The sequence below is a fragment of the Haliotis rubra genome, unplaced genomic scaffold, assembly GCF_003918875.1.
Source record: "Haliotis rubra isolate DU_JTF1 unplaced genomic scaffold, ASM391887v1 Scf33, whole genome shotgun sequence".
Lineage (NCBI taxonomy): Eukaryota > Metazoa > Mollusca > Gastropoda > Lepetellida > Haliotidae > Haliotis > Haliotis rubra.
Window position 1 is genome coordinate 2,605,372 of NW_025767002.1, and position 144,179 is coordinate 2,749,550.

Genomic DNA, 144,179 nt, shown 5'->3' on the forward strand with positions numbered 1-144,179 from the left:
GGACCGGGTTCGATTCCCCGCATGTGTACAATATGTGAAGCCCTTGTCTGGTTACCAGATATTTCTGAAATATTGTTAAAACCGGCGTAAAACCATACTCACTCACATCTATTCTTGAGAATGGAGGAATATGTCTCAAACACACGTTCCATTGTTAATTAATACACGAGCATATACATTGAGTAGTTCCATAGTAGCGCCAAGGTCAGAACAATAATCCAAGGAATCGCAATTGTAGTCGTTAAGACGAGTCAGGACATGTGACTTCGGCAAAAACAAAAAGACGACCTGTATCTCTTCGCGAGTTCTTCCCAGGTGAGGTGAAATAGGGTTTAACGTCGTGCTTGAGAATATTTCGCTCATATGACGACGTGCATGCGTGTGTATGTGTATGTGCGGCTGCTTGCACTAGCCCAGACTTAAGCTGGTTTTATAGTGCTAGCCCACTGAGATACCACGCCGCAGTGAAGCATGAATACCCCACTCAGACACATTATACTGACTCCGAGCCGACCAGTCCTTGTTGTACCCATTAATGCCAGGCAAGGGACCAACAAGTACCATATTTTAACGTCTTTCGGTTTGACGCGGTCGGGGATCGAACCCGCGACCTTCCGCTCTCCGGGCGGACGCTCTAACCTCTACACCACGGAGGCGGTTTCTTCCCAGGTCCATCTGATGCAGTCATATAACTGAAATGTCCTAAATAGCGTTTCACCTCACCCACTCAACCCTCTGGATATCAAGTTATTGTCTAACAGGAGTCAACTGTACCTGTCCTGCTCTCTGTATTTTCAAAATTACCTTTACGAAACAAACACTTCGATAGCGTAAAGGTCAACACAACAGCCTGAAACAAACTCATGAGATTATTGTAATATATTCTTATCAGATGACGCATCAAGGGTGATAAAACCTTTGAAAATCAGTTATTCAAATATTGTCATGTTAAAAATTGACTTCTATATTATCTGTCCTTATTGAGATATAAAAATAAATACCGGAGTGGTTTCATTTAATCAACAACAAAAAGATCTCCTGTTCTGATTCAAATAAAATTCATCGTCTTCGGTGTTAAGATGTTTATTAAGAAACATGAATACATAGTATACCGTTTAAATTCAAATTTGACTCGGGTGCAAATGGAGTATTTCTCGGTTGGATTGTACGTAGTTTCCACTGCTTTAAATGTCAAACGACACCAAATTCTAATATACACCGGAAGTTCAAAAACTATCAAGCAAACAGTGCTTTCGGAACGAAACAGGTCTTGAAGATAAAACGAAATACGATTGCTTTACATTTCGTACTTTCTCACAAAATAACTGTCAGTGACTATAAATCCAACACATGCCCCATTCTGTGACCAGCCAAATAGGAAAGACTAGTTTGTTCGTGGACATGGACGAATTTCTTTCAGCTTTTGGTTTCATAAATCAAAGACTATATACACTTCCTGTATTTAATATATGTGATTTCTTCAAAGGCGAACGTCATACGACTTCAGTCATTTTGGCTTAACAGTTTTCGTAGCGGCCCTAAAAGGAAGCCATTGAGCTGTACTTGAAGCCTGGAAGACCTAAAGTGACACGTGACATAAACGCGGCACTATTTTTAACCAAGTGCCACCGTTTAAGACTTACGTGAACAAACAAATTATCTTTTGCGTTACATGAAACGTACCTGTAACTAAAATATGGAAAACCGCTTCACCTGACTCACACACCAGCCTTCACTTCATAATATACAACAGATGGCCGACCGCCTCCGCGGTGTAGTGGTTAGAGCGTCCGCCCGGAGAGCGGAAGGTCGCGGGTTCGATCCCCGACCGCGTCATACCAAAAGACGTTAAAATATGGTACTTGTTGGTCCCTGCCTGGCGCTCGGCTTTAATGGGTACAACAAGGACTGGTCGGCTTGGAGTCAGTATAATGTGTCTGAGTGGGGTATTCATGCTTCACTGCGGCATGGTATCTCAGTGGACTATAGCTAGCACTATAAAACAAGCTTAAGCCTGGGCTAGTACAAGCAGCCGCACATACACATACACACACGCATGCACGTCGTCATATGAGCGAAATATTCTCAAGCACGACGTAAAACCCAATTTCACCTCACCTCAACCGAGGGCCACAAATGATTTTGTTAACGTGACCTTTACCGTTTCAAATAAGAAACATCATAATGCACCTACATACATATTAATATGAAAACCTCGACGCCAGAAAGTATCACTCTAAATTATTTGCTCAAATAGGCAATACTACCTATCAAGAATTGATCACTGAAAAGCATCTGAATAGGGTACATAAAACTGTCTACCACGCTGTCATCATGTATCTCCAGCTGTGAGGACGAACTCCAGCAGCCTTCAATTGTGCCAACACTTTGGGATGATGCTCCTTCCTGTACCTCTGTTAAGAGATCGGTAGAGGAGTCAGAGTGAGTGAGTGTAGTTTTGAGCCGCACTCAGCAATATTCCAGCTATATGGCGGCGGTCTGTAAATAATTGAATCTGGACCAGACAATCCAGTGATCAACAGCATGAGCATCGATCTACGAAATTGGGAACCGATGACATGTGTCAGCCAAGTCAGCGAGCCTGACCTCCCGATCCCGTTAGTCGCCTGTTACGACAAGCATAGGTTACTGATATCAATTCTAATCCGGACCTTCACGGGTTTGGGGAGTCAGAGGGGAAGAGAAACCATTGACAAGGATTTCAGACAATGAAGACCTTCAACTGACACGACAAAGGAACATGTTGTTACAGTACATGATATGATTCATGATGATCGAAGACTCACCGCGTACCAAAGTCAATACAGTCGGCATCTCTCGTAACTGTTGAGAAGGTATGAACTGGGCATGACAAATGTTTCAGCAGTGGGATTTCAAAGTTTCTGGTTGATCAGAAACATTGCAGATTCATCATCTCTCGTTAGATGTTTTGTAGGAAAAAGCACAGCTGATGTTGTTGACAGAGTTGTAACCATGGTTGAATATTGCGTTCACAACTATAGACAAGACACATATGTCAAAGTAGTGGCAATCCAACGCCTCCTCCCCCTGTTCCATCAGATGACAATGACTTCCACTGGTCGACTGCCCCCGAATAGTCAAGCCATTAATGGACTGACGTATATAGTATATGTCTACAGTTATCTTCGTAAGAATGTCAAGGAAATCTCACTAATTGTTCACACAAGAACTATGCCCCTGTGTACAATTCTGTTGGCTGCACTCCTGGGCCTAGATTTTAGCTCTCTTAGCGCTAATATTGTCGTAAGTTAATGTTAATGTATGGCACTTACGACTATCTCAGCGCTAAGAGAGCTTCGAAAATCTAGGCCCTGGTCAGGACATGGCTTTTAAATCACAGAACATCCTCCACATTCACAACTATTTGCACCTTTAGAATTCCCTCTCTTTCCACACTTTAAGTAAGCATATGCAAATGGGGATGACATCATTTCTGCTGTCGCGGACCTTTTACACAACCTGGATGAAGTCTTCAAACACCAATGGTATCCAGGCGCTCGCCTGGTTGGAAGAAATGTGTGAACCAAGGAGGGATATTGGTGAAATGTATTTAGCAATTAACTCCATCAATGCAGTGGAATCCTTACACTCCACTACCTAATTATTGGGCCTTGGCGGGACTCCTGTTAACAATAATTAGCAGCTCATATCATTCTGAACTTTTCAGGGATCCCTCGTATCAGGACGTGTCTCTTTAAGAGATGAAAGTGCAGTGGAATGTCCGGTATCGGTTTGGCCATCACAATCTGGACATCACTACGGCACAACCTGAGCAGAAAATCCAAACACCAAGACTGACAGTGTTATCCTCAAAGCAATACGTAGCAAACCTTGCAGTTTTATTAATATGATGACCCTGGATATCAAGTTATTGTCTAACAGGAGTCAACTGCAGCTCTCCTACTCTCTGTATTTTCAAAATTACCTTTACGAAACAAACACTTCGATAGCGTAAATGTCAACAAAACAGCCTGAAACAAACTCATGAAATTATTGTAATATATTCTTATCAGAGGACGCATTAAGAGCAGTAAAATCAGTTATTCAAATATTGTCATATGTTAAGAATTGACTTCTATATTATCTGTCTTGATGTAGACCGTGCAGTTTCATTAATGTGATGACCTCGTACGACCCTCTATTTTCGCACCTGTTAGCTTATCACCATTGCATTGGAATACTATCACAATGAAATGGGCATATGATACAATGGTTTTCGATGATCATAACTTGTTTTCGTGAAAATATTAAAACTTTAAGGTATTTGGACACATTTTATTTCTGTACCATTGAGCCGGATGTTTAATCAGATGAGCTATTTAAATTTTGTGTTATTATGTCAGGACGATGTATTGAGATATATTACCCTAATAACTGATTATTGAGAGTTTGGGGGTTATTTTATCTCAGGGCGATGTATTGAGATTTATTACCATTATAACTACTGTGTAAAATAGGATGTAAAAAATAAACACCTTCATATATACACTGCAAAGAATGCACACTTTTGTACAATATATATGTTTGTGCGTTGGAATATTCATAGCGTATCATAATGCATGCGTGTACTTATACAAAACATTCACTTTATTTCATGTGTGAGGTGACGACATGTTAAAACTGACTGTAGTAAAACGCAGCCATCAGCTCTCATCTAATGACCTGGCATGTGATGAAACATTTGCAGGTAACACGACCCCGATCGTCGGAACTACAAATAACTTCTTTATATCTTTGCTCGGGCAAAACATACAAATAGGTATAGACCATGCTATGATTTTAAAGAATTACGAAAATAGATTCGATAAATGAAGTCACATGTCGGTGTATCACTGCAATTTTCTTTCTGATAACATTTTTCTCACCTGTGGCACAGAATTACAGCTATAACTACCCATCAAAAGTTAAGGCTCACTTAAAGCACTCACTATATGTTATGTATATAAGGTTACATCGAAGATGAATTTCTCTACAACTTGTGGGAACCAGCTGCGAACCTTACGCAGATGGGTTGCAAGAGGATCATGCATCAAATTGCTGAAAAGCATGTGCAAATATCGTGCATCTGAACAGCTGCGTTTTGTTGTTGAGTTTTGTTAAGAATTCGCCTATTTTCACTGAGTTTCACCATTTACTGAACCATGACAATAATCTTGTCAACGTTACGAATTTGTTTTACAATGCATCAGTTCATGTGTAAACAGTACCTTTAAAAAGTATGGAATATTTTGCAAAATCTAGTTTAGAACAGTTGACTGAAGTAAGTGGCTACATTTACACAATTGAGTCTAAACTTTTGATGGGTGGTATATATGGCGGTGGTCTGTAACATGAGAAGTGCCAGACAATCCTAGGCATCGTTCCACGCAGCTGGAATGCGATGACATGCAGAGGCGGTGGGGTAACCTAACAGTTAAAGAATTAGCCCGTCACGCCGAAGACCTGGGTTCGATTCCCCACATGAGTACAATGTATGAAGTCCATTTCTCGTGTCCCCCGACGTGATGTTGCTGGAATATTGCTAAAAGTGGTGTAAAACAAAACTCACTCACTCGATGACATACAATCGACCTATCACGGTGCCTGACCACCCTATTCGTTTCAACTATTACCACACTCATAGTTTGGTTACTGGAACCGTTGTTGTTTCCAGGAATCCCCACGGGCCCTCCCTCATTGCGAAACAAGAACCGGATGTGATTTCGTCCGTGGCACTTACCTTTTATCAATAATCATCAAAGATTTCCATTTATTTTCAACACAGAAATATTTACATTTTAACCACCAATATTTATATAATCACATACAACGTACGCGTTGTCTAATGTTATGTGATTTCGTGATAATTAGAGACAGTCAACATATTGAGATTTGTTGATTGTGGAAGGTTTACGATTCATCTGATCATTAGAGAACCAACATTGTGTTTACTTTGCTATTGTTTGCCAACCACGTGAAAAACTAACCACGTAATTAATATCAGTATTGATGCATTTATCGTGTAGAGAGTAACTCTCACTAAAGTCCATTCAGATCAACCAGCCTGGGACCAATGACATGAACAATTTTTCACCTTTTTATTTTTTCTTGTTTCGAACAGCAACGACAAACACAACTTTTTCAAATTAATTTCCGTAGTCGGAGTTTGAATTGGAGTTGAGGGCGTACATGATGTTCCTGAAGCTGGGAATAGATGGGCAGATATTGAGGCTGATGCTGGATAAACCTTCTCTAAAACAGTAGAAGATAGGGGCTCTCACCACCGCCTTGGCATTCTAATCAGGTCTTTTCACAGCCAACGGTGATCGCCGACTTACAGGGGACGTGAGTGCTTTTGTAATTTAATTGGGAGAATAACATGTCGACGGGAGTGTACGGGGATATTCGTTCGCCGAGACAGTGTGTGTCTTTGTCCAAGGGAGACAACCAGTGGTGACATGGTTATATCGCGGAGGCTGTTTCAACGCAATTTATTCACGTGTAAGAGGCCCTGTTAGTCGAAATTCGGAAGCCTTTTATCATCGCGAACAAGGAAAATAGGTAATATTTTTGTCAAGCTGGAATGTTGTTATAAACCAATGAGGATTATTTCATTAACGCTGGCCCGAGAAATGTATTTCAGGATCAAAACGCACGCATTGTCACGCTGTCAACGTTTATTTTCGAAACCCCAGCTAAGTGCGATTAAGGCTGTGGATATGTTTACATAGGTATGGTGCTGTACCGAGGTCGTTACGCAGATACATTAACCTTTTTGGCAGAAAATCGCACCTGTGGTCTGGTGGGTGGTGTCTGCCAGGAAAATGGAAGATCGGAGTATTAGCGGACCTGCGTACTAAGCACCTTAAAAGGTGGTAATTATTGTTGCCCTGCCTGGAGCTCGAAGTAATGAAGGGGGTAGCCATGGCAGCATCATATGGACATTGGTATAGAACAGCTACGCATTTCACGCACATTCATTGCATCATACATACACCTCGTCTGTGTCACATACATACATAACATACTCTATATACCATACATACATACATGATTGGTATACAGTGCTAAGATCTCTGACCTCGTCTGTGTCAAATAAAACTCACTATAAACCATAAGTGATCACAGAACGATTTCTGATCGCCCAATCTAAATGAAGGATGCATGTGGTTTCTCGTCGATCCACAACCAAATATTTTACCAAGCATCTGCGCATATAAAAACGTCATTTATATAATATTGAACAACCGTTACATTACGTTTAGGAACAGTCTGGCTCCAAAGCTCCAATATGATCCCAAATTTAGCTAGCCAATCCAGCGCTGTTGCGAGTACTGAAAGGTTAACATAACAACTACTAACCGGTCGAATGCATGGTGCATAGATTAATGCTTTCAATGTACATGTTTTCCCCTGTTCCCCTAATCACTGTACATGCCTTGATGTGTGTTTTCATATGTGTTTTCCTATCGTAGTTTTCATAAGTGGCTTCCATCATCCTTCATTGTTTTCATAAGTGGCTTCCATCATCCTTCATTGTTATCATAAGTGGCTTCCATCATCCTTCATTGTTTTCATAAGTGGCTTCCATCATCCTTCATTGTTTTCATAAGTGGCTTCCATCATCCTTCATTGTTTTCATAAGTGGCTTCCATCATCCTTCATTGTTTTCATAAGTGGCTTCCATCATCCTTCATTGTTTTCATAAGTGGCTTCCATCATCCTTCATTGTTTTCATAAGTGGCTTCCATCATCCTTCATTGTTTTCATAAGTTGATTCCATCATCCTTCATTGTTTTCATAAGTGGCTTCCATCATCCTTCATTGTTTTCATAAGTGGCTTCCATCATCCTTCATTGTTTTCATAAGTGGCTTCCATCATCCTTCATTGTTTTCATAAGTGGCTTCCATCATCCTTCATTGTTTTCATAAGTGGCTTCCATCATCCTTCATTGTTTTCATAAGTGGCTTCCATCATCCTTCATTGTTTTCATACAAGTGGCTTCCATTCCTTATTGTTTTCATAAGTGGCTTCCATCATCCTTCATTGTTTTCATAAGTGGCTTCCAATCAATCCTATCATGTATATCCAATCCTTTACACTGTATAAACATTCTGTGCGTCCTTTGCATAAACATCTCTTTGAACTCTGTACATCTCATCTAAACACATCACTTAATCTCTGTACATCTCAACCTGTAATACTATCTCACTGGCTTCCTGTACATACTATATATTTTGCTTGTATCATATTCTGTCATTCACCTGATGAAGGGGCAAGAAGTAGCCCAGAAACGTCGTGTTGTAAATATTAAAGAAGTTGTAAATCCATACCATACGTTGTTGTGAACTAATAACTGTGCGTCACGTACTCTAAAATATCTTTAACCACCTTAAATATAAGTCACGTTACATACATATTGAAAAATTTGGTAATGTTTGATTACTGGATGGATGTTCATTCAAAATCGTTAATCTCACACGATATCATCCAATCACGCCTGCCACTTTTCTCAATGCACGATCCATCTATGAATGCGGGTGGTCGAATAACTGATTCTGAGTGAGTGAGTTTTGTTTTACGCCGCTATTAGCAATAATCTAGCAATATCACCACCAGAAATGGGCTTCACGCGTTGCAACCTGACGGGGAATCGAACCCGGGCTTCGGTGTGACGAGAGAACCGTTTAACCTCTAGACGACCCCAACGCTCCAACTGATTCTCACTTGCCGCTATATAGAACTTAGTCGGAGATCTGTAAAAAAAAATCGGATCTGGACCAGACGGTCCATTGACAGACATCTTGATCAGGGTGGTGCCAAAGTTGTAGCCAAAGATCTCGTAATCTTAGCATTCGTACTTCCCATACTATAACGGAACTTCGACTGCTACGAGGAAAGCAGATCTTCGAGCATTCGTACTTCCCATGCTATAACACAAAGCGAATGCTAAGGTGCGTAAGAGGAAAGTAACATAGACTTAGGGCTTAGCGCTAAAGTTGTTTTGTACAACGGCACCCTGGAGAAAAACTGCGGTGTTAAACAACAGACTAAAAACATATACCATCTACAACCAGAAGAAATAATTGTTTCATGTGCTTTTTATTTTACATTAAAACTGAAGAGGTAAAGTTTTTAAACATAAAAATGAAGCCGAATTGTTTCAGGAGATAAAATCTGGTTAATCCCTTGCTTCCTTCGTTCATTTTTATTCCTTGAGGTATTGACTAAGAAAGCTGAGTAATAGAGTCAACTTTATTTTAACGCGATATTTGATACAACGTTTAAAGGCAAATAGAGCTATTAAACATGTTATTTCAAAATGTATAATTCTCTGAAATTATTGTTACGTTATGTACTTACGTTATGTATGTTTAAGTATAATGTGCAACATGATGTTTACCTGCTTCCACTTCAACAAAAGGATTGGGACCAATATAATCTTGTCTAGTAGCTGAATGAGTGAGTGAGTTTAGGTTTACGTCGCTTTTAGCAATATTCCAGCAATATCACGGCGAGGGACACCAGAAATGGGCTTCACACATTGCACCCATGTGAGGAATCGAACCCGGGTCTTCGGCGTGACGAGCGAACGCTTTAACCACTAGGCTATCACACCGCCCCAAGTCTTTTAGTTAGGTGCATTAGGGATGACATGATAGGCCATGAATAATGTTGAAATAGAACTTGAGGCGATTGGTCTAAGAGATGAGACATTTTATCACTATATCCTTTGAGCGATAGTAAATATATTATTGTGTGATAATGTTCTAATTTAGCTGAAAATTGTTAAAAAGATTCTTTGATGTTAATAATTTGCATGTTTCATATTGATGTGGTCGGGTTAACAGGGCAACTTAAAACATTAAGATGGCAGTCTAACCTGTCTGTGATATTTCAAATGTAGGGGCGGTGGGGTAGCCTAATGGTTACTGCGTCCGCCTGTCACGCTAAAGGCCCAGGTTCGACCCCCAACATGGGTACAGTGTGTGAGAATTGCTAAAAGGAATATTGCCAAATGCGGCGTAAACTCCCACTCCTTTACTCACTATTTGAAAAGCTACTTTTTTTATGAACTGGGATTTAAAAGATCGACTTCTTTTATTAGTATTAACTCGGATGCATTCCTGTATGTGAAGTATATACTTGCGTGTCAGCGTAGCTGTTGTTATTGTTGCTGTTGTTATTGTTGTTGTTGTTATCGTTGCTGTTGTTATTATTGCTGTTGTTATTATTGCTGTTGTTATCGTTGCTGTTGTTATTGTTGCTGTTGTTATTATTGCTGTTGTAATTATTGCTGTTGTTATTGTTGCTGTTGTTATTGTTGCTGTTGTTATCGAGAAACGTGTATCGATAACGGAAGCATACATATCGCTGTTTCAGCATCCTCGCCAGTTTTCAAGAATTCAGTAAATCAGGTTGATTTTACGAACGCTTCTTTGGTATAATAACAGTCCATTTGTCACACGCATTTCTCTACACATAATGCATACTCGAAACGCCCAAACAATCTGTGTATTGTTATTACTCCGGATAACCCAAGCTTGCCGTGAGGCACTAGAAGGCTAATAGTCACATGACTTATCCTACCGGGTACCCACTTTCTGCTGGGTGAACAGTGGCAATTTTGAACAAACTCACTTGCCTGAGGTGAGACCACAGGTATCACATGTGCTTCGTTGTGGGGCAGGACTGAAGTCCTAGAAACTCTCAGGAGTCAACCCTCCAAACACGGTCACCCATCCAAGGACTCTCCGCGCCCAACGTTGCTTAAATTCAACTGAATTGTGACCTGAGCTCGATACACAGGACCACACACCACCACTACAATGGTATGGACTGACACAACTGCACTTACCATTACTCAGGTTCACCATGATGCACAGTGATCCTTGTACGGTTAACGTGGCGGACTCGCACATGTCAAGAACCATAAGGTCCTGGGTTCGAATCCATAGTCACCATATCGTCACTGCAACTAGACTTATTACAAAAGTGTTGAACATTTATCGGTATATTATCACTGCAACTGTACATATTACAAATGTGTCGAACGTCACGGACTTGGATAACTCCATTTTTACCCGATATGCAATATTAACCTGGGCCTAGATTTTTGAAGCTCTCTTAGCGATAAGATAGTCGTAAATGCCATACATTAACATTAACTTACGACTATCTTAGCGCTAAGAGAGCTTCGAAAAGCTAGGCCAAGACCTGTAAACTGCAATACATTAAGATTATTTTCCACACATATATTGCGCGAGCAGGGAGCTCGTCGACACTCTAATTGACCCTGAATCATTAATTGTCTACAACAGAACGTGACCTGCCCGATCCATATATGTTCGCTTCACAGAGCCAGTTGAGGCTGTTGTGTATCTGTTCTATTCTGGATTCCCCACTGAGGATTCCGCATTAAGTTGGGGTTTTTTATTATTGATTTTGTTGCTACTGCTGCTGCTGTTGTTGTTGTTGTTGTTGTTGTTGTTGTTGTTGTTGTTGTTGTTGTTGTTTCTAACGCCACCTCCAGCAATATTTGAGCTATATGGCGGCCGTCTGTCAATAGTCCATACAACCAGTGATCAGTGATCAATAACAATTGGAATACAAGAATACAATGGCGTGTCAACCAAGTCACGGGGCTCGTAGAAGGAATATTTATGTTTTGGAACCGTAAACTATATTGGATGGTCAAAGATTGCACAGAATTCACCTGACACGGCTTGGGGGTTTGCTTTTTTGTTTGATTGTTTGTTTAACGCCGCACTCAGCAATATATCAGGTTTATGGCGGCGTTCTGTAAATAATCGGGGGCGGTGGGGTAGCCTGATGGTTAAAGCGTTCGCTCGTCACGCCGAAGACCCGGGTTCGATTCCCCACGTGGGTACAATGTGCGAAGCTCATTTCTGGTGTCCCCCGCCGTGATATTGCTTGAATATTGCAAAAAGCGGCGTAAAACCAAACTCACTCACTCACTGTAAATAATCGAGTCTGGACCAGGCAATCCAGTGATTGACATCCATAACATCAATCTACGCAGTCGGGATACGATCACATGTGGCAACCAGGGGAATCTGACCACCGGATCCCATTATCGTGTTGGTATGGCACTTTTTTTAAGCGTAAGGGCGTTTTTAGCGCTCGGGTTGATTTAATGGGGATGTTGATGAATCGGAAGGAAGTTAAAAATATTGCATATTAAAAATCTCACACGACTGCATGTTATTAACAAGTCCCGGTGCATGTCATTTCACAATATGAACGCAGTCATCAATATCAATGTGAAAATAATTGATCCTTACCAACAATCAAATTAGTTCACATCGCAAAGTTTTCTCATCTCGGTAGTGTGTACCGATCTTGGATTGCATTCTACACGCTACTTGAAAAAGTTAGTTTTGAACAACTACTGTTCTACTCGAGGAAATCTCACATTGACGCAAACGTGGAGGTTAGTCGCTTTGTAATTTGCATCTGCTTGAATGTTTAAGCCATCGGGTAACGCTGGTTCATTAGCATGTTTGCTTGGGAGGCCTTAGATATGTGTTTAATTCAACGTGGATGCTGCAATTTCGTCTTTATACCGCTTGATCTCCAAACAATAATATTTATTTATTTGTAAAGAATATGTGTTCGGGTATTTGACCAAGAGACCAAGGTAACATTGGACCCCTGAATCAGGTATGGTCAGTGGAACAACTCATGCCGCACGTGTCGGGGACAACTGGGACATCGATGTGATGACGTCCAAAACTAAATCTAACATGAAATTTAATATTTCTTTTTACGATTAGACAACGACATGTGGCAGAAGTGCGTTTTTAAATGGGTACTAAACCAAGACTAAAAGGCTTAACGTTACATCACTGTCTGATCACTGCCTCCTTAGTGCAGGGCAACGGAGCGTCTTCCCGGAGAGGGGAAGGTAGGTGCTCCGATACCCTGACTAAGCCATTCCAAAAGATGCTACTTGTTGGTACTATGCCTTGCAATCGCTATTTAATTGAAGGGTGCAGCTTAATGTTTCTGTATGATCCAATGATTTTTAACTATTTCTTTGAATCTCGGTATGCTAGCACTATTAAGCCAGCATCCTTACTAGTAAAGCAGGCACATACAGCAGTTTATTCGGTATATATGTGGAACGCCACGTTGTCATGAAACGCTTAACATATCCGAAGGACATACGGTACCAGATCTTCGAGAAACAAGGTGAGCATATCCTGCCCCACCAGTGACATCCGTCACTTATTAGTCAACTGTTATCCTCATCAAAACACAGTAACATCAAACGTGATCTTTTTCCTTCACTTATGAGTCGCATTCGTCAACTTTAAAACGGATAACTGTCCTTAAACATCGATTGTTGCAATCTTGTTAATAGAACCAAGCAAACGTTGTTTATCCTTAGAATTGAATGTTTTAATCTTTTTAAAAGAACCTAGCAAGAGCCGTTAATCCTTAGACATTGAATGTTGTAATCTGTTTAAAAGAACCTAGCAAGAGACGTTTATCCTTAGACATTGAACGTTGTAATCTTTTTATAAGAACCTAGCAAGAGCCGTTCATCCTTAGACATTGAACGTTGTAATAAATCTTGTTAAAAGAACCTAGCAAGAGCCGTTTATCCTTAGACATTGAACGTTGTAATCTTGTTATAAGAACCTAGCAAGAGCCGTTTATCCTTAGACATTGAACGTTGTAATCTTGTTAAAAGAACCTAGCAAGAGCCGTTCATCCTTAGACATTGAACGTTGTAATCTTTTTAAAAGAACCTAGCAAGAGCCGTTCATCCTTAGACATTGAACGTTGTAATCTTGTTAAAAGAACCTAGCAAGAGCCGTTCATCCTTAGACATTGAACGTTGTAATCTTGTTAAAAGAACCTAGCAAGAGCCGTTCATCCTTAGACATTGAATGTTTTAATCTTGTTAAAAGAACCTAGCAAGAGCCGTTCATCCTTAGACATTGAACGTTGTAATCTTGTTAAAAGAACCCAGCAAAACACTTTTCATAGTATGGTTTGCAATCTTCGTAAAAGGCCTATGTTGGATTGCACCTCAAAATGTTTGTAGTCTAGTGAATAGCCCTTGGAATACTGCGGAAGTTGACTATCGGCATGTTGAAGTCATCCCTCTTATTATTCGATGATACTGAGCCTGTTTTCGCAGTCCGAATGTCAGCTCCAAATGTGAAATAGATGAGGCGGCCATATTGGTCTCTAAATTCTACTTCTGGATGGTAATTAAGTCGAAAAGAATTGGCTATTGGTTGTTACTGAACCAATTACTGTTGATCTGAGCCACATGTTCTTGTTCTGACTTTGAAAATCCTAGCAGAAAGTCCTAATTATATGCAAAAAGATACACTTCAGCAAGAAGGGACACCCATGAATATGCCAAACTCTTGTCTAAGTGTCCAACCCTCAAATATTAAATGATGTTATCAATGATGACGTGTATTATTTCGCAAATTGTTTTCTCAGGCAATTCCACTTTTGACACATTGTCCTGAATCTCTGATACAAGGCTGTGTCTATGGTCACGACCTTTGTAACTAAAGCCCCTTTGTTAAAGGGATGGTCTAGTTTTTCAGTTCGGGTGATATTGTACAAAGTTACAAAATCCAAGAATAATTACAGATCCAAAACTTGGTTCATAAATGATATTCGTCATAGTAAAATGTCATGGAAATAAATGTTCTTAATTGCGTTAAAGATTATGGGTAATGTTTAGACGGATACATGGTGATACTTTGCTGGAGCCGGCAACGTCTTTCCTTGTACAGAATTTTATGTATCTTTGGACAAAAATGTCTTCATGTTTTAGAGTCAAGCCAAAACCTATGGTACTGATGCATGGTTTAGACTCGTTTTTAACTTAAAAAAGGACCATGTGGCGTTACTTGATGTCGTTATACCAGGGTAGTTGATCAAACAAGTAATGGTGCCTCCACAGAATGGTGGTGTTATTTGAGGCGTTGTCGACTTCTTATGTAGGAATGTCAGACTTTAAAAGACTCTATACTGGGACAGAATGTGTCTATTCCACTTTTGTTCAGCTGGGGCAATGCTGCCTTACTTCATCAGTCTTGTTCTTACGTTGTGCAGTCCCAATGATTCCTGAAGAAGAAGCAACAACTGTTCCAAATGAACAGTATGGATTGGCCTCTATCTCTTCTCGTCATCATGGCTGCGCAAACATCTTTGAGATGACGGAATTAGATTCTATACAGTGACTTTGGCAGTTCATTCGTCAGAAAGACTGCCAACGTATTCTATATATTGTCATTACATCCATATGGCATTCATTTTTCAAAGGAGAGTGTAATCGTTAATGCCAAATACAGCATGTGTTCCATTTGACCACTTTCTAAATACCATTGTATATTCATAGCTTTCGGTGTAATCGTTAATGCCAAATACAGCATGTGTTCCATTTGACCACTTTCTAAATACCATTGTATATTCATAGCTTTCGGTCGTGGGACTCGTAACGATTTACACTTGTCAGAGGGGTACACAAAGTCCTTGATCTAGACAACCAGTTGTGCGGCTTCCATTTTTGTGGAAGCGGCGGTGGTTGAGTGGGTTAGATGGTTGACTCTGTGTGCTGGCTATTAGGTACCTGACTCTGAGAGTGTAGGTTTGAATCCCAGCTGGGACTCAACCAAAAACACGGAATAGAATCTGTACTTCACTGAGAAAGTGCAATCCCAAATAAAACATTGTTCCATTCCACCACTTTCTAAATGACATTGTCTATTCCTATTTACACCATTTTGAAAAAAATACTACACTTGGATTAAGCAATGATGTACATTGACGAATATTGAGGGGATAATGGCTCATCCTCTGTTGAAAACAAATATTTTGTTTGCCGAAGCACGTTGCTGATGTAAAGAACCTTTTAACGTTAATTTAAGCATTGTTTTGAAGGGACTTATCTGGTTCGAAGTTACAAGCAACTCGACAACATTTTACACTAGAAACAATTAGTATTGCCCCACCTGAATACCAAGTATTCATCTCGTAGGAATTTCAGTTTGGTGTAATCAGTGTACACGATAGAATAGCTACAAGATCAATAGTCATCACCACAGCACCATTATAATCTACATTTGTACCGCAAGAGATTGTGATTATACTGATTAATCTACCTTAATAACAACATCAATGAAGCGAATAGCTCTGACGCTCATTGTAGTCCCTTTTTACCTGGAGGCTCTCCCTTCGTAAATGCATTAAGGATCAATTGTTTATTAGGAAGGCCAAGAACTGATATGATGATCGTCACAACAACCGCAATACATGTATTATGAAGTATCCAGTTAATATATTGCAGAGATTTGTTCATTAATTGCAAACATGCTTTTCTCTTTATTAATTCCCACGGCTGTGTGTTTCATTGATTGGTGGAAGGACCCAATAGCGATGTGGACTGTTCACGTGAGACTGCAGGAGTGACATCAGCCTGATTTCAGTCGAACATATTACACTGTGGAAAGAAGAGACTGAGGCACGGGAGTGTTCCTTCTGTTCTGGGACATCATCAGTTTCTGAAAGGTAAGCGTACATGTCTTGGATATGTTTTACTGTCCAGAAAAGACTCTTATAACACATCCGTGGGCAGTGCTTTGTGCTCATTGGGCTCTCCTTTCATGTTCTGTCATTTCTAAACTTATATTCTCCAACTTTTTGCATGTCCTGTGTGTGTGTTGGTTCGTTCCATGTTGAAAATATTGTAGTAATCATGTATCTGTATTCGTTAATGACACCGTTAGGCGGCTGACTTTGTGTGCTGGCGATTTGGTGCCTGACTCTCAGGGTGTGGGTTCGATTCCCGGTTGGGACTCAGCCCAAAAAAGTACTGGAATTTGTACTTTACTAAGAAAGTGTAATCCCAAATATAACATATGTTATATGTGCAGAGGTGTTTACTGGTTTAATGTGAATTTCAGCTATCAATGTGTCCTGTTGATTTTCTTGTCAAAGTGTTTGGTTTTGCTATCGTTATGTTGTAGGCATCTATTTGTATTTGCTTACTCTAGAAGCCAGCTTGTTCGTTTATTGCTTATTTATCAATGATCATTGTCTGTCCTAACTGGGTTCAGACACTATGAAGTGACTACCGATAACTACATCCATCTGATGAGTATAAAACGTTTTCGACTTTATGTATTACCTTTAAATTTATCATTCTGTTTTCCACAAATCTCAGAAGCACCGCCCCGACTCTCAAAGACAGATGCTTGATTAGTTGAAGGCCAATTAACATTTTTTCAGCACTGATTCTTTAAAAAAGCTAATCTGTTTCCGATATTACGTGAACAAAATAGTTCGTGGATCAGTGTTACAAACAAAAGCGTTCAAAATATGATGTTCAATGGCCCGAGGCTGTAAACATTGCATTGTCTCCTTTCAAAGAAACTTATAGTATGCATGGCAGCGCAACTAAAAGTGGTCGGTGTCTTTAAAAATAATGACTTTTAAATAGTTTTAAAATTTATAGTTTGACGAATTTCGTTTGCTCGCTTCTCATTTTATCTATTTCCTCATCTAGGGATAACCTCGGAAGACGCAATGGGAAACCATCGGATGGTTATCGTCTTCGGCATATGTCTTTCCATCGCTGGTTGTTGTATGCCCTTCGCTGACTGTGCAATGGCTTCGGATGTAATTCGTTTGTTCGATGACAAAGTCAACAAGAACAATGTGAACGTGAAGCCTCTTCTCAACCAGACTGAAACCATGCATGTCAACTTATCTTTCAACCTGGTCTCCATAACAGAGTTCAATGAAGTTGATCAGCGTTTCTCCTGCAACGCCTGGTTGGATGTGTATTGGAAGGATGAACTTCTTGTATGGAATTCGTCCGAGTACGGTGATCTTAAAATGGTGTGGCCACCCAATGACAAAGTGTGGAGACCAAGTCTTGCGGTAGCTAACATACATAATGACTTCAAAACACTTGAGATCAAGTCAGGTATCGTCATGCTACAGAATGACGGCACTGCCAAATGGGCACCAGGAGAGGCTTTCCAGACCTTTTGTAAGGTTGACATTTCAAGTTACCCGTTTGACAAGCAGCGTTGTGACATTGAATTCTTCATCTGGGGTATGGGGCTCGATGAGGTCGTTCTCCATCCGATGCATGACGGAATTAACACTGACGCCTACAAGAAAAATGGAGAGTGGGACATTGTTGCAACTAAAGCCTACCAAGAAGTGCGAGGTACCACTACCATCATGTCAATGATTGTCGTATCGTTCCTGCTAGAGCGTCGCCCCTTCTTCTATGTCCTGAACATCGTCATGCCCGTCCTGGTTCTCGCCATCCTCAACGTATTCGTGTTCCTCATCCCTGTGGAGTCTGGAGAGAAGATATCTTACGGAATAACTGTCCTGTTGGCGTTTGGCGTTTTCATGAGTTTCATCAGCGACATGCTCCCCCAGACCTCTGAGAGCATCTGCATGCTGGCCGTCTACATGGCCAGCCTCCTCATCCTCAGCGCCGCCTTCGTCTGCATCTCCATCATCATCACCCGCATCCACCACAAAGAGTCGCTTGGCGATCCAGTTCCAAAGTGGGTACGGAATGCAACGCTGGCCCTTGAATGCCTGTCATGCCAGAACAAAAAAAGGATCGACCCGATGGGTGACGAGATAACGCGTGAGAAGGAAAAGGTGCGAAATCCTAACGCGGTCAGCGTTCTGCGGGCTTGGGAAGGAAGTGATCCGATGACCTGGACGAGATTCAGCCGCGCTCTGGACAGCTTCTGTTTCTGTTTCTTCACACTAGCAATCCTGGCAGTCACGGGTACCATCATGGTCAAGATGAAGTTCGGGGGAAACAAGATAACCATTGACTCTAAGATACATTGAGAATGTAACTTGCCCGAACAGCTAAACACGACCTGGCACATTCAGAATCGCTGGTTGCAATATATTTTCGGTAACATCCCAGAAATATTATTATGACCCCGGGAATAGGAAGAGAAGATTTTCAAACATTTATCCAATGGTGAATTCGATTTAGCTCGGCAAAAGAAAACTACCGTAAATAAAATCTATTACTAACTTAAAATGAGTAGTACAGATTCATAATATCGTAGATACTATTTGATCATAAATATGTTACAAGCAATTCCGTGTCAGTTCATCGGCCAAATGAGGCAATATGTTTTCTTTAATGCTTAAATAAACTGAATATGTATTTGGCCATGCCCACTCACAAATTGGTTGATTTGCGGGGTTATTCGGATAATCACAATTTGCACAGAGGTTTTCACGTTCATATTTCAATGAAGCTAAGTCATATCAAAATCAAACTTTTGTATTGTGTATTTAACACTTATATGGAGTGTGGGGCATTGAATTAGTGTAATACGATGACACAGATGAAATCAACGCTCTGTCCGTGGCAGGTGTAATTTACACATGGTATTTTCTCTCACACTCCCGTGGGTAAGAAATCTATGTCAGAAAAAAGGGATCAAATATATTTGTGGCATCGAATTCCAGGTCCGTGATTGGCTGCGCCATGGTGATTTCATGAGGTCAGATTATGACGGACGTTTTGCCTGATTGTAATTTATTGTTAAGTCGGTCGTGCTTTTGTTGAACTGAAATACGTCTATGTCGAAACATTGTAGTTATTGTGTAAATATATCTTATCTAGTTTAACATGTACCCCCATATGGGGCGGTGGGGTAGCCTAGTGGTTAAAAGCGTTGGCTCGTCACGCCGAAGACCCGGGTTCGAATCCCCACATGGGTACAATGTGTGAAGCCCATTTCTGGTGTCCCCCGCCGTGATGTTGCTGGAATATTGCTAAAAGCGGCGTGAAACCAAACTCAGTCAGTCAGTGTACCGACATTTAATTCCTTCGTATGAGTAGTGCGCCGTTTTCTTATGTATTAATGTGCCGCATTAGAGAACAGATGATTATGAGAATAGACAACGTATATACTACTCACACTTTGTTAAGGATCACAAAACTTCACAACTTTACTCAAACGTAGATTCATAATTTGAAATTGTATCCATTTTTAACTGGATAAATAATAATGTGATAACCCCTCTTTAGGCAAACAGTCACTTTAATCTAACCTTATGCACTTGATACATGAGTAACCATTAAAATGGTTTTCATGGCACCAATCAACCATTTTGCAAATCATGGAACGAGTCATTGACAAGTACACAACACCTGTCATTAGCAGGTATGGGTCCACAAGATGAAAGGACATACTGAAACCTAGGGTCCATGCTAACAATAAGCTTAGATATCTAAACCAAGTTTGACCCCACATCATAGTTTTCTGTTGAATCCATGACTTGATCCTTAGCAAAGTGTGAATAGTATATGTCGATTCGATACTGAAAAAAGCGCTTTGCCATGGTGTTAAGGGATAGATTGCCTCATTCGTGCCCATCAGATACCATTTGCAATGTTTGATTGTTATTTTAACGCCGCACTCAGAAATATTCAGGCTATGTGGCGGTGTTCTGTAAATAGAGTCTGGACCAGTGGTCAACAAGATGAGCGTCAATCTACGCAATTAGGTGAGTGAGTGAGTGAGTGAGTTTAGTTTTACGCCACACTCAGCAATATCCCAGCTTTATGGCGGCGGTCTGTTAATAATCGAGTCTGGACCAGACAATCCAGTGATCAACAGCATGAGCATCAATCTGCGCAATTGGGAACCGATGACATGTGTCAACCAAGTCAGCAAAACTGACCACCCGATCCCGTTAGTCGCCTCTTACGACAAGCATAGTCGCCTTTTATGGCAAGCACATGGGTTGCTGAAGACCTATTCTACCCCGGATCTTCACGGGTCTCTACGCAATTAGGATACTATGACATGTGTCTTAAGTAGGTCAGCGAGTCTGACCACCCGAGATAGTCGCCTCTTACGACAAGCATCGGTTACTGAAGACCAATTCTGACCCGTATCTTCAAGGGATCTACTACGTGATCTACGAGTGAGTGAGTGAGTTTAGTTTACGCCGTTTTTAGCAATATTCCAGCAATATCACGGCGGGGGACACCAAAAATGAGCTTCACACATTGTACCCCTGTGTGGAATCGAACCCGGGTCTTCAGCGTGACGAGCGAACGCTTTAACCACTAGGCTACCCCACCGCTCCCTCTACTTACGAGGATTGTAAGATAACAGATATCTGAGAGGCACGAGTGTTTAATCCTCAAGATCATGAGAACACGAAAATGTGTTTCACCTACTTAGACAATTCATAATAATGCATCACCAAGTACTCGACGAATACAAATAATCCGAAACAATCTGCACATTTAATTTGTTAGTGTGCTATCATTGTTGCAAATGAGTCAGTCACATATTGACGCTCATGTTGCTAGATCACCTGAGTCAATAAATGCGAGTGTTTCGAAAAGTAGGTGTGTACTTCATACCGTAGATGTATTTGCTTCAACACAATCCATTACATGGACTTCGAGCAACTATTAAGTTCAAAGTTTAAAAATATTCACAAGCTTTCTAGAAACAAGATGCAATAACGATTTCCTCAGGCAGAATTTAAATAGATCGTAAAGGACATTGTCCTGTCCACGATGAACCCGCTTGATAAACACATGGCTTTGTACTTGTATGTGACATTCTCGGGCAAGTCTCGCATAGCGCCGTTACGTGTCAATGTTTAATTTGCTTACAACGATCAAACACTGAAACCCATATGCATTTTATAGGTAAGTTATATATTGTCAATATTGATTCTAGTATATGTAATGTATAGTTAATCAAGTAGAATTGTTCTAATATGTGTCTTAATTGATTCCTTGACTAAATCCTGATGTTAGTAATTGATATATACTTTCTAGAGAGCACTTGTCGCCGCGAAACAGTTATCGCCAATACATCAGTATCACACGTGCGAAGTTCCGGTCAATTACAATTCCGGTATTTTTCCCCCACGGTATTTGACAACAATAAAGGATAGCAAAAGAACATTCTTCACGGTAAGTAACATCAGAGAAATATTAAAGATAAAGTTATGAACCTTATTAAAAAAAAGTTACTTAGTCGGGGGATGTCCCGAGACCTATATGTGTCCAGCTCAGTGAACGAGCTGGACACATCGGTGAATAGCTAATTTAGTATCATGATTAATTTTGTTTCATTAATTTACCGTACCGCGGAGTAAATTTGTAAATACCGCTAAAATATGGCGATAACTGTTCGGTAGCCAGTACAGTGTTAGCATTTCTTCTGTTATTTATTGAATGTTTTCATCACGTAGGTGCACAAGTTATACACTTGTTGTGGAGGCTGACGTCATTGTTTACTCATTTGATCATATTTATTCCTGTTATCGGGTAATTAAGGATTTTGTGGAACACAATTGTGAAAAAATACACCTAAAACAGTCATTGGTCTCTATTCAAACTGTGTCAACTGAAGGAATGTATTGAGAAAATCTCTCTCAACCAACTAGCCTCAATCCTAGGAAGATAATTAGTAATACCAAATTATTGTTAATTCCTTCACGTCACATTCATGCCTGAAATTGCAACGTTTCGACGAAGAAAAAAAATTATCTGTTTGATTGGCATTTAGAAATTGGTGACTAATAAGAAAGTAAGATTGTTTATGGATAACATGGATTCTTATACCGTTGTCAAGCAAGAGTGAAGTACTACAGCACAGAACAGACTTAGAAGAAAAAAATGGAAACTGTTCGTCAAACAATCACTCGCACTCTTTGCACTTCCTCTTCCTCTTTCTCCCTCCCCTCTCCACTCCCTCTCCCCCCTCCCTCCCCTCCTATCTCTTTGTGTGTCTATATCATATTTTCCATTCGATTCCATAAACCAATAAACATATAAATGAGGATATATATTTGAACAAGGATATCAAACGTCGCCTCTAAGGTTGCTTTATTGCGTCAAATTATATCTGAAAAGTCGACATTGTGAAGAATGACATTTGCTCAAAGACTAGCATTACATATTCGTGTAATAACTAATTGTTATTAACGCTACAGAACATGCGCAAAAGTCGTCAGATTTGTCCCCAATACTTATTGTGTTTAATACATGGGCGTTCCGTAAATACGAATTAATGAATTTCATTATCTATGTACAAGTTATAGAGTTCCTTATTTCACGTGAAAGCAGGACTCTATTGTCGATATCCACTTTGCTTAACCTTGATCGGGCATCAAACAAGAGACCACTAATGGATATTGTGTTGCATTGTGATTCAAATCTTAGGTTCATGTTTATACAACTAATGGTATTTGAATAGTTAGCACAACCAACCTTCGAGAAATAAAATATGTCTCAGCATTATATGTTATGTATTTGTTTAACTGTCTAACTCTTCTCTAATGCAATAACAATTAGAGGTGTGACGATACAGAAATTTCACGATACGATACGTATCGCGATATCATGGAACGATATGATTCGGTACGATGCGTATCACAATATGCTACCTTTAGTTATTTTCTTTTAAAAAGTGTATTTTGATAACAAGTAACAGTGTAAATTTTGACATAACCGTCAATTTCTAGTGAAAATTCACAATTTTAAGGTCAACGATACATATCACGATACGGAAAAAAGTATCGATATATTATATCATCACACGGTGGGTGATGTGTAAGTGACTGTGTCGTGAGGTACGATCATCAACTCTCGGCGGTCCGTCTTTCAAGTAGTACAAGTTCGGTTCGCCGTCTTTGATGTCCACAAGGTCTACGTTGTACGTTTTCATGGACCATATCGGATCGGTGGCGCGTTTTCTGTTGTCTCCCTCGTATTCTCCCGGCTGGTACAAGTACCTAACGCTGACCCGGTCCGGTAATGATTTCTGTTTTATCGCGACGTGCTGCTGCCGACGACGATTCGACAGATTTCATTTTGATGGCTTCGACGGGTCTCTTGCCCACGAGTCTGGTGACTTCCTTGTTGATGGCATCCACCACTCGCGGTAAGCGTACGACCCATTCCGTGTTTCTGTTTCCGGGATCCATTAAATCCTGCGAGTATTGGTGCGAGAACAGGCGTTCGGCTAGGGTGCGATTGAATCTCTCAACGAAGGCTTGGCTACGGTGAGCTCCCGTTATACCTCGTCTCACGTGACACGGCTCCCATGAACTCGCGTCCGGGATCGACTTGCAATACCGTAGGCCATGTCAAGCAACTGCGTTTGTATATGTGTTCAAAGGCTTTGGCGACTTCGTTCGAATCTTTCGTTGTCAACGGTTCGACTTACTTGGAGGTCGGCTTTGTGGAGGTTGAAATGTCGAATTTTCTTCTCGGGATGTATGGAGGCGCCGGCAGGTAGACTTGCCAGATGGCTTGTTTTTTAAGCCAGGTTTTGGCTTTCTCTTCCGAGACTCGAGCAGCTTTGGCGAGTTTCGGGATGGCGTCCGCGCCTTTCCAGTACCCTCGCAGGCTGTAATAAATTTTCTCCATGATATATGTACTCATGTGTGCGTAAGTGTTCAATTATTCGATACGCGTTTGTGTCGTACGGGTAAGTGGTGACTCTGTCAATGGCGATCCATCGTTTAGTGTCCATGGGAGACAGCGAGGTCTTGTTGATTCTCAGTCCATATATCCTGTGTCCGTCGCTTCTCAGCATGTTCATTTGGTGTTTGAACGTTTTATTCTTGATCAGGGCTTCCTTGAATCTGGCGTGCTTGATGTGTTTTTTCACCACGTGTTTTTTCACGCCTTTCGCCTTTCGGAATTCATCGTGGTCGGCTTTCTTGATGGAATACATCTTGGGTCTCAAGCCGAAATACTCGGCGATCGGAGTGCCCGCGCATTCGTCATTCATCTTGCCTAGCACTTTTTTGTTGACTTGGCTGTGCATAGCGTGATCGCTATCATTGAGATTCAGACCATCTTACGAGAACGAGATGTATTTTTCCATGTTGTTGGGGATGCACATTATGTTGCGTCAACTTCGCGATGGCCTGCATGATCAGGTGAGAATCGTAACCGCGAAGATTGTGAAACACAACGGGGATTTTGATGGTCTTGGGATTGATTTTGAGCTTCAAGTTGCACGCGTTGTGAGCGGCACCTCTGTTCTTGCCGGTGATGTGGCAGTGATCTCTCACGACATTCCCGTTCAGGGGGTTCGTCGCACACGTGGCAATTCTTAGCTTTCTTACGAGTTCGCCAGTCGTCTTGGGTCATACCCATGGGGACGATGGTGTACAACTGATTTTCTCTTCATTTTGCAAACACGTGAGAAATCGTTCGGCCACGTCGGGACCTCGGTAGACCACGGGAGCGTACGTTTCCCCGTCGAATCGAACGACCATGTAACCGAACCCGAAGGCTTTGTGTTCTTGCGTTTTATGAGTGAAACTTTTTTTCCGGGGATGACGACGCGACAGTGTCGACGGTTTTGACGAGGCCTTCGAAGTCAGCGTAGATGACGTAGGGCACGGGCATTTGATGTTTGTGGTTGAAGAATTTAAGCGTGTTTTTCTTTTCGTTGGGCATGTCTATTCGGATGGCCGTCTCTCCCACGCCGCGGCAATCATCCCGATGGGATTCCAGAAGGTCTGCTAGCATGAAGCCGTGCAGGCACCTTTCGCAGAAGTGTTTCTTTTCCTTATGCTTCGATTGATCGTACAAAAGTCTGTTGGAATATTTTATCCACGTGTAGTGATACTTGTCGCCTTGCTGCAACATGAATATATTGATCATCTTGCGGTGTTCGTTTGTGAGGGAGCTGATCCTGTGTACGATCGTTTTATTCCCTTCGTGCCCGAAGATATTGATGACTATATCGTCATTCTGTTTTTCGATTTTGGTGACCTGGGAGATGGGGATGGGTTCGTCTATGCCGTCCCAGTTGATCCCATCGTCTTCAGGATAGCTCGAAAATCTGTCTGAATGTACTTTGACCGGAATCTTCGCAGATCTGATCGCAACCCTCATGCTATCATCGCCTTTGATTTTGAAGTTGACCATGGCTTGCTTTTTCTTGTAGTACGGTGGCAAGTCTAGGTACGACCTTCCTTTGAACGGCACGTAGTTTGCTACGTCCGGGTAGACCGTGTCGATCGTGTCCATGACCTAAACCCGAGCCCATGTGCATGTAGCGTTCCAGGGACTCTCGTATTTTTGCAAACGAGGTGTTGATGGACGCGTCGACGGACTCGGGCTGAACGTGCTCGATGGTGCCGTCCGTCTTCTGTTTGTCCAGCGACATTTTCACCGTGAGTTGAAATTTGAGGCTTCCCAGATCGTTCAGTTCCTCGCCGACTTTGCCGCCGACCAGCAGTTTGATGTCGTCGACGTCCATGTTTTTGTCAACGTCCAGCCTCCAGCCTCTAAGATACTTACCTACCGCATGCTTCGTCTGCATGAACCGTTGTTTGACGGGTTTGTGTTCCTCCAGCAGTTCGAGGAGCTCAGCTTTCCTCATGCGCGAATAACCTCTGAGCCAAGGCTCCTTCGCTTGGAGTTTGAGCTGTTTCACAGTGGGTTGTCGTCGTTCGTCTTTCATGCCGAGCAATCTAGGTTGTTCGCTATAGTCAGGTGTGAAGTCAAATCTCTAATAGGATTTTCGTTGCTATGTTCGGCTGCGAGTCAAAATCTCTAGTAGTTTGTTGGTGTGCGAAGTATGTCTCGCTGTTAAATGTTAGGAACCACGTCAATACGTTGGATAGTTAAACTTTCAACCGACTTTTAAAAAAAAGAAGTGATTTTCGTGATGCATGTTAGATTTTTATTCTGAGCAGTCGGTTGCGTTCGTTGAGATAGTCTCTTTTCGTCAAGTAGATGAGATGGCCTCGTACCAAATCCGCTCCATGGGCTTTGCAACGATGATAATGGCATTTCACGCCCACGCACATTTCGCACGTGTAATTCATGAAACCCTTTCGTATGCACATCATGTGTATGCCGCAATATTCGGTGGTGCACTTCTTGCCGCAGGTTTTAGTTTTTCCTAGCAGCACGTACTTGCACTTATATGGTGCGTGTCTTCCCAATACGGTCGCTAGACCCAGCGCCACGAAACTCAGTTCCCGGTCTTTCTGTTCCGTGGAAGGTGTGTAAACTGTGAGAGGGTGGGTTCGTTGCCGAGAGGTTCGAGTCGTTTGCCGGTGAGCAGGTAGTATTCTCCGATGGCGTCGTCGACGTTTTTGAACGTTTGAACAGCATGGTTTTCGCACGAGAGTTGGTCGTTGATGAACTGTATTCTCTGCAAGCGTTTTTTTGCATACTCGGCTTGCGCGGCTTGCAGTTTCTCCAAGGCCAAATCGTGATGTTTACGTTCCGTTTCCATTTCGGCCACGTTCGACGTTCGTAATTTGGAGAAAAGATAATTTCTACCTGAAAATGCGAGGGCGTTGACTAATGCACCACCGACCATCATGGCGATCGTAGCCATTTCTTTTTTAAAATATGATAATATTACTTCAAAATATTTTCCGGTATAATTCCTTGTTTCATGAGAATGTCCTTGGTGGCCATCGCCATCCCTAAGTCCATGACGAGCATGCCCATGTCCTGCATGTTCAAATCGAGTTTGATCGTAGGCTGTTTGAGAACCATTTTCGTTAAGTGAGCATAACCTACGGTTAGTCCGGCAACTACGGCGGCGTGATATGCATCGTTGACGAATGTTTTTCCTTCAGACGACATCGTGTGTGTATATATTAAATATATATATATATCTTTTATATTTTCTTATAACATAACATGCGGATTTATATCTAATTGTGATTGCGTCGTCTTCTGCTGTTGTGTTGGTGGTGGTGGTTGCTTGTTATTATTATAAAGCAGCATAACGACGACGACCACGCTTAATCCAGTTGCTGCCACGGCGGCAACAATCCACGGAAAATTATTATTTTTGTGGTGCTTGGCTAAACCACCTTTTCTACAGGCGGCAACTTTTTTAGGATTCTTGGGGGTGGTGACTTGTTGTATCTGTGTCGTCGTTGCTTCCTCCGATGGCGTTTTCTCCTCCTGTTGCGCATCCATGTGGTATATTATTATCATTATTATTTTTTTCTTCTTTAAATTGACAATGCTTTGCCGTGATGATCGCCGCGGTAATCGTAGCTAAAACATGCCATATCTGTGGTACAGCAGCAGCTGACAGCACTCAAACGTGGTAGATGAATGGATCTTTCTCGAGATCTTCCCACAGGTAAAGTCGACGTTCCGGTGGAATTGGGAGGAAGTAAGACGCTACGCCGGCATAGACTTGCGTTATGACAGACCGTCGGGAGTGTGGTCGCCCCCACCACCTAAGTATTGTTTGGCTTTGCCGCTAAGCGCGAGCGCCACCATTCTCTCTCGCTTGTCGTTTTTTATATTATTATCATCGTCATCCAACGTTTGTTTGAGCAGTTCGTCGCACTCCATCTTATAATGTAACAAATAATTTTTAAGTCTAATAAAATAAAATGCGATGCACGCGAAACACAGCGAGATGAAAGTCAAGTTGCACACAACGATAGTGTCGAACATCGTTTTTGCTTGAGTTATGCTAGAATTTGCTTGAATTTTGCTAGAATTTTGCTTTTAAGCTAGCAGACTTTATACGCCACGGGTTGGTTGGTTTTCAACAGGAGTTTGGTGTGCTTCGTTTCGGCGAGCTGTTTCTTCACTCGTTCTCGTTCTTGTTTGGTCGGGATCACGTCATTTTCTCGCAAGCAGTTCTCGAACGAATCCCTGTCCTTGCAGTGAAACAGGGCAACCCATCGCGTCTGTTCCCATAAATCCTTAATCACCGAGTTGAATTTCTGCGTCAAAACCCAAGAGCTGTGCTTTGTGTTTCGGCCCAAGAAGGCCAGGTACGACAGCACGTCTCGTTTTTTAACCATCTCCTTGTTGGTGCAGCAGTCGTCCAGGATGAACAGTGTCGATTCTCCTTTCAGCTTGTCGTGGTAAGCGCGCTAACAGTCCTACAGACGAATTCCGGGATCGATTTTGTGCACGTCCGGTCCGTCATCACCCACATCTATCCATGTACGTCTTGTTCACCCATAAAGTGGGGCAGAGAATGTGGCCGAACACGTCACGATAGTAACCTTCCAGCATGTCCAGCACGAAGCCTGTCTTGCCGCACCCCGTCTGACCGCATACGAGGGCGCAGTAGGGATCGCGAGGTAAATCAATAAATGGCTTGCACGAATCTTCCATTGTCTATATTGAGTTGTGTGTCTATAATCACGTACAAATATAAATTTAACTTGCCAGCCGGATTTTGAGCTTTTTTGGTGATTTGGATCGTGGTCCCCTCGGTGCTGTTGTCGATGCAACGTCCGCTGCCATGTAGTCTGTCGTCGTCCGTGGATCGCATGTCCAGCCACGTTGCGTAATGTTTATCCAGGTAGTCACCAAGCGTCAGGTAGGGCAAGCCCACTTCTTTGACGACGTTGTTGACTTCAGACGAGTGTCACTTGATGGCCGGTAGTTGTTTTATCTCGTCCCACTGCTGATGAGCTCGCATGCCTTGGCTGAACAGTTGGTTTGGCACACCCTCGACGGTGACTTCCACTTTCGTGTTCTTGGGATTCCAAGTGAGATCGCTGTTTCTTCGAAACGACTCGTAGTCCGCCACGGGAATGATCAAGATGCCTTTCATCGATCAAGCTGGCACATTCAGGTTGATGTTCCACAACGTGTCGCTTTTGTCCTTGACGATCATCCGGTGCCGCAACACGCGGTCGTACAGGATGGGCAGCTTTCCCGAGTACTGGTGGCGAATCTGCCGGGCCAGTTCCGTGATCATGACCATGTCGAACTCCAGGGAGATGTTGTCGACTACATAGCTGGCCTCGGTGCAGTCCGGCATGAAGATGACATTGCCGTAGTCGTTGAACGTGAGTTGAACGTATTCCAGCCTGTCGCCCAGCACAGCCTGCTGAAACGGCATGTGCCCCTCGAGCAGCTCGAAGTCGAGTGGTATGCAAAACCGATTCCCGTACGTCTTGGCGACGGCTTTTTCTCCTGCTGTTATATTGCCGAGCTGGTCTTGCGTGAAACCATACCCCACACGGATTTCGTTCGATACGTCCTTATTCCGACAAAGTCCTTGATACGCCATGTCATCGCGTTCGTTCGAGGTTCTCCAGAGGTCCGAGTAACAGTAAAACATGTCGATGTCGTCGATGTTCAGCACCTCGTTCACGGTGATTTTAATGGTGGTTTTCTTGACGATGGGAGAACCTAGGTTGTTCAAGATCATGCGTTTGTCGGTCGTGGACTCCAAGGTGATCTGAAAAGCCAGTCGAGTCGTTTCGGGGACGATGACGTCGTTTGCACCCAGGTTGGGGAATCAAACCAGCAGCATTCGGTTTTGATCGATCGTGCTCGGATTGTTGGTGATCGTCACCAACCTGCTCACCAGCAAACGACTCGAACCTCTTGGCAACGAACACGTCCTTTCACAGTTTACACACCTTCCACGGAACAGAAAGACCGGGAACTGAGTTTCGTGTCGCTAGGTCTAGCGACAACCGTGTTGATCGCCAAACAATTAGAATAACATATATTATGTGTATATATATATAAAGATGGGAAGACGCGCACCATACAAGTGCAAGTACGTGCTGCTAGGAAAAAACGAAACCTGCGGCAAGAAATGCACCACCGAATATTGCGACATACACATGATGTCCATACGAAAGGGTTTCATGAATTACACGTGCGAAATGTGCGGCATAGGCGTGAAATGCAATTATCATTGTTGCAAAGCCCATGGAGCGGACTTGGTACGAGGCCATCTCATCTACTTGACAAAAAGAGACTATCTCAACGAATGCAACCGACTGCTCAGAATAAAAATCTAACATGCATCACGAAAATCACTTCTTCTTTTTTAAAGTCGGTTGAAAGTTTAACTATCCAATATATTGACGTGGTTCCTAACATTTAACAGCGAGACATACTTCGCACACCAACAAACTACTAGAGATTTTGTACTCGCAGCCGAACATAGTGACGAAAATCCTATTAGAGATTTGACTTCGCATCTGAATATAATTATTTTTCATTTAGAAAAAGTTTTTCACACATTGATATAGCAACGATGATTACCGTTCGAGAACTGAATAGGATTGCCAAAAAACGTGGAGTAATCGGTTATTCCGTTTTGAGGAAACCTCTGCTGCTGAGATTGCTCGGCATGAAAGACGAACGACGACAACCCACGGTGAAACAGCTCAAACTCCAAGCGAAGGAGCGTGGGCTCAGAGGTTATTCGCGCATGAGGAAAGCTGAGCTCCTCGAACTGCTGGAGGAACACAAACCCGTCAAACTACGGTTCGTGCGGAAAAAGCATGCGGTAGGTAAGTATCTTAGAGGCTGGAGGCTGGAGGCTGGACGTTGACAAAAACATGGACGTCGACGACATCAAACTGCTGGTCGGCGACAAAGTCGGCGAGGAACTGAACGATCTCTGAAGCCTCAAATTTCAACTCACGGTGAAAATGTTGCTGGACAACCACAGACGGACGGCACCACCGACCACGTCCAGCCTTACTTCAGAGGCAAGCAAGAACTCGCGACTCATTGGGTTGGGTTGGGTCATGGACACAATCGACACGGTCTACCTGGACGTAGCGAACTACGTGCCGTTCAAAGGAAGGTCGTACCTAGACTTGCCACCGTACTACAAGAAAAAACAAGCCATGTTCAACGTCAAAATCAAAGGTGATTATCGCATGAGGGTTGCGATCAGATCTGCGAAGTTTCCGGTCAAAGCACATTCAGACAGACTTTCGAGCTATCCCGAAGACGATGGGATCAACTGGGACGGCTCCCTCACAAACGAACACTGTAAGACAATCAATATATTCATGTTCCAGAAAGGCGACAAGTTTCACTACACGTGGATAAAATATTTCAACATATATTTCGACTGTTGTACGATCAATCGAAGCATAAAGAAAAGAAACACTTCTGCGAAAGGTGCCTGCACGGCTTCACGTGGGCCGACCTTCTGGAATCCCATCGGGAGGATTGCCGAGGCGTGGGAGAGACGGCCATCCGAATAGACATGCCCAACGAAAAGAAAAACATGCTTAAATTCTTCAACCACAAACATCAAATGCTCGTGCCCTACATCATCCACTCCCACTTCGAAGCCCTCGACACTGTCGCGCCGTCGTCCCGTCGTCGTTTCACGCATAAAACAGGAGAACACAAAGCCTTTGGGTTCGGTTACGTGTTCGTTCAATTCGACAGGGAAACAACGCTCCCGTGGTCTACCAGGGTCCCGACGTGGCTGAACAATTTCTCACGTGTTTGCAAAAGGAAGAGAAAATCATCAGGAAACAGTTGTACATGTAGGCATCGTCCCCATGCGTATGACCCAAGACGACTGGCGAACTCATAAGAAAGCAAAGAATTGCCACGTGTGCGACGATCCCCTGAACGGGGACGCGTGAGAGATCACTGCCACATCACCTGCAAGTACAGAGGTGCCGCTCACAACACGTGCAACTTGAAGTTCAAAATCAATCCCAAGACCATCAAAGTCCCTGTCGTGTTTTACAATCTTTGCGGATACGATTCTCACCTGATCATGCAGGCCATCGCAAAGTTGATGGCAACAAAACGTGCATCCCCAACAACATGGAAAAATACATCTCGTTCTCGTTAGACGGTCTGAGATTTATCGATAGCGTTCAGTTCCTGCTGTCGTCTCTAGACAGTCTGGTGAACGCCAACGACCCGGACGACTTCAACATCACCAATCGATACACTGACGCCGAGACTCGACCTCTGCTGCTGAGGAAGGGCGTCTACCCCTGCGAGTACATGGACGATTGGTCTAAGTTCGACAAGACGCGATTACCTCCCATCGACCGGTTTTACAGCAACTTGACCGATTCCAATACCTCTCAGGAAGATTACACGCATGTGAATAATGTGTGGGACAAACTGGGCTGCAAGGATTTGGGCGATTACCACGACCTGTACTTGAAAACGGACGTGTTGCTGCTGGCCGACGTGTTTGAGATGTTCAGAAAAACGTGCTCGAAACAGTACGACCTGGACCCTGCGTGGTATTTCTCATCCCCCGGTCTCTCTTGGGACGCCTTGTTGAAAAAAAACGGGGTGGAGCTGAAAGTACTGACGGATTACGACATGCACCTGTTCGTGGAAAAAGCCTTGCGAGGTGGGATTTCCATGACCTCCAAACAATATGCCAAAGCCAACAACAAGTATGTTCCCGGTCACGACCCCGGCAAACCCACCAAACACATACTTTATCTCGACGCCAACAACCTGTACGGCTGGGCCATGAGTTATTATCTCCCCACCGGGGATTCGAATGGGTCTCTTCGCCCGAGATGATTGACGTGAATAGCATCGCGCCGGATTCAAACAAAGGCTACGTGCTTGAAGTGGACTTGGACTATCTCGCAGAACTACACGAATCGCACAACAGCTATCCGCTAGCTCCCAAAAGATTGACGGTGAACCCGGACTGGATGTCCGAATATCAACGAAACTTCCTGGGAGACAACAAACTGGCTAACGTCGAAAAACTCGTGCCGAACTTGATGAACAAGTCAAAATACGTCGTTCACTATCGAAATCTGCAGCTGTACTTGTCGCTGGGAATGAAACTTACGAAAATACACAGGGTGCTCCAGTTCGATCAAAGTCCATGGATGGAACCTTACATTCGGTTGAACACGAATCTGCAAAAACAAGCCACGAGCGATTTAAAAAAAACACGAGCTCATGAACAACTCAGTGTTCGGCAAGACAATGGAGAATTTGAGAAAACGCGTTAACGTGAAATTAGTCAGATCCAGCGAGGAAGAAAAACTCAGGAAACTCTTAGCCAGCACGGCCTTCAACCAAAGCAAGATATTTGACGATGACTTGGCAGCGCTGCACATGAACAAAAGCCACACCAAGTTTAACCGGCCCGTTTACGTGGGGATGAGCATCCTCGACTTATCCAAACACTTGATGTACGATTTCTACTACAACGAGCTGAAAAAGCAGTACGGCGACAGGTGCGAAGTGCTGTACACAGACACAGATTCCCTGCTGATAGAAATTCACACCGAGGACGTGTACGAGGACATGAAGAAACACATGCACCTGTATGACACCAGCGACTACCCTAAATATGACCCAATGCACAGCCAAATCAACAAAAAAATGTGCTCGGCAAGATGAAGGACTAATGCGAGGGCACGACAATCGCCGAGTACGTGTATACTGCTACGGGATCGGGTGGTCAGGCTCGCTGACTTAGTTGACACATGTCATCGTGTCCCAATTGCTTAGATCGATGCTCACGCTGTTCATCACTGGATTGTCTGGCCAAGACTCGATTATTTACAGACCGCCAACACATAGCGTCATCAAGTATTGCTTGCTTTGAATGGACTTTCATGAGGTCTCGCTCGATTTAACAGGGTTTCATGAAATATTGCTTGTTTTGAATGGCTTTTCATCGAGTAAGGACACCTGGAGCACCCAAGAGCATCACTCAAGACAGTTACGGGTTATCTCCCTTATCATGCGCAAACACTCGAATCTGACTGGGATTGGGCTGTCGTCAAGGGTGTATGTCGGTTTCTTGTTTGTATCTGCAGCACATATGGTTGTAACTCCAACACCCGCGCAATGACAGAATCATCTCTTTTAGTTCTTTGTTGTTTATTAACTGTGAGTATTTTGTACTTGCTTTTCATTTGCAAATTGTTAACATTGTTTATTTCTATTATTGTGATCCTTGTTTTCTCAACAATTCTGTAGAATGTGATGCGATGGAAAGTAAACGCAAAGAATATTCATGGTGATGCATGTGATTCGTTATGGCCATGTTTGATTGTCTTGGTTTCCTCTTACTTCCAGAGTGAAATCGCAGCGTCCACGGGTATGTATATAGTGTTAAGATATATTTGGTTTAACATCGCGTTCAAGGTTATTTATAACTCTCGCTGTCTGTCTGTCTGTATGTATGTATGTGCGTGTGCGTGTGTCTGCGTGCATGCGTGCGTCCGTGTGTGTGTTGTGCTCATGCCGATGTTATATTGTTGAATCTATGCTGCAATTTAGACACAGTATTCTCACCCGGAATCGACTGTTCATGTTTATCCTCTTAATGTCGCCAGTATATGTTAACATCAACACTTGAAACGACAGGATAAGCAGTCTCGATTATCTGCTGCAACTGATTCTGTTAAAAATATATACAGAGCTCCTGACGAGAAACATTTTTCATGGCTGTTAAAGGCGCTGGTCAACGTGCCTTAGACACTGTGTTCAAAAAACAAATGAACGATTGCAATTCAAGCCGGCAATTTACGCCCGAAGGCATGCATGATGCACGTGCATCTCGATTTCAATGTTGTGTTTGGGTGAACTCTTCCCTTTCCACAAACAAAAACATTTCTAGCCTCAATCTCAAATACTTTATTGGGAAAAACAGGCTATGCGACCACGATTCATGTTTTCCTCAAACTTGACTTCGGGTGTATATTTTTAAGAAAAATAGGTTCAAATACTCCATTGATACTTAAATGTCATTTCCAATATTACAACGTTTCTTTTGCCTTTCAGTATGTTATAGAATCATATTCGAAAATCAAAAGGATATTAGTACAAAAACAAACTGCGGTGTCACTGTAATGTCCTTGGGACAAACTAGGCCTATCCATCCACCCGAGATAAAGCAAGAGATATCCTCTTCAAGAATAGCAAGAAAGGAAGTACTCAGAGATAGCGACCTGGCTGAGTCAACATAGTTTCTGTTTAAATGGGATGCCTTCCAGATTTAGATTCTTTTATCAGTGACCCTACAACAGTGTGTGAGTGTGTGTGTGCGCGTGCGTGGAGTTATTTTCAAACCCACACTTAGTTCCTCATAGTAATTTCTTTACAATTAGCATCCACGACCAAGATCATTAATTTAGCAAACCAACGATAACCTAAATGTTGGTTTTATGTGTTTCTGGCGTTTATTTCGATGAAAAGGTGAAAAATGGTCAGGTATTTCACCTGACTGGTGTGTTGATGTCATATTTCAATACCTTGATCAAATGGAGATGTATGACTTTGATAATGACACATAGAGGGAGTGAGTGAGTTTATTTTTACGCCGCACTCCGCAATATTCCAGCTATATGGCGGCGGTCTGTAAATAATCGAGTCTTGACCAGACAATCCAGTGATAAACAGCATGAGCATAGATCTACGCAATGGGGAACCGATGACATGTGTCAATCAAGTCAGCGAGCCTGACCACCCGATCCCGTTAGTCGCCTCTTACGACAAGCAATGGTTACTGAAGATAAATATTCTTACCCGGATCTTCACGGGTCAATGACACATAGAATAACTAAATCTTCACCTTCGTAACTGAATGAAACTCAGCCCCTAAGGGACCGTTCCTAATTTATGGCTGGGCGGTAGGGGGTTTGGGGGGTGATGATGATTTTTCTGGAGAAGCATGTACATTGTGAGTGGCCCCCCTTAAGTGTATGTACAAAGGTAAGTGAGTGAGTTTAGTTTCACGCCCCACTCAGCAATATTCCAGCTATATGGCGGCGGTCTGTAAATAATCGAATCTGGACCAGACAATCCAGTGATAAACAGCATGAGCATAGATCTACGCAATGGGGAACCTATGACATGTGTCAATCAAGTCAGCGATTGCATGTTATGTACAAAATCAATACCCCCCTTCCCCATCCCATACCTTTTAAGCATAGGTTTTTAAGATTATTATGTACAAAATCGCTAACCCCCCGCACCCTAAAGTTGATGCACCCCATACCTCCACAGAACAAAATGCGTGACCCCCTACCCCCCCTATCCCCATTGCAAAAGAATATCCTACCTGGTTTTTCATTTGCCACAACATGCATTTAAAGCTATGACGTCACTAGTTTCAGCTTTAGATATCTGTAATGAATTCGCAGTTCCTAACCTACGTTATATAATGCCAATTATATGCTCATGAATTAGTTCTGAGCATGTGGATTACGAATGGACTGGCTACAAGGATGGAACAACATGTTGGTGCAGTTCGAATATATGGGCCCGGTCAAATGTGGTGCGGATGGCTTGAAGTTCCAGATTTTCCTGTTATATTAATCTAATGCATATTTGTTTCGAATTTAATTTGATATTCAGACTCATATCATTATTGTGCAATGTTGTTTCTGAAATTGCAAGTGTAACCGAACTTTCGTGAAAGGGACATTAAACTACGTTTATAACGAACATAAATATAACGAACTAGTACTGTTTCTTTGGTCCCCGCCGTTTGCTGCATATTGTATTAAAATGTGTATACAGAATTACGGTTATACCGAACTCCGGTTATACCGAATTGAAATGAGTGATCTCTTTGAGTTCGTTATCACCGTTATTTAGTTTAGATACCTCGAACATTATTTGTATTTGATTATTCGTGTACGTTATCCTCAAGGTGTATAATTACGCTACATGACTTTCCTCTTCTCTGTAACCACATGCACTTCCACTTAAATCATTTCAAACCGTGCTTATGTTTTTATCAGGGCGGGTTTATCTTATCTTAAATTTCTAATAGACATATTTGCGGGGTCCTCAAGCTAAAAGTAAGTAGAATCTGTACTGTACAGAGAAAATGTAATCCTAAACATAACATTGGTTACATCCATTGTAAACAATTAATAAATGAACATAGGTTTTCACTTCTGAAATTAACATGTTTATCGTAGGTATATAATTCAAAAACATTTATGACCCGTGAAGAAATATTTTGTTTTTGTTTACTCCTGATTTGATATGACTGTTGATAACATTTGATATGTATTTCATCTGGAGCTTCTTCCTGTATCCGGACCCGTGAAGATCCGGGTTAGAATTGGTCTTCAGCAGCCCATGTTTGTCGTAACGGGCTCGCTGACTTGGTTGACACATGTACAGCCTCGATTATTTACAGACCGCCGCCATATAGCTGGAATATTGCTAAGTGCGGCGTAAAGGTCACTCACTCACTCACTTACTCAAAAACATCTTCAAAATTACGTAGTTTATCGCACGGGCAGTGAACAATATCATAACTCGTCACAAGTCTTAGTGAGACTGTACATGTAACTAATTTATCTTCTTTCCAAGTATAAACAAGAAGGTGAATATTTCAGTTGATGATATGAAAATATTTCTCCGTTAGATTCATATCGTGACAGTCTGCAAGAACTCATCGGCCTATCGACATCAAGCACAGTGCTGGTGGCGTCAGCAGTCGCCCTGATAATATCGGCTGTATGCCTCCTCAGTCGCAAGAACAATCCTTCCGACCCCGAACCCCCTTTTCCTGTCTCGACGTGCAGGAGGACGTCGTTTTCAGGATGAACTTTTCCATTCATGTTACCTCACACAGCTTTCATTAAAACTATCGTACATCCAAATGTTCTTTATTTATTTTTGCACCGTGAAGTTGTGGGCACATGTGGTATGAATGGATGATGTGTATTTTAACGCCGCACTCAGCAATATTCCACTTATATGGCGGCGGTCTGTAAATAATCGAGTCTGGACCAGACAATCCAGCGAATAACAACATGAGCATCGATCTACGCAAATGAGATATCAGCGAGCCTCACCACCCGATCCCGTTAGTCGCCTCTTACGGCAAGCGTGGGTTGTTGAAGACCAATTCTAACCCGGATCTTCACGGTTCTTTATTCACACAAAACATTTGAGACGAGCAGTGTGAATACCATGTGGATTCTCAACAGCACAAAGGATTTGATATTCAAAAACGGACCGAATGATTTTTCAACTTTGTACACACCACAACACAACACAACACAACACAACAAGTCAAACCAAAGGAAAAACTTCATTCATTGATCCATGGGGCATTTGTTAATAAACGTTGTGAACAAAGATATACTCAAGTAAACAAATAAGGGAACACATGAAAGTACAAGTGTTCCTTTATTCATTTCCAGGTTTCTTCACAAGTATATATTGCACTGTGGGTGAAATTCTGAAATAAATAAAGGAACACTTGTACTTTCATGTGTTCCCTTATTCGTTTCCATGAGTATATACACTAAACGCCAAAAGAAACGTTACCCTCCTACTTTTATGAAGTACTTAAAAACTATCAAAGATATGTTAGAAGGTATTAGTTTACAAGAAAGCTTAACAACACAGCTTTATGCAAATCATGAAAAAAAATTCTCAAATGCATTCATATTTAGGTGAAATGCAATTATTATTATTATCCAGAAGAGTTAACTTGTCCTATTTTCGTCCATGCTGAAATAAACCAATAACAGTGGTTTAAATGTCCAAAAGAAAGGTTGAAATAAAATTCTGTTTTGGGACAAATATAAACCATTGAAAGTCACCATTTTCAACTATTAAAACAAGAAACAACTGCTGTAGAGTGTGTAAAATTGTAAAATAATCATTCCTGTGATTTCAGTCTTTTAAAACACTTTCTGCTGATTTGCATTAGTGAAAACAAGTAAAACGTGGTTTTGATATTGTGAAAAATGTTTAGGAACATCTAAAATTATCTTTGTTAACATTTTTATTTGCAAAGTAACATTTTTCCATTTTCTGTTTACACATAGCAATACCAATCGGAAAAACGCAGCAATATTTAAGCAGTATTTGCATCCATTTCACATGTAGAATGATTCTAAAGGGTATGAAGAGAGCCAAGAATACATGATATGATACACAAGTACGAGAAATATTCCACGATTAACAGCTGAAGAGTGAGAAAGAACCATTGGGATGGTGCAGATGGGGCCCACATACAGTGCTGTTGCCAACGCCCTCGGATGCCACCGTATGACGGTTATAAGATTAATTCAGGGCTTCAGACAGACTGGGGTCACCGTAGACAGACCAAGAAGTGGACGTCCACGCATTACAACGCCACCTGAAGACAGGTACCTCCGTCATTAAGGAAGGAGGGTAACGTTTCTTTTGGCGTTTTGTGTATGTACGTATCTATGTTCAGAGGTTCAGGACAATTTGTCAAAAAATGAAATAAAACTTTAGCTGAGATTTACTGAGAAAAACAAAATGTGAAATGCAGGATTTCTTTATTGATAACGTCTATGTAAAATTGAGGGCAAACAAGAAGTCAAAGGGCCGAACTGAGCTGTATGACAAAAGGGATTATTTGAACTTTCATTTGACCACCTTGAAATTTCATGAGTTTTATGTGTGATTTCAAATCTCGTATACGAAACGTAAAATTATCATCATTACCGTCATTTTCTAAATTAACATTATCGTCATCTTATAATATCAATAATAATAATAGATATACCTACACCCTATTTTCACAAGAATTGTCAGACAATATATGCCAACACCATGGTTCTTCCATCAATCGGTAATATTTACCAATTATACTGAGAGGTTTTTTGTTTGTTTTTGACGTGGACGGTGGTTGCGCTTCATGACAGTATTGTATTGTGAAACGTGCACACATCTATATATTTGTCAGGTACACGCTAATGATGACAACAAAACATTCTGTGGTTGCCTTAGCGACGCACATAGGAAATAATCTCAATGTCAATGTTGATTTCGTTGATAGATCTGTGTACACAGATGAGTGTCAGGCAGCGAGGTGCCACATCGAATTGTCAGACCAAGGGCAACGAGAACAATTGAGAACAATCGCTAATAATTTCTAATAAACTGTACATTAACCATTTCAACTAGTTTACCCTGAACCCCATATTTCACACTCATACAGAATTATTGATTTTACCGCAGTGCAAAACAGATTAAGTTGACACTTTAAAGAAAGGCTGCATAAACGTGCCTACAAAGTATTTATGTTGTGTGGTCACACAGAGCTTTAACAGATTTCTATATAAAAAAATTGTTTTAAAAAATTACCGAGATATTTATGTACCTCCACAAAAGTCAAATTGACGAGACGTTGAAATACACGTTTTGTCCGTTTGTCTCCTAATGAGAACGATGCATTGCAAAATAGGGAACAGTATTGAAATTGTCAGAACGATACATGGCAATGAATGAAATATCCGATGTTTGTTCTTTTGTGGTCTTTTTGTACCCATCACTGGAAATAAGTTGTTAATGAAACTACCAAGTTGTTAACACTGGAAATAGGTTGTTAATGAAACTACCATGTTGTTAACACTGGAAATAGGTTGTTAATGAAACTACCACTGAACACTGGAAATAGGTTGTTAATGAAACTACCATGTTGTTAACACTGGAAATAGGTTGTTAATGAAACTACCATGTTGTTAACACTGGAAATAGGTTGTTAATGAAACTACCATGTTGTTGTGTGTACAAATTACGAACTATAGTCGTAAAAGGAAAGGCTGTCGTAAATTTATCTATTTACTTTTAAGAGATAAAACATTTATATTTAAATATTGCTCGTGCTTCTAGCCCCTTTAGTATCAGAGAAAATATTACAAAAGTTACCAAAGTACACATATGCATAGTATCTCGTTATCAACACTTTCAGACTACCTACAGTCAGTGATTAAATATTTAATTGGTATCTTACCACGTCTCTCCAGACTATCTGAGTGTGTGAGATTTAGTTTTACGCCGCTTTTAGCAATATTCCATCAATATCACGGCGGGGGACGCCAGAAATAAGCTTCACACATTGTACCCACGTGGGGAATCGAACCCGGGTCTTCAGCGTGACGAGCGAACGCTTTAACCACTAGGCTACCCCACCGCCCCCTACATACAGATTGTAGTAAAACAACATGCTGAGATGATATAGATGGTTAAATGATTATCATGTGTACATGAGCAGTGGAAAAAACCTGACCACAGGTTGAAATCAAAGCCTGTTGTCCTTGTAACATAATTTACATTTGGGACTACACTCATTTGAGTCCCAAAAAGGATTCGAATCCATTACGTCAGATTTAATCACCAAATCGCCAGCACACAGTCAGCGATCCACTGACCCAGGGGTATGACAGTGCGGGTTCGAATCCAGGATTAGACTCAACCCAACAAAAACTATAATCTGTATTTTACGGAGAATGTGTAATTCAAATATAACACATGTTACAATAACCACTTTCTAATTAATTTTCGTTCTGAAGTTCTGAGTGATATTGCTACAAGGACAATCAAAGCTGTGATTTATAACTCTGTGTGATATGGAATCTGCAACTAATTGCAGTCTAGTTCAAGACGCCATGGTCGTAATATATAGTTGTGTACGCTGATACACTGAACATCTTCCTCCACAGCGATCACGACTTCCCCGACGGAGACATCACTCACAAGACGAGTTTATCAACATGGACGCCGCACCCCAGCATCAGCCGCTCCACCGTGTACGGCGCCACTGGAAACGTAGATACACATGATGAAACACACAACCCTGTGCAGATCGACCACCGAGAGTGCCGAAATGATACGATAAAATATGGTACTTAATGTTACCCACCCTTGTGCTTGGCATTTGGGAATAAATTTCTTTTAAAAACTCCTCGGAGTCAGTATAATATGTCTAAGTGATTAATCCACTTGAAATTGCAACATAGCTTCTTTGTACACAATATATGTTGTTTTAGTCACGATATGGCTGAAATATTGCCAAAGTGACTTTAAATTTTAACTCACTCACTCACTCTTTGTACACAAATCAGCATGTTATCCTATACAGTTGGAAAATTGCAGAGTGCAGCTTAAATAACAAACACGCACACACAAAAACCCACACAATCACTTGATTATGTGGTCCACACTCAATTGTTTACTGACCGCTGTCACACAGCTGGAAAATAGCGTTAAATAACAAACATAAATAGCAAACACACAAACATTCACTGGATTGTCTAATACTCACTAGATTATCAAAAGACCGCCGACATACAGTTGGAATATTGCTGAGTGCAGCGTTAAATAACAAACATAAATAACAAACACACAAATATTCACTGGATTGTCTAATACTCACTGGATTATTTACAGACCGGCGACATATAGCTGGAATATTGCTGAGTGCAGCGTTAAATAACAAAAACATAAATAACAGACCGGCGACACATAGCTGGAATATTGCTGGAGTGCAGCGTTAAATAACAAAATATTCACTGGATTGTCTAATACTCACTGGATTATTTACAGACCGGCGACATATAGCTGGAATATTGCTGAGTGCAGCGTTAAATAACAAACATAAATAACAAACACACAAATATTCACTGGATTGTCTAATACTCACTGGATTATTTACAGACCGGCGACATATAGCTGGAATATTGCTGAGTGCAGCGTTAAATAACAAACATAAATAACAAACACACAAATATTCACTGGATTGTCTAATACTCACTGGATTATTTACAGACCGGCGACATATAGCTGGAATATTGCTGAGTGCAGCGTTAAATAACAAACATAAATAACAAACACACAAATATTCACTGGATTTGGAGTGCAGCGTTAAATAATACTCACTGGATTGATTCATTATTTTACAGACCGGCGACATATAGCTGGAATATTGCTGAGTGCAGCGTTAAATAACAAACATAAATAACAAACACACAAATATTCACTGGATTGTCTAATACTCACTGGATTATTTACAGACCGGCGACATATAGCTGGAATATTGCTGAGTGCAGCGTTAAATAACAAACATAAATAACAAACACACAAATATTCACTGGATTGTCTAATACTCACTGGATTATTTACAGACCGGCGACATATAGCTGGAATATTGCTGAGTGCAGCGTTAAATAACAAACATAAATAACAAACACACAAATATTCACTGGATTGTCTAATACTCGCTGGATTATTTACAGACCGGCGACATACAGATGGAATATTGCTGAGTGCTGGATTTCATTTACAGACCGCCGACATACAGATGGAATATTGCTGAGTGCTGCGTTAAACAAACAAACAAACCTTCCTTTATTATTGGTGCTGAAAGCATCAGTACGCAAACAATACCAACTGCTGAGTGCAGCGTTAAATCACAAACACACAAACAAGGAAGCGTGTCAGACTGTTACCTGTTGGCTGGAACTCTTTGTTTGACGTCAGATCAAACCTGGCCGCTTCCATGGCCTGTTTCAACGCGAACAGTGCTCCAGTAGCTAAGACAATGGGAGGCTCACCGGTAGCTGGAGAAATACATAGTAAGGGATAACCGTGATGTGAAACCTCTGATCGACCAATCACAGTATAGACAACTATGGGAGAACGATACCAGAGTTCACTACAGTTTATTTGGTTATTCACATAACATTCCACCCGTGAAGATCCGGGTTAGATCTTCAGTAACCCATGCTTGTCGTAACAGGCGACTAACGGGATTGGGTGGCCTGGCGCGCTGACTTTGTTGACACATGGCATCGTATCCTAGTTGCGTAGATCGATGCTCATGACGTTTATCACTGGATTGTCTGGTCCAGACTCGATTATTTACAGACTGCCGCTATATAGCTGGAATATTGCTGAATGTGGCGTTAAACAACAAACAATATAATTTTGAGGATTGACATTCTTACCCTTCGATGCTTTAACGCCATAGGGATTTGGCGCATCTGGCAACATTTTGATGCGAATGTCCACGGGAATGTCTTTAGTTGTCGGGGGCTTGTATTCCTGTGGAACATTAATGTAGACGTGTCTTCGTTCATAGTACAAAGAAACTGACCCTTTACTTGCCTAGGTTTGGGTTTTGGATGTGGGGTTGAAGAGTTTTCTGTAGTGGGGTTGTGTGTTATTGTCGGGGGGAAAGAGCTTTTTATATCATAAATACAAAACGTTTATTTCTCAGAAAACGAATGAGTGAATGAGGTCAGTTTTGATATAACGGTAGTGGAAACCAGAAACGTGCTTTACACATTGCACTCATGTCGGGAATTGAATCCAGGTCTTCGGTGTGACGGGCGAACGCTTTAACCACTGGGCTACCCCACCGCCCCGTTAAGAATCGAAGAGCAAAATATTTTATATTCAGTAAAACGACATGTCCGGCAAACAAACAAGTTCATAAAGGTAGTTATACCCGTGAAGATCCGGGTTAGAATTGATATTCAGTAACCCATGCTTGCCGTGAGAGGCGACTAACGGGGTCGGGTGGTCAGACTTGGTTGACACATGCTGTATATCACTGGATTGTCTGGTCCAGACTCGATTATTTAAAGACCGCCGCCATATATCTGGAATATTGCTGAGTGGGGCGTAAAACTGAACTCACTCACTCTTAAAGGTATTTTATGCTTTGAGTCATAATTAGCTCATAATGCTTGACAATGTGTACTTTTCACATCCATACTGAAGAAAGCGAAGAAATCTACAGTCTCACCCATGTTCCGTCAGTCAGCACAGCCCCTGTCTCCGGGTCGTAGATGATGTTCTCCGTCAGCAGGTTCCCCAACCCCATCACATAGGCACCCTCGATCTGACCAATATCGATGGTGGGGTTCAGGCTGCAAGTTCGGACATTTCATGTTTACATACAGTTTAAAATACTACACATAAAAGTTAAATGAGGATTTAAAGAGCATTCCTTTCCGATTTAAAAATTACAAAATCAAAATACATACTTTAAGTGTTGTTTAAATGGTTTCATTTTTCCATTTAAGAAAATTTTGTATACGGGTGGTGTTACCGGTAGGGCAGACAGACCTACCCTCTTCATAGTTGTTATAAAGGAAAACACCTGGTGTCATCACTGATCATTTGGGCATGTCATTTATTTTCACAGCTATTTTTTCCTTTAAAACCAAACTGAATTTGTTTCTGAAGACTAGTCAAGACTGGGTATTCTTTTGCACTGACGTTCTATATTTCATTATTTTCTTTATTTGTTCTATAGTTTCCCCAAAGTATATATATCATATATTTATATCGGAAAACATAACATCAATTTAGGGAAACTGTAACTGGACAATAATCCACTGTGTTCATTTAGATGAGACAGACAGGTTATTCTGTCATTGACGTTTTGAATTAACTGAGACAGGTTATCCTGTCATTGACGTTTTGAATTAAATGAGACAGGTTCATTGTACGTTTTGTCATTGACGCTTTTGAATTAAATGAGACAGGTTATCCTGTCATTGACGACAGGTTATTTGTAAATTATTAATGAGACAGGTTATCGACAGATTGACTGTGAGACAGGTTATTGACGTTTGAATTAACTGAGACAGGTTATCCTGTAACGTTTTGAATTAACTGAGACAGGTTATCCTGTCATTGACGTTTTGAATTAAATGAGACAGGTAATTCTGTCATTGACGTTTTGAATTAAATGAGACAGGTTATCCTGTCATTGACGTTTTGAATTAAATGAGACAGGTTATTCTGTCATTGACGTTTTGAATTTAATGAGACTTGTCATTGACGTTTTGAAGTAACTGAGACAGGTTATCCTGTCATTGACGCTCTTTCAGAATTCCTGTCATTGACGTTTTGAATTAACTGAGACAGGTTATTCTGTCATTGACGTTTTGAATTAAATGAGACAGGTTATCCTGTCATTGACGTTTTGAATTAAATGAGACAGGTTATCCTGTCATTGACGTTTTGAATTAACTGAGACAGGTTTTCTGTCATTGACGTTTTGAATTAACTGAGAGGACAGGTTAGTTTCTGTCAGTGACGTTTTGAATTGAATGGAGACAGTTTTGATTGACGTTTTTAACTGAGACAGGTTATTCTGTCAGTGAAGTTTTGAATTAAATGAGACAGGTTATCCTGTCATTGACGTTTTGAATTGATTGAGACTGGTTATTTTCTGTCATTGACGTTCTAAATTTCCACAGTACGTTAGTACCAACCTCTCCCCACAGTCGAAGAGTATGTCCACCCTCCGGACCTGGTTCTCCCCCGTGAGGACGTCCAGCTCCACCTCCGTCACCCCCACGCAGTACGTGAAGTAGTGGAACTCTCCAGGACCTTCCTTCTTCTTTGGGGCAGATCTGGGACACAGGGAGTGAGTGAGTATGGTTTTACGCCGCTTTAGCAATATTCAAGCAAAATATCACGGCGGAAATGGTCTTCCCGCAATGTTCCCATTTTGGGAATCGAATCCGGGTCTTCCGTGCGAAAGCTTTAACCACTCGGCTGCCCTACCGCTCCGGGACACAGAGTAAACATGATGCGCTTGAGACGGGTTTTATATGCGTCTTGTGGCAATTCACTCGCGTATTCAGTGAATCGAACCATATACCTTCATGAGTTGAATTCGTCCGTGCAGATACATTGCTGGAGAGACAATATATCAACAGGAACCCCTATATAACGTTGTAAAAGTGAAATCGTTTCCATCTATCTATTCCTCAAAAGAAGAACACCCGATTCTAATATATAACTACAAATATATAGTTCATCTGCCAAGCGTGAGTTTAGCTTTACACCGCTTTTAGCAATATTCAAGCAATATCACGGCTAGGGACACCAGAAAAGGGAATCTGTCATGACATCGCTGGTTAACTACAGTGATATGTTAGAATTGGGTGTTCTTTGACTCAGGTCATGACAGAGTTACTGCAGTTAGGTTCCACAACATCGTTTGAGTATTATATAAACTTACTTGTGCTTTGCTGTCAGCTCTATTCCCGCCAGGTCACACGCTTTCACCAACGCCTCCCAGTCAGATTCAGGGTTGGCCTCACGGATTGGTGCCATTCTTTCTTTCAGGATCTCACAACACTTCAAGGCAGACTGCAGGACAGGTAGTGCTGGTTATAACCATTTACATCCTCGGCAATCAAGGGTATTGTGTATTCACTCTACTACGATAGATTAAAGACCCTCAAACCAATTGTTTTGATTCCGCTTTGAATAACAAATGCTGAAACTAACTGTCCAATCAAATAAGTTGTTAGAATTTTTTGTAAAGGGCGCGTAACTCTTACTCAGACATTTGAATGCGTATCAATATATAAAGTATACATACACAAACGCGTTTCTTAATCTTACACAGTAATATCTCCTCTCACCATGACAGATGTTTCACTGGCCGTACTTCCTCCAGTCAGAAAGCTGTTGGCTGTTGTGTGAGACTGGTTTGGCAGGACCTTCACCTTGCTCACGGGAATGCCGAGGGTCATGGCCACCGCTTGCGCAACCTACAGAGGAAATACAGTCAACTCTCGTTAATCCGACACTTGTGGTTGCAGAGAAATATGTCGGATTAATGAAAATGTCGGATTAATGTATTTGTGTGAAAATATCAATGTTTACTAAATGTCATGATCGTCATACTGTTGCATGCATATCAGAAATGGTAGATCTAGTTATCTTCATCGTACGTAAAAATATTCACAGAAATAAAAAATACTAACAATACATACTTGTTATCATTTATTAGCATTCATAGATGGCATAACATACATATATAATCACGTAAGCGAACAGTTTCATATCTATTTCATGACCACATTGGCACAAAACTCACGTTTGTTTTTACCGCATATCAGCTGCCATTATGACCCGGATGTTGAATATGTTACAGTTTCCATACAACTAATTCCATAATAACATGTGGACGTCTAATGTACAATCAGGCGTTTGTCGGATTAACGTGATTGTCGGATTAATGAGTGTCGGATTAACGAGAGCTGACTGTACTTGTATTGTATAGCATTGTATTAAGTTGCACTGTATTGTACTGAATTAACAGAATTCTTTTGGATATATTGAACAGTAAGGCATTGGGTGAGTGAGGTGATTAGCAATACTCGAGCAATATCACTGCGGGGAATACAAGAAATGGGCTTCACACATTGTACTCATGTGGGGAATAGAATCCGGGCATTCAGCGAGACGAACGAATGCTTTAACCACTGGGCTACCCCACCGCCCTTCTAAGGCATTGCTTTGTATTGGATTGCTTTAATGTTTTGTATAAATGCATTGTATTGTATTCGTAGTATTGTAAGGCATGGTATTCGGGATTATATTTCGAACTCCGTTTGCTCATAACATCAACCTCTAGTCTCTCTTTTCTTGAATCAAATGTTTACCAGCCTGGAATATTGTACAGTACGTCTGTGACCTACATTATTTAGCTCTCTCTTGTGAGTGAGTGAGTGAGTGAGTTTTACACCGATTTCATTATTTTCTAGAAATTGGCTTCACTTATTGCACCCACGAGTGAACGCTTTTACGACTAGGCTAGCCCACCGCCCTATTGGCGTCAATTATTTAATTATATTGTATTCGGATGTCATGCAATTGATGTAATTGTATTTAACTTATTGCGTTGTTTTGCAGTGGTATATATTGTATTACAGTTGATACAATTGCATCTACAAAGAGGAAGTGAAACTGACAAATATATCTACATACCTTGGTGAATAAACCCTGCCCCATCTCAACGCCTCCCTGGACGACGGTAACGGTGCCGTCTCGGGCGTAGATGGCAACGTCGACGGTATGGCCCGGACCCATGTACACAAACCCATACTTCACAGGCGTCATCGTCAGCCCACGTTTCTTCCATTGGTTAGCCTAAGTATTGTAATGTTTATTAGTGAGTGAGTGAGTGAGTATGGTTTTACGCCGCTTTTAGCAATATTCGTGCAATATCACGGCTGGGGACACCAGTAATGGGCTCACACATTGTATCCATGTGGGGAATCCACCTGGATCTTCAGCGTAACGAGCGCACGCTTTAACCACTAGGCTAGCCCACCGTCCCAATATTTATCAGAAAGTTTATGAGTATGCAATTAATGACTGTGTACCTTTCACTAGTTACAAATTTCCTGCAGCATTTCAGCAATATAGTAAAAGTAACAAATACTTAATAAATATAGTGAGTGAGTTTAGTTTTACGCCAAACTCAGCAATATTCCAGCAATATTGCGGCGGTCTGTAAATAATCACATTTGGACCAGACAATGCAGTGACCAACATCATGAACATGGTTCTACGCAATTTGGATAAGATGACATGCGAGCGAGCCTGTCCACCCGATTCTTTTAGTCGCCTCTTAGCAAGGGTTACTGAATATCAATTCTAACGCGGATCTTTACGGGTTCATAATAAATACATGTACATAATGTACACTCCTGTCATGAAAGCACAGTAAGCTGTTTTTAAAACTAGTATGTAATCATAAAACGGTATCCTCATCTTTAACAATTACTGATAAAAACGTGCTATAGATCGATTGAAACTTAAGGCAGATCACCTTACCATAGGGACTTACAATACCTTTGCTACCTGCAGTGTCCGGCCTTGTCATAATGTATTATACTGTGAAGCATTTCGAGTCGAGGGTCATCTCAAAATTTTGTATATATTTTAAAACTTCTATTCATGCTCGCAAAGTCACGAGGATCTGTGACTCATAGACATTCCTTGAACTTCCGTACAAAGTGAGCAAGAAGCATAGGCGCATCCAGAAATTTTCAAAGGGGGGTTGGGGTTTCATCTTGGCTCTGCCATTGCAAAACATTAACTTCAATGTGGTCTTTAGTCATTTTCAACACAAAAAAAGGGGGGGGAGAGGTCGAACCCCCTGAACCCCCCTCTGGATTCGCCACTGAGAAGAAATACCACGTTTGTTAACAACGCGCCTGCTACAAAGTTAACCATCACATCACGCCCATGAATCATTTTATCAGCTCCTCACTTTTCAGAGGAGAGAATATCACGTCTTCAGTGCAGTCAAAATTAAAGACTCGGTCATGAAAACTACTATGGATTTAGGGAACATTTGTGGGGTATATATGCGTGTACTTTGTCTTGCTACGACACTTTTCGTAAAATCAGTACAACTCATGTACATTAATTGATTTAATTTTATTTTCAAATCGGTCGGCAAAACATCAAGGTATAAGATAGGTCCATCTGTACGTTACTGGTGAAGAAGGAATTTCAGTGTAAGAGAGCTACAGTACCTTGTTGAAGCTGTTGACCTCGTTCTGGCGTCTCGCAACATCCCCCCACTGCTGTAGGTCAGTCCACAGTTTTCTCAAGGTGCAGTAGGTCAGTTCATGTCCACGCAGGTCAGTCTGAAAATAATACAAAACAAACAAAATAATAAGAAGAAATAATAAGTGCATTTATACTGCGCTAAATTTAGGTGAATGCTCATAGCGCTGACAACCAAAGCACAGCACATTATTACCCCGGATAAGCCAAGCTGCCTGTGAGGCGCCAGAAGGTTAATAGTAACATGACTACCACCGGGTACCCATTTTCTGCTGGGTGAACAGGGGCAATTGTGAACAAACTCACTTGCCTAAGCTGGACCACATGTATCACATGTGTTTCTTTGTGGGGCAGGACTGAAGACTCTCAGGAGTCAAGTTGTGATTGAAATTTTACTTCTCAGTCGGTTGACAAATGCGGTATGGTGCGCATGAGAAATACAAAATGACTTTATTTAAGTAAATAGTGGGGAATGTAGCGAGGGTTGATGAAGCTGGTTTCTATTTTGTCTCGGAAATTATTCATCCCAGATCATCCTCCATCCTAGACCCTAAATCCGTGTAGATCAGGCATGTAAAGCGACGCAATTTGCTGTGTGCAGTTGCGTCCCTTGGGCACGCCAGGAATCTATGAATTTGGGTTCGAATGCCACTTCGCCCCGACTATGTTGTCATCAAAGTGGTCAATCTCATTAAGCGGTGCAAAAATACACTCACCTATCCTGTGATAACCTACCTGGCCGACCTTGTATAGGTTCAGCTCTTTGATCTCCAGGGCGTTCCGACTGAGATGCTTGGCCACGTGCTCCAACACAGACTCGATGATGAGACCAGCAGGGAAAGGGCCTTTACATATAAATAATTAGGAATTGGCATACATCGTGGAGTAGAAGGCAAATATTTACACACATGTATGGTGTACACATGGCTAAAATGATTTGTACTTTAGGAATGTCGATCGTATTTCGCCGTACAGTACTCCAGTTTCCGGAAGTCGCTGAGCATACTGCTGGATACCATTTATGTGCACGCAATGTTGAAATCTTTTTCATCCCCTTCTTACTAAGACTAACCAATTAATAGTTAAGCCTTTGACTTATGAGGATGCAAATTCATACATTCTACATGAAAATGCTTTTCACATTTTACATATCGGTACGGATACGTTTGAGGCGTAAACAACTACGTCATCACCTACGTACATGAAATTACTGTCAAAATAACTGTCAATTAATCGAGAAAATAAGACTACCAAAGTTGATGATTAGAAAGCACCTTCTCCAACGCAGATAATAATGTTATATACAAGTGTAAGAATCTACGTAAATGAACGCATCTTCTACGTAAATGTAAGTATCTTCTACGTAAAGGCAAGTATCTTCTACGTAAAGGCAAGTATCTTCAATGTAAATGTAAGTATCTTCTACGTAAAGGCAAGTATCTTCTACGTAAATGTAAGTATCTTCTACGTAAAGGTAAGTATCTTCTACGTAAATGTAAGTATCTTCTACGTAAAGGCAAGTATCTTCTACGTAAATGTAAGTATCTTCTACGTAAATCTTCTACGTAAAAGTATCTTCTACGTAAAGGTAAAAGTATCTTCTACGTAAAGGCAAGTATCTTCTACGTAAAGGCAAGTATCTTCTACGTAAAGGTAAGTATCTTCTACGTAAATGTAAGTATCTTCTACGTAAAGGCAAGTATCTTCTACGTAAAGGCAAGTATCTTCTACGTAAATGTAAGTATCTTCTACGTAAAGGCAAGTATCTTCTACGTAAATGCAAGTATCTTCTACGTAAAGGCAAGTATCTTCTACGTAAAGGCAAGTATCTTCTACGTAAATGTAAGTATCTTCTACGTAAAGGCAAGTATCTTCTACGTAAATGTAAGTATCTTCTACGTAAATGTAAGTAAATGTAAGTATCTTCTACGTAAAGGCAAGTATCTTCTACGTAAATGTAAGTATCTTCTACGTAAATGTAAGTATCTTCTACGTAAAGGCAAGTATCTTCTACGTAAAGGCAAGTATCTTCTACGTAAATGTAAGTATCTTCTACGTAAAGGCAAGTATCTTCTACGTAAAGGCAAGTATCTTCTACGTAAATGTAAGTATCTTCTACGTAAAGGCAAGTATCTTCTACGTAAATGTAAGTATCTTCTACGTAAATGTAAGTATCTTCTACGTAAAGGCAAGTATCTTCTACGTAAAGGCAAGTATCTTCTACGTAAATGCAAGTATCTTCAATGTAAATGTACGTATCATCAACGCAGATGCTATGATTGGCTAATACGCCTATTCGATTGTAATGCAGGGGTGTGGGGGTGTTCGTGGTCTTCTAGCTGCCACTGTGATATAAGTCATTATCACCTGGTGCTCTCATGCTGGTGTTTGTCGGTGTGTCCGTCTTGCAAGCGATCACCTTGATTCTCCAGTTAGGGATGTGGTAACCTGGCAACAGAATGTACAAGAGAATCAAAGAATACTATCCGTTTCACGCTTTGGTGATATTCACCTGTTGTTTGTTTGCTTAACGCTGCAATCAGCAAGATTTCAATATATAGGGTAGTCTGTAAAACAATTTAAGTCTTGACAGACAATCAAGTGGTTGATAGCACTAGCAACTAGCCACGCATCGGGTGTCATCACGTGTCATAAGATAGATTTGCATTCCTAAACCGATTCCTTATTCAGAATTGCGGTTATTATCAGGATTCCCTCTTACGACCAACATGTTGGGATGGGGGTAATTCTATGCCGGAATCCACACATTTCATGTGAAGCATTAAACGAAGTATCTTGCTATGCGTTCCTTTATTTGTTTATTGTCAGTATATTCATGAGAATACGCCATCGACAAACCTTGATCCAACGTCATCATAATTTCATTGAAAAATAACGCTGAGTTAGGGGAGCAGCCCCCGTCGCAGTACACGTCTACGCTGACCACGTTGACACGCCCTGCTTCGTCAAAACCAACCTGGGACAGAGATAATTAAAACATCTGTAACATATGATAGCCAGTTTTTGTTAGAAGGGTACTTTCTGTAATATCGTTGGTCACTGATTTGGGGGACGGTAAACATCTTTGTATACATTATTTCACTCGACCAAGCCACTAGTAATGGAAGGGTTTATATCATGACAAAATGGCAACTTCCTTGGTGTATATAATATATTAAATTTCATTTAAACCACTGCGCATTGATATGAGTATTCATAAATCCACAGCAACTAAAGTCTGTTTGCAGTGAAAACGTAAGGATGAATTACACTCTAAACAAAAGCTTAGATCACATAAAGTGAAATTAAGACTGCGAATCCTCATAAGTTTACCTTGAACATTTAAATTTAAGAATTTTATTCAACTTAGGATAAAAGTTGTTCAACAAACGACCATAGTTTCAAATCGTTGTTATTTGTCTGCATTACAAGGGGGTGTGCACATTAAATGAAACACCGAGAACAAGTAGGGTTGGTCTAAGTTAATGCTGATCACGTACCGCACGTGCATTTGTTTCACTGTTCCAACTACTGCGCTTACCCCCTTGAAATACAAAACAATAATAGCGATTTGAATCTATGGTCATTTGTTAAACAACGTTTATCCTAAGTTGAATAAAATTCTTAGATTTAAATGTTTAATTGGCAAGGTAAAATCCTGAGGATTCGCAATCTTAATTTCACTTTATTTGATTTACCTTTTTGTTTAAAGTGAAATTCATCGGTACGTTTTCACTGCAAACAAACTACAGGTGGCGCTACGGGAAGCCAAGTGTCCTGAGTTGCGGTGTAAAGCTTTACAAAACGCTTTTCGTGGGTTCGAATCCCAAAAAGGTCGGTGTATTATCCTTGCCAGTATCATGCAGGTTCCAATACTGTGGTGTGTGGTTACGACTGGACACCGGGTGTTTTATCCCACACAAAGCTTAAGCTCACACGCCGTGAAATGAATCAACAATGTAAACTTACGTCATAATTGGCAAGCATTGGGAACCGCTTTCCAGACATCTTCATGTTCGTCGACATATTTACAGAGATCCTCACTGGTCTATAGAAACAGAGAGGTAGATAAATCAATTAAGGATTGTGTTCTATTTTCGGTTCACTAAGGTATGAATCGAAAACCCGATGCGCAAACTGTATGAATCCGCGTGACGGAAAGGGAATTCCTTCGACTGTATAGCAATTCCCAGGCAGTCTGTAGTGGTGAAAGTAGTGCCCTTTCGAAGGCGTGGGCTGATGTTTTACATTCATTGGGAAATGGAGGCAGTAACCTTTAATTTTACTGTATGAACGAAAATTCCACGACAAATTTGTTACGTACATGATTGAAACTACGTCAATATATGTGTTATAACCACGGCAGAGCTACAGAAAACCTTTTGGGTCACTGAGTTATGTACTCGCTTGTGTTCATCTCAACTGGGTATCCTAATTTTCCTTTGAGTAACCAAATAGATTGTACCCATCTCACTCAAATTCAATTGGGTATTTTGCCATTAATTGTAATAACATAATAAAGTTTAAATGTTGGTTAACATGTTTGTTATCTATATTTGATCTGTAATATGAGAAAAGATAAGAAAGGCTGCAAGTTGCCAAGTTCATGTGCTGAAATAGAGCCTCACAATATACCTCAGTTATTCTATCTATCCTCAGTAACCTCCATCTGTAGCACATGGGTCTGCTTACTTCATATTTTAGTAGGTTTGCTGAATGTTACAGTACGCAAGCTAAGATTTGACATTTTTGTGTGTACGCATGTAAGATCAAATTTATTGAGTTTTTACAAAAAACTCAAGCGTACTTGTACGCAATAGACTTAATAGGAATTGAGTTTTCACATACATATTTGCGTAATTTACGCAGATACGCAGCTTATCTGTACCTCTGCCACGGTCACGAACATCGCCGTTGGCGTCACTGACGATGAGGGGATCAAATGTGTCCTAGACTTCTAAAGCGCAAGAAACGTGATTCGATTCCCAGGATTATGCTATATAGATTTGTCTGAAATATGCCCGTGCTCGTTAGTTTCACGAAAGTTGTAAATGTCTCATACCTGCGTCACTTGGGTTTTAGTGTTCAAGGCGGCGTCTCTCACTGAGGAGGAAAAGCTTACTTTTTGGTCTTGTACGCGGCAACACCAGCGGCAGCAGCTACAGGGATAGAACACAGAGCCTTGCCCCCGAACGATCCACCCAACCGGGGTACTGTCACGATGATGCTGAAAACATGACGGTGACGAGTTAGGTTTAGGGTTAGTTTCATCATAACTGCCATCTAGTTATCACATTTTAGTTATCATTAACGGTGAACTCAGGAACAGAGGGTTCGGGCATATTATCCAACTGTACTAGTACCATTCGAGTGAGTGAGTTTAGTGTTACGCCACACTCAGCAATATTCCAGCTATATGGCGGCGGTCTGTAAATAATCGAGTCTGGACCAGACAATCCAGTGATCAACAGCATGAGCATCGATCTGCGCAACTACGATGACATGTGTCAACTAAGTCAGCGAGCCTGACCACCCGATCCCGTTAGTCGCCTCTTATAACAACATGGGTTACTGAAGATCAATTCTAACCCGGACCTTCACGGGTCAGTACCATTCGACTGTAAACGTACAGTTTGTGATATCACTGTAGATGTACTGCAGCCGTACTGGCCGATATACCTTGGAGGTCTCACATATTTTAATGACTCGTAGCCATGGTTTAATCTGGGTGTTAAAACTGGATACCATCGATTTTAACATACGTATGTATTCTTTTGTTTTGAAAGGGACTGACCATTTTAGAATTCTGATGCGGCATGGGCATATTGGATGGAGGGCCTTTTTCAATCAACACTTCAAGCTCTTCGACCCCGAGCGCCTTCTTAGAATATGTCCCTAATTATGTTATTGGTACTCACTTGTTCATGGGTAACCCCGTAACCATGGAGACAGCTCCCTGCGTCAGTTCACTCGACTGCGTGGATGAGTACACGTCCAATCGCTCTTCTGACGGCACACACACCGTCACCTGGTGGACAGGGGAGATAACACATATACTCCTGTTTGTTTTATTGATTGATTGATTGATTGTCAATCAGCAATTGACCACCTACGTGACGGCGGGCTGGACAATAATCGAGCCTGGACCAGACAGTCCACCGATCATGATCACAGATCCACGCATTTACATCGATGTCATACATCTACCAAGTCAGTAACTACCCAACCCTGTTAGTGGCCTCTTACAAGCCTGGGACCCATGAAGATCCGAGTTAGAATTGGTCTTCAGTATCCCATGCTGGTCGTAATTGCGTAGATCGATGCTCCTGACGTCGATAACTGGATTGTCTGGTCAAGACTCCATTATATACAGTCCGCCGCCATATAGCTGGACTATTCCCGAGTGCGGCGTCAAACAACAAGCCAACCGACCAACTACAAGCCTGGGTTACTGAAGATCAATTCCGACCCGGATCTTCACGGAATGTGTTCCTGACACTATGGGTAGCAGCTCCACCGTGGTTCAAATAAAACAACGACTTCCACATGCATGATGCGAATGCAAACTGATTTTGGGGTTCCAGGTAAGGATATAGGTCCAAGCAACGGACGCTTGTCGAATGGAGACGACTGACAGATGTTCGGTCTCGGAGAATTGGTTGACTGCATAAGTGACTCGATGTTCATAATATCGATCCCCATGAGTGAGTGAGTGAGTTAATAGTTATCGTCACATCGGCAATATTTCAGCCATATCGTGACGAAAATAATTAATTATCATATTAAAGGTCGATCCCAATGAAGAACCGGATCAGAACTGGTATTCACCGACAAATGCAAAAGGTGATAAATGGCATCGGATGGATAGGACATACTTTCTTCGTGCATTGCATAAAAAGGATTTTCTGGGCCCGAGTCGAGTATTTACATACCACCATCCTGTAGCCCAGATAATTCAGAGGGGTAAAACATCAAGCAAGAAAGGAAACCCCTGTTACTTATTGTCGGGGATACGATGATGATGATGATGATGACGATTATGATGACAGCAACGACGATGATGATAATGATGATGGTGACGACGACGACGACGACGACGACGATGATGATGGTGATGGTGATGGTGATGATGATGATGATGATGATGATGATGATGATGATGACGACGACGACGACGAAGTCGCACTGGGCGATCTTTAGCTCACCTGGTTCTCCATATAGAAGTGGTAGTTTGAACCACACCGTGTCGTGCCTCTCAGGGTCTTGGAGCATTTCTTCATAGCAGCTGTAATGTTATCACACATAGTGGTGTAGTACATAGTACCCCTGACGTACTGCTGGGACTCGGATCATACGTGCATTATGACACAGTAGATATATATCACATTGTGATCACCTCACCTGTACAATCTGTTCTTTATAGTATTGAGTGATACTGATCTTTTAAAACAGCAGTTCTTAAAACTTACTGTCTTCTTACCGTTGATCCTTCTTTTATGTATGAACAGGCAGCAGAATATCAGTAAATAATCTTTGAGTACTTTCTCGATCAGATCCTTGATGGGCATTTAGAAATTGAAATGTAGCATAACAACGTATGGTGTGGATTTACAACTTCTTTAATATTTACAACGCGACGTTTCAGGGCTACTTCTTGCCCCTTCATCAGGTGAATCAAGAAGTAGCCCAGAAACATCGTGTTGTGAATATTAAAGAAGTTGTAAATCCATACCATACGTTGTAATGTTACTTTCTCGATGTAAAAACAAACACCATAAACCGGGTTTGGGGTGTATGTGAAGTTCACCTTCCTCAGATTCATGAAACTTGCTGCTGCTATAGTTTCCTAATGGTTATCTTACACGTATAGGTTGATCGTAATACAAACAGTACGTAGATGAAGGATATAATTACCGTTACAAATGCACTTATGTAACGACACCGATGTGACGTGAGAAGAGGAAGACATCTTAGGCATCATCAACACAAAACTCCACGTATTTCACGCTCTTTCCTCACTCACTCATATCTACACACTTACACATCCCCTCTATCCCATTCACACTGGACCGCCTCCGTGGTGTAGTGGTTAGAGCGTCCGCCCGGAGAGCGGAAGGTCGCGGGTTCGATCCCCGACCGCGTCATACCAAAAGACGTTAAAATATGGTAATTGTTGGTCCCTGCCTGGCGCTCGGCATTAATGGGTACAACAAGGACTGGTCGGCTCGGAGTCAGTATAATGTGTCTGAGTGGGGTATTCATGCTTCAATGCGACATGGTATCTCAGTGGGCTGGCACTATAAAACCAGCTTCAGTCTGGGCTAGTACAAGCAGCCGCACATACACATACACACGCATGCACGTCGTCATATGAGCGAAATATTCTCCAGCACGACGATAAACCCAATTTCACCTCACCCATTCACACTGTGTATCTATACCTACTCTCTGGATCGCCAAGTCTGTGTTCCGCCAATGGGTTGGCCCAGAAACTCTCTTTCTCTATAGCTTCATCCAGAGTAAGAATGGGGGTGCTGACGTCACTGTACGTAATGTCCACCTTCTTGGCCGCCTCGTCCGCCGCGGTCTGGGTCTCTGTATGTTCATATGCATATAGTGGGTAAGGATTTTCAAACTAATCGTGATTTTCGTACGATTCACTCAGATGGAAATATGCATTACATGTGGAGTATGTTAGCTATGGAAACGTATTATGATAATGTATTTATAGTCTACGTAGAGGATGTTTTCGTGTTCGTAGGTAATACTTTCATCTACGTACATAATACTTTCATCTACGTACATAATACTTTCATCTACGTACATAATACTTTCATCTACGTACATAATACTTTCATCTCCGTACATAATACTTTCATCTACGAAGATGATATTTTCATCTACGTACATAATACTTTCATCTACGTACATAATACTTTCATCTACCAAGATGATACTTTCATCTACGTACATAATACTTTCATCTACGTACATAATACTTTCATCTACGTACATAATACTTTCATCTACCAAGATAATACTTTCATCTACGTACATAATACTTTCATCTACGTACATAATACTTTCATCTACGTACATAATACTTTCATCTACGAAGATGATACTTTCATCTACGTACATAATACTTTCATCTACGTACATAATACTTTCATCTACGTTCATAATACTTTCATCTACGTACATAATACTTTCATCTACGTACATAATACTTTCATCTACGTACATAATACTTTCATCTACGTACATAATACTTTCATCTACGTACATAATACTTTCATCTACTTTCATCTACGTACATAATACTTTCATCTACGAAGTGATACTTTCATCTACGTACATAATACTTTCATCTACGTACATAATACTTTCATCTACGTACATAATACTTTCATCTACGTACATAATACGTTCATCTACGTACATAATACGTTCATCTACGTACATAATACTTTCATATACGTACATACCACTTTCATCTGCGTACATACTACTTTCATCTACGTACATACTACTTTCATCTACGTACATACTACGTTCATCTACGTACATAATACTTTCATCTACGTACATAATACTTTCATCTACGTACATACCACTTTCATCTACGTACATACTACTTTCATCTACCTACATAATACTTTCATCTACGTACATAATACTTTCATCTACGAAGATGATACTTTCATCTACGAAGATGATACTTTCATTTACGAAGAACATATGGTCACATCTATATATGATGTTATAATTGTGATTTTGGCCCCTTGCTGAATAGATTTTAAAACCATATACATACATACACATTTATCACACGAAATGTTCATACACTATGGTCGCATATATAAAAAAGAAGATGAAGTTGAAATAGGTTTGGCAAAGGTTTTTTGGGGGAAATTTGTAAATAGCAAAAGGCACCACCTGAGATTCTGTTTGATATATCTACCAATTTTTAACGGCTTTTCAGTTATGCCCAGGAAACAAAATGATTACGGACGGACGGACGGACGAGGCGTCGACAATAAAAGGCGCGTCAAGGTTGAGACAAATCAAATTATTAAGCTGGAAGCTTCATAAAACATACCCGGAACTTTTGTCGTTTACGCGAGAAAACCTGGTCACCAAGGTCTATATTGGATTATAGCTTCTCCAAAGTAGATTAAATTATACACGTAAAGTTACATATCATCTACGTAGATGTACGTATCATCTTGGTAAATGAAGGTAATTGCTACGTAAATGAAACTTTAAGTATCTTCTAAGAATGATATTTTTTAGATTGTGGCACTAATATGCCTCCATAGTTAGCAGATAATTGAAACTACACCGATTACTCTCTGGAGTTAAGGTATTGAATTCTATTTAGCTCTAATGGCTGAAAGCGAAATAGTTGGGTTCGTAATGTATCTGGGTACACATAAATATGTTCACACAATAAACTGGCTAGACAAGCCCTTACTCTCTGAACATATACCGGTATATGAATTTTAACAGCAACCAGTAATTCCTTTAAAACTGAAAAGGATCCGGGTGGGAAGGGAGGTTTGAACCTGAGAAAATCTAGTCTTTAGGGCTTTAGCACTGCAGAAAGGGCTGGGCAGATGGGCAAGTAAAGTGGTTCAGGGACTATGAGACTGTAAACTGGTGCGTGAACCGCCACGTACCTGCAAGAATCAGGCCAACTGGTTGTCCTGCAAACAGAACCTTTCCACTGCAGAACAGCTGAAGCAGAACCGCAGAGCGTTTGATATACAGAGATCATCAATCGAGTGTTCACATATGGCTAATATCATATATGAGAAATAACATTTATATCACATGCGAGACTTTGACAAACAGAGTGCATAATAGTAACATATGTTTACTCCTGCTATATGATAATAACAAGATGGCAGCTTATGATCGGGGTGTAATGATAATTAATCATGTAATTTAAAATATCAGAGTAATAACTAATACGTCATTTCTCTGACCGTACAGGGGCGTAGGAACGGTTTTCAAGTATTGAAAATCAAAATGAAATTGTAGTTATGGTAAGGTAGATATGGTTTCGTCTTGAAAAGGGGGCGCCCCCGTTATTCCGTACGCAATACAAAGCAGGAGTGACTTGCCCCGTTTATAATAGTTGCCAAATGAGGTAATGCTACTTTTTTCGCTTTTCATTCAGCTTCCAAATCGTTATATAGCAGTGAGAACATACAATGAATAATATCGCCCGTTTCATAGTGATATCATTCGATATCAATATGTACAAATACAACATGTGATTCAGGAAACGAATGATCACCTCTTCCGGAGCAAAGGGAATCATTGAAAGAGACGGTGCGCGGTTGTTGACCCCCGTGATGTCCTTGACATTGACGTAGTCCACGACCCCTGGCAGACGCTACAAATATCAGAACAATAAATTCGTGAATTAGAGGCGGACTATTATTAATGTTTAGATACTGCAAATGTGTGTGTGCGTGCGTGCGTGCGCGCGCGCGTGTGTGTGTGTGAGATAATTAATGTTTGGACACTGTGTTTGTGTGTGCGTGCGCGCGCGCGTGTGTGTTGAGAGAGAGAGAGAGAGAGATTATTAATGTTTGGACACTGCATGTGTGTGCGTGAAGAAAATCAAGTGATCGATATTATGAGCCACGATCCACGCCATTGAAGATCGATGACGTGCAATCAACACGGTTATCAACCCTTGACACACCATTCGTTTAGTAGTCTCTAACGTGCCCCGTAGGTTTCCGGATATATATTATATATTCCAACCCGGGCTCCCTCTGGGTTGTGATTAAAACGAGTCAAACTGGTGACACGTTGATGATTACTTACCAAGGCACTCGACGCATCTACGTTCTGAATCGTGGCCGGCCCCTGTGACGTCACAACGAAGGCACCGGACAACTCCTGGGAGGAGGATGGGATGTCGTTGACGAACTCTGCCTCTCCTGATGCCTGGTTAGCAGAGGGTGAAAATTCCAGTAATATTTATTTGTATTACTGAAAAGAAGTTCATATCCACCAATCATATCTGGACCAGACAACCCAGTGGTTGACATCATAAACACCGATCTACGCAATTAAAATACCATGACGATAGTGACCACCTGAGTGTCATAGACAGTTGATAGTTTCATTCATGTTGCTCAAACACCTCTCCGTGTTTTGTCCCCTTTTATCTCACAGGGATAGATGTGACTATTTAGTGAATGTAGCTCTCGAAAGCTCCTGAAAAATACTGCTTATCGCATTACAAGTATTACATATTTTAATGCATCATTGTGTTTTCCAACACGTAAATTCGTGTTGAAGGTTTATCCTTCGTCCCGCTGATTACGTCATTAGTCAATTTTACTGAATTTAAACTGAATGGGGTCCGAATGAATTTGGTTTTCGTACCTGTGCATGAGACGCCAATTTCGGCATGGGCTGCTTGAGTGGCCAGTCTGCCTTTTTTCTCCTGGAACTCTTGAACTCCTGACGACAGAGGGCGCTCTATAGAGAGGGGTCCTGACACCCTTGTCTGGTGTTTAGCTCCACACAGCTCCAAGATGCACTGCAGAGATTCAGCGAATGAGTGAGTGAGTGCTTTGTGATGTGTGTTTTTTAAAGTATGGACTGACTGACTGAGTTTGGTTTTACGCCGCTTTTAGCAATATTCCAGCAACATCACGGCGGGGGACACCAGAAATGGGCTTCACACATTGTGCCCATGTGGGGATTCGAACCCGGGTCTTTGGCGTGACGAGCCAACGCTTTAACCACTAGACTACCCCACCGCCCCTTAAAGTATGGAACATAATAATGTGTTTCACAGAAACCATCCACATGTTAAACTGCCGTGTTATGTTATGCTTTTCTCTACAAAGGGCGGTGGTGGAGTCTCGAAGTGAAGTTGAAGCCTCGCCATTGTGAAGGCATGGTCTGTTCCCAACGTAAGAAGAATATTGTGAAGCCCGTCATTGGTGTTACCCAATGCTAAACGTGCCGTGAAACTCCATCACACGCACCTACCCATCTTCACACGCAACAACCACCCAGTCATCTACCCACATACATACCCACGCACCCACACACCCACCGCCCACCAATCTCTCACCTTATAGAGGAGGTTGACAGCGAGATTACGGCGGTACTGGGCACTAGCCAGAACATGGTCATCAGAGGGTTCCAACTCAGAAGCCAGACAGTCAAGCGCACCTGTTGCACGGACATTAGCCGACTTAATAAACAGCGACAGGTATACAACGATAAACATTATTATAAATATTTCTTAATTATAACCACGAATATAGCCAAAACATATTTTTCGTGTCGCAAAACTAAAGAATCAGTACTGTATGTGTTCGTTGTGAGCCTTGTATAGTAAACATTTTCACAGTTTGGAGGTCTACAAATATTTCGGAGAACGACATCCGGCTCGTTAGTCAGAGTAACAACACTGAAGTCCTCAACGAGGGTTTCAAAGGGTATAATGGTAGACTTGTGGAGGATATTTCCCAATTTTACTCCTAGGCCAAATGTAGAGATAACATCATTATCAGGTAATATGATACACCAGGCCTTATCACTCATACTGCATATCCTGATCATGTTGAACACCAGTGCTTGTCACCGTCCATTAAACCATGCGGTTAATACTCATGCAGTTTGTCTATGAACATGCGGACACTGTTTCAACAGCGGGGTAATCCTTGTTTGTTTTCAGCAACCTGATACATTCTGTGTCTAGTTCCACATTGACAAGAATCTCTGGAGGGTGGGAGTTGTCATACCAATTACTGGATAACGCTTTTACTGCTGCTGAGAGATCCTAAAAGATAGGGACTTTTCTAACATTTGGCCTAGGACTAATTTGACGAATCAGTGACCAAAACGGTGTCCGATGCATCACTTCTACCATGTATTCCATTGTTTGGTGTGTTTTTAGGTTAAAAGTTGACTTGCCTTTTCATGTGTTTGTGAAGGGTGCTGCAAGTGGGGCTGGATACGCTTACCTTTTCTCGAACATGTAACTATATAACTACATGATAGTGATTCATGAACCCGTGCTGGTTTTATTGTATGAATGGGAGCAATGGGTTGTATGTTATCTAATGTGTTCTGTCGCTATTTTGTATACAGTGAAACCCCACTAATCTGGACGGTACGTTTCCAGCGAAACAGTCCGGGTTAGTAAATGTCCCCGTTTGTAGATACATGTATGGGTTCGTAACACATTTGAATCTTATTTGGATGTGGAGATAAATGTTATGTTTCCAGATCAACAAGGTCCGGATTCCACCGAACACAACGCTAGCTACTTGCACCAACATTAAGCTAATTATCACCAAGCAACGAGAGCGAATATTGCCACATGCCCACGCTAAAGAGCTGGGTTCGAGTCTCACATTACAATTGGAAACACTATATGAAGCCCTATTCCCGGTGATTCCCGCCGTGATATTGCTGAAATATTGCTGAAATCGGCGTAAAACCATACTTACTCATCCTTTTTTCTAATAATTTAGCTCATAGTATCTGCTATGCTTTAATGTGTGAAAAACACGGGCGGTCCTTGATTTGTTTAGCATTATGTGGTTTGTGTCTGATGCGAAATAACCCAAGCGACGTACTTCTCAAAACGACCCCGTCTGTCAGCGTTTTGCCGTTCAACAGGGCCTCCGTCTTGTTCGCGTGGATCTTAAAGTAAAATGAAAGTCTTAAATATATATCACAGTGGAATGTATACAAACCAGGCTTCCGTGAAGATGAAAGTTCGTCCGGTTTAGACAAAAGGTTTGTCAGATAATTGTTTGATAAGAAATGAATATAAGATTTAAGGTAAATCGCAATGCCATAAGTCGAGTCAGATGCAAATGTTATGGACCGGACCAATCAAACTTTGGTGGCAAGGTCATACATTGATAACATTATACCCTGAGTAAACGAAGATGAGACAATACCCACCAGGTCCCGGTTAATGCCCCCGAACACCAGAGACGGCTTCTTGAGAACTTTGAATTTCCACGCATCCATCTGGATCTGGAATCCTGCGTTCACATAGGCGTGGGCGTTCTGTAACACAAACAATTACTGTGTGTGTGGCATTGGTACGATCGTCCTTGCGTGCGTATTTGTGTGGGTTTTTTTCGCGGGTAGGGTGTGTGGTGTATATGTAGGTTAGGTGTAATATTGTGTGTGTGCGTGCGTGTGTGTGTGAGAGAGAGAGATAGAAAACGCGGACGTGTGGGGAGAGTAGGCGCGCGTGCGTGCGTGCGTGCGTGCGTGCGTGCGTGCGTGTGTGTGACACCACTGTGTGATATGAATGTGTGCACGGTTGTGTTCCAACTTTAAGACAGGACAATTAATCGCTTTACTTTAATTATTGTTCCCTGTTTTTTGTGTTGATGATGATGATGATGATGATGATGATGATGATGATGATGATGAAGCTGTAGATTGTAAGACAGACATACCTGCGATCTTGGCATGACCTTGTAAGATATCAGCTTATACTTCTCGTCCTGTTTGAACAGTTCCAGCGACACAATGAGCTTGTTCCTCATGTCGATTTCCGTGATGAGTGACAGCAGCGGGTATGACTTGACCACTCCGTCCGCGCAATCTGTGCACAACAATATACAGTATATAATTCTCAACTGCTATCAGAGACGCAAGCAACGCAAGAGACATAGATATACACTATCGCGATCTCAACGCTGACAAACACAACAGACATATATCAGAGAGAGCAGATTGTTTGTGTTGCCACTCTACTGAAGATGCACGTTATTATTTCTTTGTGTGTCCCAGATTTGATGCTGTAAGAAAAAATAAATTTTATTATACCAATGGCTTTTCATTAGAAACAATCTTATACGGAACGTCTTCCATGGACCCACAAATTCAATTATATATCTTAAAATCAGTCCATCTATTTATAATTGAAACTAGGCGCTTTAACTGAGCAAGTCATACACTAAAACCTATAATTCTCAAAGTTATACTACTATGGATCCCGACTGCAGATGCCATGAATGTATACAACCATCATGATTTTAAGTTTCCGACTACATGTCATACCATCTACTTTCATTTTAGATATCATCTTTTCTTGTCATGATACTGTTTCATATATCTATGTATATTGGAACGGTCTTCATATAAGTTCTTTTGAGCTTGTTGACCAATCCAGTTCATGAAAATTCTGTCTTTGCTTTTTCATGAAATAAATATGTTTAAACCATATACACTATCGCAACCTAGACACAATCCAACGACTGGTAGAAAGACAACAATGCAACATCCTTACAACCGCGACATTATCCCGCAACTTTTCGACAACTGCAACGCAACACCGCAACTTACAGACAACAGCAATATGAAACCTTAATTACCAACCTCAGCAATACAACGCCGCAAGGCGCAGAGTACAACGTACCGACAACAGCGATGTGAGCCCCGACGGCTTCCATGATGGTGAAGACGTCGGACGGGAATTCGGGGTGGGCCTGTTTGATCATGACGTTCCCGGCCCAGGAACCAGCCTACGATATGTACATTATACTAAATCAAATACATGGTTACTAATGGAATCACGATATGATTTGCCATATTACTTTATATCTCCTGTATATTGCTAATAAACTGACGCACAAAAGAAAGTACACACCTGTTGTTTTGGTATTATTGTCCCCCCAAAACGAAAATATTTTGAAAGGTGTTATGATTATGTCTCTTTAACCATCAATCATTACTGCATCAGTTTGTGAAACGTAATCTGTGACAGTAATTTTATATGAATGAAGCCATTTGAATAAGAAATGAATATGCAGCCGAACGACCCTTAACCCGTTTGAAATGATGTGCCGAAAAATGCAAAGATATTATTTTCAATTCTACCATGACATCAGTAAACACTGGATTGTGATTGGTTAATTAAAGTCATTCAGAGGTATATAATCACGTTATACAGGTCTCTGTTTTCCGTGCGCAATCATACATGGTTTACGGTAATGCACTATTTTTGTCTGCCCACTAACGTGGCGGACACCAAACAACCTACCGATGCATCGATAAATTACGGCGATTTTACTGTCGGAAATTACACATATGTCTTTAAAGATGGATTTAGCGATGACGGGCTCGACTCACTACTTGCGTAAATCACAGCAATAGGTGTTTATACATACAAAAGTACTTCGAAAGCATGGAAACAAATATTCAGTCGAACAAGATCAAAACATCGTCTGCTTTCCGAATAAAAAGTCAGCAAAAACAAATATGTTTACGTTGATTCTATGTTATGTCAGAATAGATCCAGCAATAGACTGCTACATAATTTCCCGTGTTAAATTTATTATCAGCTTTCGTCAACGTTATCGCCACTGATCTTGATCCGGTAACGGAGGATGCATTAACATCGAACGCCGAAGAAATTTTAATGCCTTCCGTCGACATAAATAAACAGTTGGGTTATCAATTCAAACAAAATGATAATTTTGAAATTTGTACTGTTTCAAATTTAGCGGTAGTAAAACACAATTACAGTATCTGCAAACCGTTCTGTTTAGCCCAACATATTTTTTTTCTAAAAGTATAACATCATTGAAAAAGTTATTTAGCTTAGTCATGATCCCTCTTATCCATTACACTGCTTGATCTAAAGTAGTCTATTAAAGTATAATTAATTACCTTACCGTGTTTATGCCAGAGGTACACCCTCATGTCCTGATCCATCCTTTCGGAAATATCACCACAAATGTGTCTCTTTGTCAACAGACTCGCGAACATGCCAGCGAATCCGATTCAATTTGAATTCACTACACTTTGAAGCCACTAGGTCACAAAGCACTTTCCAAAATGTAGAAAATAATATCCGTAGAATTGAATTTGAGCACAAAGTACACACATGAGTGTGTAAGGGTCACCACAGCTGTCGCACGCAGACGTAGAGGTGCATGAAATCGTCAAGTTGACACGGCGCAAAATTCAACAGTATCTAAATTCGGTACAACACGGACTCCTCGTTACAGCAAAAGCGCCTCCACTCTTAAATTTTGTACTAGTACCAGTAATTAGATATCAAAGACTATCTCAGTCATACAATTAGGTTAACCTTGCGCAAACTGTCAGAGGCTCTCCTGTCGCATCTTTCCAAATTTGCACGTAAATGTAAACAATGACTTCCGAGAAAAGGTCAAGGCCATGAGGTTGCTGCCATTATTCTGGTGGGGTAAGGGTCTACTGTGGAATTTTCAAATGTGAACCAAGCTGTTTAAACTTATTTGATATATGTTTTCCAACTTATCAGTTAATGATTGGTGATTGATGCATTGAAAAAACAAAACGTGATTTGTTATTACTGAATCCGGAGTTTGTTAGTCATTGACGGTTTGCCACCAATCACCCCGTTTCGGGCGATGCCACTTGAGATTGGAATGCGAGGCCGCTTCACGTATTGACATGTAACCAAAGAAAGAGCTCCACCTGAAATTGTTCATAAAATTGTCATAGTAGAATGGAGATAAACCTACTGTGTGGGAAAATCAGAGGTATATAACGAAATTATAATAGCTCTAAATTTCATTTAAAACCGAATTATAATAGCTCTAAATTTCATTTAAAACCGAACGCGTAGCGTGAGGTTTTAAATGAACAATTTAGAGCTATTATAATTTCGTTATATACCTCTGATTTTCCCACACAGTAGGTTTATCTCCTAAATATACGATGTCCACCATATTATCTATCATCAGTTGCGTTTCACGCGAATTGCTTTGGGTGTTTTTGTTTTTGGGTGGTTTTTTTTGTATATTAACTTTTAAAGCAAATTAAATCATAAACAAATAAGACTATGTAGGATTATGTTGTTGTTTTTTATTATTCCACTTTTTTTGTTGTACAGCAAATCATACATGTCATACATAATATGTCATTTAGCATATGCTTCATTGAAAACAGACTGTTTATGGCAACACGAGCAATGTCATCTATCGAGAAGCAGTTTCATCAAAGAGTAACTGGATAAAATGGTTCAAACAACCTGCTTATGGCAACTGGACCAATGCTATACATCGAGAAACAAAGTTTCAGCAAAAAGAGTAATTAAATAGAGTGGTTCAAACATACCACTTATGGCGGCTGGACCAATGTCATACATCGATAGACAAAGTTTCATTGAAAACTATGTAGGATTATGTTGGGTTCTGACAAAGCGCAAGTACAGTTCGTTTTGTTTATACAACTGCTTATTTTACTGATGATATCATTAATTTTACCATAACTTGTGTAAATACATGATTGTAATTTATTAACTAAAGTCAATCAGAGGTGCATAATCACGTTACACAGATCCCAAACATATATGTATAGTAGCTTTTGTTCATCAGAGTATTTTTTAACACTTGTATATGTCAACGTTTTGACCACATTACCAGTAGCACGAATGACAACGTCGTCTAAGACGACAGATAACTTCTTTGAGAGCCTCTAACAGAAATATTCTTTGTGGAAAAACATAATAAAATAAATAATTTCCATCATAAATGGAGCCCGCTCTCCCCAGTACTTAGATGACTCAAACTGTATTGACTTGTACCTGACATTATCTGTACATTATCTATTTAATGAATTATGCATGTTTATAAATGTATTAATACAAAAATATCTCACCTGTACATCTGTACATTATCTATTTAATGAATTATGCATGTTTATAAATATATTAATACAAAAATATCTCACCTGTACATCTGTACATTATCTATTTAATGAATTATGCATGTTTATAAATATATTAATACAAAAATATCTCACCTGTACATCTGTACATTATCTATTTAATGAATTATGCATGTTTATAAATATATTAATACAAAAATATCTCACCTGTACATCATGTAGCCATATTACTTTAAGCCGTACGTATCACGGCTTGGTATATCTGCAATATTGTAATCTTGGGAACCAATAAAAAAATATAAAATACTTCTTTGAGAGGCATTTAGAAGTTGGAGCACTAAGGAAGGATAACAATATATGGATGAACAACTTCTTTATTGCTGTCTTGTTTATATTATCTTGGACATTCTTTATTATAACACAACCAACCTCAAAGACTATAAACTAAGGAAACTCCAAGAAGCCATCTACATCAAAAGACTCCAGACATCAATCAACCGTGACCAAGGTTACTACATACCTTCTGCGTACTACCAGCTCATTAAAGATCCTCATCATCGATAATCCCCCGTTTATGTATACAACGCATTCATCATCCTTATAATCACCTATTTATGTATACCACAGGCTTCACTTCCCATTGTGTACTTTGCAGGCTTCATTTGTTAACGCATTCATCTAAGCCCTTGTGTTGTTATCGTGTCTGGCTTCCTTATCCCCATTGTACTGTACAAACATCTGCAGCTCTAACTTGTATATATGCTCAGTCATCCTTATGCTCTTCATCACTTGCTTGATAACGGGGTAAGACTACAGAATACCGGATACCTTCCGCCATCTTTGAAACCACGTGAGTTTACTTAGGGTTAGAGTAAGGTTTAGGGTTAGAGTAAGGTTTAGGGTTAGAGGTAAGGTTTAGGGTTAGGGTAAGGTTTAGGGTTAGGGTAAGGTTTAGGGTTAGAGTAAGGTTTAGGGTTAGGGTTAGCATTAGGGTTAGAGTGACATGACACTAAACAAGATGGCTGGTAGGTATCCGGTATTCTGTAGGTGTACCGATAACGGTGTTAGAACCTACACCGAAACGACGCTCTCACAGCAATAAAGCAGTTGTTCATCCATGTATTGTTATCCTTCCTTAAGACGACAGAGTTGCGCCCCTTATGTGTGCCAGAAACCTGGTATTGTGGTTCCGATTGTCGTCCTCATCCTTATTCTAGGTTTTGAACATCTCCATGGTTTGCGCCAAAGTGCACGTGGTAAATGTCTTAGCCCTGTATGACTTTTGCTAAACATTAATTTAACATCACGTGAGCTTTCTTTCCACATCAAGCAGTAACTACCTTACACCCACCTGAAATGAGACTTACATTTCGGAGGAGGACATTTCCTATCTTTCTCAGATGATTGGCTATGGCGCTGAAGTAGGCGTATCCCTTCTCCGACTTCTTGAGATCGAGGGTGTCGATCAGCTTGGAGAGGGACAAGTTGGAACCGAACTGCATGCTTGTGTCTGTGACCTGAAAAACAGTACCTGATTTATTACAGTAATCGACAGGGCTAACATTTGTCCGTCTTGATCTCTCATTTACAGCAGGGAACAAAACTAGTGTAAAAATGCCACATGCTTCAGTTGGGGAAGAACTGCACAGGAAATAGATCTGCGATGAGCAGGTGGTAGGCCAAGGATGCATAGATGGCGAAACGAAAGGTATTAACCTGTATCTGGTACAGGTCCTTGATGTGATGCAGGTCTATGTACACATCGAAAGGTCCGTCATCCTTGTATACACCTAGAACAGAGTACGTCCCATCATCATCATCATTATCATCATCATCATCATCATCATCATCATCATCATCATCATCATCATCATCATCATTCCTACTCCAGGGCGGTGGGGGAACCATAGTGGTTAAAGCGTTGGATCGATTCGATTCCAACACATGCGTACAATGTGTGAAGCACATTTCTGGTGTCCCCGCCGTGATATTGCTGGAATTTTGCTAAAAGCGGCATTAAACTAAACTCATTCACTCACAACTCCCACCATCGTAATCATCATTATGAATATTATCATTATTAATAATCAACACAATTTAAAAAAAGAGTATTTACTGTTTGTTATTCAAGTAACGCAACCAGTTCGTAAATGTGAAGTCATACAGGCCTAATAAGAGGAAGCGTCGTAAAAGCGTTATCCAAAGCTCGCCACACACGTTTGAGACTTGTACCTACAATGTCAGCCTGGTTCCTTGGGTCTGTTGCGCCTGCGCTAACGCTCCGATCAGTGTCGGGGCGTTAGAGCAGGCGCAACAGACCCAGGGAACCAGGCTGCTACAATGTACTCTTCGTATCCACCACACTGTTAACCTATATACCTTGGAGTGCGATCATAGATCATGGGGCGAGTGGATGTCATTGATTGGCATTGTTGTTCATGCATCCTCGGTACATTTACACAAGTGTCTGCAACTCAAGGGACATAACTCCGTATTCGTTATGTATCAACAGGGAAACATTTCAAACACCAAAGCTTAGAGGTGAGGTGAGGTGAAATTGGGTTAAAGTCGTGCTTGAGAATATTTCGCTCATATGACGACGTGCATGCGTGTGTATGTGTATCGGTGGCTGCTTGTACGTAGAGGGTAATGTCCGTCTCCATTCCTCAAAAGTAACTCTCCGAGGCCCCGGAGGGGCCGAGGCACATTGTTTTTAAGGAATGGAGAGTTACGAGGATATTACCCTACTTAAATTACATTCAAAGTATTGGGAATATTTCTGTTATCAAAGTTATATGTCAAAATGACAAAATGAAGTCTTTAATTTGAAGCTGGTACACATCGCTCCATTCCTGAAAAGTAATGGAGCGAGCAGACAATGGAATGACGTCACAAATGTTATTTAATAGCTGGTTTTATAGTGCTAGCCCACTGAGATACCATGCCGCAGTGAAGCATGAATACCCACTCAGACACATTATACTGACTCCGAGCCGACCAGTCCTTGTTGTACCCATTTATGCCGAGCGCCAGACAGGGACCAACAAGTACCATATTTTAACGTCTTTTGGTATGACGCCGTCGGGTATCGAACCCGCGACCTTCCGCTCTCCGGGCGGACGCTCTAACCACTACACCACGGAGGCGGTCCTAAGCTTAGAGTGTTTTGTTTGTTGTTTAATGCCGCATTCAGCCATTTTCAAGCTATATATCGGCGGTCTTTAAATAATCGAGTCTGGACCAGACAACCCAGTGATGACAGCATGACCATCGACTAGCTGGGATAAGATGACATGAATTAGTCAAGTCTGGAGCATGACCACCGATTCCGTTAGTCGACAAGCATGAGTTGCCTCTTCCGACACGTATGGATTGCTGGAGACCGGTTCTAGCCCGAATCTTCACCGGTACTATAGCTGAGAGTAAGGGGATATTCATATGGAGTAATGGACTTCCCGGTATATATGCTACTGGGCTGAGCCGAGTTCAATGTATGTGCCGTGTAGGGGTGGGTATTGCAGAGAAGTTTCATATTGCGATATATTGCGATGCGAAAGCATGTATTGCGATATGTATTGCAATATATTGCATGAAGTCTTCTTAAGCAAAAAACTAATAATAATCGAGTTAATTCTTGATTTTGATTTATAGCTTGATTAAGCTTTAATAACAACATATAAAATTGGCATAATTTGGCACAAATGAAACAAGGACATATCCGAACATTTCCGAGTGTTACGAAGTTTTCCGAATGCAAGTCAAAATACCGGTTTTCGATCAGCGTATGGCAATGCGTATCATTTTCATGTCTGAACTGGTAAATACCGGTAAACCGCTTATATTGCGCAGCCCTAGTGCCGTGTAACTAGTATATCCACTACCTGATGCAGTATTGCCGTAGAGTAGACGGGCCTTCTTTCCCTGGTTCTCCATTATAATTCCGGCCATATCCTTCAGTGTTTCCGGCCTGTACCACGACTGCTCGCCCAAACACAACTGCAGCCCATTCGCGCCACACGTCATGCCAGTGCGAGGACACAGATTTTTGTTCAAATCCTGAAATAGTGATTGGCATGGAACAAAACATAATTGTATTTTATATTTTTGTTGCTACAGATGAATAGATGTTTTGTCAGTTGATGGTGTATCCGTAGCCTACATCCTATATCTCCAGGTCTCGTATTTCAAGGGGGCGGTGGGGTAACCTAAGGGTTAAAGCGTTGGCTCGTCACGCCGAAGACCCGGGTTCGAATCCCCACATGGGCACAATGTGTGAAGCCCATTTCTGGTGTTCCCCGCCGTGATGCTGCTGGAATATTGCTAAAAGCGGCGTAAAACCAAACTCAGTCAGTCAGTCAGTCGTATTTCAAGAAACCAACACTTACCTCTGAATCAATTCCCGGAGCGGAATGGTATCTCAGTGGGCTAGCACTATAAAACCAGCTTAAGTCTGGGCTAGTACAAGCAGCTGCACATACACATACATACGCATGCACGTCGTCATATGAGCGAAATATTCTCAAGCACGACGTTAAACCCACTTTCACCTCACCTCTGAATCAATTCCCATTGTTCTCGAGATTTCAAATTACCAGCCCTTGACCATCTTCACCCAATTTGATTTGTAACGCTATGGATAATCTCAGAACCAATCAGATGGCGATTTTCAGATCAACCTTTGTGTAGGTTGTCCATACCAACAACATGGCGGCCAATCCCACTGATTACGATACTTTGCCAGAAATTTATCTTTGAAAAACTGCCTGACTTGCAAAAGAAATTCAAAATTCCTTTGGTTCCTTTGGATGGAAAGAAATACTTAATGTCCATTAAAACTGGCGGTGACAAATCCTCCATAACCACTTTCATTGCCACTAAATTTGATCGATCTGTAAATGTTTACTGAAAAACAAGGGCAAATAATCTCATATCCAGGTTTTGGGTAGGTTTACCGAAATGCAAGTTCTGGAGATAGAAAGCTATGGTCGCAATAGACTGACGATGATATTTCCATAAAAAAGTAATTTGATAGAAACAAAGGACTCCATTTTAATCTGAAAAGGAGTCCCAGTTAGTGAGGTGGGAGAGAAACCATATATCGGTGTATGGTCTCTGGGAGATTCAGAACCGGAGGAAAATCTATACTTGTTTCATTTAGCTCCATTGCATTGCAGGATTGGGTAAAATGAAAAGCAATATGGTCCAGGGATTGTGAGAGTGCAGGGGTGGCATGGTGGTTCAGGTGCTCGACTGGCAAGATGTAGATAGTATTCTAACCTCAATGTCAATACACTGTTGGCTGTTGGAGTCGGCAGCGAAGGACTTCATGGCGTCCAGGATGGGTCTGTAGCCTGTACAGCGGCAGATGTTGCCGTCAAACTGGTCCTCGACGTTCTGCTGAGTGGGCGTGGGGTTCTCGTGCAGCAGCCTGGATAGAGAGACAGGGTGTTGTACATCATGTAATCCACTGCTACCGCAAATGATACAACACGCAAATGAAGATTTGCAACAAAGAATGAATATGGATTATGTACAACAAACACAAACATTGGAAAAGGAATTGGACGGATAGATAGAGGGAGCTGACTTATCTTGTTCCAGTGTAATTTTTACTGTGCACTTCAGTACATGCGGGACCACATAACCAAAACCCTGCTAACCCCTAACCCTAAACCTAACCCTAAAAGCCCCAGCCCAGTAGCATATATACCGGGAAGTCGGGTGGATCCGAGAGAAACATTTACTCCCGATCATATGAATCCCCTTACTCTAAGCTATGGCATCCGTGAAGATTCAGGTTAGAACTGGTCTTCAGCAAATCCCATTAGGTCACATTAATTAGTAGCGATGACCTACGAGGTTTCAACAGTGATGACATCCAGACATCCTCCGGATACGATCCAGGAACACATCCGAAAATCAGACGGACACAATCTAGATACACACTTCAATATCACAAGGACAATATATAGGTGAGGTGAGGTGAAATTGGGTTTTACGTCGTACTTGAGAATATTTCGCTCATATGACGACGTGCATGCGTGTGTATGTGTATGTGCGGCTGCTTGTACTAACCCAGACTTAAGCTGTTTTTATAGTGTTATCCCACTGAGATACCATGCCGCAGTGAAGCATGAATACCCCACTCAGACACATTATACTGACTCCGAGCCGACCAGTCCTTCTTGTACCCATTAATGCCGAGCGCCAGGCATGGACCAACAAGTACCACATTTTAACGTCTTTTGGTATGACGCCGTCGGGATCGAACCCGCGACCTTCCGCTCTCCGGGCGGACGCTCTAACCACTACACCACGGAGGCGGTCGACACCATATAGACACTATCGGATAACAAAAGAACAAATTCCAGATTCCACCGTCTACCGCCAGGTAACCGTCTACACATTAACACTATCTAGCCACCACCAGGTACAAGGGGGACCACCAGACACTATCCGATACCACACAGACACAACGAAGACATCAAGTCACAAGGGGGACCATCCAAACACTACCTGACATCACACGAACACTATCTGAGGACCGTCAATTCCACCAGAAGACCATCTAGACACCATAGGATACCACAATACCAGAAGTCGACCTTCCACATAACAACCCAACCCCCTCTCCAGACACCATCAGAGCACCGATAACTCGAAACCTCTGGATAACCGATATCGGCTTCTACATAACCCCATGCTTTCAGTTTGAATGCCACATCTTACTGCAAGACAGAATAATTTATGGCATGTATTATATTCATTGCTTTCTTAATTATTTAATGGACAGTGTCTTTGTAGGAGATGTAGTTGTGTGGGTCCTGAGTTGTGACGTTCAACTTACCCATACATGTTCATGACCATCCCCGGGGTACAGTATCCACACTGAGATCCATTGAACCTGGCGATCCTGTCCTGTATAGGGTGGTAGCCATCCTTCCTGCTGCCAATACCTTCCACTGTGGTGATCTGCCACCCGTCGGCACTGTACAGTGGACACAGGCACTGCAGACACAACACATGTACAGTGGACACAGGCACTGCAGACACATAACACATGTACAGGGTACTGCAGACACATAACACATGCACAGGGACACAGTCACTGCAGACACATAACACATGTACAAGGACACAGTCACTGCAGATACATAACACATGTACAGTGACACAGGCACTGCAGACACATGTACAGTGACACAGGCACTGCAGACACATAACACATGTACAATGACAGGCACTGCAGACACATAACACATGTACGGGGTACTACAGACACAAAACACAGGTACAGTGACACAGGCACTGCAGACACAACACATGTACAGTGGACACAGGCACTGCAGACACAACACATGTACAGTGGACACAGGCACTGCAGACACATAACACATGTACAGGGTACTGCAGACACATAACACATGCGCAGGAACACAGTCACTGCAGACACAGAACACATGTACAGTGACACAGGCACTGCAGACACATGTACAGTGACACAGGCACTGCAGACACAACACATGTACAGTGGACACAGGCACTGCAGACACATAACACATGTACAGGGTACTGCAGACACATAACACATGCGCAGGGACACAGTCACTGCAGACACATTACACATGTACAGTGACACAGGCACTGCAGACACATGGACAGTGACACAGGCACTGCAGACACATAACACATGTACAAAGACACGCACTGCAGACACATAACACATGTACGGGGTACTACAGACACAAAACACATGTACAGTGACACAGGCACTGCAGACACATAACACAGGTACAGTGACACAGGTACTGCAGATACATAACACATGTACAGTGACACAGGCACTGCAGACACATAACACATGTACAGTGACACAGGTACTGCAGACAAATAACACATGTACAGTGACACAGGCACTGCAGACACATAACACATGTACAGTGACACAGGCACTGCAGACAAATAACACATGTACAGTGGACACAGGCACTACAGATACATAACACATGTACAGTTACACAGGCACTGCAGACACATAACACATGTACAGTGACACAGGCACTGCAGACAAATAACACATGTACAGTGGACACAGGCACTACAGATACATAACACATGTACAGTGACACAGTCACTACAGACACAAAACAAGTGTACAGTGACACATCTACGGGTTACTGCAGACACATAACACATGAAAGTGAACACAGGCACTGAATCCACATGTCACATGTACAGGGACACAGTCACTACAGACACATAACACGTGTACAGTGACACAGGCACTGCAGACACAACACATGCACAGGACACAGGCACTGCAGACACATAACACATCTACGGGTTACTGCACACACATAACACATGAAAGTGAACACAGGCACTGAATCAACATGAGACATGTACAGTGACACAGGCACTGCAGACACATAACACATGTACACTGACACAGGCACTGTAGACACACAACACTTGTACAGTGACACAGGCACTGCAGATACATAATACATGTACAGGGGACACACAGTACCGACTTTCTTGAACATTAGCATCGATTTGTCATTTTGATACTTTCTGTGGTTGTTAAACTATGAGTTTGGAGTGGACCAGTTGCAGAAAAACACCAACTCCGAGTTTCCGCTTTTTTTCACCTGACACAGCTTTAGCCTCAATCCCATCTTCCACCCCATTACCTGTCTCCATCCCACCCACCCGTCCTCCCGCCACAAGGCGTTTCACCCGTCTTACCGAGTTGATGGAGAAACTGGAGTTCTGGCCACTGGTGACGTCATTCAGCGTTACCGTGACGGCGCAGCACCCACAGCCTCCTTCTCGACACATGACCTTTGTACCCCGTAGACCGGCAGTGTCCCGGATGTAGTCGTTGAGGGACGTGGTCGGGTCATATTCGCCATGGACTAGAAAGTAGCGTGTACACGCGTCAGGCCACCAAAATACATAACACACTGTTTAAATAATCAAAATGTTAACTTACGAATGATGTTTGAAGGTAACAAGACTTACCTGTATGCTGCTTGCCGTTAATAAAGAATCGGACAGGTGTGCAAGCGTTGTTCCTGTGAATGTAGAATATTATATTAACATAAGTGTGTAGCTTGAACATAATCCCTTGCCAATACAGCAAGCGCTTCTTGTAGACTCAGTTTAGTTCAAACTGGTATTTTCAGCAAATGTGGGTACGATGTGTAAAGCCATTTCTAGAGACCCCTGTCGTGTTATTGCTGGAATATTGCTAAATGCGGCGTAAAACTAATTTCACTCACTCACTCAAATATGGGACGAGTCAGGAAATTTAGTCCTATACTGTATACTTTGCTGTTTACTCAGGAGACGTTTTGGGAGGATAATGTTCAGGGGAGGACGGGTACCCAGTCGTGCTGTAAATCGTTGTGCATATTTCCGTCCCGTGGGAACGCGAGAACATATTCCTAATTTTGATTCCTAATTTTGACCATTTATGTTCTCAAACACAATACCCTTGCTCGGGGGTGTTACCCAAAGTTAAATATCTGAGAATTGCATCACTTCGGGTTTTCCTCCCACATTAAGCAGACACGTCAAAGGTTATTTTCTCACCCACTCACTCACTCACTCAAATCAAATGTACCTGGATTCAGTTATATCAATATTTTTGTTTTGTGTGAGTATATTTCCCCAACCCCACCAGCTCGAACCCTGATAGCACGATACATCGTATCACACGACCAACTTAAGGTCTAGCCAATACAGCGGCCTATTATCGAGTCAAGGATAATCGCATACAATGTATTAACCGGGACGTCAATATGGCAGGCTTTGGAAGAATTCAAATTGTAATTTGTTTTAATGTCATTTATATATGTATTTATTTATTTTATTTTAATCTATTTTATTTTATTTTATTTTATTTCTTATTCTGGGGATGGGGGCTTGTGATGGGGGTTTGCTGTCGTGCTTTTTCTTTTGAGTAGATTTCGCTGCGCATAACAGTACATGTAAGATACAGATGAGATGGATCAGTCTTTCAACGGGATGCTGTCACATGTTTCGCTGAATCATCGTCCCAGTGATAGATTTCCCCACTGGCTGCAAACAAATACTGCAGCCATCATTAAGGCTGGTGCGTCGTGTACCAAATGTCAAACAGAATATCACCACAGTGTCAGGGTTGGAGAACGCTATACAACTGCAGGCACCTGCGGATGTCAGGAACAATACAATTAGGTTAATGTGAATACAATACGATACATCCCGCCAGGGTTGTTATGAATTTTTTTACGCTCGTTTAAAACGAACTTGGTTTAACTCTTTTAAGGCATCTAGACGAAGACATAAAACTGTTTGTTTCTCAAACATCACCATAAAACTTACTGACGGTCCCTTCATTGTTCCATTTTTGCTCACAAAGGGAACCAGCTTGTGTATAAATTAATTTCCGTATTTGACCCGTCGGGCTTTTTCATACAACCCACAATATTGTTTTGCACCGCAATGGGGCAGTAAAGAAAGTGAGTGAGTGAGTATGGTTTAACGCCGCTTTTTGCAATATTCCAGCAATATCACAACGGGGGACACAAAATCCGCCTTATACTTGCACCCATGTGGGGAATCGAACCCGGGTCTTCGGCATGACGAGCGAACGCTTTAACCACTAGGCTACCCCACCGCCCAAATGAAGAAAGAACATGTCTGTTAATAACATCACATACACATCATTTAAGCATTAGAAAGTTGTTTAAAGCCACATCAACGACTAACACTGTTGTCGGGAGTGTTTTTCTCACACCGATACTTTAATCTTTCAGGGCGGTTTCCTTATCAATGTATGTATTACGCCGATGAAAAAAGAAAGGGTCAGCATTTTAACCAGATTTATATTTGTGGCGACGGGCTGCATCGCTGACCCACTTTCAGTTCCTGTAACACTGATACGCCCATTATGTCAATATGTAGCTCCGCGAGATCCGCCAGCGAGTTTTTCAGTTCTCACTTTTTTAACAACCCTTGTCCCTTCAGTGAGTCACAACGAGGCTCTTTTTATGAACCTATCCTATACACAAAGTAGCTGTTTGTTTAGCATCGGTAAATTTAATGTCTTTTGTCAAGAATATAATATCAATGTTTGGTTTCATTGCTAGGACATCGTAGATTGTCATCTTACCATCTGGATGGCATAGAGTTGGTAGTTTACCTTAGGCCACGACAAATCTATTACTCGACATTTTGATACATATCAAACGTACATCACTAACTATGGCATAAATGACGCGTTTCTTTCACAAATGTACCCAGCATCACCATTGGAACGTAGCATGATTGAGTGAGTGAGTGAGTGAGTTGAGTTTTACGCCACACTCAGCAATATTCCAGCTATATACCTGCGGTCTGTAAATAATCGAGTCTGGACCAGACAACCCAGTGACCAACAGCATGAGCATCAATCTACGCAATCGGGATACGATGACATGTGTCAACCAAGTCAGCGAGCCTGACCATCCGATCCCGTTAGTCTCCTCTTACGACAAGCATGGGTTACTGAAGATCAATTCTAACCCGGATCTTCACGGGTTCACGATTGACCTAAACAAGCTGCACTGCGATGTTACATAGCAGGTATACGGGCGTAGCCTTGAGGTGACCTTCTGGTGTTAGTTTAGGGTAAAGTGGATTACTGTGTGGTGAATGAATAGTGGTTTCAAGTGCTACCCAGCTACAAAAGTTCACGGGGGTCATGTTGTTTCTTCGACAGGTCTGGACTGGACCTGATGACTCCATTACTGACTGACTGACTGAGTTTGGTTTCACGCCGCTTTTAGCAATATTCCAGCAACATCACGGCGGGGGACACCAGAAATGGGCTTCAGACTCCATTACAGATGAAGCAGCCATGCTATGTCTTCACTATAACTGACCACTAAATTACAGCAAACTACGTTTATATCGAACACATTATAACGAACTATATTTTATAAAGGATACAGGAACTGTTTTCTGTATTCCGCCACTTGCTGTATAGTTTAACCGAAATGCGTACAACAAACTACGGTTATTAACGAACTATTATATGTGGTCTCTTTGAGTTATACGCGTACTTTAGTGTACATAAACTCACCTACTTCTTAACAAGAAGATAAAGAACAGATACGATAAGGCTTAATTTGTTCGACCCGTGAAGACCCGGGGTAGAATAGGTGACTATGCTTCAGCAGACTATGCTTGTCATAACAGAATAGGTGACTATGCTTGTCGTAAGAGGCGACTAACGGGATCGGGTGGTCAGGCTCGCTGACTTGGTTGACACATGTCATCGGTTCCCAATTGCGCAGATCGATGCTCATGCTGTTGATCACTGGGTTGTCTGGTCCAGACTCGATTATTTACAGACAGCCGCCATATAGCTGGAATATTGCTGAGTGCGGCGTGAAACTAACCTCACTCACTCACTCACTTAATTTGTTCATTGAAACTATATAATAAAGCATATCTGATAACAAAGTGTAACTGAATTCAACAGGCGGCTGAAACTAGCTCTGCCGTTATCCACTATCATCTCCAAAAATGTCCCCTTCAAGATAAAGAAAAGGCAACCAAAAAAATCTGAAGAACATAACACTTAGGACAAAATATCGACACTCATCTTGAGGACAAAGACACTATTTCGCCAGAAAACTTAAACTCTGATAAAAACCGAGCCGCCATTATGGAGGAAGACATGACACCCGATTCAATTCAAGATTTAGAAGAATTCTTCCTACAAGCAATGAAGTAACAGTCACAAGAGTTAAACGAAACTTTCAAATCTCAAGTTTCTGACATAAACTATGGAATAAGTCGGTTACATAAAACATTTGACGGCTTGCTATGCTCGGTCGAGTACTCAAGTGTAACTCAATGCGTAATAGCTGAAAGGAGAGGTCAAGGTCACAGTAAAACGTAAAGTATCCGTGGCATTTGTCTAACATGCAGTATTGCTGAGGTTAAAAGGACACTTTTCTTGACTCGCTAATACGGTGCAGTATCACGCTGACGACATGTTCTTGCGTTCTTGCGGTAAGTAATAGTGAGGTTAATTTACTTTTGACGTATTTATTAATAAAAAAATGTTTTTGTTTACATGGATTTTTAATGCGTAATTTGCCGTAAAAGGACAGATGCACATTTGCGCAATGAACCCTCACCCAATGGAAATAAATACGGACACAACTTGCTTGCCTATAGTAACAAATCAAATGCCATGGAACCACACGGATCTTATTTGTCCAACATTGTTTATCCGTACCGGGGAACGTTATGCATAGGCTTTACAATCGAACTCCAGAAGTGTCGACAAGTGAACACCTTATAATTTACCGTTAGATTGCATATCACATCATTTATGCATGGGTGTTATCAAAATAAACGCTTCGGGCATAATTATCATAATTATCATGGTGGTTAGACAACTGACAACGGCTTGAATTGGATTATTTCGTGTTCTTAATGCTAGTATGGTCATGAATCGGGCATACACAGCGCATGATGCGTGTGTTGTATTCAGATTTTGATAAATCGATAAAACTCCACGGGAAGGAGTGGGAAGGAGTTGAAAGGTGAGAGTGTTAAGCTATTTACCTTTGACCGTTGCTGTATCCTTTCACGGGCATCCTTGACCTCAGTGACCGAACTGGACTACAAATACAGGATGAGAACTGCCAACACCTCGAACTGAATAAAACGTCAGGGACATAGAAAGTAGCCCAAGAGAACACCATTCTCAAACAACAAGCAAAGTAACAAATATATGTACTACTATGGTTATGTTCATATCCTTACAAAAGGAACTGTTTATACAGTCGTCCTAAATGACGAATGCTTATATGTTTTGCATATATACTGCTGGAAACGAATAAATGAAAACATGAAAGCACAAAATTTAATCTTCCTTTACATATTTCTAGATTTTCACCCACAATATAATACAGAACCTGGAAAGAAATATAGGAACACTTGTACATTTTTGTGTTCCTTTATTCGTTTAGTTCATTAAGGGGCCGTTCATAATTTATGGCTAGTGGGGGTGATGATGATTTTAAGGGGAGGTCACCCATTTTGTTCTGGCGAGCTAGGGGAGTCATCAATTTTGTACACACACGTACTGGGGGTCATCAATTTTGTACATACATATGTGTTTAAAATTATGCTTAGAAATTATGGGTAGGGAGGGGGTCATTGATTTTGTACATGACATGCAAGGGGTCACTTATTTTGTGCATAAAATTTAGGGGGGGTCATTCACATTGTACAAGCTTCTCCATAAAAATCATTATCATCCCCCCCCACACACACACACCCACCCCAGCCATAAATTATGAACGGTCCCTAATGATGATCAATACACCTACCTGCAATGAGCACTGTCTTGACGGTACACCCGTATACGAAACCGACAACTTCAACCTACTATTGACAAAGCAGTACGGCGAAATTCCTAGCCACGCACAGTGCACACACAAGCAGCCTATATGTGTTGAGTCACAGTGCCCTAATCCTAGCTCAATGTGGCTGGGCGATGGGAGCTAAGACCACTGACTGGCGGTTAACAAGTGCTGCGTTTCATGGGCTCACTGTCCGTAAACATTGGCAACAATTTGCAAGCACGAGCATGTTTCTTGAGTAAACGACTGAGTGCATTTTTAACCTGCGGCGCATGGTGATCTCACATCTATGTGTCTACGGTTTAATAAATAGGGCGTTTAAGTCTCGCGAGGCGCTACTTCAGGTACTAAGCTGGTTCCCGGCTCAATTGACGGCAACTTGTGATATGCGAGACGGGGCCCAGCTTACTTCCGGTACCAGATTTCCGGTGAGAGGAGTGTACAGTTCTGGTTCCTTATTGTCCGACAGCCAAATATGACTTTACCAAGTGTACAACCATGCCTGGCTGTCACAGCCGTTGATAGTCGTAATAGTCAATTTGGGGATGGTTAGAATGGGCATTTTGTATTCCTGCAAGGATTATCGGTTCCTTACTATCAACTGACAACCAACGAGACCATTCGAAAAGGTATGAAACGTTGTTTATCACTGGAAGCACTAAGGTCTCGCGAAGTGCAGTGACCTGCTTTAACCTAATCTGTTAAAATGTGCATAGATCGATTTAAGGGTGTACAGAATCTGTTCATCTGCGGGTTCGTAAACTGACCTCCGAAAAAATCTTTATCATGATTTAAAATTAACCCTGTTTAACAACCGAAAAGATAGATGCATGTAGTGAAAGATATTGCAAAGATGAAACTCTCAATGAAATCGTACAGCAGCATATATGCTTGAGTGACAGTGGCTCGAATTGAGGTGGGGAAGCCAATACAAGTTTTCAACGTAATGAAAAATCGAAATCTAAATGATGTTCAGTGAAACGTCACATTAACCGTGTGTATAGCCACCCAAAGACATTTGCTATCAGTCGCCCGATGATATCATTCAATGTCACTAATCTTCTTGGAGAGCCAGGATCAGGCCTTGTCGATTGGCTGGAGAACGATACTTGACATCCAAGGGCGTGTCGCAGAAAACGTGCCGTCATGCAACATGTTGACGTTGTCAAATGTCAAACGATGACCAATGGTGTTTTCTCAAGCCTACACTTAACTCCCCACAACATAACAGCCCCTCTGCATATGCTACGACCTCCTGAACGTAACATGTTGCCTTTCGTTCTCCCATTCAACGATAAACACGTTGTTTCTATCGGCTTTCAACACTGAAGTCGACCTTCTGCCAGTCACGTCGCCGCCAACGACGTACAGACCATCTTAATCTCTGACGACGATGTCCTGTCCTCAGAGAGCCCTAATTCCTAAAGTAAAGTATCATAATTGAATCATTAATAAGGCATATCAAAATTAGTAACGCGAAGAAGATTTTTTTCAAAAGTCAATATTAATAGCGAAAAACGTGACAAATAACTACTTGCATTCCGGAAACTACCGAGAGTTAATGAGCAGAGTTCTTGTTACGTGACATGACGTCATAGTAGACGTTCGACTTGCAGCAGATCGCTCTTTACGTGTAGAATTTAGAAGTTCACTAACGTTCTCGATGGCATCGACAGACAATGCCACCCACGAAAAGGTTGAATTTTCGCTCAATGTCCTTACATTGATCACTGGATTGTCTGGTCCAGACTTGATTATTTACAGACCGCCGCCATATAGATGGAATATTACTGAGTGCGGCGTAAAACTAAACTCACTCACTCACTCAATGTCCTTACATATATTCGTCAATACCACGACGTTCTGCACAATTCGGGGTTTGAATGGGGTATGGTGTTCTCACGCTGACAAAGGTCACCGCGTGGCAGCTGTTACTATAGGATTTTCCTGCCCCAGAGGTAAAGTTAGCAAATACTGTTCATCTAAGCTTCCGGTTTAAGATATTAGCCCCAATGTGTGAGGCGCATTTCCGGTATCCACCGCTTTCATCCGGCTAAATGAAAGTATAGTCACTCACTCATGCCGTAAGAGGCCACTTACGGGATCGGGTGGTCAGGCTCGCTGATTTCACACATGTTATCGTATCCCAATCACAACCGTATATCGATGCCCATGCTGTTGATTGGAATAGTGGTGAGTGCGGCGTTAAACAACAAACAAACGAAACACTCACTTACTCAGTTTACACATCACTTGAAGATTCAGCTTGAGGACTCAGAGTATAGTATGAGGACGAAATTGAAACGAATATGTCATCCATGTAACGTTGAGCTGTCAAATGTCCAATGGCCAGATGAAAGGTGCACAAAAAGAAAGACGTTTAAACTGGTGTAGGACTCTTGAAAATCAAGAATGGGATAATGTTTTCATTTCTAATGAAAGTTCTGTCTGGCTTTTTCCGAACTGTGTGGAAATGTGGACAAAAGATACCGTGAAACCTATCTACCAACGCCCAAAACATAGCCCGAAATTTCACATGTGGGATGGGATATCATCACGTGGAGTGACGGTGTTGTGTATTTATACTGGAAATTTGACGAAGGAAAGATATGTTTACATCTTACATGATCACCTCCTACCAACGGCCCGAACACTGTATGAAGATAATTGGATTTTCCAGCATGATAACGACCAAAACCACACTGCGGGAATGTGTGGGGACTATTGAAGGGCAGTGTGAACAAAAGAGGACTTAGAAATATTGAGGAAATTAAGAATGAAGTGGTCAAATATTGGGCGCAGGAAGGGGGGGGGGGGGCATTCAGTCGTGTTTTGCAGGGCAAGGAGGTCTATTGAAAAGACACTTAGACTGTAAGAGATTTTTATATCTCAACACATTCATTTACATAAAACTTAATTAGTTTCTATACACGTATTAGATATATGCCGAAACGACTTTCTCCATAAATCTGGGAATACTATATGATTAAGCTTCATACTGTATGCAGCATTTAAATGTGGCACATTTAGCGTCTTTGGTTTGATGCGGCGATATATCTATCCTGGGAATAAGTATTATCAAGGTTTAGGACAGTATGTATCTTTGGTTGACACAAACAATGTACATCTTTGGTTTGATGCGGCGAGCATCTATCCTTATGTTTATCTTTGGTTTAACCAGAGACCAACTGTACATCTTTGGTTTTAAAACATATACATCTTTGGTTTAACACAGTGTTCACCAATGACTTTAACACTGTGCGCATCTTTGGTTTAAGAATGCGTATTTGGTTTTAAAACAATGTACATCTTTGATTTAAAACAGTGTTACATCTTTGGTTTGAAAACAAAGTGCACATCTTTGGTTTTAAACACAGAATGCGTATTTGGTTTAAAACAATGTACATCTTTGGTTTAATACAGTGTTCACCAATGACTTGACACAAAGTGCATCTTTGTTTTAAGACAGAATGCGTATTTGGTATAACACAATGTACATCTTTGGTTTAATACAGTGTTCACCAATGACTTGACACAAAGTGCATCTTTTGGTTTAAGACAGAATGCGTATTTGGTATAACACAATGTGCATCTTTGATTTAATACAGTGTTCACCAATGACTTGACACAAAGTGCATCTTTGGTTTAAGACAGAATGCGTATTTGGTATAACACAATGTGCATCTTTGATTTAATACAGTGTTCACCAATGACTTGACACAAAGTGCATCTTTGTTTAAGACAGAATGCGTATTTGGTATAACACAATGTACATCTTTGATTTAATACAGTGTTCACCAAGTGTGCATCTTTGTTTTAAGACAGAATACATATTTGGTTTAAACAATGTGTACATCTTTGGTTTTAAAACAGTGTACATCTTTGGTTTAAAACAGTGTACATCTTTGGTTTAAAACAGAATGTACATCTTTGGTTTAAAACAGTGTACATCTTTGATTTAAAACAGTGTACATCTTTGGTTTGAAACAAAGTGCATCTTTGGTTTAAGACAGAATGCGTATTTGGTATAACACAGTGTGCATCTTTGGTTTAAAACAATGTACATCTTTGGTTTAAAACAATGTACATCTTTGGTTTAACACAATGTACATCTTTTTCACAATGTAGTGCATCTTTGTTTTAAAACAGAATGCATCTTTGGTTTAAAACAATGTACATCTTTGGTTTAAAACAGTGTTCACATCTTTGGTTTTAAAATCAATGTTTTACTGCATTTGGTTTAAAACAATGTACATCTTTGATTTTTAAAACAGTGTACATCTTTGGTTTAACCAGAGACCATCTATCATATCGTCTCTGGTTTAATACAGTGTTCACCAATGACTTGACACAAAGTGCATCTTTGGTTTAAGACAGTATGCGTATTTGGTATAACACAATGTACATCTTTTGTTTAACACAATGTTCACCAATGACTTCACACAAAGTGCATCTTTGGTTTAAGACAATAAGCATCTTGGTATATTAATATACCTGCATACCAATATGACAAATATCAGCAGTGTACCTGTCATACCAATATGACACAATCAGCAATATACTTGTCATACCAATATGACACAATCAGCAATATACCTGTCACATCAATATGGAACAATCAGCAATATACATGTAATGCTAATATGACACAATCAGCAATATACCTGTCATACCAATATGACACAATCAGCAATATACCTGTCATGCCCCTATGACACAATCAGCAATATAGTTGTCATACCAATATGACACAATCAGCAATATACATGTCATACAAATGTGACACAATCAGCAATACACCTGTCATACCAGTATGACACAATCAGCAATATACTTGTCATATCAGTATGACACAATCAGCAATATACCTGTCATACCAATATGACACAATCAGCAATATACCTGTCATACCAATATGACACAATCAGCAATATACCTGTCATACCAATATGACACAATCAGCAATATACCTGTCATACCAATATGACACAATCAGCAATATATTTGTCATACCAATATGACACAATCAGCAATATACTTGTCATACCAATATGGAACAATCAGCAATATACCTGTAATGCTAATATGACACAATCAGCAGCAATATACCTGTCATACTTCAATATGACACAATCAAGCAAATATACCTGTCCTTCCAATATGACACAATCAGCAATATACCTGTCATACCAATATGACACAATCAGCAATATATTTGTCATACCAATATGACACAATCAGCAATATATTTGTCATACCAATATGACACAATCAGCAATATACCTGTAACGCTAATATGACACAATCAGCAATATACCTGTCATATCAATATGGAACAATCAGCAATATACCTGTCATATCAATATGGAACAATCAGCAATATACCTGTAATGCTAATATGACATAATCAGCAATATACCTGTCATATCAATGTGAAACAATCAGCAATATACATGTAATGCTAATATGACACAATCAGCAATATACCTGACATACCAATATGACAATCAGCAATATACCTTTCATAACAATATGACACAATGACACAATCAGCAATATACCTGTCATACCAATATGACACAATGACACAATCAGCAATATACCTGTCATACCAATATGACCTGTAAGGACCAGACGTGAAAGTCAGGGGGTAACCCGGGAACATATCTAAAAAATTATATCGTCACAGAAAAACCTTAAAAGAAATATTATTTTGATTCTAACGGTTGTTTCCATTTGTATTTTGCAAACAAATATTGAGGCTTATTGGTTGAATGTCGTTCAAATGTGTTGAGTGTTTTTCAGCTGTAGGTAAAACATTTGCTAGCCGCCATACAGTTTCTCCACTTACGGTGACCGGAAATAATTCATGATATTGACCTTTTCTGTGAAGATCACAGATGATTGTGTTTATATTCAATAGATGTTGGTACTTTAGATACATTATAATATTGTTAAATTGTTACTTGTATATTGGTGTGTTCATTTGTTTATTTGTTGTTTAACGCCGCACTCAGCAATATTTCAGCTATATGGCGGCGATCTGTAAATATTAGATTTTGGACCAGACAATCCAGTGATGAACATCATGAGCATCAATCTACGCATTTAGAAACGATGACGTGTGTCATCCAAGACTTAGATTGGTAACATTTTGCCTGTCGTAGAATATTATTATCTTGCTGGTATTATGACCTTGCCCGAAATGTTATTTTCATATTTGTTTTACTAAACAGCATCCCAAGTCAACCCTTCCTACTGAACTTAGTCAATTTCGACCGAGATAGAGTATTTGTTTGAAGTGATTGTCGTACACACGTGTTACATCAAGAGACAGGGGCGGTGGGGTAGCCCAGTGGCAAAAACGTCCGCTCGTCACGCCGAAGACCCGGGTTCGATTCCCTATATTGTTACGAGACTGTGTTTTTTTGTAACATTGATTAAGTGATAGTTATTATGGGTCACAATGTTTAAACTTTTGAGTGTGGGTTGCGGTTCACATCTTGCATCACGAATTTGCACATTTCTAATGTCTCCGCCCTGATATTGTTGGAACATTGCTAAAAGCAACTCACTCGTTGTTTTGTTTATGTCTTGGTCGATGACGCGTTTCACGAGTGAAAGAAAACAACAGATTGAGCACTTTCTTCAAAATTGGAAACAAAGTTGCACAACCACTAGCTACTATTTGAGACGTCAAATAGTTTTGAAATTCTGAATAGGATAATCTACTATATCTGTCCATTTGATCCAATAGAGGATACGTATTTCGTCTCACCTTCATATTCCTGCAGATGAATACAATGTTCACTTTGTTGAAGAAAGTCCTCAGTCGGTTTTCATTTGTGGGAACATTTAGGAGACTAAATATACTCCATTGGAAATGCATGTATATTCCATTGGATCTAATCGACTGTTATTGTAGAATACCCTCCTAACTTTGTCTTTCAAGCCTATTTGAGGTTTCAAACAGTCGTTATAAAACGAGATCTGTTGTTGATCGGCCAGAAACAGGTGTGTACTTCCCCATACACTTAAAGATGCGTCGGTAAAATATCGCAATTTGTTCACTAATTAGTACCTTTGAACCATAATGGGACGCAAGCCAGTGTAAAAAACATTTCATTACAAAGTGTATCTTTGATAAATATTGATCTTGCTACAAAAACGACACGACTCTGGATAAAACAACTGACTGACTGACTGAGTTTGGTTTAACGCCGCTTTTAGCAATATTCCAGCAACATCACGGCGGGGGACACCAGAAATGGGCTTCACACATTGTACCCATGTGGGGATTCGAACCCGGGTCTTCGGCGTGACGAGCCAACGCTTTAACCATTAGGCTACCCCACCGCCCCTGGATAAAACAAATCAGCATTTAATGTAAAGCACTTATCAAACGATGAATAGCTAAAAATCACTTTTAGTCCACGTGACCGCCTGTCTGTCAAAGTACATTAACCAATCACAAAACAGCTCACTTGTCATCCACTTGTAGATAGATAGATAGATAGATAGATAGATAGATAGATAGATAGATAGATAGATAGATAAATATAGATATATATAGATATATTTCAAACTGACTTAATGATCAAATTTCCAATGACCCGAAATATGGATAGGGTTCGTACACCGGCAACTGAAGTACATACGGAAATAAAAATAATTCATTCTGGGGATTTAAGTGTCAGCATTACATGATGTGCTTACCAACCATGGAAATAAATAATTAGCAAAGTTATCATCCGTACTTTGATACGGATAGACAGTAACAAGGAGAAAACGACAGCGTAAACGAGAGAATAAGGCCAACTGTTGGGTCAAAATAATAGTTCTGAAGAACAATACTGAAACAATTACCAGCTTTAAATTTAACAACGCGTGTAGTACATGAGATGCTCGTGCTGTCGATCACTGGATTGTCTGGTTCAGACCCGCTTATTTACAGACTGCCGCCATACAGCTGGCATATTGCTGAGCAGGCCGTAAACAACAAACAAAAACAAAAAAATACATGAGATGATTGAACAAGAAACAAACTCTGACATAAAATAAAAAGTAAAGTTTAACGTTCCATTAATCCAAATGCAAACCTAGTTATCATTATATCAGTTGACCCATGAACCTGGTGGTATTTTGAGGTAACCCCCTGTCGCCAGGTCTCCCGTCACGCTTGTCAGCAGTTCTACAATAACAGCGTTACACAATAGGCATCAACGGGCGCTGATGACCTCTGATAACAATGTGTGACCTGCTTCAGGTTTCGTGTCGCAGGGTCGTGTTTCACAACTTCACAAAATCTAAACACGTAAATTCAATTTTTCTTGCATATTATCTTGGCTAGACCACCATTCAAATTAGTAAAAGTGAGTCGATCTTTAATATTTATCCAATTATTTCGGTTGAAATAATCACCAACGGGAAGCGAAGTCAATCTATATTTCAATATAAAAGTACTTAAGGTAATTGTATTCTAATTTCGTAAGTCGATGCTCATGATTTCGATCATGGATAGTCCCGTCCAGACTTATTTTTGTACAGAACGAAGTTATATAGCTGGGAAATTACCGACCGAGAGGTTGAAAACAAACAAATAACCACAAAAAAGAGGCGACTATCGGGATCGGGATTCGATGTACACCAATTGTGTAAATCGATGCTCATAATGTTGATCACTGGACTGTCTGGTCCGGGCTTAATTATATACATACCGCCGCCATACATACTGCTGAGTGTATCGTTAAACAACAGGGGCGGTGGGGTAGCCTAATGGTTAAAGCGTTGCCTCGTCACGCCGAAGACCCGGGTTCGAATCCCCACATGGGCACAATGTGTGAAGCCCATTTCTGGTGTCCCCCGCCGCGATGTTGATGTTACAAGCGGCGTAAAACCAAACTCAGTCAGTCAGTCGTTAAACAACAAACAAACTGGAATACCCATCGACATCATTCCGTGTACAGTGCAGTGGTAGCCAATGAAGATTCGTAAAATCTCAGAGAAAATCATGTTTACACATTCTGCGATAAATAATGGTTATTTGGGGCTTCATTGAGACTCGCACACAGTTAGAAATTTAAGTTAAATAGTTAAATACAACAAACTTATCAGCGTATCAGCACCATATCAACAGAGGCGACTAACGTCATCGTTTATTCATATCGTTGGCCCACGGAAACCACTTTTTGTATCATATTACAGCTCATTCAGCTCACTGTCGAAAGCAGGAATACACTATATTAATAAATATCCATGTTATTTCCGCAACAACTAAGTCTGTGGGATATCAATATCCTGATCTGTATTTTACATTTGTATTCCAGCAAATGGCGGCTGCAGTTTGGGAATATAGTTGTATGGCAAAACAAATTACCTGTCAAACCCAAAAGATCATAATTAACTTTTTGCCTGGTGTTTCTGGTTAGGTTGTAAACCCATATGCGCCTCTGTCAACCTGCCTCCATCCTTTGTAAGTAACCCGAAAGTTGGGTGCGCACGCCGCTAAAATATAGCCTCGAGGCAAAGCTGGTCTAGCACGTGCGACAGATAATCTTGCCCAATAAACTGGTCCGCTATTGTTCTCGAGCGTTATCAATCAGGAAAACGAAACGAAATGACATATTTATGAAACTAATATCTAAACTTGCATAAATACCGCGTTTTCACGTTCAGATGAAAGTCGACGAGATTAGTTCACCGGAGGGAGTTTCTCCGCCACGGGCGGTAAGGACGAACCAGTCATCGAGACTGGGCACCTGCTAGCTACGTCACAGAATAATCTCCGAATGTCGAAACATATTTTCAATGAAAACATAATATATATTTCAGAAAAGTTGACTTTGATCATAAAAGAGTGCGTGTGATATTCTTCCATGAAATGTACTGTTGGTGTACAAGAGGCATTAAAGTATGTTTTAATTTTCATGCGTGTTCACTACCACTAACAAACACATTAAAATTTAAAGATGACACATCTTTCTTTCCTTTACTTCTTGTGGAAGTGTCGTTCGTGATGGGGTACCACCGACACGTTAGAAAAGGGGGGAAGAGGTAATGGAGAGGTGGGGTGAGGGAAGAGGTAACGGAAAGAGAACGAAAGTTTCACAGAGAGGGGGGATGAGAAAGCGTAGGTTTGAAAGAGACTGAGTCGAGAGAGGAGGCAAGGAGAGAGAGCGCGGAAGTTTGAGAGAGACGATAGAGGTAGATAGCGGAGAGATCGCGGGAGTTTGAGACAGAGAGGGAGGAGGTATCGGAGAGACACAGTGAGAGTTAAAGGAGAAAGAGTGGAAGTTTGAAAGAGAGGGTTGAGAGATAGGAAGTAAAGGAGAGAGCGACGAAAGTTTGAGAGAGAGGATAGAGGTAGATAGCGGAGAGATCGCGGGAGTTTGAGACAGAGAGGGGGGAGGTATCGGAGAGACACAGTGAGAGTTAAAGGAGAAAGAGTGGAAGTTTGAAAGAGAGGGTTGAGAGATAGGAAGTAAAGGAGAGAGCGACGAAAGTTTGAGAGAGAGGATAGAGGTAGATAGCGGAGAGATCGCGGGAGTTTGAGACAGAGAGGGGGGAGGTATTGGAGAGAGAGACAGTGAGAGTTAAGGAGAAAGAGTGGAAGTTTGAAAGAGAGGGTTGAGAGATAGGAAAAGGAGAGAGCGACGGAAGTTTGAGAGAGAGGATAGAGGTAGATAGCTGAGAGATCGCGGGAGTTTGAGACAGAGAGGGGGGAGGTATCGGAGAGAGAGACAGTGAGAATTAAAAGAGAAAGAGTGGAAGTTTGAAAGAGAGGGTTGAGAGATAGGAAGTAAAGGAGAGAGCGACGAAAGTTTGAGAGGGAGAGGGAGGAATAATCGAAGAGAGACAGCGGTAGTTAAAAGAGAGGGTGGAAGTTTGAAAAAGGAGGTAAAGGAGAGAGAGCGGAGTGGTAGATAGCAGAAGTAGATAGATAGATGGAGGCGAAAGTGTGAAATGAGACAGGAGGTAGAGGAGAGAGTGGAAGTTCGAGAGAGAGAGAGAGAGAGAGAGAGAGAGAGAGAGAGAGAGAGAGAGAGAGAAGAAGAAGAAGGGGAAGAAGGTAGCGAAGACCCATGTACAAGTGTCCCGAATCACACATACAGGTGTACGCTTGTAAATGTGATGTGTTAGTTCTAGACACAAAATGATGATTTGAAACAGTTTTCATTCAATACTATTTTTATAGTTCAAAACGTCACAAATAAATTTAATATTTAATATTCTGGAAAACTTCTGAACATTCAGTGAAACACTTGTAAAAATAATTGCAATAAACAAAATCACAAGGTACGCCAAAAAATAGAAGAAAAGTAACAGTTTCTCTGACAATGTGTGTCCTCTTTTTCAATGAAAACGTAAAACCTATGTGTTTTTCCTGTCCTTTTTCGTTGCTCTTTTTCATTGACGAGATCTACCAGAATTGCCTAAGGAAAACTGCGCACATATGAAATGTCACTATATCCACTGAAACACATGAATGTGGTTCAATAGTGAGTGAGTGAGTGTATGCGTGCGTGCGTGCGTGCGTGAACGGGTGTGTGAGTGAATGGGTAAGTGAGTAACATTGCAGTCAGTAAAATTCCAGCCTTGACGACGGCCTGGGACGGACAAACCAGCGAGCAACGTCCCATGACTTCGGTGTAGGACGTCATACAACCAAGTAACTAACACATGCTGGCCACTAAAAAGCCGCTTTTAACAGTATTTCAGTTTTATCACTGCTTGATGCAGATCTTGCAATTGGACGTACACCACCCTAACGCACTGGGAGGTTCATGGAGCTGATAAACCTAGAAATGTAATGAGAGATTCGAACCCGCGATCATACTCTTCTAGGAAGCACCTAAGGAGGGCTTATGAATCCCGAGATCCGAGTGTAGATATTCTATCATTGTCCGCTACACAAGACCTTGACACTGTGTAATACTCCGTTTCGTAGACAGATTTTGTGGTACTGTTAAATAAGCAATTATATAGCAACTCGCAATTTTTTTAAAAGAGAATCCATCTTGGAAAAACGAAAGAATATTTGAAACAGTGAATTCTCGTGCACGTGAATCCTCGTGATTCCACAAAACCGCTCGGTTTAAATATCAACCAGACAGCTGAACATACAACGCCCCTTTAAACGCATGAACGTCCACAAAAAGTAATCGCTCAGACTAACGTGGTTCAAAGTAAAAAAACACAAAGTATATAATTATATAAAATAGTTTATTAATAACAATATATAAACCTCCATAAAATCATGAGTAAAAAATATAATATTGAGCAATATGGATAGCGAGTCCACATACGATTTTCAATAATCAGACAGTGTGTATCATTACTCATATAAAATGTATCATTGAGACATAAAGTATTGTCATGAATACCGTTAGGAAAATCCATTGGCCTGGTATATTATAAGTCTGTCTTTACATTCAGTTGAATTATTCTAATATGTGTTTATGAAATATTTTGTGGTTTCCAGTTTACATACGAAGAATAAGGAGCCGGATACCACTTCAAAGTAAACAAGCAAAGACGAAAAACATGCCATATCACACCTGTATGCGTGGGCAGACGTTGCGCCGGCAGTGTTCATAGTTAGTGCCACGTGACATCACGTGACCGACAGCCTGTCACGCGCCTGAGTGACACTCGAAGTCAAACAGAGCATCCGTGACGAACCAATCACAATCTATTATAGCTGTTTGATGTGTAGGTCTGGGGTTAACAGTTGTCACGTCAAATCATAATTACCACTGTACGTGTGCTTAAGATGCACGCAGATAATGTTTCCCTACCGGTTTTCTGTACAGGGTTCTGTAAAGGTGGGTTGAAGATGGGACGACAGCAGATCATCGCTGTCACACTGAATTAACAGGTACAGCCTGTCACAGCGTGACAGTATGTTATCAAAACACTTCCCCGGTGTGTTGAGATGGCTGGATTTGATAAGAACATATGAACATAGAAATATAAGTGTAATTGTCATGTCAAAACCACAAAGAAGGGTCAACGAGTTTTAACTTCCAAGCCTGACATTCATAAAATCACTGCCGCCTTCGACTTTATCGCCGAATCTAGGATGGTAAATTGGCTACGATTTCAAGTCAATGATGCAATTCAATCCCATTTCAAAGGACCTGTCGCTACATCTCTCACAAAGGCTTAGTACTCCATTCACATCCAACGCACAGAAAGACCAGTTGTAAGCGTTGCAACGCCTGTTCGCCGTGTAAGAAGTTGTAGATGTAACTGCAGTCATGCATGATGTAGTCTTCTCGCGGACGTCCATCACCAAGCCACGAGCAGCGTTCTCCACTAAGCACGCGCCAGTTCATACCTACTTTTGATATCCGGCACGCTCTTCTTCAGATGAAGATGAGGATGACGACAGATGTCTGTGTCACCTCACTGCACCTCCTTCAGTCGCTGAAGACAAACACAAAGCATGGCGTACCATAGCGTATTATATCATCTTCTTATTCTGCTGGATCATATTGCTGAATGGCAGTTTAAATTGTTTTGTCCGTCTCTCAAAAGCGTCTATGAATAGTCACCAGAGACCAAAAAAATGCAAGTCTCTATTTCACGCACCAAAGGAGTCTACAAATCCTCAAACTCTTTCATACTTTGGAAGTAAAAAAAGCTTCACAATATGAGCACCTGTCTGGTTTAGAGTTGGTTTCGGGTATATACCCTTGCAGGGTGGCACAGTGTTCAGTTTTCAACCTTGGTCAAAAGATCTGAGAGAGTTTGAATGTAGGTCTGTGCCATCTGCAGGGTGTCGTATTTGGACAGTTGACTGTCGTCACTGCTGGCGGGGATGACCGCCCGGAGACGATCGAAGGCAACGTTCAAACCTTCCATCCTCCTCCTCTCGCGTGCGTTAGCCGCTTGCCGTCGACGTCGTCGTTCATCGATGCTGATGGCTGCGTCTGAACCTGACTGTCGTTTTCTTGGAGCTCTTGGACACTTGTGGTCAAACAGCTTCGTTTTGTGTGGCGTACACCCAGATAATTGTTCATCCGATTCAGAAAGTGGACTGAAAGTGAAGACGTCCCCCTCACTCCCACAAGCACTCAACGGGGTTAAGGGGGTACATGGAGGTGTCTCCGCTTCTGACAGATTCCTGTTAATAACCGATTGAACATCGTCACTAATATTAATTCTGAACCTGCTTGAAAGCATCTCCGATTCCAGAGTAATGTTCAACACTTTCTGTCCAATTGGTGTCATCTCTCCTGTGCGTTCAAGGTCTCTGAAGTTGTAGCTCATCTTCTTTATCTTTCTATCTGTATCTTCAGTATCCCCTGTCAACAGGAGAATATTATCTAACCGTATCAGTCCAGTCTTCAATGAAGCTCCGGGCTGCCACAGCTCTTAAGCGTACCTCCTGCCAGACTTCACAACTCGTGCCTCACCTTTGAAATTAAATGTCCATATATCCACCTCCTCTTGATGAATATACTTCACTATGAGATGAAGCAACTGTGTTAGTACATGAAGCAAACAAAGGCCAACATAAGCTTCCTTCACAAACACTGGATGTTCACAACGCGGGAGACGCAGCTTGTCTTACAGCCCTCCGTCGACGGTAAATAATATATGAGACATTACCATCGCGCGTCACACTACAGATCAAAATATCTTTAGACACTATTCTACATAAAACAGTTTGTCAGCTAGAGCCATCCAATGAGCTGTCCGTCGAGGCTGAGTAGGCACACGGGCTTGCGGTGTGCCATACACTTGTCCCAACACTGAGGGATGTCCCCTGCCATTGTCACGCCCACAGCTCTCGCTCAGCACAGCTCGACGTACTCCAACTTTAAATCTCTTTGTAGTTAAAGATGTTCAAGCAAGCCTACAATCGCTTGTCAGATTCCCATCAACGGTTTGAAACCATGTCCTTACACATCTCTTACGTTCTTCATTTCAAGTACAGATGTCGATGATAGAAACGTGTTCTGATGATATACTATAAAGCTACGATATTCAGGAGACACGTGTCATAAAAAGTGTTAAACAGTAAGGCTCCACATCAAACAGAAATCAAAGTATTCAGTGCCCTGTTCATTGGAACTGTTAGCAGCTTCGTGCAAACCCTTGTTCCTGTTCAAACACAAACCCTTTAAGAGACGGTATAACTGTTACAAATTTATATTGGAATAAAACATGCTTGAGTATTTGTCCATTTGTCTGTTTGCTCGTTACGAGGTACACAGTCGAGTCACAACAATAAAGCAATGAGTATGTATCATGATTATGTCAGCAAATCCTCAGTCATGCACTCACTCATACCCATAAACATCCCGCACGCAACAACTTTTCCCTGAATCGCTGCAACTGGAAATATTTCTTCAATCTGTGTACGGAAGGTTAAACTGAATTTCCCATTTCTGAGGCAGACACGGATATTGTTGGACTCATGGTTGAGAAGATAATACAGACTCGCAAGAGGCTGAAAGAAATTACTGGTTAATGTTTAATATATAATCATATCGTACCATGTTTAAAATGTCCTACGACGATATGTTTATCCGTTTCGCGAAAACCTTGTGGCATCACTGATTTTCAATGATCTCTCGATGTAATTGTACCAGCTATTTTGCCGTTTGCGCTGAATGGAATCTGTCTGAAGGTAGTTATTCTAGATCTGTGACAGTGACGCTTTAGAGTCAGTGAGTATGGTTTTACGTCGCTTTTAGCAATATTCCAGCAATATCACGGCGAGGGACACCAGAAATGGGCTTCACACATTGCACCCATGTGGGGAATCAAACCCGGGTCTTCGGCGTGACGAGCGAACGCTTTAACCCCTAGGCTACCCCCACCACCCCTTGATGCTTTAGATAGGTTTTGTATTGTGTACAAGTTCATTTTGAAGGCAATGATGTATAAATATTCACTGTTATTGGAAGAGTAGAAGTGTCTTTTAGGATGTGTAGAAGATTCAAGCTTACAACCTGTGCCTCCTAAAATGGTATATATATGGACATATCAGTCATAGAATTGCATAGGGTGAGTTAAAATTCTATGTCGGATCGGCATTACTTCAGCCATATAGCGACGTACTGCATAGGGCACACTGAATGAAAACGGCTAACATCTTCGTGAGCTGATGATTACGTTTATTGAAGGTGAACGCATTTTGTAGGACAGAAGCTCAAAGTGCATTTGTTGTTGGGTATGAGATATGTTTAACGTGTGGCTTCGGGCTAGTGGTTAAAGCATTCGCTCGTCACGCCGAAAACCCGGGTTCGATTCTCCACATGGGTACAATGTGTGAAGCCCATTTCTGGTGTATTCCGTTGTGATATTGATGGAATATTGCTTAAGGCTGCGTAAAAATAAATTCATCCATACTCGCTATGTTTAACCCTGCTTGCTACAGTGTTGCGGATATATCACGGCCTGGCAGCTAAATGTGTAGGATCAAGTGATGGTGGTCTTAGACAGCATATCACTTGGAAGAAACCTATATTCACGGTGCTTTAGTAGTGATTTCTTGTGACCATGGAAACCGATATGTCGTTTTTTGTTTCCTTCCAACACAGGACATCGTATATGCTCGCATAAGCTATATCGTCACTATTTCACATTAATTCGGGGACATAATTATGCTTCTGATTACATACGATTATGGATAAGTATTTGTCGCGTTTTATGATTCCTTATACTAGAAGGAGCGGTGGCTCAGTGGTTAAAGCACTAAAAATCTCATTCTCTCCGTGTGCAACGTATAAGATTAAGTATTATTCATGATGAGAGATATGGAATCGAAAATATATCCTAGATGCATCCATGAAACTCTCCTAGACACGAAACGTCAATGACGACCATTTAACTTCCACTCTCACTTCGTTTCTTCCTCCCTCTCTCCCCCTCTCTCTCTCTCCGTTTCTTCCTCCTTCTCTTCCCGCAAACTTCCACTCTGTCCTTACTTCCCCCGTCTCTCTCGCAAACTTTCACACCTTCTCTCTCCGTTACCTCCTCCGTCTCCCTCTCAAGCTTCCAACTCTCTACGTTCCTCTCTCTCTCTCTCTCTCTCTCTCTCTCTCTCTCTCTCTCTCTCTCTCTCTCTCTCTCTCTCTCTCTCTCTCTCTCTCTCTCTCTCTCTCTCTCTCTCTCTCTCTCTCTCTCTCTCTCTCTCTCTCTCTCTCTCTCTCTCTCTCTCTCTCTCTCTCTCTCTCTCTCTCTCTCTCTCTCTCTCTCAAGCCTCCATCTCTTCTAATAATACAGGGACAGGGACACTATGGGGTGCAGGTTTATGAGCTTGATGGTTTCTAATGACATCAAGCTATGTGCTGGTTGCCTCGGACATGGTTCCATCACCACGCCGAGTATATCACAGCCACCTATGGCTGTGTTCGCCATGAGCCTTAATTGAACGCGTATTTTCGGTAGTATTGCAGTCCCACAAAAATGTCATTTCATGGCCCGGGGCTAATGGCAATGATCAATGATGTACTCCTAATGTCATTAATCAACAACGGTGCTGGTAAACTTGCCGTTAGAAATTCTAGTGCTCTTTGATCTTGTTTTTGTTGGACGCTGCCGACAAAATATAAACCCTCGGCTCAAAACCTGTCAAAGCCCACTCTGCTTTGTTTAATACATTCATCTCACCCCCTCCCGTTGAGCACCTAATGTTTTGTACATTAACGTTCCTTAAGGTAATCCTATATCAAATCGCCATGCACTATGACCCTCGAAGAAAACCAACGGTACACATATGTACACAGCAAGTTCAAACTGAATTGACTATCTTACTACATTGTCCTTTAAAATGTATAGAAGCCCCACCTAAATATTTGCGCCTCAACTTAATTATTTTTAGTTCTTGAAAGGCATTTAGAAGTTGGACGAACATGAAAACATGACACGTTTTATGAATAGCAGCTTTTTTATTCTTTATACGACGTTGCAGTGCTTGCTCCTTCATTCACTTGATATTTTAAAATAAAATCATTAAATATTCACATGGTTCACACATATATTTATTTATTTATATGTTTGTTTGTTCGTTGGTTCGTCCGTCCGTACATCTGTTCAATCATCTATTTCTTTAGTTAGTTAGTTAGTTAGTTAGTTAGTTAGTTAGTTAGTTAGTTAGTTAGTTAGTTAGTTAGCTAGTTAGTTAGTTCGGCAATGAAAGCAGAAAGCGTTTCGGCGACCATTTTCAGCCTTGTAACGTTTTTATAGCTTTCGTAATGTTTTTATCAAATCAAGTTTATTAGTGTATATATTCGTTTTGCCAGGCTGTTAATACACATATATACATTCATCCCTACATTTTAGAAGAACAGTGCATACGGATTGATATTTCTTTTGTACTGAGTGTATATTTTGTAGGGTTGAATGTGGTCGGGGCTAGGGTAAGGAAGGTGTCGGGGTCAGGTTGGAGTAGGATTAGGGGTTGTATGAAGCTAAGTGAACACAAATTGCTAAATTAAATGCTGCGTTAAGACTGACACGTATTGTCCAATCTTCATTTGCATATGTCGATTTCATAATGTCCGGATGTTTCGTGTCTGTTGGACTCCATATAGTGTGACACATCTCTAATGTCCAATGCAAACTGGACAAATCCACTAATGTCCGAGCGAGCACACCATTTAACCCACCATCCTGTATGATAGAAACTAATTACAACAGTAGCGGAATTCGGAAACCGTCACCAACTATTGCATTTCAATAAACCTACAAAACAGTAACAACTGAGCCACATCAGACAGAGGTCATTATTTCATCACGGTCAAGCTCATTTTAAAGCTAAACGACCTCGTTGGTTACAAAAGAAATACCTTCATCCTTCAAAGAGTCATATGGCTACCGATGCAAGTTTAATTTCGGATGCGATTTCACCAAATGGTAACAAATGCCGAAAAAGAAACTGCTTATTTGTGCGATATTGACCTCATCAGTTGACCAGACGGACAGTTCTGGATCCGCCTTGCTTCAGTTGAAAAGGATAATTACCAATACTATTTTCCCAGCATCAGAGGGACGGTCTTTGCTCTGGGGCTTCTGTGGACAATGCCGAGAGACTCAGTATTATCATTTCCTTCATTGTATCATACTGGACTGTGGTCAAGTTCGGGCTGTAATGGACACTGACTCTCAGCCTGACCGTCAGGCTGTCTCAGAGTCCCGATTTAATAATCCAAAACCTTCACAAATATTCTGGGTTCTATTATAGTCCAACTGTCATAATAGCCCAACTCTGATGATTTTTATCTGTTTAATTCTGTGTTAGTCTAATTCATGGGGCACTGGGTGCTTCGTGTTTTGAAAGGCCACCGTTAGGTCACTGGATTCTGAATGTCTGATAGTCATCTCTGAAGAAATTGATTTACCAATACTTAAAGGAACATATTACTGTTCAGGCTGTTCCCTTTAGTTACCAACAAATCATGTATGTTGATCAAACCGACCATGTGTCTTCATTAATAAAGTGAACAAGCAAACAAATCTTTGCTTATAATACATTCTTGATCAGATCTTGATTTCAGTAAATATGTATAATGAATCAGTGTAGATTTCAGTAAATATATATATTTCCTGAAAATTTCAGTAAATATACATGTACATAATCACTTAAACAAAATCAGTAAATATGCATATTTACTGACTAAACATATTTACTGTAACATATACACCCCACAATAACCACACCCAAGAACGTATTTCGTTTTTCTTTTTCCTTTTTTCAGTAACTCAATTATCAAAGCAACTCTCAGTTGATAGGACCTTAATATGATCACCCTTTCATTGTTCCGTGAATTTTTCACTTTGCATTACTTCATTTAGTCCATGCATTTCGGGTTATGTTTACATAATTTGAGATTTTCTTTCACAAAATATGTTTTACTTCTTTGGTAAAAATGAAAACAATCTATAATCAGGAAAAAAAAGGTCGACTTAAAGCAGATTCCATCCTGCAATTCGGTTAATCAATATCATTGCATCCCATCAAATGCTGATATCACGTTCATGAAGATGCGCATAATTATAGCATCACAAACACATATCACCCATTTTCTATATAATGAAATTCATGTCATATCATTTAAGGAGAATAACAATTTTATAAATATTGTCCTCAGATAATACATTTATTTCAATTGGTAAGTGTATATACATTTACAAAAAATGACGATACACCTTGGTGGGTCTGAAGTAGGAGTAGTTGCAATATGTGGTGGTAGTTGACGTGTAGTAGGTAGTAGTAGTTGACGTGTAGTAGGTAGTGGTAGTTGACGTGTAGTTGGTAGTGGTAGTTGACGTGTAGTAGGTAGTGGTAGTTGACGTGTAGTTGGTAGTGGTAGTTGACGTGTAGAAGGTCGTGGTAGTTGACGTGTACTAGGTAGTGGTAGTTGACGTGTAGTAGGTAGTGGTAGTTGACGTGCAGTAGGTAGTGGTAGTTGACGTGTAGAAGGTCGTGGTAGTTGACGTGTAGTAGGTAGTGGTAGTTGACGTGCAGTAGGTAGTGGTAGTTGACTTGTAGTAGGTAGTGGTAGTTGACGTGTAGTTGGTAGTGGTAGTTGACGTGTAGAAGGTCGTGGTAGTTGACGTGTAGTAGGTAGTGGTAGTTGACGTGTAGTAGGTAGTGGTAGTTGACGTGCAGTAGGTAGTGGTAGTTGACGTGTAGAAGGTAGTGGTAGTTGACGTGTAGTAGGTAGTGGTAGTTGACGTGTAGTAGGTAGGGGTAGTTGACGTGTAGTAGGTAGTGGTAGTTGACGTGTAGTAGGTAGTGGTAGTTGACGTGTAGTGGTAGTGGTAGTTGACGTGTAGTGGTAGTGGTAGATGACGTGTAGTGGTAGTGATAGACGTCGTGTAGTAGGTAGTGGTAGTTGACGTGTAGTAGGTAGTGGTAGTTGACGTGTAGTAGGTAGTGGTAGTTGACGTGTAGTAGGTAGTGGTAGTTGACGTGTAGTAGGTAGTGGTAGTTGACGTGTAGTAGGTAGTGGTAGTTGACGTGTAGTAGGTAGTGGTAGTTGACGTGTAGTAGGTAGTGGTAGTTGACGTGTAGTGGTAGTGGTAGTTGACGTGTAGTAGATAGTGGTAGTTGACGTGTAGTGGTAGTGGTAGTTGACGTGTTGACGTGGTAGTACGTGTAGTGGTAGTGGTAGCGTGTACTAGGTAGTGGTAGTTGACGTGTAGAAAGGTAGTGGTAGCTGACGTGTAGTAGGTAGTGGTAGTTGACGTAGTAGGTAGTGGTAGTTGACGTGTAGTAGGTAGTGGTAGTGACGTAGTAGTAGTTGACGTGTAGTAGGTAGTGGTAGATGACGTAGTAGTGGTAGTGATAGTTGACGATGTAGTAGGTAGTGGTAGTTGACGTGTAGTAGGTAGTGGTAGATTGACGTGTAGTAGGTAGTGGTAGGTGGTGTAGTAGTGACGGTAGTGGTAGTGGTAGATGACGTGTAGTGGTAGTTGAGTGGTGTTGACGTGTAGTGCTGGTTGACGTAGTAGGTAGGTAGTTGCGTGTAGTAGTAGTTGACGTGTAGTAGGTAGTGGTAGTTGACGTGTAGTAGGTGGTAGTGGTAGTTGACGTGTAGTAGGTAGTGGTAGTTGACGTGTAGTAGGTAGTGGTAGTTGACTTGTAGTAGGTAGTGGTAGTTGACGTGTAGTAGGTAGTGGTAGTTGACGTGTAGTAGGTAGTGGTAGTTGACGTGTAGTGGTAGTGGTAGTTGACGTGTAGTAGGTAGTGGTAGTTGACTTGTAGTAGGTAGTGGTAGTTGACGTGTAGTTGGTAGTGGTAGTTGACGTGTAGTGCTGGTTGACGTGTAGTAGGTAGCAGTAGTTGACGTGTAGTAGGTAGTGGTAGTTGACGTGTAGTTGGTAGTGGTAGTTGACGTGTAGTAGGTAGTGGTAGTTGACGTGTAGTAGGTAGGTAGTGGTAGTTGACAGTAGGTAGTGGTAGTTGACGTGTAGTAGGTAGTGGTAGTTGACGTGCAGTAGGTAGTGGTAGTTGACGTGTAGTAGGTGAGTAGTAGTAGTAGTTGACGTGTAGTAGGTAGTGGTAGTTAGTGGTAGTTGACGCAGTGGTAGTAGTAGGTAGTGGTAGTTGACGTTTAGTAGGTAGTGGTAGTTGACGTGTAGTAGGTAGTGGTAGTTGACGTGCAGTAAGTAGTGGTAGTTGACGTGCAGCAAGTAGTGGTAGTTGACGTGTAGTACGTAGTAGTAGTGGTGGTGGTAGTTGACGTGTAGTAGGTAGTGGTAGTTGACGTGTAGTGGGTAGTGGTAGTTGACGTGTAGTAGGTAGTGGTAGTTGACGTGTAGTAGGTAGTGGTAGTTGACGTGTAGTAGGTAGTGGTAGTTGACGTGTAGTAGGTAGTGGTAGATGACGTGTAGTGGTAGTGGTAGATGACGTGTAGTGGATAGTGGTAGTTGACGTGTAGTAGGTAGTGGTAGTTGACGTGTAGTAGGTAGTGGTAGTTGACGTGTAGTGGTAGTGATAGTTGACGTGTAGTAGGTAGTTGTAGTTGACGTGTAGTGGTAGTGGTAGTTGACGTGTAGTAGATAGTGGTAGTTGACGTGTAGTGGTAGTGGTAGTTGACGTGTAGTAGGTCGTGGTAGTTGACGTGTAGTGGTAGTGGTAGTTGACGTGTAGTAGGTCGTGGTAGTTGACGTGTAGTGGTAGTTGCGGTAATGTCAGTAGGTATTAGCATACAGTGTTCACTTTTGTTGTAGTGAGAGGCGTAATTGATAATATAAATGCTACAATGTCAACGGTAATACAATGTATTTGTGATGGAGAAGGAAATAGTAGTAGCGGTAGTGGTAGTGCTTGTGGTAGTGGTGAAAGCAGTAGTAGTGGCTGTGATTGTGGTAGTTGTAGTAGTAGTAGTAGTAGTAGTAGTAGTAGTAGTAGTAGTAGTAGTAGTAGTAGTAGTAGTAGTGATTGTGTTGGTGGTAATGGATGGTAGTGGTTAAAGTAGTTGCTTCTTACATCAAGCACGGTTTTGCTGGAGACAATTCTAAAACGGGTAATCTTCACGGGTAAGTAGTAGTAGTAGTAGTAGTAGTAGTAGTAGTTATAAAAATTATCGGTGTGGTTCGACAATGTTCATGGGAAGAAGACAGATCTTTGAACAATTTTAAACATTCATCCACAGTGAAAGTACAGATAGAACGTTGGGAACATTTGAATTAACAGTGGTAATTCCGCTATAAGATACATGTTTCTACTTAGAAAGTTGACAAAGGTCAAAGATCTTGGCGTACAGACTATTCTCCTCTATGGTTGCTGCCCATCACCATATTGTAGACTCTCAATGAATCTTCTTTGCGTGTATTACCCATAGTTATAAACTTAGACATTAACAGTGAAGCGTATCTACATGGGACCCACGCATCGATTGCTGTCAATGGGAAGGATGCAATGTCGGGTACACAAGACAAAGCTCGAGTATTTTAAAGGATATTTTCGATGGCTTCCTCAGGGACATTATAACGATTGAGATGTTCCGTGATGACAAGGGTACAATATGGAGGTTGTCACTTTCAGTCTGCGTTAGGCACGAGTGAGCACGTAGTTTGCACGCGAATGACACCTCAGGCCTCAGGCAAGGCGGTGTTCCCTATCCTTGCCTTTTCATACAACTAACTATGCCAGCTCGGCCTCTTTAAATAGTAGACTTGTTGGTGAAATCACATGTTTATCATCCATCCCCGTAGTAATTATGTTCCAGATTGATGATTATAATCATCAAACTCCAATGTGTAACATAATGATATACTACAGATAACATTATATTAACTGCTTTATGAAGTTGATGATATTATAGACTCACCAACAATCCTGCTTCAGAGGAGGGGAAATCAGGCCAGGAATCCTACTTGTACATGGTGTATTCCTGGCTGTTCTTCCATTTCATGTACAATATTGATGGTGCTGATTGCAATACTGTTTCTTGTATTAATACTTATACTTCTTGTACTGCGTCTTGTACTTCTTGTACTGTCTGTTTTACTACAGATTGTACATGCACTACTGATTCTACAAACTGTTGAACTACCTGTTGTACAAAAATTGTTTTACTTGTTCTGCTTGCTGTACAACATAATCTACTGATTGTTGTACTAGTTAAACGACTGTTTCACATACCACTGCTTTGTAATACTAGTGCTACTGCATCTTGTACCGCTGCTTGTACTCCAACCTTATACTGTTTGTCCAGAATGTACTGCCTGTACTCCCATTTGCTACTGCTTGTCCAGCTTGTACTCCCACTTTGTACTTTGTTTCCTGCTTGTACTCTTACCTTGTACTGCTTCTATTATTTGTACTCCTACTTTATACAGCGTGTACTCTTACTGTGTACTGCTTGCACCGTTTGTACTCTTAAGTTGTGCTACTTGTACTGCCTGTACTCTCACTCTGTACTGCTTATCCTCCTACTTTATACAACTTGTACTCCTACTTTGTACTTCTTGTCATACTACTTGTTCAAGTTGTACTACCGATTCTACTTCTTGTACGCCTGATTGTATTGTATCCTACACTGCTGCTTGTACTTTGTCTTGTACTTCCGCGTGTGCAACCAATACTAATGTTAGAATAGTATTTACAGTAGTAATAGTTATAGTAGCTGCACGACCTGTTCAAACAAAATTCAACAAGGAGACACCCGATAGCTTTCACATTTTCTAAAAGCCACCCGAAAAAAATAAATTATTTATGCATGAAACCCACAATGGTCTGAAGAGTCTTGATTACAATGCTTTCAGCCAAAATATCATGTGTTTCCGAGCGTTCTTTAACAACGAAAGAAACCACATGATAGCAGCCGGCCGATAGTGTGAGGTAAAGAGAGCTAAAGCATCCTCGTACAGGAACGCGGAGCTATAAATCTACGTACAACTTGCCAGGGCGTTTGATCACTATTATTCACCCCCGAAATGCATTTGGTTTGGCAAATGGGATCGCGGTAGGCTGAACAATCCAACATAATTACCAAATCTAGGCAGCATATGGTTGAGGCTTTGAAGTCAGCGTATTCGGCAACTCTGCGTCCTAATGGAGAATCTATTACCGCTATATGTCCCTCAGGATGGAATCCGACTACCGTCACATCCAAGCGTGGCCCTATTGTCCCTTAACCAGATTTGTGCTTTTTTAAGTGTGAACCAACTTTACTGTACAATGTACACCTCTCTGCGTGTGTATGTATTTGAAGTGAAATGAAGCGACGTGGTTGTACTCGATCGGGTTGCTTCAGAAACGCCTCCATCCATTCGACGTCTTCTCCCGACGGTCGTAAATATATAGATTGGTTGTCTACGCCTTCTGAGCCATTACTGCCATTTGAGTCATCTTTTCCTGGTTCGGTGTCATCACCTTATCAAAACACCTGCTGCAATTACTATGTTACCCTCTTTTATATGTTGAGTATATGTTTACACTTATTCACGTGTTTTATTGCCACGATTATCTAGCCATACGGACGTCTAAAAGCATGTGGAGACATCGTGTAGTAATTGAAGCCGTGGTTGGAATGCAGGATACGCACGTGTGCCCGCGTGTGTCTCCGTCTGCATGCGCGTGCCTGCACGTGTGGCTCAGATTGAACGTGTGGGCGAGGAGTATTTGAATTATTGATAAAAAAGTCCTGCTCTTAAGGTATTTGATTAAAGATAAATGATTTAACATATACCGCGAGGCGTGCGGAAGTATTCTAAGTCGGGGGTTTTCTATATAATTGAAGATGAAAATATATATTGTTACATTTGTTCATGTCTATTTAGCCATCATCCAATCCCGCAACAATTTCTATAATGTAATTTAGAGCTGTATAGGTTTGTGTAAAATATAAAGGTTCACTGAAGACTTTGAATCTGCAGAGAAATGAATCTGCAACCACATGGTCCCTAACATGTTCGAGAAGATAACAATTTGTCCCCAGAAAAGCAAATTTGTTGATTTTCAAATATATGATGTTTGTGATACCGACCTGCAGTTCCCCTTGAAGATCCGGGATTGAACGGGATCGAGTAACGGGATCGGGGGGCCTCGCTGACTGGGTTGATCGATGCTCATGATGTTAATCACTGGATTGATTGGTACAGACTATTATTTTAGCCCGCCGCCATTTAGCTTGAATATTACTGAACCACACATAAATATACAAAGAGAAAAAATATTATTGTGGCTAGCAGTGGACACGAAATTCATAACCTGTTGTATAGTTAGTTCTGTGTATAACTGTGTTATGCAGAAGCTGTGACACCCGTTAATCCGGATTCTGTCGTCCATAGTGGAATCAGCCGGGGCTGTAATTCTGGATTAATGGGGTTTCCTTGTCCAAAGTATAATTCATGAACTGATTAGATAGATACCGCTAATAATTAATTCTCCCCAAAAATACATTCAAACGTAACAACATAAAATTCATATAATCCTCTGAAGTCGCTGTCTCCTATACATTCACCAGCGACTTGAGGGATGGGGTAAATTTGGTTTGGATACATGTAGTGGTAGCACTGTAATGGCGTATTTGTTGCCGTTGTTGCAGATTATAATCTCTAGTTTGTGAAAACTCACTCTCCCACTCACTCACTCGTCAGTCGCTGATTGTAAAATGTCACCGTCAGGTGTACACGACAAAATGAGAAGAGTTTTAAGGAGCGTATATAATCATTTTTGTTTGAAGTGACCAAAGAGTCATATCTGTTAGATTCCATTAAAGATGCAATGTCAAAACTTTTAAGTGATGCCCCTTTGATATGATGACGTCATTTCTACTAACACGTAAAGTCAAATAACAAAACAATTTTGGTAACTTCATGTATTCGCCTCTGACTGAATAGAGGACCATTCCAAGCTTCATCCCAAGGGCGTAAGATAAACAGGCATAAACTGCTGTCCCTAGGACGCAAAGGGTCAGATATCAGAAAAGGGCTATATGGTTGACCTTCCAAATACGACTTTAACGGTGGTTATTCTTAATCAATACTTCGACATCCGCATACTGTTGCTTTAGTCGTAATATTGCAGTTCTATTTTAACGCGTGTGAGTCGAGTAATACGGCCAGTACCATAACGCTAGGTCAAGTATCGATGCACCGAATAACCCAGATACAAAGAATCACGGTTCTATTGTAAAACATTTCAGAATAAAACTAACGGACTCCTCTGTTCAATGTATGTATTTTATTCATTACCTATCTATATTTATATCTGCTAAACTTTCCAGAAAAGCGCAAAATATATCTGTTAAATCCATTTAACTGTTATAACATATTAAGTGTACCGTTACCACCACGCAAAACGTATGCGAGGAGTTCAACAGGTAATATATAACCCCTCGCTGACAACGTCTCCAATATTTTCACCCCGATCTAATACACCAGAGCCAGATAGACCGAACGCCCTCGCCACCCCTCCTGGTGTAGGTGTGTGTGTTTGTCCAAATCCCCAGGGTCCCGCTTGACAGGGTCACGTAGGGTCACTAGAGACAAAGATGAGGACTTTTCCCCAGTCCTTCCCCTCCCCGTACCCCAGGGATCACAGCACCCAGAGCGAGGACCCTCTCGCCACAATGTACATCCGATTCTCTAGCGCTCATTGACTCTGAAAATGGGATGTCATAAGAATTAAAAGGAGTGAAATGGAAGGTAGGGATTGTTCAGGATTGAGCGTCCTAGTGTGATAAGTATCCAGCTATATCGCCTTATAGGACGTTCATAATGTGGCGTTCCTCTTATTATTACGCACTGTATAATTACAATAATTCTCTGCTACGGATGACATTTTCAATGGGACTTGGTGTTTTTGTTAACTTTGTTGTCTGTATAATGAAATTAAATCTCGACGATAACATATTATTAGGTGGTCCAAGATCCGTAAATATACTAGGTTTTACAGGACATACACGACTGTTTACCCAATATCCCGTCGTTTCCAGTAATTTGAAAATCCTAGTCCATAATTTTCGTTATAATTATTTCAAAAGGTGGGGAAAATATTGTGGTTTATTGAATTCCTATTTTTGTCTGACAGTCCGTCGTGTACCCACTATCATGTGTGTCTGTTATGGCACGATAAGCTTACAGGATGCTTTGTAGCAATATGAAGTGTCTTTCTCAACTTTTGATGTACAATGGAGCATGCCCTTCTACTAAGATTTCAAAGGCTCTTGTCTCAGAAGCTGCTTGATCAAAGCTACAACTTTCAAGGCCTCTGTAAGCTGATTTTAACAGTGCCAAATATGAGGTCAATAAGTGTCATTCTGTATTCTGACTATTTCTTTCAAGTGAGTGATTGATTTGCCTCTGCATGTGTTTATGATACGGGCCATCGGTAGGGCAGGATACGCTCACCTTTTCGCGAGCATCCGGTATCATCGCTAAGTGAAAGTGATTCGTAAACAGATGCTCATGATATAGTTCAAATCGCACATTTCAGCAATGGGGGTGGTGGGGTAGCCTAGTGGTTAAAGCGTCCGCTCGTCGCGCCGAAGACCCGGATTCGATTCCCCACATGGGTACCATGTGGGAAGCCCATTTCAGGTGTCCCCTATTGATATTGCTAGAATATTGCTAAAAGCTGCATAAAACACATTCACTCACTCTGAACATGGAAATGGTTCTGTCGGTCTCATGTTTTTAACATGTAAATCTCTGTACACAGTAGATGTACAGTATCCCCGTACACAGTACAGTATCCTTGTACATCGCTAGCACATGCAGTTGTTCATTTCAAACAGTCGTAATGTACGTACAATGTACCACAGGCTTCACAAACAACGTAAACCTTTGACATTTGAGTAAATATCATATCAGATGGTGTTTAAGGTGACTAAGGTATGTGGGTTTCTGAATACAAACTTCAATCAAAGAAATGTCCATCATGAAAGTGACACCGGTATGGAGTTCGTACGCAGTAATCGTAATGAACAATATCGCTATACTCATCACATAAACTAAGGCAAGGCGTAGTACTGTACGCCGCATGGACAATGTACTTGTTGAATATGTAGGCTGAGTATATAACCTCGCCGTTAAACCTCCAAAACATTACTAAATGTTACAGCTTGTTAATATTTTTATAAACAATTCGAGATATATACTTTTTAAAAGATGTTCACCGATGTTGCATTTTCAAAGAACATTCAGTGTGTATTATTTATGAACCTATACAACTTAATGCTGTTATAGACACATATATAAATTCATTATTTAATGATTTGTCTTCTTTTTCTTTCTTATTCTAGTCTATTTTCCTCAAATTCCTTTTCTCGTCTTCCCCTTTGTTTTCGCTTCTTCTGCTTTTGAGCTATATTTTAGTTTTAAAAAATATCGTTACTATGAACAAGAAAAACTCAGGTTTTACCTGATCCTCAGATACAGATGCAGGAGTTGATAGGCCGACGCGTAAAGTGCAAACCTCTCACAGCTCTTCAAACAGTCGATCTCACCGTTCTAGACTGAGGTTTTCCAAACAATCCACAATACTTCGATCAAAACTTGCCCCTCCGAACAATACAATCATACTAACAATCGTAACCCAATATAATTAACGGTGGCGTTACGTTTAGTGCTTTGATGAATTCTTTTATACGCCCGTTCCTTTATCGGAAAGTCAATAACCTTTCCTCACTATTAACTAATTTTGGAAACCAATAATGTCAACTTTGACGTGTCGTTGTACTTGGAGGCAGGGAGAGGCTGGTGTATCCCGTCCCACCCACCCAACCCACCTCATCAACCCCACTTAATTCAACACCTTGGTTGTGACGGAGGTATGATCTTAAGTGTTTATATCACGAATACTCAAGTGTTTTATTTTAGTGGGTTTTTTCTTGAGATCGATGTCATTTTTATCATTTGTGTAGCGATCACACGGTTAAGAGTCAAACAATATTACCGTGGGTTATTTTCAAATCCATTCAACAAAGCCAATGTAGAGTTTAGATTCCCACGCTTTCTACGAGGTCATTTTTTCATTTGTGTAGCAATTACTCGGTTAAGAGTGGGATAGAATTACTGTCGGTTATTTTCAATGCTACACCACAAAGCCTATGTCGCGCTTAGACCTTCGCTCTTTCAATGAGATGAACAATTGTAATCGATCGGAAATCGATCGATACAGCTGTGACAATCCTAATCCCAATAAAAAATTAAAAATATTCTAATGTCGTCAATGGTAAATTTGCAACAAGACATATGTAAGTACCAAAATACAAATAATTAAATTTGTACATATCAAGCACTTACCAGAATAAATTCCGTTCCTCGTACTTTAGAGTTGCCTCCGAGTCGGTTTAATCGAGTACAAATCATTTCTTGCGGTTTAATGTCCAAATCATTGAATGTATGAAGAACTATTCAGAACTTACAAACATAATCCATCATGACGTTTATGTCAAAATCCGGAACATTATCGTAAAATTCAAATAAGTGAAATTTATTATGGGTTAAATCGCGTTATAATGCAACGATAATTGTTGCCGTAACCAGATAAGGCTTTAGAACATCGGTATTATACTCTTCGTCTTTACATTGTCATATTGAATTGACTTTTATGGCTGGATTTGTCTCGGAGCCCGGAGTAAGGTGATTACTTTTTATGGCAAATCTTTACAAATAACGTGAGAGTATAAGATGGCTGCGAAGCTATGAAGCAATAGATACGGGAAGTACAAGTGCAAAGATGAGCCCCCATCCTAACCAGACTGTTCTTAACATTCTCATTTACTCTTTATTTACGGCTTATCGCTGACTTTGATCAAAAGCCCTTACCCTTTATATCTCCCCCCTCCGACACTCGTACCACCCCACCCCAATTCACTAAGTCAACCGTGACGTCAATGATAAAGCTAGTTTTCTTGGCTTTTACAAAACCTTTCCACCTTTTCAACGCCCTTACGAAACTAACTCGGCGAGACGGACTTTAGACGGCACCACGCTGAAGGCGACGTTCAGCGCCCAACCCCATGGCAAATTGAACCGTATTAAAACCATATTAGGACTTTGTGGAGAAAGCGACAGCACAATTAGTAAGTTGACGCTCTGTAGACTTACGTTTGTGAGGCCCATCTTTAACTTGTTGTCCCACATCTCTTGAATGCTGTAAAAAATGTTTTTTTCAATGGCGCTTTTTGAAGTTTAATCGCATGATAATGTCTGGAAATGTTAGCAATGTCTTATCAAAATACTTTCTTTTTTGTTGTCGACTTGGTAGCCGCACCGTCGTGACCGGGCTTATCTAATACAAGATTCTTCACATCACATTAACCATCAATGACCAGAATGAAGACATACTTGTTATCAAAGAGGTAGACTATATTGATAATATACAGATGTTTTAAGTGATATCATATCGTCACACTGAACTGACTTCAGACATTTTTTAGTACGTGTCGATGAACATTCAAGACGTACAAAATTAAGTGCAAAGTATGAAACACCTCGCATATTTCAGTGTCTAGCATCATGACTCGCAACGTTGACATATAACAATCAGGTTCACTAAGGCGAGAATCCTTGTATATTTCAATTACTAAATTCTAGAGTCATTGCCCCGGTAGATTTTGATAAAACTGTTTGACTCTGAGAACTAAACTTTCGGGCAAAAACTGTTGTGACGAAAATAAAGCAAATAAGAAATGGTTATTCAATGGCGAAGTATTTAATGCTTATCATGATTATATTTTGAACCACACGCTGGCAGTGTTTTGTGCCAGTTTTTCTGTGCCTTTTTAAGTTTTGTTAAAGTAATTGTTTGGATTCAATCCATGTGCGAACTGTGTTTTCACGGCGGTTTTTGTATCATAGCGTACTGCAGAACGGTTTTGTATCATAGCGTACTGCAGAACGGTTTTTATATCATAGCGCACTGCAGAACGGTTTTTGTATCATAGCGTACTGCAGAACGGTTTTGGTATCATAGCGTACTGCAGAACGGTTTTTGTATCATAGCGTATCATAGCGTACTGTAGAACGGTTTTGTATCATAGCGTACTGCAGAACGGTTTTGTATCATAGCGTACTGCAGAACGTACGGTTTTGTATCATAGCGTACTGCAGAACGGTTTTGTATCATAGCGTACTGCAGAACGGGTTTTTGTATCATAGCGTACTGCAGAACGGTTTTGTATCATTTGCAGAACGGTTTCATAGCGTACTGCAGAACGGTTTTGTATCATAGCGTACTGCAGAACGGTTTTTATTAGCGTACTGCAGAACGGTTTTGTATCATAGCGTACTGCAGAACGGTTTTGTATTTTGCAGAACGGTATCATAGCGTACTGCAGAACGGTTTTTGTATCATAGCGTACTGCAGAACGGTTTTTGTATCATAGCGTACTGCAGAACGGTTTTGTATCATAGCGTACTGCATAGCGTACTGCAGAACGGTTTTGTATCATAGCGTACTGCAGAACGGTTTTGTATCATAGCGTACTGCAGAACGGTTTTTTACTGCAGAACGGTTTTTGTATCAAAGCGTCGGTTTTGTATCATAGCGTACTGCAGAACGGTTTTTGTATCACAGCGTACTGCAGCGGTATCATAGCGTACTGCAGAACGGTTTGCAGAACGGTGTATCATAGCGTACTGCAGAACGGTTTTGTATCATAGCGTACTGCAGAACGGTTTTGTATCATAGCGTACTGCAGAACGGTTTTTGTCATATCAGCGTACTGCAGAACGGTTTTGTATTATAATATTATAGCGTTTTGTATACTAGCGTACTGAAGAACGGTTTTGTATCATAGCGTACTGCAGTACGGTTTTTGTATCATAGCGTTGTGCAGTACGGTTTTTGTATCATAGCGTACTGCAGAACGGTTTTGTATTATAGCGTACTGCAGAACTGTTTTTGTATCATAGCGTACTGCAGCACGGTTTTTGTATCATAGCATACTGCAGAACGGTTTGTGTATCATAGCGTACTGCAGAACGGTTTTTGTATCATAGCGTACTGCAGAACGGTTTTTGTATCATAGCGTACTGCAGAACGGTTTTTGTATCATAGCGTACTGCAGAACGGTTTTTGTATCATAGCGTACTGCAGAACGGTTTTTGTATCATCGCGTACTGCAGAACGGGTTTTGTATCATAGCGTACTGCAGAACGGTTTTTGTATCATAGCGTACTGCAGAACGGTTTTTGCTTTCTGTTACTGTGATATGTGTTTCATAGGCCAAATGGCCGGATGCTATGTGAACGTTATAACCGTGTCATTACGTACCGCACATTAGCATGTGGCACAATAATAAAATATGTTTCTTCTTCTTCTTCTTCTTCTTCTTCTTCTTCTTCTTCACTGACACAGTGGCATTTATAAAGAAGCATAAGAAAGAGGGATACAGATGCAAACGGACGAGTGAGTGAGTGAGCTTCTTTGTGTTCTCTTTGGCGAACGTGTGTGCGAATTGGTTTGGCTGGTTTTGTTGTTTAACGTCGAACAGCAAAATTTCTATATGGCGGCGAATAGACCAGACAATCCAGTGATATGATCATGAGTATCAATCTACTCAATTGGGAAGATATTGGTCAGACCAAGTCGTCCTTGAATAGGACCGTTTCTGGGCCTATTCTAAAACAAGTATTGGTTAGACCCGAATTCGTAACCATGAACGAGCCGGAAACCGTTAAGAATGTGATTAAGAAGTTCCATAGGGCTACGAACGTTTCGAGAATAATAATCATTCGAACCCACGTCCATAGGATTCTGGGCACTCGTGCCCGCGAGTAGTCAGTAGTTTGTTGGTTAAACAGTATTTCATCTAGCTAGTACAAAATGGGAGGACGCCCCCAAGTGAGACAGGTCTCGGACGTTTACGGTTTTAGTAAAACCCACGAGCACGTGCAGTATGGTGCTACAAAAACTAGAAACATAATCGGGGCGAACCGGGATTAGCAAATTATTTAAACAGTATTTCCTTTAGTCTGGTTTAAGTGGGAGGAAAACCCGAAGTTGCACAAGACTTAGATATTAAAAGCTGTGGACCAACGGTATGGTTCTTTGTATAATAAATATTTTTATAAATCATAAAAACTTTTTTGTAAATATGAGTTACTGCTTTTAAATTTAATATACTATTAAAAACAATGCTGCTCAACAGTGGCGCCAAATTCGATCAATTTGAAAATGTTATTCTAACACCATCAAATTTGTCCAGTTTAAATGCATCTTGTAAGAAAATGTTTGGTTCAAATGCATCCTGTACTCATTCATGTATATATAACATCACACATCAACAAAGTTCATTTCAGATCAGTGATCTAACCAGTCTTTTATGTTGACCTCAAAGGTCAAAAGGTCCGACCTGAGGTCAACGGTCAGCGTCTTCATCGTTGTTTTATGTCAGATTTGGAGACAGTGTCGGAACAATGAAAGGAAGATTCTAATTGGCCAGGCCGGTCCCTTCATCTGTATTACTATCACTGTCTTAGATCCTGCCGAAATGTTGTGATGTTTCTTTTGCCTGATTTGTTAAATCGCAAATGTTTCTCTGTTGAACGAAATATGTTGTCGCCAATTAAACCAAAGCAGAAACACAACCTCAAATGGTAGGGAAAACATTTCTTCCTTGGTTCTGTGTTTGTCAGTCCTTGAAATTGAAATGCCATACTTAAAATCAATTTAATGTTTTCATCAGACAATTTGCGACATTTAAATTGGAGCTGGTTTCACATGCAAGCTAAATTTAATTTTTATGTCGCGACTTTTCTCAAAATCTGCGAAAAGGGATGAGACTTTAATGAATGTACCAATTCAGCGTGTGTGAACTTAGCTCATTTAAATATTCCTCAAACAACCGTGACAAAGTTTAACAGTTATGTTTTCCTGAAAGGTTCACCCTTTGGCGGCCATATTGTTTTACCAGAAGACTGTCTCTCGTGACAAATATCCTCCTTGACAAATATATCCGAATTAGACAAATGATTAAAGTTTTGATTTAGCTGAAAGTATACTGACGTACAAAAGTAAGTACACAAGTGGTACTTTTGGGTTATTTAAAAAAATAGTAAATATTTTTTAAAGTCCCTTGTCACAAGACACATGCATTAGGTACATTTGCCAAACACCATGTTTACCACGGGAAGGGGGGTCAGGCTGGTTGACTTGGTTAATCTTTATTCCTCGTGTTCCAGTTTCGTAGATCGATGCTCATGATGTCAGTCATTGTATTGTCTTGTCAAGATTCAATTACTTACAGACCGCCGTTATACACATGTAGCTGGAATATTGTTTTGTGGCGTTAAACAACAATCAAACATAAAGTCAAACTCAACCTTTGATAATGAAGCCTCTGTAATTGTAATCAGAATTATATATTTATTTAGCATAATGGTAATATAACTCACATCATTGTTCAAAACTATAAGATCAATAGAAATAAAGAAACATTATTACTTACAATTACAACTGAAATAAATGCTGCGTTTAACCAAACTCACTCATTTGTAAAAAAGAAATAAATCTTTAAATCTTTAAAATGAACATGACAAAACTGTCGGTATCATTAACTGTGATAACCAAACAATATTAACTGAGATTCATTATAACCAATACTAGAATAAGCATTTGCGTGCTAGACATAACAGTGATAGAAGAGACATTACAAAAATGTTTTTGCGGAATATTATCGTTCCGTTTCCTGACAACGTTACACTTTTGTGTTCCGAATTATTTTTTTCCGAGTTGTTTCCCTCGCCCGCATTTGTGTGCAGCCTTGTAAAAGTATATGGTAAATTAAACGAATCCGGATTTTGATTCTTACCGAATGGAAATCACGGAAGCGTAAAACAGTCCAATGTCTCTGTTTGACAAACCATAAAATACCACACCCCCGGGTATCCAAGTGTACATAAATCAGAACAAACAGACAGGAAGTCAAAAACCACACGAACGCCTATTGTTTATGTGCAGCAGCATTGAGCACGTGGGGGTTTAATGCAAAACACGAACCATGTATTTGTGGTACAAATTCAGCAATTACGGTTTGGGCGATTTGGAATTTCATGCCGTCATTTGTGCACTGGAACCCTTTAAATCTACGTTTCTGATAACGAAATGTACATTATTCTAATCCTTGCGCTTTATCAGGCATCTTGATGCTGCGTCTGCATTTGTAGTGGTCGTATTTAAACAATAAATGGGGTTGATCACGATACGGTCATTAAAATATTTCAACGCCAGCGACACAAAATTCCAACTGGTTCGTCAAAACTACAGTCTGGGTTTGCATGTTTTATGCTGGGAACGGAGTACAGCTCTGTGGCGCCCTGCATTCAGGGAGGAGGATAGGGGCAGGGGTCGTCGGTAACGACTTCTTATAACGACTGCATGGAAGGTGGCTAAAAGTATATTGTTTTTTAAGAGACTCGCAGACAGGTGATTGTAAGGGAAGCTTAAACGCGGAACAGTTTTTAAACTGTTTAGTTAAGACATTATCTAAAATTAAGTATAAAAAGCAACCGATTTTTTATCAGGTTAAATTATCACAGCAATTAAAAGTCAGACTGGCTTGTTTTTCTAAATTGCCTTTATGACAAGAATAAACGAAATTCAGGTTGAGGTAAAGAATTTCTAACATGCAAAAGCGTCTGCATATAAACGCTGAGTAAACACACTATTTGAAAACATGAAGATCGCCTTTATCAGTTATGATACCTGACAACACCTAACAATTGTGAATCCTTCCAATGAACAAGCATATCCGATGTTCAGCGCGTTGATGTTGCACTATTTAATACTACTAATGCGGATGTTGACGACGACGGCGACGATGATGATGATGGTGATAATCATAATGTACATTCATATTGCGCTTAATTCGGACGAGAATGTGTAGTTGTTCAAAGGTCAACAAGGAAGTGAGTGAGTGAGTTAGGTTTAACGCCGCTTTTAGCAATATTCCAGCAATATCACGGCGGGGGACACCAGAAATGGGCTTCACACATTGTACCCATGTGGGGAATCGAACCCGGTCCTTCGGTGTGACGAGCCAACGCTTTAACCACTAGGCTACCCCACTGCCCCTCAACAAGGAAGAATAGTGTTTTTAAGACTCAGCAGCATGTCAGCAATATGGCGGCGGTATACATCTCTTGCGAAAAGGGCGACATAAGGGTGAGTGAGTGAGTTTAGTGTTACGCCCCACTCAGCAATATTCCAGCTATACGGCGGCGGTCTGTAAATAATCGAGTCTGGACCAGACAATCCAGTAATCAAAATCATGAGCATCGAGCTACGCAACTAGGATACGATGACACCTGTCAACCAAGTCAGCGAGCAGGACCATCCGATCCCGATAGTCGCCTTTAACGACAAGCATGGGTTGCTGAAGACCAATTCTAACCCGGATCTTCACGGGTACATTTCATCTAAATCAGATAATGCCTATATGTATTATAAACTAATAGCTCTGATTAGAAACATAAGCATAAAGCCTTATACTGGATTACATATCTGCGGTTATTAAATATATCATGAAATAATCAATCCAACGTCTTTTATTACACGACTAAAATATTATTGATGACATTGTCATAGCAACCATGTACGAAAAGCCTTTGTTATAATCACCAAATCTCTTGCTTCAAATTAGCTACATCAGTACAACATAATGATGAAAACTGATAAAAATAGCTGAACTCCGTACTTGGTTGAATTACGCGTAATTCATACACAAAAAGTGAACACTGGGGTCTTTTTCACTGAAATAGGCCTTTGTACAATATTAGTATTACTCAAATCAATTTTGACACACAAACATTTCTTTTCACGAAGAACCAAAACCGACATTTACTTTTTTGTATTTAAGGCTCCGCAATTTGAGGTGTTTGACTAATGTAATCTTTTAATTTAGAAATGGCCTCTCAATTCGCCATGCTTGTTTTCTTCCTCCATTGTGTAGACCGGTCCGACATTTCAATGACACCGTTCCTGACGAGTAAGCACTGGCACAAAAGAGTGTCTCGACGTAGCACCACCGCCCAATGTCCGCAACCGTTCCCCAATTAAGACGGACAGAATATTTAAAGCGGTTTCTTAAACAGCCTGGCAGTGTCGCTTAGAACAACAAAGTAAGGTCCCACCGAGTGCTGATTGTAAACATGCTAACTTTCAGAGTGTTAATGAACAGTGCCGCATTGTAAAACGTGATCAAAATCGAAAAAAAATTCTGAGTTTATAGCGAAATCAGGACACACCCGTCCTGAAACGGGCACTATTTTTGTTTCATAACTGTCTTGATCAAAAGACCTAAGCGAAGTTTAATAACTCTGATTAATCAAATATGACTGCCACTGAAATTGATATTATTCACATGGCTCCCAACACAAAGCTTCTGAGGAGCTCGGCAGAGTATATGACTTTGGTTAACCAAGATTTGTTAAAGGTTGAACGAAATACGGATTTTTTTCAGCCACACCTGAGAAACCAAATTTTAATCGACTGCAAATATACGGTGCAAAAACGTTTTTGTGTTTAACACGCTGAGGGGGAAATTCTATAACAGTTGTCATGCGCCAATAGGAAGTGGTTAAACCACTTTAAAAAGTCTATTTTCTGACACAGTTGACATTTTTCATGTGATTGTTGTATATATGGCTCAATGATTCATGCTTGAAATTAGCATAAACGAATGTAAAAAGATAAAAATACACGTGTTCGTTAATGATCTAAAGAACTGAGAAAATGGTGTCATTAGTGTTAGAAACAGAATCGTAGCCCGCATGTGATGGTGAAGTGTCATTCAATACATCGAATATGAATTGGGGGATACTAGATTTTGGAAAAAAAAGTAGGGAATTAAATTCATTTTAAAGTAAATAGTTTTAAGATTTGGGAAAAAAGTGGGTAATCAATTTCATTTTAAAATAAATATTTTAATGAGGATGAATACTGCTCTTGTGTATGTAAACAGACTATTTAAAGAAGCTCGTTGAAGTTTGTTTATGGCGGCCCACACAAGGACCTAATTGACGGGGCAGGACAGGGAGCACCACGGCCGTAAACGTTAAACAAGGGGATCAAGACTGAGGCTCGACTCACGCGAGTGGAGAGTTCAGTCTAAATACCCTGTATCACGGAAAGTATTTAAACCAGACAAAACTTCAAAGAGCGAAGAAACTTATCAGACCAATCAACAACAATTGGCAGGTGGAACTTTTAAGGGCGTTATAAATTCAAACAGATTTAATTAATACAGCCACGCCCTATGCTTCGGCGTTATCGTGGAAACGTTGCCTTCTATGAACTAATTATAGTTATGAAAACGGTTTTTCATCTGTAAGTCGAAAAGCCTGGCAATAAAAACAGTCATAACTTTGTGGTAAGCTGGATTTAAAGCCATGTCGTTAGCTCTACTCCAGTTCACGACCATAAAAACCAAAAAATAAATTATTTTTTTCCTTCTTAAATAATTGGCTTGTTTGCTTCGTTGATTTTTGTAATTTTGTGTTTGTGCGAGGTTGTGTTTCCATACCAAGTGAACCAAACCGAAAATGTTATAAGTAAACATTGCACGAGGTGAATCTAATTAAATAATATTATTAACTACCGTCATCCGACAACTTCAAAGGTTCTGATATGAACTTTTGACGTAAGTACTAAAATATTACTCATAACTATTTAAAGTTGGTTATATAAAAATCATATTTTCATAAAAATGTTCTAATTGTTCGGGTATTGCAACTGGATTAGCTGCTAAGATATCACTATTTAGGACGTCCGTGTACAGTACTGCATGGCAAATGTATACATCTCTTGCGAAAAAGGCGATATAAGGGTGAGTGAGTGAGTTTGGTTTTACGCCGCACTCAGCAATATTCCAGCTATATGGCGGCGGTCTGTAAATAATCGAGTCTGGACCAGACAATCCAGTGATCATCAGCATGAGCATCGATCTATTGAATACGATCGAATTGGGATACGTTGACATGCGTCAACCAAGTCAGCGAGCCTGACCACCCGTTCCCGTAGACGCCTCTTACGACAAGCATGGGTTATTGAAGATCAATTCTATCTTCGACATAAGGGATGGGTTGGTCAAGCTCGGTGACGGATGATTGGTCACTGGGCAGTGTGGGATGTTGCTCATGCATCACTTACTAAACTAAACAAAAAAATATTCACTTGAAGTTGATGTGACGTTAAAACTACAAGCGCCATGCACCACAACATGCAGAATGTATTTATAAAAAAATCAATAATAATAATAAAAGGCCCAGAGCACTACTATGATACCCGTATCAAATAAATAACCATCAAATAAAGATTTCTTGTTTTTAAGCCACATCAAACATGGGTGTATAGTTGCTATTGCCCTGCAGCTTAGTTCTAGTTCAGACTATACTATTTACATGATGCGTGTAAGTGGAATATTGCTTAGTGCAGGGTTTAAAAACCTGACGATTGTTAAAGGGGTTCTTTGAAGCACGCTCTGGTACACATTACCAGTGCATGTCCACATGCTTTGAATGGAGTCTTGCGTTTTGATCAGTGACAGACAGATTCTTTTTTAACACAGTCTCAAACCAATGTTCACCATTACTAAATTAAACTCACAGATTTGGGTTAAAGCTACAAAGACCATTCTTTACCGAATTGCAAGAGTCTGTAGTAGAGTGAGTGAGTGTGGTTTTACGCCGCTTTTAACAATATTCCAGCAATATCACGACTGGGGACACCAGAAATGGGCTTCACATATTGTACCCATGTGGGGAATCGAACCCGGGTCTTCGGCGTGACGAGTGGACGCTTTAACCGCTAGGCCACCCCACCACTCAGTCTGTAGTAGAATATCATTATAGAACCTATATACAAATATCACATCATTGATACAAAAATGTATCTACACCTTTGTAAAATATAGAAACATGTTTTGGCTTGATCTATAAGCCAGGTTTCAACAATGTGACTGTATCATTTTAATTAAATTTTGCATTGTGAAATGTATGTTAACAGATGAATAGTACTGTTCTCCTTTAGAAATATCTCTGGTGCGGGGAGCAGCTACCAGTCTAGGGATATTGGATTTGACTGACTTTAAGATGTAACGTCTTCAGTAAATGTGACTGAGTGTGGTTTTACACCGCTTTTAGCAATATTACACGGAACACTAAGAAAAGGCTATGTTTGCTACTGATTTCTTTGCATCTGTATAGTTTAAGAAGTAAACAAATTAAATTGAAATAAGATTCTTTGTTATGGGTGAGTGAGTTTAGTTTTACGCCGCTTTTAGCAATATTCCAGCTATATCACGGCGGGGGACACCAGAAATGGGCTTCACATATTGTACCCATGTGGGGAATCGAACCCGGGTCTTCGGCGTGACGAGCGAACGCTTTAACCACTACGCTACCCCACCGCCCCTCATTTGTTATGAAAGTTATATATCAAGCAAGTCATGCTCAAATGCACATCCGATTCCGTTAAATCCTACAACAAGTATGGCTTTACTGAATACTAGTTCCAATGCGGGGCGGTGGTGCAGCCATAGTGTTAAAGTGTCACGTCGACGACAAGGGTTCGATTCCTCACTTAGGTACAATGTTCGAAGCCCATTTCTGGTGTCCCATGTAGTGATATTGCTTGAATATTGTTTCCAAAACCTTACTCGTTCACTCTAACGTTGATCTGCAATTTATGATACGACATGCAGGAAGAATTTCACAAAATGATAATTTACCAAATTTAAAACATTTTGATCTATTTTCCGTTCGGATTATGTTCCAAATGGCACACAACAACGAAAAATTGATCCAAATAAAAAATGCAATAGTAATAAGAATAGTTGAAATGAACAGAGAATCAATCCCGTTCACAATACATTATATAGTACTTTGATACCGTTATAACAGGTTCTATAAAAAACAGTCTTGGCAACAAATACCACATCGGCTGAACCGGTGCCGAAAGCTATCTGTAATACGTCCCATTTTTTTCCATTCAATCCAGACAATCTCTCTCTGTTTACCAATTATGTATTACCCGAAACGTGAATATATTACCATTCTGAATTTCGGAATTAACTCGGTAAATAGTCCTTAGAGCTGAATAAATGCATTGTCAAGACTCGGCTATCTTCTATGAAACGTCATTGATTAGTTACCGTTAACATTTGAGTAAACAGATCACTGCTGTCTCAGCAACTCGCATTTCAGAGTATTAGACTTGGTCAATGAGCAACACAAATCTCACACCATCCCATAACTATATGCCCGTAAAAATATAAATGCGATTTAGGTGCTCATTTTTGTTCCAAAAGGCCCTTTTTATGAAATCAGGGAAATGTCTTCAACAGAATTCACGCGGCGCAACAATCGCCAACAATGACTGGTCCCTCAGTGAGTAGTCTCGCACGTGCAGAGCGCGAGATAAAAACTGTGAATGTGGTTTACGTCGGCGTGTGAAGATTGAAAAGATTATTTCCTTATTTCAAGGTGTGCTTTTACTATAATGGTTTTAATGCAAAATTGCATGAATCAGTAGAATTGGCTACGACACCTGCTGGATAATTCAATCTTTTCTATCGCCCTTTGCTGTCCGTCATTCTCAGTGTGCGAAAGATTCGCCGAAGACAATGTGCAATTAATACAACACATCTCATACGAAGCAAGTAAATCGAGTGTGTCGGGCATTCAAAGCTGAATCGTTGTCGGTGCTCCCGGGGAACAAACGTGTCCCCCCAGCCATTCAGTCCTTTTGGGAATTATTCAATCGTAAGCTAACATTATCAGAATATATAGCCATTGACGCGAGTAGTGTCAGAAAATAAATAATTTTAAGATTGATTGTTTTGTTATTTTTATTATCCTAAAATGTCGTTTGTGGATAAGCACAGTAAATGAAAATTAGTCATTATAAGTCGTTCACCCGTAACGACAATCAACTGCGTCGAACAGTAAACTAAGAGAAAGGGGAAAACATAGTGGGGGGGGTTATTTTTTGGAGGGCACATGGACGTAAAACCAACATTTGAAGCTTCAACCCACGTGTGAATGTGTTTTATTTTTTTACTTCCTTTAAAATCATGTTTCTCAATGACTGAATGCATACATTTTCCGCTAAAAAGGATAAAGTTCTGGGAAACGTATTTGCTTTGTTTATATTATTTTCCCATGGGCATGGCAGTGATGTTTTCATACGCGAGAGAAAATGACGTTGTGAATATACTGCCAGACAAAAGGAAGAACGCACTTGAAAGTTGGATTTGACAAAAACAATTGCAGTCCCCGAAACATTGCAAATTTAGGTTACAAAACACTTTTGTATTATCTTTTAGCCGTCAGTTTGTTACGAAGAATACCTAGGATGGAACCAATACGTTTGCTGAGATAAGCGAAAACGTATCCTAATATTTAGTACATTACACATTTTCTTCTGCAATCCCTATTAAAAGAAAACGTTCAAATAAACACATTGTTTGGCGTTCAAATAAACCCATCACGATATGGCTGCAATATTGCCGATGTGACGTTAAACTTTAACTCACTCACTTAACTCACTCAAATAAACACAACATATGCCTCTGTTGTATATTACACCAGTTTTAATAATCAAAGACTGAATATAATAAAACTGTACTTAAACCCTTGATTGGTTGGTTTCTTTTGGTTAACGCCGCACTCAGCAATATTCCAGCTATATCCGGGTTAGAATTGATTTTCAGTAACCCATGCTTGTCGTAAGAGGCGACTAACGGGATTGGGTGGTCAGGTTCGCTGACTTGGTTGACACGTCATCGGTTCCCAATTGCGCAGATCAATGCTCTTGCTGTTGAGCACAGGATTGTCTGGTCCAGACTCGATTATTTAAAGACCGCTGCCATGTAGCTGGAATATTGCTGAGTGCGGCGTAAAACTAAACTCACTCACTCACATGTCATCGTATCCCCAATGGCGTAGACCGATCCGTTTAGGAGGAAAATTGAGGGCGGCGTTAATAAACAAATATGTAAACCCACACATCCAATCATTTACTTTGTTTTGTCAGGTGAATGGCAAAATTATATGTAGCATATGTTTTATTTGAGATTACACTTTCTTAGTAAGGTACAGTATGGGTTCGAATCCCGGATGGGACTCAGCCTAACAAAAGTACTAGAATCTGCACTTTACTGAGATGGTGTAATGCCAACAATAACATATGTTACATATGGCCAATTTCTAAATGGTATTTCGTATAAATGACATAGCATTAATATATATTACTCGTGATCGGTGATATAAATTTCCGCCCAGTCCCTTTCAACTTATTATGCTGTATGACTTACTGTCTACGTTGTTGAAGGTGAGGTGAGGTGAAATTGGGTTTTACGTCGTGCTTTAGAATATTTCGCTCATATGACGACGTGCATGCGTGTGTATGTGTATGTGCGGCTGCTTGTACTAGCCCAGACTTAAGCTGGTTTTATAGTGCTAGCCCACTGAGATACCATGCCGCAGTGAAGCATGAATACCCCACTCAGACACATTATACTGACTCCGAGCCGACCAGTCCTTGTTGTACCCATTAATGCCGAGCGCCAGGCAGGGACCAACAAGTACTATATTTTAACGTATTTTGGTTTGAAGCGGTCGGGGATCGAACCCGCGACCTTCCGCTCTCCGGGCGGACACTCTAACCACTACACCACGGAGGCGGTTTCTACGTTGTTGAAAGAGTATATATTAGGTGTAGCACAACATACAGTATACTATGAAATGGTGACGTAATCGAATCCAATCTGGGTTTTGAAATCACCATTTCCTGACATATTTCATATACAGGCAAACATGTATAGATAAGTTTCATAACAATACAATGGTATATGTATACATGTATGAAAATGTACAGTTGGCTGAAAAAGTATAATTGGCTGGATTAATTTCCAAGTAATAAATGTAATGTTGACCAATATTGAAAAAATAATTGCTCAGTTCCTGCTGATAAGTAAACATATCTTGACATATCATAGTGACGGACAATTTCATTTTTTAAATATTCTAACTTTGTTTTGAAACCATTTATGCTGCATCTGTAGATATAATGTTTGAATACTGAAATGATTTCATTAATCGGATTATTGTTTTTTCCTTTCAATCCCAATATAACGATTTTATTTGTGAGTTCCAGTTGTGACTGTACTGAGTTCAACCATGATTCTATTTCTTTCCATAATTTAAAAACAAATTCACATTCCCATAACATATGATTGATAGTTTCTCTTTCTTGTTCACAAAATGGACATATTGGTGAGGATGTGTATCCAATTTTATAAAGTAGTTGTCTTGTTTGGGAGGATATTGTGGATAATTCTATATTGCAACCATTTCAAGTCTATGCTTCGCGAACATTTATTTGCAATAATGTTAAAAATTTCCCGTCGTTTTCAGTAAAATCTCTCTTTAGAACTCTTTCCCATTTTGAAAAACTTGGCAACCGAACAAAGTTTGAGTTCAAGAGGGAGGCGTATAGTCTTTTACTCCCAATTATGGTGTCAATTTTTGAGACATTAAAAGGATAAATTGGTTAGCTTAATTTCTTTTTAAATTGCTTATATTCAGTGTTCGAGCATATGTTATAATTGCTTTTTTCACTGATTCATACGTTAAGAAATTGTTTTTTATTGAAAACGTATTGGAAAATTCTTTATACGTGAACAGTCTGCCTTCTTCATGTATTAAATCATTCACAAAAACGACACCTTTTTTGTACCACTCACGATACAGAAAGGGATGACTATCAATTCTGATAGTGTCGTTATTCCATAAGGATTGGCATTGTATTTGTTCTTCATTTACAATTTCTGTTTTACACATGGATATAAATTTCGACCATTCTAAAAGTATGTCTTTCCAAAAGGAGTTAGTTGAAGAGGGAATTATTTCATTTTGTATATAGTAACTATCCGTCAGTAAAAATTGTGTCCTGATTTTAAATTGACTGGTGAAGAGAAGCGTCCATTTGAGGTCATGACCGCTTATTCTCTTTATCCATGTTAGTTTTTGTGATGATATAATTTATCTAATATTTAGAGTTTTTTTACACACACACATGATCTGGGGTTTAACATCATTACATCTCTTTTAATCTTATCAGGTTTGTTTTTCCATATAAAATTAAAACACTTTTTTTGAAGTCTTTCAATGACACATTTTTGGGGATTTGGTAGAGCTGAGAATAAGTGGTTAAGCTTAGGTAGTAGAAGTGATTTAAGAACAGTATTTCTTCCGTACGGGGTTAAGGTACGAGCTGACCAAATGTTCATTTGCCTTTCAATCTGAACTAGTTTTTCGTTGTAGTTTATTTCAACCATATTATCAAGATCAATATCGAAATATATTCCCAAGAGCGTGAAGTCTGTTTGTGACCAGTCAAAATTCCATTCTTTACACATCTTATATCGGGATCTCTTTTTGGAGCCTATCCATATTAGTTTAGTTTTATCTACGTTGACTTTCAAACCTGAAAAACGGGCAAATAGTTCTAATGTACTCAAAACTGCATAGAGACATTTCTCTGATCCGTCTAATGTAAGTGTTGTATCATCTGCGAACTGTGATAGAAGATATGTTATACATCCAAGTTTAATCCCCTTTATATTTTTGTTGTTTCGTATCATGATACCCAGGATTTCTACACACAACAGAAAGATGTACGGCGCTAGCGGGTCACCCTGGCGGCATCCCCGACCTATTTTAAAAGGAGTTGACGCAAATCCATTTAGCAAGACTCTCGATTCAATATCATTATAGAATGTTTCTATCCAATGTGAGATACTGGGTCCAAAATTAAAAAACTTTAATACGTTACTGAGATAGTGTCTATCTACTGAATCGAAGGCTTTTTCGAAATCAGTGAGAAGAAGTAGGCCAGGTATCTGGCAGGTTTCGGTGTATTCCATTAGGTCATATATAAATCTGGTTACCTCGCCAATGTATCTTCCCGTGACAAAACCCTTTTGGTCTTCATTAATAATACTAGGTAGTACCTTATTAATTCTGTGTGCAATTGCTGCAGCTCCAGCTTTGTATGAGGTATTTAGTAGGGAGATAGGGCGCCAATTTTTCAAAAATTTCTTTGGTTTATTAGCTTTAGGTATACATGTTAACAATCCCTGTTTTTGCGAGATCGATTACTTTCCATTTTTATAATCTCAGTTTAGTGAATTAAGAAGAAATTCTCCTAAATCTTTCCAAAAGAATTTAAGAAATTCTGTAGTAAAACCATCGGGCCCTGGGCTTTTTTCATTTTTCATGTTTTTTAGAGCGTATGATAGCTCGTTCATTTTTAATTCACCTTCCAGGTTACATTTGTCATGGTCATTTATAACAGGTACGTTTTCGTTTTCAAACAATTTGACCAGATTAACATCGGACTGGCCCTGTGCAGTGTATAATTTTCATAAAAGAGTTTTGTTTCTTGAAGTAATTGTTTACTTTCTGTTATAGTTGTTCCATCATTCCTTTCCAAAACAGTTATGGACTTATTTAGTAAGTTTCTTGATTCTAACTTTAAAAAGTGTTTTGTTGGTTTTCCCCCTTTTTCGACCCAATATGCTTTAGATCTTATAAGCTTTCCGTTTATTTTATGGTTGGCAATTTCATCTAGCTCATATTTTAAAACATTTATTTCATTTAGTAGAGTTTGCTTAGTGTCACCATCCTCATTTAGATCTAGTTTCTTTTCTAGTTCTTCTAGCCTAGTTTCTAAGCTTTCTTCTTTTTCATTTTCAGTTTTCTTTTTAGAGGAAGAGTAGTAAATTGTTTTGCCCCTGATCATGAGGAGTAATGTTTCCCAGAGTAGTTGATCATCGATAGAGTATTTGTTTGGTTCATTATCTTTTATATTGGTCTAGTGTTGATTTAATCATATCTTTTACAAGTTGTACGTATTTCCTATCTCGAAGGGGCGAATTGTTAAATTTCCAGAAACCCTTTCCCCTAGCTAAAGTAGAAAAGGTCATAGACAGGGAGATTAGTGAGTGGTCAGAATTTATACTTGGTAGAATATCGCTGTTGTAAACCGAAGATAGTACACCATGAGAAATCAGGAAGTCTCGCTTGTTTGAGGGGGATGGGTTGCCGCCAGGTGAAGCGTCTAATATCATAGTTATGATCACGCCAGGGATCTTTCAGATCAAATTTATCAATCATTTAAAAACCCTTTATCCCTTGCCTTTGGATTATTGATGTGTTTATACTTGTAAGTTCATAACAAGGTGAGGTGAAATTGGATTTAACGTCCTGCTTTAGGATATTTCGCTCATATGACGACGTGCATGCGTGTGTATGTGTATGTGTGGCTGCTTGTACTAGCCCAGACTGAAGCTGGTGTTATAGTGCTAGCCCACTGAGATACCATGCCGCAGTGAAGCATGGATACCCCACTCAGACACATTATACTGACTCCGAACCGACCAGTCCTTGTTGTACCCATTAATGCCGAGCGCCAGGCAGGGACCAACAAGTACCATATTTTAACGTCTTTTGGTATGACGCGGTTGGGGATCGAACCCGCGACCTTCCGCTCTCCAGGCGGACGCTGTAAGCACTACACCACGGAGGCGGTCGTTCATAACAAGATTCCACTCTCCACACATACATATTTCATCACTATCATACTTCATCATTATGTCCATGATATTCTGGAAGAAATCTGGACTATCCTCGTTAGGTCCGTATATGCTGGCTACGGTATAAGTTACTTCGTTAACTAAACTCTTAAGGGCAACATACTAGTAGTTTCCAAACTCATCTAAATTGCTCTGTAGTACTCTGAACTCGAAGTTGTTATTAAATAGTATAGTAGTTCCCCTAGCATTACTTCTGAAGCGACCGCCTCCGTGGTGTAGTGGTTAGAGCGTCCGCCCGGAGAGCGGAAGGTCGCGGGTTCGATCCTCGAACACAAAACATACTTTAAAAAAGCATATCGTGATGAGAGGTAAATCTACTCCACCAATATCCCTCATACATAAAGTAAAACAAAAGATGACTTCAAAGTTCTTCAGTATTGAATAGTGGTTACACGCATACACTTGTAGGATCAACACGCAATGCAGTGAGAAGTCCGTGCTTGTACATTTCAGCGCAAGTCAACCGTGCGTTTGAAAAACTGCCACGTTGAATGAGTACAATGCGATGATCGACGACAACAGAAATCTTTATGGATATACGATATTTTATTCAGAGGATTGTTATATTGTTTAGTTAATCATGCATGGATAATTCGTTTGATAAGGTAAGCATAATATCATTGTTTTTTCATGTTTTGGTAGTTTGAGAGCTTGTGTTATAACGTGTATACAGTCCAACTCATTTCTCATATACGTGGTTCATATTAATAAAAACATAGTGATAACAAAGCTATCCCCACACGCCCACGTACATGTATAAATGCATATATATGCACATAAATGTGTTTACATATCCATATATATGCATAAAGTTTTACACATTTTTGCAATAGGCCTATTTAGTAAATTACTGGGTCATAATATCTTAATAGAGGTCAATGGTATGAAAGGTATACATACATGTACTTTGTACTGTTATAGAAAAGTGTACATATTTCCAAGCATAAAAGATCTACATATAGCACTATGAAAGTTACGCCATATGCTTTGTTAGTAAACTGCTGGATCGACATTGGACTAAAATAGATGTGATTACAATTAGATGGGTAATCGGAGATACTCTGTTTCGGAACACAAGCATGTATGTACGCACTTGTGTATTACATACAAGTAAAGAAAGGATTCTTTGTGTTCAGTAACTACTAGGGCTGCGCAATATAACCGGTTTACCGGTATTTACCTGTTCAGATATGAAAACGATACGTATTGCGATACGCTGATCGAAAACCGGTATTTTGACATGCATTCGGAAAACTTCGTAACACTCGGAAATCTTCGGATATTTCCGTTTTTTGAATAGTTAGGCACTGCCGACCTGTTTGACATGTTCTACTGAATCATAATGACTAATAGAGATGTCCAATAATGCAAACAAGGATCAAACATTGTGAAGCAATATTTCTGAAAAGAAACATTAGTAAAGTTGCTATCTCTGCAGCTTCGTTTGCCTGCTCATATTGAGTGAATATATCTACCATGATGAACACGTAGTTGCAATGGCAGCAGGGCTCACTCACACAATGTCAAATGTAAACAACACATTCCCAAATGTGAAGTCCGAAAGGTGATTTTTTATATATAGTATTTTATTATCACAGTTTATATCTCGTATGGAGGATTCAGGTCTCCAGTTAACGTGATGCGGCTCTGCCAGGGTGACACACTGTTAGCTGTGGTGTCCAGTACATGGTCTACATCTATCTGACACACTGTTAGCTCTGGTCTCCAGTACATGGTCTACATCTATCTGACACACTGTTAGCTCTGGTCTCCAGTACATGGTCTACATCTATCTGACACACTGTTAGCTCTGGTCTCCAGTACATGGTCTACATCTATCTGACACACTGTTAGCTCTGGTCTCCAGTACATGGTCTACATCTATCTGACACACTGTTAGCTCTGGTCTCCAGTACATGGTCTACATCTATCTGACACACTTTTCGTCTCCAGTACATGGTCTACATCTATCTGACACACTGTTAGCTCTGGTCTCCAGTACATGGTCTACATCTATCTGTCACACTGTTAGCTCTGGTCTCCAGTACATGGTCTACATCTATCTGACACACTGTTAGCTCTGGTCTCCAGTACATGGTCTACATCATGTCTGAAGCACACTGTTAGCTCTGGTCTCCAGTACATGGTCTACATCTATCTGACACACTGTTAGCTCTGGTCTCCAGTACATGGTCTACATCTATCTGACACACTGTTAGCTCTGGTCTCCAGTACATGGTCTACATCTATCTGACAGACTGTCGGACACGGGTCTGGACCTTCTCCTCTTGAAATATGACACGAGATTTGCGTAGAGAATAGCTCGTTGTTTCTTCAGTTTTGCTGGAAGGTCAGTTCGAATTGACATTCGTTTGCCTTTAAGATATTTCGATGACCTTAACACCATATCTCTGCCAGCCATACTCAAGAAGCTGGCTATGATTGGGGAGGGAGTATCTGGGGTGGGGTCATCGGGGAAGGGTTTTCTGGGGAGCCGGTGGATGGCTTTAAAGTAGATATTGTCTATTGTATTGTCATGCAGGTTGAGGTCTTTAGCGAACATATCGCGAAGAACCCTCTCGGAGTCCTCATTTACATTTTCCTTTATGCCGTAAAACAGGAGATTCGTCTTACGGTCATGGATTTCTTGACGCAACAATCTTCTTTCAAATGTAGTGGTTTGCTCAGTTAGTTTGGACTTAAGAGTTTCTATCTCCGATTTCAAATCTTTCACTTCACTTTCATGAATGGCGGCCATGCCTTCCACGTCATCAACACGTTTTGTGATGATACACATGTCTTGTTTTAAGTCGTTTATGGCCTTATTTAATGCCATATTCCCGTTATCTATCTTATCAGAGAGTCTTTCTCCATATTGGCTAGAAGGTCTTCAAAATTAGGGCTTGTAGATGAACGGGTGTTCACGCCCGACTTAGACTGTTGTGTCGACATTTTGCGTGAGTAAAAAGGTTCAAAAAGTCTCCAGATAATTTTACTCACTTTCTTCAGGAAGGCCGGTGTATCCCCTTGTAGAGTTTTCTTATGAAAAAGGCAGTTTTTCAGTGTTCTGTCATCTGTTAGCGCATCGGATATTCGGGGGGTGGGAGAGCAGCTCACACACGCGTCCTGTCGTACCGCATGCGCAGCCGGAAGCCTTTTCCTGACAGTTAAGGTTAACTAAGGTTAACTCCAGACAATATTATACACCTGCCCAAAAGGAAAAATTCAAACCCCATGAATATTAATTAAAATATCACATTCAACTATCATCAAATTGACAAATTTAATCCGCCGTGCATCCTCCCTGCATCCGAAATATAAACTGATATTATACTGATCATCAAATGCAATAATCTAATTGAATTATCCAGTGACATATGGGACTATTATAGCATATCGATACACGAACACTTAATCACATTTTCCAGGTGTAACAAGGTGAGAAGCTTCTTACCAATCGTCAATGTCATAATTGTTTCTTGAAGTTTTCCTGGACATCAAAGTGATCGATTTATGTCCAGGTGCTATTTTGTTTGGGACCAGCGCGTCTTTCCTCTTTTATCAGTTGTACCAGGGCTCTACGCGTTGTCCTAACCTAAGTAGAAACACGCATTAATTGATGTTCGAAACATGTTCATTTTGACCGCATCACTGCAACCGAAAACACTTGCTGGGTTCAAAAGTCATCTTAGTATTGGGATCAATACGACACTTCCGCATTACAAAGAAAATAGTGCAGGGGATAAAAAAGTTAAATGGATATTTCCGATATGCTTCTTGAGAAAAGATTGATTTCCGTTCATCAATTCTTCATCATGTCCTTGGAAACAAAGAAGAAGTGACCAGTTTAAACAGTAAACGGGTTATTTGATAACAAAAACTGTTAGATCTTTTTAACATGTGCCCTATCAGGATGCTCTGGCAATTGTTTCTTTTATCGTTACCCAGATGGCATTTTCATGTCATACTGACCTGCATTAAAACGCTACTCTATAATTTTCTGATAAATCATGTTAGGTTCCAAGTCGAAAGGGGATTTTGTCTAACACTAATGTGTTTTAATTATGTACAGTATAGAAGATAAAAGATACATGTCATAAAAGCATGGAATGGTTTAACATACGTGTCAACTTAAGTTTAAGTGTAAACCTCGAATACTTCTTATCCTATAGGGGCGGTCGGGGTAGTGTAGTGGTTAAAGCGTTGTCTCGTCACTCCGAACAGCCGGGTTCGATTCCCCACATGGGTACAAGGTGTGAAGCCCATTTCTGGTGTCCCCCGCTGTGATATTGCTGGAATATTGCTAAAAGCAGCGTAAAACTAAAGCTCACTTACTCACTGCTTATCATATATTATATATATTATATTATAAACTGGGCAAAAGAACGCCTACAGCTGTTGAATGGTGAAAAATAAACACGAAATTGTTTTTGCGTCGCGATCTGTTCGACCATAGATGTGTTTCGAAATTAAAGTTTGTGGTGTTACGGCGACTGTTTTTAGCCTGGTATGATTTTAAAAACTTTTGTAATGTTTTGGTCAAGTCGAAATACCACGTGTATATTTTCCTGTGTCATGTTATCCAGCGTGATGTTACTTTAGCCTGTTATAATCAAACCTTACCAAGGAGGCGTGTTATTGATGGAGGTTTAATGCTACATAATGTGTTTAATATTATGAGAAAAACCTCCGAGTGTCGACACACAGCCCGAAGTTGTAGTTTATGTAGACAGCAGCACGCACACACGCGTGCGGTCACGCACACACACACAGATGAAACGGGTTCATGACTGATTTGTCATCTAACGTTGGATATCACATTCATGTGTAGTGTGTTATCACAGTACCTGGATTTAGTTAGTGAACATAAATAAATCGGTTGTTAATGTTGTATGCAATTTCCCGTATACAATTTACCATTGAAAAGAAATATACACGAAACGTAGATCATAAATGTAATCAATTCAATGGATACTCCAAATATTGAAATATCATAATTTTCTGCAAATTGTCATCTACGCCACGAGAAATGAGTGCAATGGAGCCACGTGCGCGTGCGTGCGTGTGTGTGTGTATGCGTGTAGGATAAATAAATATTTATATACAGTATATAACAGTTTATAAAACATTTTATCATACTCGTCCGATAATCAAATAGTTTTATATGCAATTAAACTTCGTTATTCAGTACGATAAACCAGGTTCCACTTTAACGGAGAACAACGAAACTGAGAAATGTCATTCCTAAAATATTGACATTCCAGGATAACGGAGTTTCAATATAACCACACTGAATTTAAGATGAAACAACCTATGTATTTCAACAATTTATCAATATCACCTGTATGTCATGAAAGTGTATTTTTCACATTTATTTCTTTTACGTGATAAAATAATAAATATATGTTATTTATGGATGTAAGGTTTTATGTTAATACGCCCTTTATAGATATTTAAAATATCACTACTGCTTGTCATAATGTAAGACTCTACGTCCACGACAGGCTGCATGCTTGTGATAAATTGTCGGGGACTTAAGGAAACCTTATCATGTTTCTTTCAGTCGGTGAGAACCGTTACTTTGTTCTCTGTGGTCAACTACAAAATGGTAACGTTTCAAATCTCACCGTTACGACAGATTATTCACCGGATTACAAGGCAACAATTCTACCCCGTTTCAATTAATAATTGTTGAGTAGAGGGGAAAACAATTACACCGACTAAAGTGTGGAAATCACGAGTACTTCGTCAGAATACCTTGCTGCCACTTGATTTCGGAAGGAGCCACGTGCGAGGCGCGAGGTAAGGCTGAGTATTTGCATGACCCCTGACCTAGAACAAAGGTTGTGTTTGATTGATTGATTCCGTGACATGTGCCAGATAGAAAGAATCGCACCGGAGCATTCACGGGCCTCACCTCGGCACGTGACCACGTGAGATGGGCGGTGCTCGGCTATTGACAGGAAGTCATGTGAGTGAGGCCATTGAAGGCATGCGCACTCGAGTGGAACGCTGCTTTCTCATTGGCTAGATAGCCGAAAGTTTCGTGAAATATTTATCAATACTCGTATATCGATTTCCAACCGGATCAATTTAATATTTAAGGGGGGCTTTTCCTCTCAGTTAGCGAAACTTCCGAGGTATTTGTTAAAGTGTCCATTTGAAGCAGTTTGTCGAGGTCTGTGTGAATTTTTCTGCCGAGTGTCATTTTGAGGAAGTGACAGAACCGTGAAATCATGTCTGACAGGAAACGAAACGGGGATGTGGACAGTTCGTCTGACAGAGAGAATTACGTAAGTGGTCAGTTTATATATGCTTCGGACACAACGACCAGATCTGCTTTATCGGACAGACCGTTGCAGGATGGTTCCAACCAATCCTGGACCTATTCTATTGACAATGTGATAAGAAGATCTGATTCGGACAGACCAAGCTTCCAGAAGATGAAGTCGACCAGCGTTTACCTGAGACCACACACTCCTGTAAGAAACGGCGGCAGGGACGTCCTGAGGAGACGCCGCATCGCCGCCAACGCACGTGAACGACGACGGATGCAAAGTCTCAACGTTGCCTTCGACGAGCTCCGGGATGTCATTCCAGCATTTAGTGATGACAGGAAGTTATCCAAATATGAAACTCTTCAAATGGCGCAGACATACATTGCGGCTCTGCAGGAACTGCTGGACAAAGACTGAAGGAAATTTCATACAGAACAACAGGGAAGATTTTCGCAGAAATCCTAGAGACCACGGGACTTTCAGAATAAAAAGACTTTAAAGACTCACTCACGTCACAGTGCTATATGTGACATGGCCATTGTGCAATGAACAAATGACACTGTCGGAACGAAAGCTCAACTGATGAAGATGAGAGGTTACCATGACGATACTAGTGCAATTTGTACCATAGCTTTAACAGTGTATCACTTGTATATAACATTTAATCATGCGGGACTTAACGGATTTGCAGATGGAAATGAGATATTCATCCCCGTATCTAGTTCTGACAATGGAGCCGTCATACTGTCAACGGTGATTCAGAAGTCAGGTAAACAATGACTCACCTTCGCAATTGACTTGCATGACATGGCAAAATGCAACATGAAAAATATCATATTCCTTGCCAGTAATATTTCTATATTTTTCGACTTTATTGTTCATGTTCCATGGATCTTCCAGAGATATTGTTCGGCTTTAGGAACAATGGCGAATTATTTTGTAACGACTGAAATAAAATATTTATTGAGAATTGTATCGTACGCGTCTGACTAATAAACCTCTTGGCAAACCTGATCCAAGCTGACATACTTATAGCGATGATGCTTTTACGTCCGTAAAAAACAGAATAAATTACAACTTTTCAAAGCTCTATGTGAGATTTGATATAGAGTTTAACTTTCGTGAATTAATTTGTAATTTGGAAATTGTACAATCGATTCTGCTGGGCAGAGACGTCTTATGAATGTGGAAAGGGTTTTGTCACTTCTATTATAAATTTGTATTTTAGTATGTCAGCTGATCAGGTATTGTAAAGGGGTTATACTCGATTTAAACATTAACAAGTAGAATTTAGGAGTTTTTCTGCATTAATGTTTAGATGACAGTGTCATATCCATTGGACAAAGATCTTCGGTGTTAGGCATAGCTGGTCTAGTCTATGTACGGCTACCGCCTGGACAAATGAACCGTTTATCATGTGTCACGTTTCCAAAGAATCTGAACTAATTAATGCCACAAAGCCTTAAGGGTATTCGTGCTCAGAGACCAAACAAACCGTAACAGACAAACTTCACTGAAACGTACCCTGACTAATGTCAGTTAATGTCAGAAATGACAGATTAAGCGACATCGTGCTTGTGGAGATGAACTGCTTGGTGGGTAAGCTTCCAGTTATATATACGGGTTATCATAATCACAATTATAACTAAACATAATGTGTCAACAAGTTGATGTCAGACGACCGAACATAGTTTCCCTATTAAACTGTGTTTATATACATATACTACTCGACACAAGATAAGAACACCAACAACTGGAAGATTAGGTGTTGGGATACCCCCATCCATGACAAAGAAACTTAAATCATGTGGAAAACTTTGGTGTTCTTTAGCCTTTTTTAAGTTGTGCATTTTATTAACCTTTGATATGACGAACTCCAAGAAGACTTTAGTCAATCAATCAACCAATCAGTCAATCAGTCAATCAGTCTTTTATTCAGGATACTAAGTAGTCACATGTCTATGGTATTATACCATCCACGAGTTACATGTAATAGTGTAACATTTACATGTGACTTTAGGCAGGGGAGCAGGACATTTCCCGAACACCTGGTGTCACCACAAAATACCAGTGATTCCTTCATATAACTGCCACTACTCTTTTATTGTGTTTATTTGTTTCGATACCTACTGGAGACGGATCATCCTCTGTCGTTGCCGTTTTATACTAAGTCAGTTTTGCCATATGCAGCATTCGCTGTGTACGAAATACATTGTGTTGTGCGCTTGGTAGGCATAGCCCTGTCATGTCCTATATCATCATATCCTTAACTATTACTAACCAAAACAACGATGGTTACCACGCACAGAAATTCTGCGTCAGTCTTCTAATACATGTAATTGAATTGTACAAATGTACTTTGATTAAATTCACCATGCATTAATATAGGTCTGGACATTAAAATGCAAACAGGATGAATTTTTGAAAATCCAGAGTCCTCTATGAAAATATAGCTATTGCCTTGAGCTGCATTAACTTACTGGAACAAACAAGAAATGGTTATTCCGTGAGTGAGTGAGGTTTTATGCCGCTTTTAGAAATATTCCAGCAATATCACGGCGGGGGACAGCAGAAAAGAGCTTCCCATGTGGGGAATCGAACCCGGGTCTTCAGCGTGACGAACGAACGCCTTAACCACTAGGCTACCTCACCGCCCCTGTTATTTTGTGACTGATTTGATAAGGGTATCTGGATTGTTTTTAAACCTTAAGTTTGCAGAGTCTTTGTGACTGGTTTCAGTCTAGTAACGTTTTGATACCGTTTGCATTTTTTTGGACGAATCCGACTTTCAAGTGTATATTTTCTTTTGTCCGGCTTTTAAAAGCACTCCACTTATACGTTAAACATAGGTTCAGATGAGGTTATGGAGTATTTGCTCCGTCTAAATACCACCCTAAAAACATTCACAAATAGTAACAGCCGCGGCGCATTAAGCATGCGAAGTGCTTCTTTGCTGTGAACAGCTCCTAATACAATCAATGTATGTGAATTGTAAACAGTTGGGACTGAACACACAGCGAATTACATGCTTAATAATGTGGTATTGCATAGGCAGAGTGTTAAGACGCTATCCGAGTAAAAACAGTATTTTAATATTGCAAATTTTCACATTGGAGACAACGGGTTTCTTTGGGGATATGAGATACGCTTTTACTTTACATTTATTCATTTAAATCACACACAGTGGTACAAGTGCACAATGATCATTAAATAAATATACATAAAAATGAGCGTTATATACACACGTTAAATCAACATCAGGATGAAGTGTTTAAAACTCGTTCATCGGCTTTGCGTTAAAAGTACAGAAATTCTGCAAGTATGCAGTGCTGTTGTTAGAAAATCGTCTTGCGAAAATTTCGTTGTAGCTAATATTGTTCAGAGGTCTATGTAAAGCTAAATTTTCACCCCTGAATAATATGATATTCATGGCTTGCTACAAAGGGGGGTGCATGTTCATGTCGCGAGGCAAGAGCACATTCTCGAGATATTGGTGCGGAGGTAGAGCTGACCCCACCCCACCCCCACCCACCCCAAATATGTCTTAAGGTTTGTCAACATCAGTCTCCTGGGTTTCAACAAAATGGTCAATGTCCACGGCCTGCATTACGCTGACGCGCCGTGAAATAACTGGAATAATGTTCAAAACAGAATTAAACAATTTTCACTCACTCACTCAATCACTTTATATTTTTTTCGCTATACATTTTACATGGATCTACAGTTCTAACATGTTACATTTACTCAACCATTTATTTCAGTATAAAACAAAATCTACCCGCCCGCCAGTGACCGGCTGTTGGGGGGCCTGGTGAATAATTAACGATGGATATCGGCAAGCATTCTGTGGACGGCAGAACGCCAGCTTGACATTAGTGTTTAAAGGAATCCCTACACCCACAAAATACATATATATTATTCATGTACAGTGATGAATAGTTATGAATCATTGATTCCGAATGTCTCGCCAAACAGGTAGGGGGAGGGTGTCCTACCCCTGATCACAGAACGACTTCCAAAAACAAAAACATGTGAGACAATAATTGCCCAACCCCTTAACATTAGATTAAATCGATATTTATCAAATTTTAATCAATTCTCTGGAAGCAACCTGTTTAATCGACCAGGGCGCCCATTCGGATGTCACCTGTCATTTTGGTTAAATCTCACTGGTCTGTCAATTTACATTCATTAACATTAATTTTGGGAAATATGCTTTTGGGGAATGTTTAAAAACATTATTTCTTTGTATTTAATCTATATATTTTAACGATCCTATGATTATACATTTAT

At 40.6% G+C, this 144,179-nt stretch overlaps 4 protein-coding genes and 1 long non-coding RNA gene across 5 annotated transcripts; 3 read left to right on the forward strand and 2 right to left on the reverse strand.

Annotated features, from left to right (window-relative positions):
- The first annotated feature begins 16,300 nt into the window (after window positions 1–16,300).
- Window positions 16,301–19,717, forward strand: LOC124284115 (neuronal acetylcholine receptor subunit alpha-7-like). The gene is made up of 2 exons (XM_046720174.1): window positions 16,301–16,588; window positions 17,586–19,717. The coding sequence occupies exon 2, from the start codon at window positions 17,606–17,608 to the stop codon at window positions 18,905–18,907; it is 1,302 nt and encodes a 433-aa protein (XP_046576130.1). The 5' UTR covers window positions 16,301–16,588; window positions 17,586–17,605; the 3' UTR covers window positions 18,908–19,717.
- Window positions 19,718–34,561: 14,844 nt separating this feature from the next.
- Window positions 34,562–38,427, forward strand: LOC124284121. The gene is made up of 3 exons (XR_006900470.1): window positions 34,562–34,694; window positions 34,884–34,905; window positions 38,194–38,427. It is a non-coding gene; the product is annotated as an uncharacterized LOC124284121 (long non-coding RNA).
- Window positions 38,428–41,368: 2,941 nt separating this feature from the next.
- LOC124284107 (probable aldehyde oxidase 2) lies at window positions 41,369–85,303 on the reverse strand. Its single transcript, XM_046720166.1, has 35 exons — window positions 84,992–85,303; window positions 84,222–84,314; window positions 79,635–79,687; window positions 79,359–79,528; window positions 77,458–77,618; window positions 75,888–76,038; window positions 74,492–74,666; window positions 72,327–72,400; window positions 71,978–72,127; window positions 67,369–67,474; window positions 66,404–66,552; window positions 65,895–66,002; window positions 65,561–65,627; window positions 64,045–64,145; window positions 63,345–63,501; window positions 62,778–62,900; window positions 62,210–62,337; window positions 61,616–61,673; window positions 59,379–59,528; window positions 58,139–58,218; window positions 56,852–56,961; window positions 56,056–56,160; window positions 54,903–54,981; window positions 53,793–53,910; window positions 53,301–53,381; window positions 51,669–51,778; window positions 50,900–51,013; window positions 49,341–49,502; window positions 47,990–48,118; window positions 47,581–47,711; window positions 46,826–46,966; window positions 45,346–45,469; window positions 44,543–44,639; window positions 44,045–44,155; window positions 41,369–42,357 (listed from the first exon to the last, which is right to left on the reverse strand). Exons 2-35 carry the CDS (start codon window positions 84,251–84,253, stop codon window positions 42,290–42,292), a joined length of 3,873 nt encoding a protein of 1,290 aa, XP_046576122.1. The 5' UTR covers window positions 84,254–84,314; window positions 84,992–85,303; the 3' UTR covers window positions 41,369–42,289.
- Window positions 85,304–97,229: 11,926 nt separating this feature from the next.
- LOC124284116 (neurogenin-3-like) lies at window positions 97,230–99,598 on the reverse strand. The gene has a single exon (XM_046720175.1). The coding sequence runs from the start codon at window positions 99,296–99,298 to the stop codon at window positions 98,741–98,743; it is 558 nt and encodes a 185-aa protein (XP_046576131.1). The 5' UTR covers window positions 99,299–99,598; the 3' UTR covers window positions 97,230–98,740.
- A 40,142-nt stretch (window positions 99,599–139,740) lies between these two features.
- On the forward strand, window positions 139,741–140,856 carry LOC124284117 (basic helix-loop-helix transcription factor amos-like). Its single transcript, XM_046720176.1, has one exon. It carries the CDS (start codon window positions 139,845–139,847, stop codon window positions 140,301–140,303), a length of 459 nt encoding a protein of 152 aa, XP_046576132.1. The 5' UTR covers window positions 139,741–139,844; the 3' UTR covers window positions 140,304–140,856.
- The last annotated feature ends 3,323 nt before the right edge of the window (window positions 140,857–144,179 follow it).

Bases quoted from the DNA above. Each gene is read 5' to 3' on its own strand.
- LOC124284115 (XM_046720174.1), top strand. From the start codon at position 17,606: ATGGGAAACCATCGGATGGTTATCGTCTTCGGCATATGTCTTTCCATC.
- LOC124284107 (XM_046720166.1), bottom strand. From the start codon at position 84,253: ATGCCCGTGAAAGGATACAGCAACGGTCAAAG. The intron at 64,146-65,560 runs GTACGTCGCTTG...TCCGTGCAACAG, and splicing joins AGACGGGGTCGTTTTGAGAA to GTGCGCTTGACTGTCTGGCT. The intron at 46,967-47,580 runs GTAAGTTTATAT...CCTGTGTCCCAG, and splicing joins GAGCTGACAGCAAAGCACAA to ATCTGCCCCAAAGAAGAAGG.
- LOC124284116 (XM_046720175.1), bottom strand. From the start codon at position 99,298: ATGAGCTACAACTTCAGAGACCTTGAACGCACAGGAGAGATGACACCA.
- LOC124284117 (XM_046720176.1), top strand. From the start codon at position 139,845: ATGTCTGACAGGAAACGAAACGGGGATGTGGACAGTTCGTCTGACAGA.